The 141867-nt window shown below is 37.0% G+C and overlaps 13 protein-coding genes across 21 annotated transcripts; 5 read left to right on the top strand and 8 right to left on the bottom strand.

Moving 5' to 3' along the window:
- Positions 1-1528: 1528 nt before the first annotated feature.
- glis1a (GLIS family zinc finger 1a) lies at positions 1529-11711 on the bottom strand. The gene is made up of 4 exons (XM_055202133.2): positions 10710-11711; positions 6685-6846; positions 2640-2750; positions 1529-1830 (listed from the first exon to the last, which is right to left on the bottom strand). Exons 1-4 carry the CDS (start codon positions 11709-11711, stop codon positions 1555-1557), a joined length of 1551 nt encoding a protein of 516 aa, XP_055058108.2. The 3' UTR covers positions 1529-1554.
- A 12091-nt stretch (positions 11712-23802) lies between these two features.
- On the bottom strand, positions 23803-32986 carry ndc1 (NDC1 transmembrane nucleoporin). Its single transcript, XM_073875501.1, has 18 exons — positions 32828-32986; positions 32525-32645; positions 32333-32434; positions 32044-32227; positions 31579-31708; positions 31310-31418; positions 31172-31223; positions 30933-31065; positions 30766-30858; positions 30591-30672; positions 28473-28637; positions 28075-28341; positions 27292-27410; positions 27047-27097; positions 26092-26155; positions 25908-26008; positions 24913-25073; positions 23803-24360 (listed from the first exon to the last, which is right to left on the bottom strand). Exons 1-18 carry the CDS (start codon positions 32882-32884, stop codon positions 24297-24299), a joined length of 2055 nt encoding a protein of 684 aa, XP_073731602.1. The 5' UTR covers positions 32885-32986; the 3' UTR covers positions 23803-24296.
- A 153-nt stretch (positions 32987-33139) lies between these two features.
- On the bottom strand, positions 33140-34889 carry LOC129442214 (uncharacterized). The gene has a single exon (XM_055202132.2). The coding sequence runs from the start codon at positions 34313-34315 to the stop codon at positions 33569-33571; it is 747 nt and encodes a 248-aa protein (XP_055058107.1). The 5' UTR covers positions 34316-34889; the 3' UTR covers positions 33140-33568.
- A 118-nt stretch (positions 34890-35007) lies between these two features.
- On the bottom strand, positions 35008-39707 carry yipf1 (Yip1 domain family, member 1). Of its 2 annotated transcripts, none has more exons than XM_073875478.1 (10): positions 39624-39707; positions 38852-38907; positions 38709-38758; positions 38463-38608; positions 38294-38374; positions 38022-38109; positions 37815-37931; positions 37441-37607; positions 37113-37295; positions 35008-36210 (listed from the first exon to the last, which is right to left on the bottom strand). In XM_073875478.1, exons 3-10 carry the CDS (start codon positions 38740-38742, stop codon positions 36115-36117), a joined length of 912 nt encoding a protein of 303 aa, XP_073731579.1. In that variant the 5' UTR covers positions 38743-38758; positions 38852-38907; positions 39624-39707; the 3' UTR covers positions 35008-36114. The 2 variants fall into 2 exon arrangements, with proteins under 2 accessions (XP_073731579.1, XP_073731578.1); XM_073875477.1 differs by lacking the exon at positions 39624-39707 and adding an exon at positions 39076-39151 and having other exon boundaries at positions 38852-38910.
- Positions 39323-43102, top strand: lrrc42 (leucine rich repeat containing 42). Its single transcript, XM_055202130.2, has 7 exons — positions 39323-39871; positions 39984-40115; positions 40212-40330; positions 40447-40532; positions 42255-42368; positions 42453-42531; positions 42647-43102. Exons 1-7 carry the CDS (start codon positions 39444-39446, stop codon positions 42922-42924), a joined length of 1236 nt encoding a protein of 411 aa, XP_055058105.2. The 5' UTR covers positions 39323-39443; the 3' UTR covers positions 42925-43102.
- Positions 43103-44639: 1537 nt separating this feature from the next.
- Positions 44640-46550, bottom strand: LOC129443390 (low-density lipoprotein receptor class A domain-containing protein 1). Of its 2 annotated transcripts, none has more exons than XM_073875463.1 (6): positions 46044-46550; positions 45883-45925; positions 45556-45687; positions 45327-45464; positions 45066-45194; positions 44640-44903 (listed from the first exon to the last, which is right to left on the bottom strand). In XM_073875463.1, the coding sequence occupies exons 1-6, from the start codon at positions 46068-46070 to the stop codon at positions 44755-44757; spliced, it is 618 nt and encodes a 205-aa protein (XP_073731564.1). In that variant the 5' UTR covers positions 46071-46550; the 3' UTR covers positions 44640-44754. The 2 variants fall into 2 exon arrangements, with proteins under 2 accessions (XP_073731564.1, XP_073731567.1); XM_073875466.1 differs by having other exon boundaries at positions 45114-45194.
- A 1418-nt stretch (positions 46551-47968) lies between these two features.
- On the bottom strand, positions 47969-51755 carry tmem59 (transmembrane protein 59). Its single transcript, XM_055202126.2, has 8 exons — positions 51530-51755; positions 51236-51341; positions 51052-51146; positions 50759-50911; positions 50543-50612; positions 50169-50298; positions 49964-50081; positions 47969-48597 (listed from the first exon to the last, which is right to left on the bottom strand). Exons 1-8 carry the CDS (start codon positions 51683-51685, stop codon positions 48445-48447), a joined length of 981 nt encoding a protein of 326 aa, XP_055058101.2. The 5' UTR covers positions 51686-51755; the 3' UTR covers positions 47969-48444.
- Positions 51756-51944: 189 nt separating this feature from the next.
- u2surp (U2 snRNP-associated SURP domain containing) lies at positions 51945-72087 on the bottom strand. 4 transcript variants are annotated; one of them, XM_055202121.2, is made up of 26 exons: positions 71949-72087; positions 70989-71087; positions 69056-69167; positions 68772-68893; positions 68617-68687; positions 68443-68531; positions 67749-67784; positions 67544-67626; positions 67298-67463; positions 66979-67190; positions 66349-66392; positions 64397-64501; positions 63950-64016; positions 63701-63867; positions 63447-63609; positions 63275-63354; positions 62931-63018; positions 61373-61540; positions 61110-61290; positions 60643-60717; positions 60491-60554; positions 60203-60359; positions 60010-60120; positions 59807-59934; positions 52634-52807; positions 51945-52524 (listed from the first exon to the last, which is right to left on the bottom strand). In XM_055202121.2, exons 1-26 carry the CDS (start codon positions 71991-71993, stop codon positions 52386-52388), a joined length of 2946 nt encoding a protein of 981 aa, XP_055058096.2. In that variant the 5' UTR covers positions 71994-72087; the 3' UTR covers positions 51945-52385. The 4 variants fall into 4 exon arrangements, with proteins under 4 accessions (XP_055058096.2, XP_055058098.2, XP_055058099.2 ...); XM_055202123.2 differs by having other exon boundaries at positions 61403-61540; XM_055202124.2 differs by lacking the exon at positions 67749-67784.
- Positions 72088-74838: 2751 nt separating this feature from the next.
- ttpa (tocopherol (alpha) transfer protein) lies at positions 74839-86756 on the top strand. The gene is made up of 5 exons (XM_055202119.2): positions 74839-75085; positions 84419-84572; positions 84912-85105; positions 85391-85501; positions 85601-86756. The coding sequence occupies exons 1-5, from the start codon at positions 74891-74893 to the stop codon at positions 85805-85807; spliced, it is 861 nt and encodes a 286-aa protein (XP_055058094.1). The 5' UTR covers positions 74839-74890; the 3' UTR covers positions 85808-86756.
- A 5076-nt stretch (positions 86757-91832) lies between these two features.
- Positions 91833-106578, top strand: asph (aspartate beta-hydroxylase). Its single transcript, XM_055202113.2, has 10 exons — positions 91833-91988; positions 92709-92864; positions 93056-93100; positions 95063-95131; positions 99825-99896; positions 100787-100849; positions 100984-101763; positions 103772-103816; positions 103898-103939; positions 104048-106578. Exons 1-10 carry the CDS (start codon positions 91943-91945, stop codon positions 104053-104055), a joined length of 1326 nt encoding a protein of 441 aa, XP_055058088.2. The 5' UTR covers positions 91833-91942; the 3' UTR covers positions 104056-106578.
- LOC129442207 (uncharacterized) lies at positions 98061-99537 on the top strand. The gene has a single exon (XM_055202118.2). The coding sequence runs from the start codon at positions 98701-98703 to the stop codon at positions 99067-99069; it is 369 nt and encodes a 122-aa protein (XP_055058093.2). The 5' UTR covers positions 98061-98700; the 3' UTR covers positions 99070-99537.
- Positions 106579-106804: 226 nt separating the features above from the next.
- impa1 (inositol monophosphatase 1) lies at positions 106805-112605 on the top strand. The gene is made up of 9 exons (XM_055202116.2): positions 106805-107158; positions 109741-109831; positions 109933-110066; positions 111177-111281; positions 111415-111460; positions 111617-111725; positions 111802-111910; positions 112024-112175; positions 112323-112605. Exons 2-9 carry the CDS (start codon positions 109772-109774, stop codon positions 112448-112450), a joined length of 843 nt encoding a protein of 280 aa, XP_055058091.2. The 5' UTR covers positions 106805-107158; positions 109741-109771; the 3' UTR covers positions 112451-112605.
- A 1719-nt stretch (positions 112606-114324) lies between these two features.
- LOC129442204 (uncharacterized) lies at positions 114325-133357 on the bottom strand. Of its 4 annotated transcripts, none has more exons than XM_073875436.1 (22): positions 133175-133357; positions 131885-131977; positions 131475-131540; positions 131232-131398; positions 130979-131139; positions 130807-130898; positions 127235-127399; positions 127029-127133; positions 126624-126851; positions 125384-125475; positions 125111-125292; positions 121381-121561; positions 119622-119720; positions 119429-119518; positions 119205-119319; positions 118996-119114; positions 118797-118910; positions 118628-118691; positions 118441-118534; positions 118179-118347; positions 115458-115503; positions 114325-114959 (listed from the first exon to the last, which is right to left on the bottom strand). In XM_073875436.1, the coding sequence occupies exons 1-22, from the start codon at positions 133215-133217 to the stop codon at positions 114868-114870; spliced, it is 2577 nt and encodes an 858-aa protein (XP_073731537.1). In that variant the 5' UTR covers positions 133218-133357; the 3' UTR covers positions 114325-114867. The 4 variants fall into 4 exon arrangements, with proteins under 4 accessions (XP_073731537.1, XP_073731532.1, XP_073731523.1 ...); XM_073875438.1 differs by having other exon boundaries at positions 114812-114959; positions 115382-115503; XM_073875431.1 differs by lacking the exon at positions 115458-115503 and having other exon boundaries at positions 125111-125322; positions 125444-125475; positions 133175-133356.
- Between the last annotated feature and the right edge of the window lie 8510 nt (positions 133358-141867).

Below are 141867 nucleotides of genomic sequence, written 5' to 3'. Positions count from 1 at the left end.
TTATGGAACAGTCAGTGTAAAGATGAGCAGTGATAATTTGGTTAGACTATAGCCACGTAGTGATGTTTGGATCGCGATAGAGTTTCCCGTTCACGTACAGTTTGTCTACCGATAATGTAGCTCGTTTTCCTTCTTCGCGGAACTGTTTCATTATCGGCAATAGTTTTCGTCTGCGGTCTTGAATTTGTTTGGGAAACTGATCGTACATCGCATATGTTGTGTTCTTCAGTCGATTTCCTCTGCTTTTAACGAGTTCTTTGTGTTTGTAGTGTTCAAATTTAGCAATTATTGAAGGTGGTTTTTTGGGGTCTTTGGACGGTAGACGGTGAACTCGGTGAAACGTTATCTCCTCAACTGTTGCTGCAGGCAGTTTAAGAGAGTCGTGCATGAATTGTTTTATTGCCTTCTCTGGATCGTCGGGTGTGTTTGGTGGAGGTATGTTTATTCCTGAAAATATCAAATTATCGCGCATGCTGCGACACTGAATGTCCAATATGGTTTCTTGGATAATTTGATTTTCGTTGGAGAGTTTTGTGACTTGAGTGGTGAGATGTGTGTTAATTTAAACTTACAGAAAAAAGTCTTTTTCTTTTTTGTATTACGAAAAATTTCTGTAGTTTATTGTGCCCGTTATTTTACGGTATTTTTCCGGCACCCCAGCTGCTGAAATTTTACAGTTTTTTACAGATTTTTTTACAGTGTTAATGTAAACTTACAGAAAAAAGTATTTTTGTATTAAGGAAAATTTCCGTAATTTATTGTGCCTGTTATTTTACGGTATTTATACGGCACTGCAGCTGCTGGACTTTTACTGTTTTTTTACAGATTTTTTTACAGTGTTAATGTAAACTTACAGAAAAAAGTATTTTTGTATTACAAAAAAATTCCGTAATTTATTGTGCCCATTATTTTACAGTATTTTTCCGGCAACCCAGCTGCTGAAATTTGACTGTTTTTTTACAGACTTTTTACAGTGTTAATGTAAACTTACAGAAAAAAGTATGTTTGTATAAAGGAAATTTCCGTAAATCATTGTGCCTGTTATTTTACGGTATTTTTACGGCACCCCAGCTGCCGGACTTTTACTATTTTTTTTTTACAGATTTTTTACAGTGTTAATATAAACTTACAGAAAAAAGTATTTTTGTATTACAAAAAATTTCTGTAATTTATTGTGCCCGTTATTTTACAGTATTTTTCCGGTAACCCAGCTGCTGAAATTTGACTGTTTTTTTTTACAGATTTTATACAGTGTTAATGTAAACTTACAGAAAAAAGTATGTTTGTATAAAGGAAATTTCCGTAATTCATTGTGCCTGTTACTTTACGGTATTGTTCCGGCACCCCAGCAGAATTTCTTTACAGTGCATTATGCTGGCCTGAAAGTGCAAACTTTTGGAAACAAGCAACGTTTCAAGTTGCACATTTTGGAAAATCATACCATTATCGTAAAAACTGTGACATCATACACGTGTATTATGTGTTTCGACATTGCCAACTGGTGTGAAACAGCCGGCACCGCAAACAGTTTCATGACAGCATTTTTAGTTATTTTCAAGGATCTGTGTGAATGGAGATCAGTGACAATGTCGTCTGTATGCATAAAACACAAAGGAAAAATTTTGTCATTTTGAGTACAGGGTTCAGTGAAGTTAGACCTAAAGACCCATTGAGAGTATGCTTACCAGTAAAGCTTTCCTGGTGAATCTTAGTGAGGGAGCCAGAACACCTGTGGTCTGGGCTGTGTACAGCAGGAGCAGAGCCATGGAGACGCTGCAGGCCAAGGCACACATCCACAACTTCCTGCTCCACCTTACTGCGTAGCTGGCCCTGTCAAAACCACAGAAAACACAAACAAAAAATATCTTTACTGATCTCATGTTAAGATAAAGCAGCTCAACAGGCATACCGTAATGTTAGCACCAAAATCATGAGCTTGAATCCCGGGGATTGTTTATACATTCTTAAACATAAAGATGCTACAGTGATGCTATTTGGTCAAAGGTTCTTAGAAGAACCTATAACATTTTTTAAGTACAAGGAACCTTTTGTGCAATCTATATAAATGATCTATATGGTATTTTGAGCTAAAATTTCACATGCGTATTCTGGGGACACCAAAGATTTATTTTAGATCTTAAATAAGTCTTGTGAAATGTCCCCTTTAAAGCATCTGGGAAATGCATAAATGTAAATCAGCTGCTTATAGCACATTTTTCCCAGCACAGCAAAACCTTCTGCTGTTAATTCCTTTCTGCATTCAGTGGAGCTGTTGAGCATGTTTGCTATTTGCATGTCACATCTGGCCTCTTGAGGAATAAAACCACGCTGCTTATTAACTGTATTACGGGAACACATGTGTTCTTGCTTAGAATGCCAAAGCCATGGGAATACACAAAGATCTCCTTCATCTTCCTTTGTTCATAGAGCAATATTAACCCATAAAACAATAGGCCTTTGTATCAAGGATCTCTGGGATAAAGACTGTCGACAAAGTAGACAATGTGACTTCGTTTATTGGGTCGTTAATTAGGTCATTTAATTGTAAATTGTTTATAAGTTTATTAAGTCAGTGAGCGAAGCTGTACTTGCTTTAATGACTGTCCTCTATAAAGCAAACACAAACTTAAAATTGTTACCTTGTCCTGTGTCTGCAGGGCTTTAGTGGAGTGGGCCTTGACGTGTTTGCGCAGGGAACTGGGGTCCGTGTAACGCTTGGTGCATCCTGGGAGCTGACATGCGTATGGTTTCTACAAGGAATACAGCAAACATGAAAAAGGAAAAGGTACAGCAAAATGCTTCAGTTGTTAATTTAAAGGCCATAAACTCAAATTATAAGATAAAAAATATGGTCCAACTTTATAATAGGTCACTTTAACTACTATGTACTTACATAAGAAAAAGTATACAACAAAGTATAAGATTGTGTACATATATGTTGTACTTACATTTAAAGAATCTGCATGTGGCTACACTCTTAAAGGGATAGTTCACCCAAAAATAAAATGTCATTAATGACTCACCCTCATGTTGTTCCAAACTCGTAAGACCTCCGTTCATCTTCAGGACACAGTTTAAGATGTTGATATTTAGTCCAAAAGCTTGTTGACCCTTCATTGAAAATCTATGTACGATATACTGTCCATGTCCAGAAAGGTACAAAGTAGTCCATGTGACATCAGTGGGTCAATTAGAATGTGTTGAAGCATCGAAAATACATTTTGGTCCAAAAATAACACAAAATACGCCTTTATTCAGTATTGTCTTCTCTTCCGTGTCTGTTGTGAAGCACATGCCCAAGACTAATGTCACATGACTGCAGTGACGTGGATGACGTGTTATCTGGTGCGCCCCAGCTGTTTTTTTTGTGCGCCCGGGCTTTGTTTACAGTCTGAGGGAGACGCACGCTGTAAGTTAAAAAAAGGGGAAAAAAACTTTGCAAACATGTCTGAGGATAACATGTCATCCGGGTCATCGCAGTCACGTGACTTTAGTCTCGGGCATGCGCTTCACAACAGACACAGAAGAGAAGACAATCCTGAATAAAGTCGTAATTTTTGGACAAAAATGTATTTTCGATGTTTCAACACATTGTAGTTGACCCACTGATGTCACATGGACTACTTTGATGAGGTTTTTATTACCTTTCTGGACATGAACAGTATACCATACGTAGATTTTCAATGAAGGGTCAACAAGATCTCAGACTAAATATAAAACATCTTAAACTGTGTTCTGAAGATGAAGGTGGTGGTCTTACGCGTTTGGAACGGAGTCATTAATGACATTATTTTCATTTTTCGGTGAACTATACCTTTAACCGTATCTCTAACCCTTAATACATAATAAGTACAATGTATTAAATGCTTTTTCTTGCGGATCACACACTGCACATCATCAAGCATGATTATAATTATTATAACTACTTATTTTTACACAAACTCATTACATTAATATCTTCCTCTTAAACAATTTTCTTTAAAAACTGAAAACAAAACATCTGTTGTTTGAATCCGTTGACAGTTCTAAAATGTGTATTTATAATTTGTAGGTCCAACAAAGCAAACCATTCCTGTTTGGGAATCACTAGTTTACTATTTAATGAAAATTAGAAAATGCTGTCTTGAGTCAAAATGTATTTAACAGTGACTTTCTGGACCGAATCTGAGGTTTTCAGATGTCTCACACAGCGACATCAAACACATCTTCCACAGGATGCGACACAGGTGCAGAGCGCTACACAAAAAAGCTTTTGTAAACATTAGAAAACCGTTGCATCTGTTCAGTCCAAATATTAAACACACATGTCATCGTGAGCTACACAAACTCTGAAAACAATAACTAATGATGATGTGCCTTTAGCAACATACTTCTTACGTCATACGCTTCAGCTGCACATTCAGAAAGTATGATGCTCATTGGGAAGATCATTTTCCCATGGTCTACACCATTGGGATTAAAACATTGTTTAGTGACATGAAATGATGTAATGCGAACATCCCTGTACTATCACATATGTGCTCCACTCATGACATTCACGATTATACTATCCATGATTACAAAACCTCAAATATATCAGTGATTTAAGTGTGCTATAAGCAAACAGGCCTGCTCGTCATTGCACAATGTTTCAGGTTGGCATGAGCCTGGTAGCTGCTGGAGTGTTTCTCTCATTAAAATGAAAAGAGATCTCTATGAAATGCTACACCGTCATTCCTGACTCTGAATTTAGCATAGATAAAACCCTGTTATTTTAGGGGACTATTTTGTCTGGAAAAAGTGACAAGTAAGCTTTCCTGCTTATTTGTTTTCATTAGTGGTGGTTTGGGTGAAACATACCCTAATGCCTCACAACGGGAAAACAGAGACAAAGATTCAAGAAGAGAAGGAGAAGAGAATTTCATTTGAATAAAAAAATCCACTAACACTTCACGATATGGCTGTATTTGTTAAGATTGGTAAATACATCAGCTTTAACAATGAGTAATATACACTCTCAGAAAAAAGCTACAAAAGTTGTCACTTTTTCAAGGAACCAGTATGTACCTCTAAAGTACCAATGTGATGTAACAATATGCACCTTCTATATAGGTACCCACTAATAAAAACAAATAAGAAGGAAAGCTTACATGTCAGTTTTTCCAAACAAAATAGTCCCCTAAAATAACAGTGACAACGTTTGCATCTTTTTGTACCTTTTTTCTTAAAGTGCAGTTTCTCAGCATGTATTAATCTTTGTTAATGTTAGTTAATGTCAATACATTGTGTATGTTTGTTCATTGCGCATTAATTAATGCTATAGATATGTAGAAATTACTCATTGTTAGCTAATGCTTTAAATAATGCAAACAAATGCAACCTTATTGTAAAGTGTTACTTTAAATACAGTGACTTATATATTGGATGTACTGTGCTGGGCTCAAAAGTGTAGGTTCACAAAACGATGGTGTAGCGGGCATTGCTCCAACATATGGTGCAGATGGCGCACTATTGGCGACCCGAGTCGAATCCTGGCTCAAGGTCCTTTGCCGATCCAATACCCCTTTCTCCACGCTGTACTTTCCTGTCCTCACCTGACATACTGTCAATCAAATAAAGGTAAAAATGGCCCAGAAAATAACTTAAATAAAAAATCTGCCTTTTTTAAAATGAAAACCTGAATATAGGTTTAAAAGTAATAAAAACAGTTAAGTAAAATCAATCAATAAAAATTATTTATGATTCTGTAAGGGAAAATATATCAATCCGTTGGCCCAAATGGCGGAAACCGGCATGGCAAAGTCTTTTCCGGCGCTTACTGTTGACGTTTAGACGTTTAGTAATTTAGGTAGTTTTATCTGACTCCAAAAGATAAAATCTCGTTGTTTATAATACACGGTTTATAATAATCTAATTGATTATTACTTTTAACAATTACACAATTACAACAAGTACAAAAGTTGTCACTGGGACAGTACCTTTTAAAAAGGTCCTAATATGTACCATTTTGGTACAGATATGTACCTTTGAGGTATCAATGTCTACCTTTGAGCTACCAATATGCACATTTAAGGTACAAAAGTGTACTCTTTCAAAAGGTACCCCAGTGTAGTCTGGTCTTGAACGCGCTCTAAACAACCAAGGAGAACAAATTGTTGAATAAAATCGTTCGTTTTGTTTTCTTTTCGCACAAGGGTTTTCTTGTCGCTTCAGAATATTGTTATTGAACGACTAATGGAACATGGACCTTTGTGGCGATGCCTTTTATTCTTTTCTAGGGAAAACAATTGTGAAACTAACTGAAGTCAATGAGACAGACAGAAGCCTCCCGGTTTACATAAAAAATATCTAAAAATGTGTTATGTAGACAATGGGAGCACTTGGTGGTTTAGAACGACACAGGGATAAGTGATTTATGATAAAATGATCATTTTGGGGTGAACTATCCCTTTAACACTTTTATAATATGGACCATTAGGTCCATGCTGTCACATGGCAAAAGGAAAACATACCAAAAACCAAAAATTTTAACATTCTGTTAATTTTTCAATTTATCCTTTAATTCAAACAAAAATTATGATATAGTCTGTAATGAAAAATTACTTTGGAAAATTAGATGCCAGTCTTTATGTATTTTTTCCAATGCATATATCAATGACTTTTGTGTTTTAATCTCAAGGACAGTGAGAATAGCAATATACATACAGTGTCTAGGTGTGTGCGCTGGTGTTTGGCCCGATCACTGGAATTGCTGAAGGCTTTGAGACAACCGGGATGTTGGCATATGTAGGGCTTTTCTCCAGTGTGGCTGCGTAGGTGGATCTTTAAGTTCTCCAGACGGGAAAATGCCTTATTGCAGCCATCAAACTAAAAGACAACAAATACCCAAGATGATATTTATGCATGAATATCAAGTTCACAGCACGCGACTCTATTATCTCCACAAACCTGGCAGAAATAGCATGCACTATACATACGCATGCAAATATGCTCAAGAGGCAGAGAGCACAGCATGTTGTAAGCAAGAATTAGTATACAAAACGCATTTAATAAGAAATAGAAACATGCTATAGAGAAGAGTAAATGAAATTAATTTTTTTCAAACTCCAGCTTATTGATAGAGGGTTATATAAAAGTGGTTGAATAAGACATGAAAGCATTATATTGCTATTTTTTAACACTAGAAATGAGAAAACAGATTTCAAACAGAAAATGTTTCTTTTTGCCACAATAATGGTTGTGATTATAAAACAAAAAATTTAAACAAACTGTTTGAATTAAATTCTTTATTTAATAAGTCTTTTTGACAAAAAAAAATCAAATGACTGTGGTTATTAAATTTTTTGTCGACATTTATCATCTTTTATTTTCTTTCTTCTGTAGAACAGAGAAGAGGAAGTTCTTAAAAGTGAAACTAGATTATATTTTGCTCTAAAATGCAACATGATGTTTAGTCATGATTACTTAATTGTGTAATAAAACACAAATTGAGGGTTTACAGTGTAGAAACAAGGAACTGTCCAAAAAGCAAAAAAAAATGTCATCATAAATTTGTCATGATAAACAGAGGAATGTCTTTTCTGCTTTATTCTTATTTAATAAACTGCAGCTTGATGTTCACCTATAAACTCCCACTTTGTCCACAAAAAAGAGTCAAAGTAGGTTTTTAAAGACATAAATTTTTCCTTTTTTTTTTTAAAAAAAAGGGTTGTGATTTGATATCAAGTCAGATATACTACTGTTATCATCTTTTGTTGTACATAGCAATATATGCTTTTTATGTTGCCAATTCATGCAGATTTTTAAAGATCAGTACACACATGCACTCTACAAAGTTTATTAAACAGAGCATGTTCAAAGCTGCTTCCTGTTAGAGCGACTCTGTTAAGATGTTTGAATTGGAGAAAGGCCAGCGAGGGAGTCAGTTAGAAGACCAGCTGATTCAAGGTGGCAGCCGCGGTCATGCAGACTTTTGCTTGGAGCAATTCTGTAAAATTATAAAACACATTTTGGCGGTCACAGGTTTGATGTCATGATGAGGTTTTTTTTGAAAAATGAACAGCGCTTTATTGAGCATCTTTTAAAGTCTTTGCATTTGTTACATTTAAACCGAGCACACACCCACGTTCACATTTATTCATGTACACTACAGTATAGTACACTTTTAGAAAAATGTTATAACAAGAAGGTATAAAAGTTGTTACTGTGGCGGTACCTTTTTGAAAAAGTACACTTTTGTACCTAAAAGGTGCATATTAGAGATACATACTGATTCCACAAAGGTACATACTGTATCCCTACCAAAATGGTATAGGGGCTTTAAAAAAGGTACAGTGACAACTTTTGTACTTTTTTCTGAGAATGTAGATGCTTCTACCCTAAATGACATACAAATGAAACATTTTTTGATGTGCATGTGAATGTATTAAGAGTGACAGAAATCTAAATTAAAAGCACAGTATTATGTGATGCAAGGAAACCAGTGTTGTAACACATTTTATTTAAACATCTGTAACTCAGTGTGTTTTTGTTTCTTTGGTATATTAATCCCATATTTATGTTCCGCTAATTCAATTAGTTTTAAATGTAAACTGTGTAAATACCAGTGCTGGTCCAGTGCTTGAGGCGGGTATTGTAATGGAAAACATACAGATTGGACATTTTACCGGGTATGAGTTTATTTAACATTTATTATTTTACTTGTTCAAAGTTACTGTGATCATCTCTCCAACCCCAAGAAATAATGTCATTTTGAAATATTCAAAAATGCTTATGTAACATTTAATTTAAATATATAAGGTAAAAACCTATTACATTCCTTTCTTCTATTAATGGGAAACCTAAAATTTTACTGTGTCACCCTTTTAATGTTTTTGTGCTTAGTAAATCTTTTATATGAATTCAAAGAGAAACCTGTATGTATGATATGACAAGACATGATATATAAACTTACAACCTTTGTTACGACACTTCCCTGTTCTCATACTTTTAATATAGGCCTACCTTCTTATATTTGATAACACCAAAACAATGTTTAATATTTGTCTTCAATAGGAAAATCATATCATATCATATATAAAAGTATAGCTTATATTATAACCAAGCAGTTTTTCAAAATGTTTTTTCAAAAAGATGCCAAAGAAGATGTATGTGATATCTTCTTAAACAATCACCTTCTGGCCACCACAAAAATAAAAACACTAAACAACAAATAGATTAAATTATATCCCATGGCTATCTGACATCACTAAAAAGAAACACATTTCTTAAGCTGCACAAAGTGTAGAAAATGAAAAACAGCTTCATCAAAGGATTCGGTTGATATTATAGGACACTGTTATCCAAGCCTACCATATATCTTTGAGCAAGTAATGCATATACAGTAAACAGTTGACAAGAAAATAATTGTATTATGTCTATTAATTTCAATGCTGCCAAATCTCAAATTAAGAGATAAATAAAATAAAAGAGATATAGTGGAATTTATTATGATTATGATTATTATTATTATTATTATTATTATGGGAATTATTATAAAGCGCATTATAACAAAGCACAGCTCTGTGTAAGAATCCATCTTCAAAGTTGTCATGGAAACAGTTGATTAAATTTATCATTGTACATTATCAGTCTCCAAGAAGACTAGTTTCACAAATGAAATTTGCAACTATAAACAACAGAAACATTTCTTAATCTCTGAAATCTGCAATACATCCATTTTTGGAGAAATTCAATCCACACGTCAGTCTCTATTACAAACTCTTACATCATATATCTGGCAAAGCTTAAACTAAAAGTCTCTTTAGTCTTGTTAATTCTTACTGATTGATCAGAGCAGAATAGACTATTAAACATAATATCCAATGCATGTGGGAACCTCGTACCAAAAACAGCACAAAACCCTCTCTAGCAGTAAATAAACTAAATGTTAATAATATATTATAATAGAAATGTTGAATAAATCAAAGATATACATTAGGCCAAATTTAGTCATTTTGTGGGGGGTTTAGCAAGTTTGGTCCCAAAAGGAATAAATGTTTGGTTAATAAATTGATAAATTAAGTCAAGATTGGACAAAAAGAACAAAACTGTGATCCGGCCATTTCAGAATACTTTTCATCTCAATCTGATGTTTTTCTATCAACCATATCTAATGCAGGAATATGGAAACATTTTATTTTGATAGATATTATTAGAGTATTAGTAGACTGTATACTTTATATCTACTAACCCTACAGTGTCATAACAAAATGGTCAAAAAATGGTCCAAGCTGGGGCAGTACCCTTTAAAAAGGTACCAATATGTACATCTGAGGTACTAATATGAACTCTTTAGGTGCAAATGTGTACTTTTAAATGGGTACCACCTCAGTGACACCTAGGGATATTTTTTTCTGAAAACCCTTACTCTAATATTCTAATGAGAGTTAGTTGCAAAGTTATTTATAGTTAGCAGGATGTCTAAAGGCGTTGGATAGTGCAGATTTAGGGGATTTATTATTATAATAAGATTCCCTTCTGACATCACAAGGGGAACCACATTTCAATGACCTATTTTTTCCACATCCATGCAAAGAATGGTTTACCAAAACTAAGTTACTGGGTTGTTTATTTTAACATTTTCTAGGTTGATAGAAGCACTCATTTTCATGATACGTCCCCTTTAATTCAGTTAAATAGCACAGCTTTGTTAACACTGGACACAATATTGATGTAAGAGTTGAACTCACCATGCACTTGTTGGGCTTCTCACCAGAATGGACTCTCATGTGAATGAGGAGCTTGTATCGAGCGTTGAAGGGTTTGTGTCGACGGACGCATCCTGCCCAGAAACATGTAAAGTCCTCTCCTTTCCTCTGATCTATGTGAATCTTCTCTATGTGTCTCACCAGTTCTTCTTTCCGTCCATAGGTTGCTCTACAATCCATCCACTGACATGCGTGTCCAATACTCAGCTGCCCATTTGCTCCATCATCTACGCTCAGTCCTGAGCCATCCTTGCATTGCTGTAGCATAGGAAGTTTTTTAACATTGTAAACATTATGGTGCTGGGTTTGTTCATTGGCTATGTACGAGTCAGCACAGAGATACTGAAGCAATTCTTTGTTTTTAACATGTAGAAGCTTCTTACTCGTATTCCTACAAATGTGAAATTCAGCAACAGGTTCGTTCTTGGGAGACTTGGGAAACAGAGAGTCTTCTGGAGGCTTTTCCTGCTGCGGACAACTGAAGAGGTCCTGGCCCTCAGGTGGACCGCAGAGAGTGGAGACTAGAGATGGAGATCTGAGGCACGGCTCAGATACAGAGCCAGAAGAGTGGTTGGAGGAAGGAGAAGAGAAGGATGGAGAGAAGGGGCTTAAAGATGACGTGGAGAGGGAAGAGCAGAATAAGGAAGAGGATAAAGTATCAGCATCATGCGATAAGTTATTTCCAATGGAAAGAGTGCAGGATGCGTCGCTCTTTACTCCACTGATATATGATATAGCGGATTGATTGGATGAACAGATTAAATCGAGATCATCTCCTGCTATCGACACAGGTGACTCAAAAATGCTGTACATCTTCAGGCCTTCGATTTGGATCGGTTGATTTAACTGCTGGTTTACACAGGACATACATTCTTCATCATTGCTGTTAACCAAGCCAAACTGTTCCAGTTGTGCAACTGCTGGGCTGAGCTTTGTAGGCCTCATGATGTTCTTCAAGTTACTTTCCCAGCAAAAAGTAAGCATGTGCGTTTAAATCTGTACTGGAGAACGGTTCATTCAAATGTTTTTTCAGTAATACTGCATCTGTGATCATCTCCAAAGAACCTGCAAATACATTAGACAATTAAAAAATGACTCGGACCTACGTTTATACCTAAAGGCTTGGATGACAAGATATTTTTTAAGTGAGCAGTAATGTAAAAATGAGTGAAAGAAACATTTCACGATTTGGTAAAGATAATATTGAAGTATCACCATGAGTAAAAACATCTTATGATTTGGTGAAGAAAACAATGAAGAATTACCTACTAAAATTGTAACTGTACCTGTGAAAATAACTCCATAAAATAAACGGTAAAAGCACAGGATTTAAGAGAAAAAAAATCTCCAACATCCTGTAACACAAATGATGTGTTTATGGGTCAGTGACAATAAACGGTTTGGAAAGATGAGAAATTCAAAGATCTTTTAAAAAAATTTGTTTTAAAAGCACACATCTGGTTTATTCCAATGCACATAGTGTATTTATGTTAATTTTATGCAATAAAAAATTACATTTGCACCATTTTTATGAAAGTTAAGACTGAATGAACCTAAAAATGTCAAAAAGTGTAACCGGCAATTGTGCCAAAGAATTAGAAATATTAAAGATTTTATCCAACTTGATGGCATGTAAGCTGTAAACAATAAAAAATGTTTTTTAATATAATTTAATTAGTTATTTCTAAATGTAAATCTTAATGCGTTTTGTAATATTTGTCCTGACATATGCTCTGTTTTCTAAATGATCTTTGACAAATTATGTAAAAATGTGTGAAAAAGAATCATATTACACTAAACTAGATGATTATATTAATTCCACATTTTTATGAATATATTTATATTTTCATTTAAAAAAAAATACTAGTTACACCAATTGAGACAGAGCAGTTACACCATATTGACATTTTTGGAATTATTCCCCACAACATTTTTTCCAAATGAAATAAAACCGGAAATTTTAGACTTGGTCTTCAAAAAAAGAGAATGTAATCTGCTAATTTATTTTGAAATTTTAACCCTTTTACATTTAATTGAACCCTACGGACACAAAATAATTAACATCATGTCTTTGACCCTTACACAAATTATTATAGATTTTATTGTGCATGCAGACAAATATAATAAAGTAATACAGGAACAGGGATTAGCTTAAACCAGGACTAGGCCTTAGTTTAATTAGGAAATATAACTAGTTTAAACAAACATGTCTTACTAAAAACATTACTTGTGGGCATTTTGAGGCAAAACAAAGGGCACTTATGTATTTTAAGATATATCAGTGCAAGCTGTTTTAAGTTTGGACAGCTCTTACATTTATTTTAGTCTAGTACTAGTCTAATCCCTGTCCGGGAACCCAGAAACCACGCCATTATGAAGCAAGAGAACAATCTTAACCAACAACAAAGCACAGCTTTAAGAAAGGAGTAAATAAAACACAAATAATAAAAAATAAAATAAAATAAAATAAACTACAAACTCTGGGTTTTCTAAACGTTTAAAGTCTTTCAACAAATTAAATAAGCTTCTTCCACTTTTCAATTTTACTCTTCGTAAAGATTAACAGTAAATCCAAAATTCTTTTTGAAAAAGAGAAAACATTTGCTTTATTTTCAGATTTATGAACATAAAATTATGTAGCCATAAACCTTCCTACTGTAGGTCTGGGAACCATGGCAGCTTTAAATGGCAAATGACTGCCCAAGAGGCCATATGACTGACGCATAAAGCAACCAATCACATTTTGCTTTGAACCGCGTCATGTTTAGGGGCTTGGAGATGTGGCCACAATAACTAATGCTACAACCTTCTGCTTTCACAAACCACAAGAGAAAAAATGATAAGCGAGGAGTCCAATCTCCATGAAACATGCTACTGTCGACAGCACAATGTGCTCATCATAAGACAGCAACAAATGTAAACAAGAGCCATAAAAAAGCAATTTTAATATAATCAATGTGCAGAAACGCCTCTGTCATGGCACTTCCTCTTTTCAGCAGACCATGCACCTCACACCTGGCAAGGTGACATCAACAGCTGTTGAAAGCCTACAGACCCCTGAGGTCAGAATCACTGAATTTAGCCGAATGCATTAGTCTGTCCTCTCATGAATTGGACCTGATCATAGTTTTCTCTCCTGCTGTATGTTTTGCTTCTCTTTAGGTGTGCAGGTAGTAATGTTCAGACACAGTGGCCCAGTGAAGATGAATAAAGAGACATTTGTGCACTGGTAGATTGGTTGAAACCTCTGGCACTGTTGGGTGCAGTGATCTGGTACTAAAGGGGGAACTTTCTAATGTACCACATCCCTCAGCTAATGACAACCAGACCTGGGACAGAGGGGAAGGAGGATTCAACAGTCACACTACTGTACTGCTTTAACACTATACACACATTTGCTCAAGTGATCTAGTGATGTCCTGCCATGATGGGTTGGTTAAAGTGAAAATGGCTTCCTGAATACAGTATTTACTGTATATGCATCAAAAAGGCAGAAAGTGAGGACTGAAACACAAAAATAAAGATTTTTATTAAACGCTGTATTAAAACTATTGAAATGCTAAGTATTAAAGGTCACATTCTTCCTGATCCCATTTTTCAAAATGATAAAGCTGAAAGTTCACTGCTAGGCGATAAATATTCCTTTAACAAAATTTCCCTTTGACAGCGAATGGCCGGTTTGGACTACAGCCCTCTACTTCCCGGTTGAATGACGTCAATAAAAGAGTGTTTGACTAAACCCCGCCCACATGAATACATCAGTCACCAGCTAAGTTGTAAACACAATCAAAGCTTTGAAAACACAGAAAGAACGGGACCTTTAAAGACATCACAGAAAAGCAAATAGTAAAAGATCAAATTAGCAATTAATAAAATGTGAACAAAGTCTGATAAAATAAAAATATACAAAAAGTTAAAGACAAATAAAAAAAACCCAATGCATTAGATCAGTGGTGTTTGTTTATCATAGTTTTGTTAATATTGTTGCACATGCTAATAGTTCATACACTGCAAAAGAAATCCGTAGAAATTGCAGCTGGGTTGCCGGTAACTTGCCGTGGATTTGAATTTGTGTCGTTTGCTGGCAACATTTTGTTCAAGGTTAAATGAACATGAAACGTTTGCAAGTCTTTCTCTTTACAGAATAAAAGCTAGAAGAACAGCATCAAGCAAAACATTTAGGGAAACAAAATCTGAAGCAAAAAACAGAAAAAGGTTGATGATGACTTCTGGTTCCCAGAATGCTTTGCATGAGGCTGTTATTGTATAGTTTTATTCTGTAAATATAAAGACTTGTTAATATTTAAAATTTATTTAACTTTGAACAAACTCTTGCCAGTAAATAACATAAATTGAAATATACGGTAAATTACCGGCAACCCAGCTGTAATAACATTGTAATTTCTACGGATTTTTTTACAGTGTATATACAGTAAGTTACTGTAAAAATAGGGGCATAATAAAATTATAACGCCGTAATGTGAACAAACACAATACAGCATTGCAAGACTAAAGGATTTATTCAATGTAATTGGTCATTAAATTCTGTTTAGGTTTTGCCCAAAGGTCTTTAAAATTCCTAACCCTAATCCAGTTGGATCCAGCACAATATTAAACACATCAATTAATTTTCAGCTTAAATTAGTTAGGAATAAATATCTTTGTTTACAAATATTTTGCAAACAGATTTTTTTAGGAACGACACTGAAACAAGTAACTTGCCAAAAAACAAATTTGATTAAGACAACCACAGTATTTTCCTATTTAATGCCACACAGCTGCATAATTTGAGGCGTATTAAGCAATAAAAACTTCATTTGAAATTTATTTGAAACATTCAACGCACTTCTTTTCAAGAACAGACCTTATATTTAAAGTGTGCCATGTCACAACACAATTTAGATTGATTAAACAAATGGAAATTACATGCTTTGTTGTTTATTTTCCTTTTTGTGCTGTTTAATGGGTCAAAAGCCAAAATAAAATTGTTACTAGCATATTTACTGTCTACAGAATGGGGAAAATGAATGACATAAATGAACCTGCTGTGTTATTACACAGATTTAATAGTTGGAAGCAGCAGGTGCCTGGCAGCTGTTAGTTCAACACTACACAGAGGGATATAAACAGAATTAAGTCTTATGTTTTCAAGTTTCAAATTTGTTTCATTTTCAACACTGCCACTTTCAACAAGCCAGAAATCTTTGAAGTGCATTCAAAGACTCGATTCAAGCAAAAATAGCAGGACTATTTATAAACTTAGGAGACATTTTATCCAAAGCATATTCATGTGTGCAGCAGACCTGCAATCTTGGCATAGTTAGCGACATCTACTAGCCGAGCAACAGAAACTATAGGACATACAAAACACAAAATGTGGTATTGATAGTTAGAATACCCATACATCAAGTATGACTCCACTATATGTACTGCATACATACACTCACCTAAAGGATTATTAGGAACACCACCTTAATACTGTATTTGACCCCCTTTCACCTTCAGAACTGCCTTAATTCTACGTGGCATTGATTCAACAAGGTGCTGAAAGCATTCTTTAGAAATGTTGGCCCATATTGATAGGATAGAATCTTGCAGTTGATGGACAATTGTGGGATGCACATCCAGGGCACGAAGCTCCCATTCCACCACATCCCAAAGATGCTCTATTGAGTTGAGATCTGGTGACTGTGGGGGCCATTTTAGTACAGTGAACTCATTGTCATGTTCAAGAAACCAATTTGAAATGATTCGAGCTTTGTGACATGATGCACTATCCTGCTGGAAGTAGACATCAGAGGATGGGTACATGGTGATCATAAAGGGATGGACATGGTCAGAAACAATGCTCAGGTAGGGTGTGGCATTTAAACGATGCCCAGTTGGAACTAAGGGGCCTAAAGTGTGCCAAGAAAACATATCCCCACACCATTACACCACCACCAGCAGCCTGCACAGGGGTAACAAGGCATGATGGATCCATGTTCTCATTCCCTTTACACCAAATTCTGGTGAGCTTGTGCAAATTGTAGCCTCTTTTTCATATTTGTAGTGGAGATGAGTGGTACCAGGTGTGGTCTTCTGCTGTTGTAGCCCATCCGCCTGAAGGTTGTGCGAGTTGTGGCTTCACAAATGCTTTGCTGCATACCTCGGTTGTAATGAGTGTTTTTTTTTCAGTCAAAGTTGCTCTTCTATCAGCTTGAATCAGTCAGCCCATTCTCCTCTGACCTCTAGCATCAACAAGGCATTTTTGCCCACAGGACTGCCGCATACTGGATGTTTTTCCCTTTTCACACCATTCTTTGTAAACCCTATAAATGGTTGTGCGTAAAAATCCCAGTAACTGAGCAGATTGTAAAATACTCGGACCGGCCCGTCTGGCACCAACAACCACGCTCAAAATTGCTTAAATCGCCTTTCTTTCCCATTCTGGCATTCAGTTTGGAGTTTAGGAGATTGTCTTGACCAGGACCACAGCCCTAAATGCATTGAAGCAACTGCCATGTGATCGGTTGATTAGATAATTACATTAATGAGAAATTAAACAGGTGTTCCTAATAATCCTTTACTTTTTTAGTAATTTACTGTTTTTTTTCATAAAATCATTTTACATAATGTAAAAACATTGTTATAACCTTGATATATTTGATATTGACTGAGTAAGATCATGTCAAAATTTGAAATTAATATAAAATCAAACATTGATGCTCCAAACCTCATTATTAGATTATAAAGCTTATATAAAGCCTGGATTTCACAGACAAGGTCACAAACATTCATATAAATCCAACATAATACCTCCGGTACTGCCAAATTAGTATTACATCACAACAACATGCAAGTTTTCCTTATGCAAAAGTTCAATGACTAAATGTGCTTTAACTATCAACTGTGGTGAAAACCAGACACATTTCCTGCTGAGTCACCAGAGAGGTTTATTCAATATTAAATAAAAACTCTCTCTCATCAAGACACATTTACAGAGCATTACTCACATAACCAGGCCATAATACTGAAAATACAAAGACAAATTGTAGGAAAATTTTGCAATAGTCACTTATAATTGGTATCCTCTGTCAAGTCAAGCTGTTTATTTGTCATTTGCGCAGCTAACAGAATTCTTTGAAGCTCAAATTGCACAACAAAGACAACAGAGAACTGCAGGCAAAAAGGGTGTGAACTTAAAGCATTAAAATCTACATAAAATATGAATAAATATTCTACATAGATTATATTTGTGAATGTATACGTGAAAGAGGTACATTGCAAACGAATCCATTGTGGTGCCAAGACTTTTTTAAAGGGTTCTTTGTGTAGTAGTTACGAAAGACATCTGGATACATGGACTTGTGTCTCATCGGAGAAATAAACGAACAATATAAAAAGATCCTGGTGTCTCACATTACCGACTGGTGTTATTAATGCTTTGATGAAAGGACGGATCACTGAGCAACTACAGTCGACCACACTGACTTACTGTCCGTTCCAAACATTTACAAGCAAGTGTATATATCTGTGTGAAAACTCAGCTGAACTCCAAAACCAGGACATTCCAGTGAAATGATAGTGGTTGAATCCAAACCACCAGACATGGATAGAGCTTCTTCGCAAACTGTGGTGGGTAAACAGTATGTGGAGCTGGTACTTACCAAGTCTACACATCTGCCAATGGCTTGGCATTTACGCAGACGGGACATCTACAAAATGCACTCGGTAAATTGGTTGTGACATGAATTTTACTTTTCAATAAAAATATTTTGGTTCTGGTTAAAAAAAAGACTATGATTGCTAAGTTACAAACTAAAATGTTTAAATTAGGAGAAACCTGAGATGTCATGGGGAATAAACAAATGTCACAATTTGTTTGCTTTGCCTGTATAGTGTAACAACTTGAGTCCTGTACTAACAGTAGCTAGGCATCATGTTAAAGCCTCCTAAGATATAAAAAGCTGTTTCCAATCAGGCTTCCAAACCTTAACTTCTTTAACCTTTCTGAATGTACAACTTTAAATGTAAATGTGTGCTTCGGGCACCACACAAACACAAACTGAGTGATCAAGTCTTACAACTGAAGCGTTTCTGGGATTGTACAATGGTGATTTTGGGTCGGTTGCAGGGAAAATACTTGATGATCCCCTAAAGTCATCGTATTGGTCTCAGATCGTATTTCTAAGCATTTCATGAATATAAATGGAATCTGGGCATTTAAGCATATACAAGGTATGAACCACACTGACATGCAACCCAAAGTCAATAGGAACCTTAAAGTCCTGTTTTACTGTCGCTGTCAACATGATCATTATCACATTCAAGTAACTTTAAGAGCGAAACCAAACCACAGCAGTACACATAACATCAGTAGTATCATGCTTTAAGATGTTTACGTGGTCATGATAATGGATTCGACAGTCACTAAAGCGTTTGCTCGAAGGAACATTTAAGGAATCTTAAATGGCCTATGAAATATCACTGCAATGATTTACGGCACTAAAACACTGATGGCTTTGCAACATATGCAGTGTATTCTGTGGCACCAAAATCATCAAAAAGTGTATTTTTTTTCCTAAACATAATACTCATTTGAGGTACCTGATCTCTAATCTTGTAATAGCAGGATGATTGATGTAAGTTAAATTTTAAACAGACATAATGAAGCTTCGACGATACCATTGAGAGCATGAAATGTACTGTTAACCAAAATTATGTAAATTAATTCATTATAAATCAATATTAAAATAAAGTGAATGTTCTGCTTTTCAGATCTCAAAAAAAAGGCACAATGTCCAAAAGTTGTTCCTGGGGCGGTACACTTTTGTACCTAAAAAATGCATATTGGTACACTGAAAAAAAGATTCTGACTCTTAATTACATTTAACATAATTAAAATTTGCGCATTTAATTGATTACAATATAATTTTTGGTTTTAATGAAAATTATTAACTGGTTTCTAGGCATATCACATGTGTTTTACATCAACCTATGTGAAATTGACTTATTATTTAAGTTGGGACTAGATGAATAATTTGTGTTGAATTAAAGCAACTTTGCTATAACTGGGTGGAAATTTCCAGTTACCAGCATGCTTTGCATGAGACTAAATAATGAGAGTAAATATCAAAATAAAGGGTTGTTTTATGAATTTTTTATTAAGATAAGAAAAGAGGGAGACTTATTAATGTTTAGTATATTGTTATATTAGTATTTGAAAGAGTTTCTGTTTTGCTGTTTTCCATGTTTTTAAAAGGTTACCATTATACAATTATTTAGTGTTGTTTTGATAAAAAATCATTACATTGTAGGTGTAAATGCATTAATTTGAAAGCATTTACATTGGAAATGTTTATGCCAAAATCAGCTTCTGTTTCAGTTGAGTGTTAGTTATGGTTAGCTTGCTATTGTGTACTGTTGCTGTAGCATAATAACTTTATATTTCGAAATTTGAGTAGACTATGATTACATAATAGTAGCATTGCTGAATTTAACTCAATTTAATTGCGCTAATGTTACTAAAAACAATCAAGTTCAACTAAATTCATATATCTAAATGTAGTTAATCTAATTGCGTGCATCCAATTACCTTTAAAAATGTAGTAAATTCAATTAATCAGTTTTTTAAAGTGTATATACAAAAATGTTACATATTAGGAATATAACTAGTGAGAAACAAACTAATTAATTTACAAATAAGCAAACAGAAAACCACATGAATTTCAAAATTTTCACATACATTCTATGCATTTGGCAGACACTTTTATCTAAATCAGTGTTTCTCAAACTTTTTCAGCCCAAGGACCTCTTTATCTTCATTTTTTTTCTGAGGACCACCTAACAGAATCCCACTTTAACACGCCCCCAAAAAACAACAAAATAGGAAGGATAAGCTAAATTTAAGTTTAATATGCAACTGTTTCAAGTCAAAAGCTAATTTTTTAAACACAAATGCAATGCTATGTTCAGAAATTACTATATGAATTTTATTTCATTTGAACAAGTAAATGTGAAATGAGTTAAAGCTTAATATGAACAACAAACTGCACATATGAAAAAAAACTGCAATTAAACACAGTATAACAGCCTATAGGTCCCACTTAATGTCATTCCAAAGAGCCATTAGTTTAAAACTGAGGTGGTGGGTATATGAAGTCTATGGTTGTAACTATAGTAACAATAAAATGCTGAAAAAAAATTCCCCTTAATGTCCAAAATCCCTGAAATTACAGGGATTTTACACATGAAACAAAAACTAGTACATTACAAAACTAATAGATCTGTGGCTTTTAGCTGCTTTCAGTTGACGCATGATCTTTCTTTTGACTCCTCTTTGGTTTAGCCACCGATCCATTTTTACGTTATTAAAACAGAATAGCAAGAGCTGATATCACAGTTTTGCAAGTGCATCAAAAATCTACTTAAATAAGTGACGATTGTATAACACTTGCCTAGTTTAGGTCATCTTTTGGCGGTCCACTGGGGGGGTTTGGCGGACCACACTTTGAGAATTACTGATCTAAAGTGACTATAGTGCATTAGAATACATTTTTAGTTTTAGTATATTAGTATACATTTTTTAACGTGTGTTCCCTGGGATCAAACCCCTGACCTTTTGTGCTGCTAATGCAAAGCTCTACCACTGAGTTATACAGGAGCATGTGTCAATCACGTGTCCACATAAATCTGACACATGCAGAAATGTGGTTTTACAAAATTTTTGTGTTAAACCCATTGGATCACAAGTAAAACATGTTGTGACTTTCACATGCCATCCCAAAATAAGTGAAAAAACATGATATTCAGAAAATTTTTAGAGGAAAACCACAGTCAGCTGAGGTGTGGGACACCCGTTGCTGATTCAAGTGTATAATAATGTAACTGGCAGCTGCGATGGGCTTTATGGGATTTTTTCACTTTCGGCTTTCCATCTAATATCTTTACAACTGTTATAGTGTCAAGTTTGAAGTGTCACGTTTCTCAATACACCTGACTTCACCATATCACCATCAGGTTAAAAACATTAAAGAGGTAACACTTTATAATAAGGTGGTATTAGTAAATATTTATTAATGCATTAACTAACAATATTATGTTAGTTAATGAACAACTCAGTTGGAACATTTCAGGGAACACAAATACTGATCAAATGTATACCTTGTAATGCACTGTAAGCCGTTTTGGATAAAAACGTCTGCCAAATGCATAGATGAAATGAATAAACATGAACAAACAATAAAGCAATACATTTTTTTAGTTTGTATACATTTTTTTTGTCAATGTTAGATAATGTCAATACAATTAATCATGTTAGTCCATGGTGCCTGAAAACTTTGATTTTATAAATGTAGTAAATGCTGGAATTAATATGAACTAAGATTAATAAATGCTGTAGAAGTATTGTTCATTGTTTGTTCATGCTAGCTAATGCATTAACTAATTGTTAACATACAACCTTATTGCAAAGTGTTACTGCTAAAAAAATGTACAATTTTCAGATAATCAAGTTTTATATTTATTATTGATGTAAAATCATAAACTCAAATAGTTGACTTTATAAACAAGCATTTATCTAAATAACCAATATGACTTAAATGTCTATGAGTTTGTGGTGACTGAATTCACGTATGTAAAGAAACTGATCTAAAATACCGATTATACACTGTCATCAAATAAAAGCAGATAAAGCAAAGCCTATTAAAAAGTCTTGAAACTAAATCAGGTCATCTTGTCCAAACATCTCAACCGAACAAAACAGCCGATGGCCGCGGACGAACATAACATCACTTTATTTTTATTATATGCACGTTTCTCTGTATTGCGCTTGTTAAACTCAGAGCAGTAATTGAGAACAACTGGATTTAAATGTGTTCACATAACCACATCATCATCATCTTTGCCGGTTTCCCATGTTGCCTATCATTCCTGTATTCCGTGTTTGCATTTTAAATATCCCAGGTCCTTAAAAACTATAACTAACTGATTTATGTTTCCTGAAATCTGAAACAGTGTAACTTAAATCAACTGGACGATTGCCAAGAGCAATCTAATGTGTGTTCAGTAAGCACACACATCTCCAGGACTTACAATAAAAGCACAGTATATTACAATGAAAGTTAAAAATTAAAGTTTTTCTAAAACAAATAAAAAAACTTGCTTTGCGAATCCACAAAACCAGTTTTCAATTGTAAACGGCACTTTAAATATCTTTGTAAATTGAGCTTGACACAAAAGATTAAGAGATGAAAACAAAGTAATTGACTACACATTTCACTAATTGATTATGCAAACAGACCCAAAATATGATCGCATAACCAATTATACTGACATTAAAAGCTGTAACCTTTTGTATATGCTATTTACTTGTGGGTTTTTTATGAGGTAAATGTGCAGTATACTCACCAAAGGTTGATTCACACCATCTTCACCAACACTACACATAACTCTTCATCCTTCCCTCAGTGAAAAACCAAACCCATTAAAACAGACCAACCTTACACAGCAAAGTTTACAAGAGACTTAGGTTCCGCCTTCACACGTATTACTCAACTTAAACCGGTCAACTAAAGCATGATTTACATTTCTGCATTTAACAGATGCTTTTATACAAAGTTACTTGCATTCCATTCAAGCTATACATTTTATAAGCATCTGTGAACCTGAGCTTCTCGTTATTGACACAAGCTCTATTAGTTAAGCAACAGAGCAAAATTGTTTTTTTTATAAAGCAATATTTATTGCTTTGTGGTAAACAAAAGGTAAGATATAGACTACTAGCAGCTCAAATTGACGCAAAAATAACCCTTGATATATTAATGCTGACATTAGCCTACAATGTACCAACTTACGTAGGGTTAACATTAAGCATGAAATATTTTCAAAGTAAAACACGATAATATGCGGTGTTCAAATCCGAGTTTAATTTTTTTATTCAAGTTAAAAGCAAATATGAAATCGCACGTTGGCCTGTCAAAATTGTTGCGCAATGCAAGTCATAAGAGAACACAAACAGCGACACTTGCCGTTCATCAAAGGTATTACACGCCTCCTATTACAACAAAAATCTCTGCAGCCATTTACATGAAAATATTTTACAAAAGTTTATTTATTTTTATGAAGAACTCATGAAACAACACAAATATGTTCATGGCAAACAGATTAACAAACCGATGAGCCATGATTCAGGTAACCATAATTTGCAATCCAATTAGAGAGCTACTAAAACATCTCAAATAGGAACATTAACAAAAAAGCACAATCCAAAATGAAGGTAAGTTGAGACCCTCACTTTCTTTAAGGGACAGCAGATTAAATACACTCTGATGAAGAATCAATTCCTGAAACACCCACCAGTCTTTAACCCTTATGAAGGATGAACAGCTTAATTACAATGTGATAGGAATTTCATTCCCCAGACTCTACAGCAATATATTTAACAAGGCCTTGGGTGAAGTACAGTGCCAACCCTCCATAAATATCGGATCTTTAAAAGACGAATATTGTCCTGTGATGTTGTGCTTGCTTCTGCTGAACAGCGTACGCAAATCCAAGAGCATCTGTGAGAGAGGTGTGGCATGTGCATTATTCTCGAAACTCCAAAAACTGCTGAAGCCTTTTCCGATGTTCTGTTGATATATTCACGGCACTGTAAACAAACAAAATTAACAGTAGGATTATGGATAAAACATGCACAACTGCACTGTAAAAATTAATCTTTAAAAAAATGACCTCCCAACTAATATAAAAGGATATATGAAAAGATTGATTCCAGTGCATGATTCTGATTGGTCAAAAGTTGTGTTTTATTTACAAATAAACCACTGCACACACAACAATGCTCTGTATCACTGCTCAGCAATGTAAACGTGTAATTCTGTTGCTGTTCACAGATGGCCAGAAACTAAACTACTAGTGATTTTCCTTCCTGAAAGTTTCTTTGACACATATTTTATGCTTTAATATTTGTATTGTGTGTGTGGTAACTATTCTATAAAAGCAATAAAATCACTCAAGGCTGTGCTGTATCGTGAGTAAGTCATAGCTGAAGGAGTCACATTGACTCAGATTCGGGTCAACGCCTTTCAGCTGTGCACGATACAGCACAGCCTCTCATATCTTATTGCTTACTTAATTTATTTGGTTTAATTTCTCCAAAACAAAGCTGGGACACATTACCCCTTAAAATGTTAGGACTTACTTCAAGTGATCTCCAAAAGTGGTGGTCATCCTGTAGATAGCGCTTTTAAGTGCAGCTCGTAATGCAAACCTTAGAGTTTTGTAGGTGGAGTCACCCATACTGCAGGCAGCCCTCACAGGCTTGCTGGAGGCATGAGGCAGTTTAAAGTGTCTATCAACAGCCTAGAAATAATATATTTATTATTTCACTTGCATTAGTATCTTTAGACAGAAGTACTTTTGACAAATGAATTTACATGTCATATATAATATTATAATAACTATACAGTACATAATAATATAGTAATATAATACTTCATTATTATTTAATGACATGAATGTAGATTAGTGCTGCCTCACGATTAGTCGCGACTAATCGTTTGCAGAATAAAAGTTTTTGTTTATATAATAAATGTGTGTGTACTGTGTATAATAATTATGTTTATATAAATACACACACATAAATGTATAATTTTAAGAAAAAATATATTTATATAATAAATATTTATATATAATCTAGATTATATAGTATGACAGCAGCAATGACAGTTTTCTTAATATGACAAAGTAAGTGTTTTGATTAATGCCATTAATGTTTATTTTTTCAATCAGTCAACTAAGTGAATATAACATGGCAAAGATGAATGCATATTTATATATTGATTCAATAAATTTATAGCATTTAAAAAAAAAGTGTCATTGATTTATTGCATTTTGCGGAAAAAAAAATGATCAGTTTTTATAATAAATCTTTGAAAATCAAATTATGGATTTGAATTTTTAATGTTATTATATCTTAAAGATGCTATGCGAAAGTTTGTAACAGAAAATAATGGTTTTCATCTTGTCACTTTCTTGGTATAGAAAACACATTTTTACCCAAATTAGTCAAAATGGATTTATTGCGTTTTGGAACCAAAATCTTTTTTATATATAATCAATACAACAACATTTTTAAGGCCTCTCAAATTTTCACACTATAACCAGATTTTTTTATTATGAATCCAATTGCTTTACCTCTAACAGAACCACTAGGCAGCTGAGAATGTTAGGCAATGTAGTCTGCACCACACCAAACTGGTCCTCAGAGAAAGAGGCTGCCACCAGATGAGATAATCCTTTAAAATAAGACCAACTTAAATATACACGTTCCTACAAAAAAGCATGAAAATCTCCTAAACATTATTTATAATCCTCAGACCTTGAAGAGCCCAGATATGAGCTTGGCTGTCAGCAAACAGAGCTTGGCTGGAGGCTTCTGGAAGCTGTCAAAATAATAGAAATGTCAGTATAGTCACTCACTGAAAGAGTCCATTCAGGGTTAGGTTTAAGCATAAAATTAGTAATGGATTTTAAAGGTTTGAAAACTACACCTAAAAATAGAAACCCAGTTTATATACAGTTCCTCTAATAACTGCATAACAAATATATTTCATGGATGTGGATGGTAGAAAATGTAACCACTTTGCATGAAATAAAAATTGTAATACGACTAATCAATAAAAGCCGCCATAATTAAATTTTCTTTTAAAACTGTATGTAAACTGGTTCACAGAACTACCCAAGACAAACTACGGCTTAAAGAGGTGGCCAGACAGACAAAAAAACCCAAATGGTGCTAATTGAAACATAGACAAAATCTAAGCATGCATTAATGATTCCCATTATAAAGAACTTCTGTGACAGCATGCAGATTTAAGCGATACTCCAGCGAAAAAAGAAAATTACCCCATGATTTAATCACCCCAAAGCCACCTGAGATACATAAGACCATTTTCTTTCAAAAGTGATTTTGTAAGAAAAATATCCATATTTAAAAACTTTAATAACTAGCTTCCAGTAACATCCAATACGATCTTCAATCGATTTCCCCCAAGAAGTCCTTTATTAACCCACCCTGTGCATGACATATGTGAAAGACGGATGCACTATTTTGAGATTCAAGGTCAGAAGTTGTTTCCTGTTCCCTGTTTACTGTCATTATAAACCTTTAAGAACAAGAACATTTTTAATATAACTTTGCTTGTATTCGTCTGAAAGAAGATGGTCATATATCTATCTCGTATGGCTTGAGGTTGAGTAAACCATGGAGTAATTTTCATTATACGCAGAAGTATCCCTTTAAGATCATTCAAATAACGAATGCTTAATCTTACCTTGTTAAATAAATACACTACCAGCACCCGTTTTGCCAAAAAGCTTTTAACCTGAGCAGAACAATTAAGAATATGACAGGAACACAAGTTAACAAGTGACTATAAGCCGTGTGTCACACTGAAACGTGACTGACTTTTTCCTAAACTGAACTGGATACTCCAAAGCGTGTCAGTTTTCGTTCCTGTGGATACACATGCTTGAAAGCCAAGAATTAATACACATGTCATCTGGGATTAGACGGTACCTGCTCTTTTCTGTTCTGTAGCCACTGGGCCAGGAAGCTGGGTTTCTGATTTGGTTCGGCTAGAGGAGAACTAGTTACAGCAGTAGGAGAGCCAGGAGGACTGCCATTGGCTTGTGAGTCTGTTCAATACAGAAACAGGATAGGTTGGAAAGTGAATGCATCAAAATAACAGATTTGTGCATAAATCTTTGCAGCATAAACAGGTCACTGTCTGATGTTAATATTAATCAAAATACTGCTTTAAACAATCATTAATAAAGAACAGAAAAATGCATTACTTGAGCAATACTTCATATATAGTGGCAACATGTCACTGAATTAATTTTTGTAAATAATTAATCTAATAATATAATTAATTAGTATGCACAGATACTAAATTTCTGTGCCAATAACAATATCTGATTACTTTAAATTCTGATAAAAAATTGCCCCCTTTTGATTGCCAGGATATAATATTTCATGATCATCGGCTGTTTTTAAACAACCGTCCAATGTCCAATAATGGAAAAAATTGCTTTTATTGATACTGATTATAGTCTGATATATCGGTGCATCCCTGATAATAAATATTCAAATATACATACTAATAACATTTAAATAACGGAGTGTGTACAATAACATTATTTTGCTGTCATGGTATGAACTACGGCATCATCAAAACTATTTTTTTTTATACATAAAAAAATTAATCTGTTCTAAATAAAGCAAGTGCTTCCTGGGAAATTTTTTAATTTTAATAATTTGATATGGTCCAATGTGACAGTGTTCATCTGTCTGCCTCACCTGTGGAGGCACTACTCCACAGTTTAGGGCCTCTCCTCATGACATGAGGGCTCTGCAGAGAGCCAAACCAGGGCGACTGAGCATCCTGTTTGCCAGCCAGCCGGCGAATAGCAGGTGAGGCGTAAGGGCTGTCCAGATCTGGGGTGAAAGGAGCGGTCAGAGGACTGTGCACACCCGCCATTGATGACTTGAGGAAGACAGATCCAGGTGTCCTGAGTGACATATTTGGTCGAGGTGTCTCGGGCAAGTCCTCTGTCCCTAAAATTACTACAGAGAAAGAGAAACAATGTCATGTCAAGAGTAGGATCAACTAGCAATTTAGCAGTTAGGAGGGTAAGCGTGAAAATTATGTTCAAGATTAGATGCATAACATCCAACATGGGCACAAGTGGCTTCACCTGAACTGCCTGAAGAGCCAGATTTGGTGTCACTGCTGGTAGATTGGGATTTTATTCTGCCATTAGAGGCGACCGCGTCCTGATGAGCCACCAGTCTGAGTGTGAGTTCACTCAGAAGAGACATGCATTCTTTACTGATCGCATTCCAGTTATGAGGATGACCGCCTAGACACATAGGGTACATTATTTAGAAAGTAATGAAAAGCATTTTTAGCGAAAGCTTGAGTACAGACATAAGATGCCATAAACAAATAGCTGATGTTCAGTAATAATTGTTTGAAAATAAAAATCCATTGCTCTGCAGATCTTTCTCCAGAGAAAAATTGGAAGGTAAGTTCAAGTTGGCTACTGGGATGCCACTTTAAGGGCATCCTCACATTGTACTGAACCGTACCCTAGTGCGTACCACGTTTTGCGGTCACACCTAGGGCTGCAACGATTAATCGCATGTCCCATTAAAAATGCTCTAAAATCAATTTAGAATCAATTTAGAATCAATTCTGTGTTTCATGCACAGATTGTGCGTGTACTACCGCATTTTGTCAGTAGGAAGTCCTTATCAATCTAAAATCATTATGAGTCGGAGTCGTTTATAACGTGCATTTAAAAAAGCAACACTCGTCAAACATAATCATTCAAAGTATTCTTTATGATCATGAAAATACCTGAAAATCAGCGATATAAATATTCCTATAGATATTTCCTGGAATAGCGTTTGTAACCGTAGGTTCACACCAGCCGCGTTTGAGGCGTCAAAATTTAGTCTAGTTTGCCGCTTGAACATTTTGAGTTTACTCACTTCATTTGCGCATGAAATTCTTGTTATCAAAACATTTACGCGCAAATTCGCATCATGGGAGGGGCTTCTGCGACTCTGCTTGCTTTCTGTAATCACGTCACTACAAGAGCAAGCTCCTGATTGGTTAACCCTGCACGTTTTTCCACAAAAGTTCGAATTTTTCAACTGGCGCGTTTGGCTCGGCAATGCTCAATTCGCGCCATTTGTGCGAACTAGACGCACGAATGAGGCGAAATCAAATCTACCGCACCGCACTATAGTGATGGTCGTTTTCGAAGCACTGCTTCATGAGGCTTTGAAACATTTATGAATCTTTTGTTTCGAATCAGTGGTTCGGAGCGTGTTTTTTTAAACTGGCCCAAGTCCGGTGATTTTAGCAAACGAGGCTTCATTACGTCATAACTGTTTTGAAACGTTTCGAAAATCTGATGGTTCACCACTAGGGGGAGTTGATCACATGACCAGTGTCTAATATGTTTCGGTGAACTCGGGTCAGTTTTATTACAAAAGTTCATAAAACATTTATCCTTCTGACCAATAACGCTGCCATTTTGTCTATTTATTGTTTATAGACAGATTTAATGACAAAAATTTGCATAATTTAAAGGGTAGTTAGTTTTAATGATTTGTTTGCCCTAAATAAAACAAAAAACACATAATACACTTTTAAATATTAATTAAGTTAAATAATTTTTTAACCATATTTCAATAAAAATCTTGCTATTATTTTGTAAAAAAAGTGTAAAATGTTTGGCCATATTTGCTTTACACTATTTTGACCAGCAGGGGTCGCCAGCGTGTGTGGTGTTTCAAACTGCTTCGAAAAACTGAATCAATTCTCGAAGCAATTGGTTCACTTGATTCGAAGCTTCGAAAAGCTTTGTTTCTCCCATCACTACCGCACTAAACGCCTCATTAACGCCACGAGACCTCCAGACGCGCGTCAACGCGTCTTCACATTGACTTAACATTGTAATCACTCACGCTTGACGCCTCTACTGCGGCTGGTCTGAACCCTGCATAATGCTACTTCTTTTGTGGCACAAATGGAGTTTCTGCACAAGAGCGCCCCCTGGCTTTGGGATGTGCCGGGATTTCAACGTAATTCATTAAAATTCATTCATTGACAAAACGCACGTTTGCACGATTAATCGTGACAGCCCTAGTCACACCATTGCGCCCAACCAAACTGAACCGTACCAGAGACAAGCTCTGCAGGCGTACCAGGGTATGGTTTTTGGGAGTGAAACGTACTTGGGTATGGTTTGGTACGCATAGTGCGAGTATGCGCCAAGACTACACACAAGCGATGTTTGTACCTGGTTGACTGAGACTGAAGACTTCCTGTCTGCGTGAAGGGGAGTGTTGTGATAAGAGCGCTAAATCCTGCAGGGCCAAAAACTGTGAAAACACAAGCATGACAAGTTAAAAATTATTTAATCATAATATCTATAGTACAAACACAGAACAATTAAAGACAAAACTTAAACCGACCTTCATGACTAAAGAGTTTTTTTCAGACAGGACTTTAGGCAGACACTGCTCTGCATCCTCAGTAAATGTAGGTTGCACTGGAAAACTGTAGGCCTGGTAAAGCATAATCAATAATCAGGGTACAGTTTTGGAGTAACGCCCAGAATTAAAGTATTGCACTTAAGTACCTCTGTTACGTAGATCCTGAAGAGAAGCACAGTGATGTACCAGGTTAGGTACAAGAAGGTACCACTGATGGACAGATGGTAGAGGAGGGAGAAATCTAAAAGTCCGGTAAATGAATCCAATGGCTGAACAGATCTGTCCAAACAATGAAAATACAGACGCATCAGCGTGAGCTGTTCCTCATTGTTTAACTCAATCTGGTTAATATACAAAATTTTATTATAAAATAGAAAAATCTGACCTGTCTATATGCAGATTAAGTGTGCTTGAAATCCAGGCCTTGGGAACATACCCTAAAACACGGACACACTCATTTTCATCTCCTTTCTTTGCAGGTTCTTTTTAAATGAATGCATATTTGATTATTTGTAGATCTTACCAAAAAAGAAATAGAGTGCAATGAAGTTCCTGGCTGAATATAAGGATTGAATAACACTGCATTTCACCACCATGGGAAGGGAGCCTTTAAACCGGAGGTACTTGTATTGCTGGGAGGGACAAATGTGGTTTTGCATTAATGACTTATTCATGAATGCATTAATAATTCAGTTCACATTCATTCAATACTAATCACAGCCTAATTCTTTACTGATACTTGACAGTATGACAGCATGTTTAGCAAACTGAAGTGCATAGCCAAGTACTTACTTGTATGGGTTGAAAGGACACATAATACATATTTTGAACCACTCCCAAAAAACTATGACTGTATCCCACGAAGGCCCCAGCCAGGAGTAGAAAGAGATGATACTCATTCAGACAGGTCATGGGTTCACCGCTATGAAAACCAACATAAGAAACTGTTATTTTTCTTTTTACATTTTTAAGTAACTACACAGAACTAATAGAATTTGTCATTTAACACCATATAACAGGCAGACACAATTAATATATTTATTTTAAAAGTACATCTGACCTACATTAGGGCAAAACTGACCCACAGGCAATCATGGGATAAGATTACTGACAAAGTGAATTAGAACGACTTAAGATGACCGAATCAGTGTCACTTTGCCTGAGAGTGAAATAACAGGAATGTCTAGGATGCAATTACTCCAACATCATCCTTTGTTGAATGGTCATTGTATATGGAACAAACAAAATCAGGTCAACATCTCACCGCTCTCGCTTGCCCTGCAAGGACTTCCAAGAGCACTATAACGTCCACCAATGATTACAGCAGCACACCACATCATCAACATGCCCATGGTGCAGTACACTAAAGAATGGACACACTGCCATGGGTGAAGCACTGCCCCCAGGAGAGCCACACGGGAACATGGGATAGAAGGCACCACTGAAAGATACACAAAGGGTTGTGTTCAGCACACAATACAATACATGGTTAAATATAATATCTGTGATTTTCCATAAGTGACAAACTGATCTCCAGTTTACTTACAAGTGTAGAACTCCAGGTTAAAAATGCCAGTGATCAGAACAACTGCACACAGCACAACAAGGGAAAAGATGGTGCTTGGGGCAGAAAGAAGGCTCGTGCATTCTGAAAGCAATGTTTGGGCAGTTGACTAAAGAGCTTGTCTTGAGACAAATAAATAAAGGTTTATGGTTTGGACTTATAGTTTCATCTTACCTATAATCCACTGTACGGGATGAAACAGACAAAATCTGCTGACGAACACAAAAAGTGCAGTTGTCACAGGTAAAAGGATAACTGTCCACGCAATGCTCGCCAGTGCCCTCCATATGACCACCTGTAAATAAAATGCATCCTATTACAATAACATGACATTCTGAACAATAGAAAGTACAATAATATGCTTAAGAACTGTTCTTTGTATAAAAGTTTAACCACATTGATGATGTAACGTTACTCTTTACTGATACCGTCGGATCTTATAAAACATTGCTTATTGTTTATTTAACAAGTCCTTACCTTTCTTATAAACCAACAATTCTGTTTAAGTGAAAACATTTTGTCATGCTTGGTCATTTGTTCCTTAGTTCTGTAAAATCCATATCAACATGGCAAAAGCGCAGTAACCGCGCCACACATTCGAAGGACCTCGTAAGGACCACTGCTGGTGTCTAACACGATGCCTGAGTAAAATCACATTTCGTAGCTTAAACCTAAGATCCGCTTTTTCTAAATTAGATAAATTATTATAAACACTTAAAATTATAAATTCATAGCATTTAAATTGAATAAATAACCAATTTATTATATAATAAACGACTGTCTTAAATTAATAAGACATTTTTCTATCTCTTTTTATTTTCTTGTCCATTATCCAGCACCGTTAAATATTACATTTCAATAGCATTGATTGTTTTTATTGTAATATTGTATTGTTTATGTATAATACTTTGGCAATATTATAACTATACAAAATCATGTCAGTACAGTAACTTATCTAATTGACACTGATATGATAAAAAAATGATATTAGATTAATTTAAATAATAAAATATATTTAATGTGAAACACCCATAATTCCTTATACAGTTAAATCAAACAATAACTTATAAAAGTAGGCTACAGCATAAATAAAACTACACAAAAATCAATCTTTGGTAAGGACTGTAAATTAGTCTTTAAAACTTAAACGTTTATGTTTAAATAAATCAAAAAATACATTTTGTAATATTAAAATAATGCAGTTTTAGACGTTTATTCTCAGTTGTGTATTCCTTTCGCTTCATTCTGAATTAAAGTGTGTTTCTCTCTGTGGGTTCCATTTGTTAAAGTAATGCTGCGTCTCTCCAAATGGTTTCTGCCTTTATCGCTATCTCGGCGCGTCTTTGTCTCAAATGCATTTGTCGGTAAAATCTGGTTTGAACTGATCGACATTTCAGTCTGGACGCCTTTATGCACCACGAGCTTTTGCCCTGGTCTCTGCGGGATCGCAGGTAGTGACAACTGTTCACGATGAGCCTTCTTATCCTCCCATAATTTCAGAAGACGACGCTGATTATTTGTCATATCCTTTAGGTTTTGTTGCAGGGACTGGACTTGATCTTCTAGCAGAGTTTTAGAAGTTACTGTGTTGGCCAGTTCAGAAGTCAGTTCATCGATGGTCAAACTTAATTTTCCCGCCTTTTCAACAAGCGAAGTGCATTCGCTCTCCTTCTCGCGCAGGTCGTTAATGATATCCTTTGTAGTTTTACCAACAAATTTCGGACTCGCCTCTAAACCGATTTCAGTCCGCAGTGTCTTCACCTGTTTCCGCAGCTCCTTGTTGTCCAAAATGAGTTGCTTTAGTTTGGGTTTGAGAGCTTCGGTCGATCTCATTCTTGACTCATATTGTCTCATCTTTTCTCTCATGGCGTTCTCGCGTTGCAAAGCATCGTCTCTTTCCTTTCGGCACTTTTCTAAAAGCTTAAGCGTCTCATATTTAGACACCTTTTCCCCTTTCCCAGCCATCTTTTATTGCACTCCTAAATGCAATATTGCAAATGCATCATCCTTATTACAGGTCGTCGGGTTAAAATGTATGTGGTAAGGTTTCCAGGTCATTAAAACAATGTCAACTGATAGCCTCAAGTGCATTTAGTGATCCAAAAATGAAGTCTCCATTCTTATTTTTAATCCACTGTGTGCAGGTGAACTGCAGCACGTTGACTTGTCTTCACAGAGGTTATAGGTTTGGGAGTCAACATCAGTGTAACTCTAAGCTAAGGCTAGAATGACCATTAATTAGGACACAACGCACACTGGCACAGTTTCAAGTGACACAAAATGTGTTAATTTGGAAAATGCAGCTCAGACATTTTATAAAGCTGGTGCCAGGTTAAAAATAACCAATTTAATCTAATGTACGTGAATATTAAAGGTTAAAGTGGTAACCAGATGGTAGTCGGAGATATATGAAACGTTTGCACTGTATCAAATCCTGACATCAAAGACAAGACAGATCTTATCTGTGACAATAAACCTTTGCTCCTGTACCCTGATGTTGCTTTGAATGAAGTTCTATGGTCTCCACCAAAACCACGTGACTATCAATGTCACCATTAATCACTGAGACAATAATGTGATCTGGCAATAAAAACCTTGTACGCTTACCATATGCTCACATCGGTCTGTATTTGTGTTAAAAAAATTTGACACAAAAGAACAAACCGTAAATATTTATTACAAATTACTTTGTAAAACAGATACAGTACATCTGCACATTCTCATTTATACAGCTTAACTACAGTGTACATAAAATACACAGGGTAAATAAACCACCAACAACACCCATCTCAGCATAATGCAAGTTTTAAAATATTTAAACAATTTTCAATGAATCAACTTTGCTGTCAGCTTCATTAAAACTGAAGTAGGTAATCAATCAATGTGTGTATTCTTAAATAAACCCATTTATATTAGATTATTTAAAGAGTTTGGTTTTTTAAATTGTCAAAACATGTTTATTATTATGTCATCATGTTTTGATTGTGCTACTTAGATGTATTTTTTAGTTAGGAAGGCTTTAATCAAAACCAACCAACTGCAGGTTGATATTAATTCGAATGCACAATCAACAAACAAGATTTTTGAATACAGAAAAATACATAAAACATGATAACAATAATAAATGTTTTGAAAATTTTTATAAACAGAGTTATCTTGTTTTGGAACCAAACTTTATTACTTCATCATAATGGATCTGTAGATCTTTGTAGTGTTAAAACATTTTAAGTACATGTACAAATTTCAAAGTGGTAGAAACAGGAGGGTGACCTCTAGAAAACTCTCAAGCTCAGTTATCACATAAATATTTAAAAGACCTCTATCTTCTACTTGGTAACAATACAGTAACATTTGTTTTAACCGCAGACCAGCAAACATCAGAAAAGTTGCACATGATTCGTTGACGGCACTGTGCTTTTAAAATTAAGGCTTCATCTGTACAGCTTAACCCACAGAGGATTTAGTGAAATCCAGACAACCCACAATATCAATTATCAAGATATCCGATTCTGTCTAATAAGGCAAGATGAGAAGATTAACAGTTGCAGGAGCAGAGATTATGTACAGGAAGTCTTGTCTTGTGTTAACACGTGGAAACACAGAAAGGTTACAAAGTATTTTAACATCAGTTGCTACAATCAAACGATAGTTATAAAGTGCCTGCATGGCCATTTTTGTGGCAAATTCCCTTATTGATAAACTGTATACAAACAGAGCACATAGTGCCACACTACCAAAATCCTGTGTTTGCACTGGGCTCTAGTTCAGTTTGCTTTTGTCGGTGACAAAGTGTCGGTCGCTCTTATAGAGCCACTAGGATCTGCTGATGAATTAACCTCGTATGTACTGAAAAAACATGCCTGTGGAAAAAAAGTGAGAGAACACAATTCTTTTAGACTTTAACAGTACTTTTGTTCGTTTAACTTTGCTAACACTGCATTACCTATTCAATGAATGTTACTGATAGCCATCAGGATATAATTCCTCTCACAAACTGGCACATTTTCAAAACAGTCAACTACGATTGCCAGTATTGCTGAGAACATTACCCTCCAAAACACATTCGACACCCGCGAGTCTGATAAATGAACACCGGAAGAAGCAGTGCAAAAACATCTGATCCAAAATATGCTAAATCTGTAGCATTTCAATCAATATCTGACAGCCAGAAGAATAAATATGTGCACAAATAACAATTTTGTTGTTTAATATGCACAAACAGTATAATTAATACCATTTGCAATTACATCTATCAAAGGGACACTCCACTTTTTAAAAAAAATAGTGCTTAGTGATATTACGCACTGCCCGAAAATAGTTCCTTTGGTTACTTTTAATAGCAGGGGACTATTTTCAGGCACTGCGTAATATCACTATGCCTCCTGCAGTCATGTTACACAGCAAAATCCTTGATTATTACGCCAGAATGGGTATAGTATAGTAATCGCAACTTTTATTTTTGCGTCGGTCTTAGTACACAATGTAACTACATAAGAGTCAAGTTTTAAATAGGAAAATATCGAAACTCATTGGTTATTTTTTAGCGCGATGCTAATGGTCTAATCAGATTCAATGGATTATGCTAAGCTATGCTAAAAGTGGTAGCGCCAGACCCAGAGATCAGCTGAATGGATTCCAAAACAGTCAAAATCAAATGTCTAACTCTAGAGGAGCTGGAAAATTAGCATATTTTCAAAAAAAGTGGAGTGTTCCTTTAAGAACCACTATAATATATAACAGATATTGATTCTTAAAAGCATGCCTTGCAACCAACTGCCAGTAGGACGTGAAGAATCAAAATTGTGGCCATAACTGCCATAGTAATTCTTGGTTTATCATCCCTGGTGGCGGGCCAGAATGTCAACAACAGCACAGATCCTGAGAGACACAAGGCTACCACAATGGAGCACCACCTCAACCTTTCACTTGGTATTATCCACAGTATCTGTTTTTTTATAAATGCACAAGAACAGAGTAATAGCAGGTCCAGTGTTAGCAATCAAAAGCATGTAATATGCGCATGTGTTGTTCATGATACACATTTGTGCTATTTATGCACAGAATAATGCACATGAAAGAAATGTACTCACCACAGCAGGAATATAGATGGAGAGAGAGTAACCATAGACACAGACTATCTGCAGGAATGAGTAGGACACTAGGGTTGTGGTCTTTGTATTTCGCCATGTGAGAAAACCCCACAGAGCAAATGGCACTAACCATGCATAGCTGTAGATTGCTGTAGCTGCCAAAGTTACTTAAAAAAAACAAATAAATGAAGACAACATCTTAATTTTTAGGGTTATAATAAAAGCTGGTCAACTAGTTTTTCATGTAAATACTGGAAATGATGTAATGTAAATACAGCTTGTTTTATTTTAAAAAAAATGTATGAGCTTTACAAAATTGGTGCAGTTATATTTAAAATGTTTATTTAAATTGTTTTGAATAACATATTTCTAACCTTTCCTGAAGTCAGGCACATATTTGTACTGTGGCTGACCATGATGCACAAGAAAACTGGATATGTTTCCACTAATTGCAATGGCAAAAACAAGAGTTGCACAAATCCAGAAAGGTCCTACACCAAAAGAGATACAGAACACATTTAATATACATCTTTAATTTACGTTTTCTCTAATTTACCGTCACCATATACATTATAGCTCACCATACAGGTCCGGGTTACTTCTTAAATACATCTCAACATAGTTTTTTCCAGGCCAAGGTAGAATTGAACCTACCATTCTGCTCTTTACCTATGAATAAATAAACAGATGTTTTTTCTAAGAAGATTTCATGCATATTCTTACCATCCTTTAAACCATTAAAAATGTCAATGTTTCTGTCATATACAATGAATGTTTTAGCATACACTTCTTGAAATGTTTACAGCTGTTGTGTGATTGGTGACAGCATCCCCATTAGAGTCAAGTGGCTTACCTGATGGCTGTCCACATCAAATAACATTTGGTAGTACTCAAATGTCCAGAAAGGTGCACTTTTTCTTTGACCAGACAAAAGCTGCTCGCAAAGAAAGAAATGTCTGGAGTTAATTGTTTACTTGGGAAATAAAAGTGTTACTGTTAGGTATACATTTTATTTCATTTACCTCAGTTTTATCATCGTTGTTCAATGGATTATTTATGTCCTCTTGAAAGCCCTTTTCAGCAGACCTTCGTTGTCTTCGAGATTTAATGGGGTCATCAATCGTCACTGTTGTGGCATCTTTGATGAACTGTTGATCATCTTCAAAATCTTTAGGTAAAATACAAAATATTTTTCAATAATTCGAGTACAGAATATCTCATTTATAATTAAATTATTTGCAATTAAGATCATGGATGTCCTGACTCGCCTTGAAACTGGAACTTAAAATCATCACTCGCCATCACAAATATATCTGTTCTGTATAAAGGCATCATTAATGAACATATAAACACAAACACACATTTAAGATGATATTCAATATGATTTGTATTGACGAGCTATTAGATTTACCACTGTGTTTAGAGTGTCCTGATCATGTACTGCGCCAGCGACAAAGTTGTACAACCAGTTGACAGAAGTGCGGATATTATCACTCATCCAAAATAAAAACTACAGTTCGTTTCTTTTAAAATATTATAAATGTCTCATGTGACTTTACGTAACGTGTAACTACACCAAAAGGAATTACAACGATTAATAGCTATTTTGTCGCTCGCGTAAATAAACTTACCAGTGAAAGGATTTGAAACTTTGTTTTGAAAGTGCGATTATTAAAACGCGGAAATAAGCGAAGACGCCAAAATAAAAGCTTATAAAAGTCTGCATTTGTTCAGAAATTATTTCCTTTGTGCATTTAAATGGATGTCAGCATTAAAAAACACAAAATTTTAACCACCATATCTTGATTATCTGCATACATTTTTTTACCATTTAAACACGTTTAAATGCGAATATTTGAGTAAAGACTTTTATTTTGATATGTCACGGTGAAATAATGTTTCTCCAAGACCGCGATGCTTGTAAATGTCTCTGTATTTTAGTTGATTAAAATAGTCAAATCAACATTTTTATCTTTGTGTCGTCGTGTTTGGAGTCGATTAAGATGTATTTAAATCCTGATTATGGAGCCGTTTATGTCCGAGAGAAAGGAGAGCTGCGTTATGTGAACGCAGACGCTCCGCCACAGCACAGACTCTTCAACAGAGACGTCTCATTTAAACTGTGCATTGACATTTTACCATCAGCTGCTCGTACGAAGAGAAACGATCACTTCATTTTTACCTACAATAGAGAGGGAAGTCTACGGTACACCGTTAAATCGTTGTTTGACATATCGTTGCAGTTCATTGCTGATCACGTTGAACATGTTGATTCACTGGTTGGTTTTCCTGAGCAAATGGCCGATAAGTTGTTTTCGGCCGCTGAAGAAAGACACAAATTCACCGACTCTCATACTGCACCCAGAGCACTGCAAGTTTTCTGTGAGGCCTATGAAGAACTGGTGCTGAAATCACTGTGTTTGAGAAATAGGTGAGATGTGTCAGATGAACACAGGCAGCAACAGTAAATACCATAACTGTGATCTGATGTGATAGTCAGTACAATCAGAAACCATTCCCACAAATCTGTTATTGTTTTTTAGGCATCTTTTGGTATGTGAAAGATTGGAAGAGATAAGTAAGTTTCAGAGTCTGGAAAGCCTAGACCTCTATGGATGCAGATTAGGTGACAATCATGACATTTTTAAATACATAACCTCTGAGGCCCTGGCTAGGTAAGGACAACATATATATCTTTTAGCATGTACTTGAAATTGCGATTAAAAGGGCATTATACATATTATATATGCATTTCCCCATTTTTTCTCCAGTCTAGTGAAGCTTTTCATGGGTGCAAACCGCCTTTCAGATTCAGGCCTGCAGAGACTGACGGCACCAGTGAGGGTCATGAAGAAAGGCCTAGAGAACCTGCAGCTTCTAGACCTCTCTGGTAAACTTATTGCAAAAATGTATAGTCTGAAATTTCTAAATTACATAAAAAATATTCAAGATTGATGCAATTTTACAGTGCTATTTTAATTTGCACTACTGTTTATGTTAAAACAGAGAATTCCATCACAGAGAAAGGTCTTGGATATCTATCATGCTTTAAATCACTTGAAAAACTAGACATATCAAGGACAAACGTAAAGGTAATGCAATTACAGACATGACTTTATACTGGTTGCTTACTTTAAAGGGGACATTTTACAAGACTTTTTTTAAAATGTCAAATAAATCTTTGGTATCCCCAGAGTACGCATGTGAAGTTTTAGCTCAAAACACCATATAGATAGTTTAATATAACATGCTTAAATTGCCACTTAGTAGGTGCGAGCAAAAATTTGCAGTTTTTGGGTGTGTCCTTTAAAATGCAAATGAGCTGATCACTGCACTAAATGGCAGTTTCGTGGTTGGATAGTGCAGATTAAGGGGTGGTATTATCCCCTTCTGACATCACAAGGGGAGCCAAACTTCAATTACCACGTTTACATGCACCCTAATATTTAGATTATGATGGGATTTTGACAATACTGAGATTATATCTTACCTCATGTAAACGCAATAATTCGATAAAAATAATGCGGTTAAGCTCATAATCGCAGTAAGTATAATCGCATTAAAAGAGGTGGCGTACGCCGTTTATAATCGCAGTATGCGTCCATGTAAACGCTTTAATCGCATTTATACCGAACTAACTGAAGTGCGCGTGTATTTTAGTCACGCGCCTTAAGCACAAATTCGTTTTAAACTTGACATTAGGAAGTTTTACATGTACTCTGCCAACACGACTTGCTGTCAGCAGTCTGCCTTCATCCAGAAACAGCTCAAAGAACACGACAGCAGTGTATAAAACCTTTAAGGGACATTATAACGATAAATATATTAGTGACCACATCATAATGATAACTTCATGCTAATTCGCTCAACGAGCGCGGCATTACCTTACATTGGATATTTCTTGTAATAAAAACTTTTTTGCAATTGTTTACTTGTCACTGAATATGTAAATATGCTGTTCTTGCATTTACACAGCGGGAAACCAGCAGATGCCCTCAACTCGCTGCGTTTCGCGTAACTAAACAATGAATGCAGTAGTTTGTGTAATAATATCTTACCTTTTGGGGTAGTCAGTGTGGTAGAAAAAGCATTAAGTATGAATTTCACAGCAACTGCATCAGCACTGGATACCTGAGGTAATTTTATGTTATAGACCTCAGCAATGAATGAGCTTTTCTACTGCATTTTAAGTGCGCGTGCACTTCAAGTTCAAATAGATTTGATTGGTCGTCAATGGTTTATCGTTCATCATGTGCCAAAATCGCTATCGTTATAGTTGTTGTGTGAACTCTGCTATTATCTTTAATATAAAACGATTTTTAAAACTATATTTTTATATCGTTTTAATGTGAACGCCCTTTACATGCATTGTCATATTTCTATCTTCATCACGGCACCGGATAATGAAATACATCCATAACAACGTGTTTGTCATTTAACGTAAGTAAATTAAAACAGTGGACCATATATGTGAGTTCATCATTTGTGCTCTGCATTGGGCTATGTGTGAATAATCCGAAAATAAAAACTGCATGTAAACAGGAGTGAAGAGGTTAGCTCCAGTCATGTAAACATCTTACTGCGATTAAGTCCTTACTCACATTATTGGAAATAATCGCATTATTGGTGTGCATGTAAACGAGCTGAATGACCTATTTTTTCACATACTTGCACAGAATAGTTTACCAAAACTAAGTTACTGGGTTGATCTTTTACACATTTCCTAGGTAGATAGAAGCACTTAAACATGGAAAAAGTCAGATTGTCATAAAATGTCCCCTTTAAATGGAGGTCATATTAACCATTTCTCTTAGGTGAATATGTCTTTGAAAGGATTCTTGAGAAGAAAGATGGGAATGGTCCTCTCAGAGATGCCTCTGAAGGAGTTTACTCATGCTGATTGCAAAACAGAGGGCTGGGCTGAACAGGTAACACACACACAATTTATGGTATCCATTGCAGTTTATGTAAAGTATATCTGTGTATTATTGCTAAAATTAAATCTTAATTAGGTAATAAACCAATGGGAAGTCACAGCTTCAGAAGTACCAAAGAAAGAACACAAGCCAAAAACAAATGCTTTGTGTTTCTGTGAGTTTATTTTTATGAGCTTACACTATAACAAATTCAAATTAATTGTAATATTGTCAGTAATAACTGATTATATATTTAGCATAGTTCTGATCATTACTCTTTCGTTCTTTAGATGGAAGGGAAAAGTTTGTTCGTGAGACATTAAACTCCTTGTCTGGGTCAAGTGACACCACAAATGAATATAAAGTTGTCCACTTTTATAAGCTTGATCCCCATGGCTTAAATTCTGCAGCAGAACACAACACGCATTCCACAACAGTTGCTACTATAGAGAAGGGCAAGAAGAGGAGACTGTCAATGGAAGAACAACAAAGTTCAACTCCTCTTGCAAAGCGCCAGTCTCTGTCTACTTTGTCTACAGAGGACTTAGATCTGTTAAATAGTTACTGAGTGACAACAAACATCTTTCATCTATGCAATCCTCTGTGAGGAAAGTGACGTTGACATGCTTTTAGTTTGTATTCATTAAAATTTAAAACCTAATTTTAACATTTGTTTTTTATCGCCTCACTGGCAGGAACATGGGCATATTTATACATATTCATTATAAATAAATTTGTTAAATAAATCACAATGAATAGAGTCAAATTATTATATAAAAAAAACCAATACACATTGACAAGAAAAGTATGTGAACCTTTTGGAATTTCGTGGTTTTCTGAGTGGATTTGTAATAAAATGTGATCATCTAAGTCGAGGGTACTGACAAACATAATGTGTCTAAAATAATTACACAAAAAAATCTGAAAATTTCATGTATTTATTGAACACACTCATTAAACATTCAAGACAACACTGAAAAAGTAAGCAAACCCTTAGAATTAATAACTGGTTGACCCCCTTGGCAGCAATAACCTCAACCAGGCACTTCCTGTAGCTGTGGATCAGACCTGCACATTGTTGACGAGGAATTTTAGTTCATTCTTCCTGGTAGAAGTGCTTTAGCTCTGTATATACTTTGGATGTATCACGTGTATGTCCCTCTTCAAGTCAATCCATAGCATCTCTATTGGGTTGAGGTCTGGGCTCTGACTTGGTCACTCCAAAAGGCGGATTTTGTTTTTCTGAGCCATTCTGTTGTGGACTTGCTCTGGTGTTTGGGTCGTTGTCCTGTTGCATCACCCACCTTCTCCACAGTTTCAGCTGATATACAGACATTCTCACATTATCCTAAAGAATTGTCTGATATACTTGAGAATTCATCTTCCCCTCAATGATTGCAAGCTGGCCAGGCCCAAATCATGATGTTTCCTCCACCATACTTTACAGTTGGGATGATGTTTTCATGATGATATGGCGTGCCCTTTCTACGCCAGATGTAGCGCTGTGTGTTATTTTCCAAATAGTTCAATCTTAGTTTAATCAGGCCACAAAACATTTTGCCAATTCGCTGTGGAGTGTCAAGTTATTTTTAGTAAGCAGTGGCTTCCTTTGTGGTGTCCTGCAGTGGATTCCCTGCTTGTTCAGCGTTTTACGTATTGTGGACTCATGAACAGAGATGTTTGCAAGTTCCAATGATGCCTTCAAATCTTTGGCTGTTATTCGGGGTTGTTTCTTTACCTCATTGATGAGTCTTCGTTGTGCTCTTGGTGTCATTTTGACTTGGCGCCAACTTTTTGGTAGAGTAGCAACAATCCCAAAGTGCCTAACTGTAGACTGGTGAATTTCTGAAGTCTTTGAAATGACTTTGTAACCCTTTACAGCTTTATGTTAAGCAACAATTCTTGATCGTAGCTCCTCTGAAAGCTCTTTTTGGAAAGTCATGGCACATATAAGTGTGTTCTTCTTGTGCAGAGCCAATTCCAAAAGTTTGAGGGTTTTTTATCAGTCAAAGTAGCTGTAGTCCATACCTCCCAACGTTTTATCTTAACAAGACTCCAGGTGGCCTAAAACCTGACTTTAATTAGCTTTTTTGATGTCATTAACTCAAGGGGTTCACATACTTTTTCTACAAGCACTGTTAAGTTTTTTTGATTCTGCTCAATAAAGACATTAAAGAACAAATTTTTCACAAAGACACATTATGTTTGTCAATACCCTTGACTTAGATAAAGATCAGATCACATTGTGTGGCAAGTTTGTTCAGAGGACCACGAAGTTCCAAAAAGCTCACATACCCCTCCTGACCTTGTATATATTATTAATTATATACAGGATGGTTTAAATCCCTGTATAGGTATGCATGTTGCCCAATTATTCATTTGAGGAAACCTTTGCATATTATCCTTTGATGCACATGTATTCATCAGACCAGTCAAAACAGTGCTGTCTACCGTCCTGACACAGACTGCGGGGTATGCAGTCACAGTATTGAAAGTCCACAGGTGTACAGGCCCACCCCTCTGCTCCACAGGATGGACAGCTTGAATCTACCCAGAAACAAATAGTAACAGGACAAAGTGATTTGCTGAGCAATCCTTTTGATTAAATGCACATTTGACTTATTGCTTTTATAGCTAACTGAAGTTACTGATTAATAATGGGCAGAACATTATTGTGAATTGTAAGATACTTGTAAGAAAAAAACGTACAAATTCCAATTTCATCTGAGCAGTCTCCACAATTGTTAATAAAGTTACATTTTTGGTCAGTGAAGATCCAGAAGCGTGGATTGCCACAACGGAAAACAAGGTTATTCGGAAGGTTGTTCGGCAGATCACCTAGCATGAACATGGGCAGCTTTTAATGCGTGCAAACAGAAGACTGAATTTAGGTGGAACATAACAGACCCCTTAACAGATTTAAACTCCTATATATAACACCTGTCTGACCAAAACAAGAGTAAAACTCACTACACATATGTTGGTCCTCATCTGCTCCACTGGGGCAGTTCAGAGCTCCATTACAGAGGTCAGAGGGTGGGATGCAGGTTACTCTGTCATCACACAAAAATCCTGAGCCGTTTTTCGGCGTCCTACAATCACGAATTACTGTAAATAAATACATTGAAATTAAACTGTGGATTCAACATGCAAAGATTCAACTTTCATATCAATGATTCATAAACATAAAATGTCATACTTGGAAGTTGTTTAGGGGCAAAATCCAAAACTAGCAGCACTGTCACTGCACTGAAGATCAGACAAGATAGAATGATCCCAGAGACACATACGGCTCTTCTAGTGCAGGAACGGCAACACTCATCACAACAATCTGATAAGAAAACCTCATACATCACACTTACAGATTACAGACTTACAGAACTGCATACACTATTGCAAGAGCAGTATAGCAAAAATTAAACAGCAGCTGTCCACATTTTAATATTTTTACACATTTTAATGTTTATGATTTATATTTGACTTATTTATTTGATTCACTGTTTTGTCCTATAGGAGTACATCTTACCTTCCTCTTGTGATTCTGTTTCCTCATATGTTGCATTCTCAGACTGTCTCAAATTGCAGAAGTAAAAACAATTTCAACTGAATAAACAACAACAGAAAAATCCCAAAGTATACAAAGATACCAATCTTCCTGTTTGGTTGCCTAAATTTTAATGTCCTCACCTGAGGATGTGTTCGGTTGGGTTTCATGTGTAATTGAGGCTATTTTTTGCTCTAGTAATTCTACAGTATGCACCTCTTCGCCTGTTGTCTTCAGAAGCCTTTGTTAATGGTCGAAGTGTATTGCAAGATAGTAGCTAAGTAACAACCTCAGCAGTACATTACAGACATGCCCATACAAATACAAATTTCATGAGTTTGATTTATTCTGAACAAATATCACAAAATATCATGCTACAGCAATAACATTGGAGACTTAAAGGTGCATTGTGTAACTTTTAGAAGGATCTCTTGACAGAAATGCAATATAATATACATAACTATATTATTAGTGGTGTAGAATGACCTTACATAATGAACTTATTAACTTATGAGCCGTTTTTATCTACATACAGCCTGGGTCTCCTTATATGGAAGTCGCCGCCATGTTTCTACAGTAGCCCTAAACATAAAACTGTTTTATCGAGTGCATTTTGTCCCTATGCTGCCTTGAAGGACAGGTTCGGTGTTTTGCACTTGGGGCCCTGTTTTCAGATTGTTTATGATGAAATAGAAAGGTTTTGACTGAAATTTCAACATTTGCGGCTGCCCCGAGAATTTTTGGGTGTTTGTGTTTCAGCTCCTACCTTTACAATGGGTTTAATGGTGCACTGGAACAATCCTTTCTAAAATGCATTAAACTTTCGTTTACAAAGACGTGAAACTTATCGAGTGGTCAGGGGTGTTCAGTGATGTGCTCACACAAAAATCGCGTTAAAAGATGCTTTCCAACAGCTGTTTTAGCATTCGTTGTTAACTTGTGGACCTATTTTTCCAAAGCCTCACACCCGTATATTCTTCCGCTTAGAGCTTGAATAATAGACACTTCAGCCCAGTTGGTGGCGCTAATCCGCCATTGCCAATTGCAAGAATAGAAACAAAGTTCCCGGCGCGGAGTAATACCGTACCTCACAGCACAACTAATACAAGTCAATGGAGTTGGCAAAAACTACGATAAAACCTGTTGGAATGCGTATTTTGCAGCGATTTTTGTGTGAGCATACCAGTGAACACCCCTGACCACTCGGTGAGTTTCACGTCTTTGTGGACGAGGGTTTGGTGCATTTTGGGAAGGATTGTTCCGGTGCACCATTAAACCCATTGTAAAGGTAGGAGCTGAAACACAAACACCCAAAAATTCTCTGGGCAGCCGCATATGTCGAAATTTCAGTCAAAACCGTTCTATTTCATCATAAACAATCTGAAAACAGGGCTTTAAGTGTAAAATACCGAACTTGTCCTTTAAACAACGACATGTTTGTCCTGTGGCAGCTAGTGCTGGTCACAATAGTGTAAAAGCAGATCTGTCCAAACATTTTACACTTTTTTTTTTACAAAATAATAGCAAGATTTTCTTTTTTTTAATGATTTAACTTAAGACATGATTAAAAGTGTATTATTTGTTTTTAGTTTTATTTAGGGCTAACAAATCATTAAAATTAACTTCTCTTTTAATTATGCAAATTTGTGTCATTAAATCTGTCTATAAACAAAAAGTAGACAAAATGGTAGTGTTGTTAATCAGAAGGCAGAATGTTTTATGAACTTGAATAAAACCAGAGTTCACATAACCATATTAGATACTTGTCATTTGTGATCAACTCCCCCTAGTGGTGAATCATCGGATTTTCGAAACGTTTCGAATGACGTAATGAAGCCTTGTTTGCTAAAATCATGTAACTTGGCCAGTTTGAAACACACTCCAAACCAATGATTCGTAAAAGTTTTGAAGCTTCATAAAGCAGTGCTTTGAAAGCGAAGTGGCAGCTACCGTAGCTTCTGTTGGTTTTCAAAATCTCACCGTTAGATGCGGCTAAAACCCCCACACTGGACCTTTAAATCATGATCCATATCAATGCAACTATTTTTTTAAAAAGCCACTCATCACATTTTGGTATGTTTGTTTATTAACAATATTAAGTTGACAAATTCAAAATTGCAAAATATTTTCATTTACATTGCCTGAAATCGATTACTATGGTTTTATTACAGTTACGCACCATAGCTGAGATATCTAAAAAATAATTAAAAATAGTAGGTTTGACTCTGTAACACAAATCACAAGCGGTTACTTATTACACCAAAAAACACTCCAAAAATCTCTACAGATTGGTAGTAAACATTCAGGGAAAACTGAGATCCTACATAGCTTTTATTCTGATAGGTAATGCCTCTAAAGTGCCAAAACAGACAAAATATTTAGTAGTCCACGCTTCTCAAATTTGTAAAAGGAGAAACACAATTCGTAGTAAATGAGTTTAAAGCAATAATTACAATTATGACCGAGAAGACCAAATATCTACTCATAAGACTTAATAATTAGGGGCACCCGCAATTCCTTGAGATGTTTAGTGAAGGGTGGCTTTTAAATGTTAGATTGACCCAGGTTGACCTTTGATGGCAGAGGTCCCGCCTCCTGTTCCTCTCCAGAAGATCTGATGATAACCAGAGAGGACTGTAGATAAGGGATCGGTTTCTGGTCCTTCATGTACTCCATATCACCATATATGCTTAGTTTCTGTTAAAAGAAAGATCAGAGACTTTGTGTTAAACTAACTGGTGCATGACTCAGTGGCCAACTGCAAAAGCAATACATCAGATCGCTTCAATGGCTAGACCTTTAGTACATTTTCTTTCAAAAAATCCTAATAATTTACTCACCACCTAATCATCCAAAATGTTGATGTCTTTCTTTGTTCAGTCCAGAAGAAATTATCTTTTTTGAGGAAAACATTTCAGGATTTTTCTCATTTTAATGGACTTTAATGGACCCCAACAGTTTTAATGCAGTTTAAAATTGCCGTTTCAAAGGACTCTAAACGATCTCAAACGAGGCATAAGGGTCTTATCTAGCAAAATGATTGTCATTATTGGCAAGAAAAATAAAAAAGATGCACTTTTAAACCACAACTTCTCGCCAGTGCGACCTCACGTAATTACGTCATTGCGTCAAGAGGTCACGGATGACGTATAGAAACTCCGCCCCAGTGTTTACAAGTGTGGAGAAAGTGGACCGTTCTGACGTTGTTGTATGTCGAAAGATACAAATTAATGTATTTGTGTCAGTTTATTGCTTAAAATGGTCTGCAAATGTGCGTTTCATAAATGTAACACGTGACCTTTCAACGCCACTACGCAACCACGTGAGGTCGCACTGGCTCGTCACACAGCCGAAGGAAGAAGAGAAGCTGTGGTTCAAAAGTGCATTTTTTTATCTTTCTTGTCAAAAATGACAATTCTTTCGCTAGATAAGACCCTTAAGCCTCGTTTGAGATCGTTTAGAGTCCTTTGAAACTGCAATTTTAAACTGCATTAAAACTGTTAAGTATTGGGGTCCATTAAAGTCCATTATAATGAGAAAAATCCTGGAATGTTTTCCTCAAAAAACACAATTTCTTCTCGACTGAACAAAGAAAGACACCAACATTTTGGATGACATAGTGGTGAGTAAACGATTTGTTTTTTTTTTAGAAAATGAACTGATCCTTTAATAACAGCTAATTTACCTTCAATATGTAAAACCATATATAAAGTGGCACCCAAAATACAATATCACACATGAAAATTTATTGGATAATAACAAAATGGCATTTATTTTTAAAGAATCCTCAAGTTAAATAATAAACTAAAAGCTAAACTGTTTAAAGTTGGCACAGAATATATTTGTTTTTAGCATTCAAATGTTTTTAAAAACGCATAGTACCAATAATAACAATTAAATGTAAGATCTATTCTATTAATCTTTGCCTTGTCTCAAGAAGAGAAACAACTCTACCATGGTGACATCTTGTGTCCACCTTATCCACAAACAATCATGAACTATATATTTTGTGTACGTGTAATCCTCATATATAACAAAGCTTGATAAGGGTCAAGTGTTTTACCTCAGCAGAAACGTGCTGCTCAACAGCAGTGGACACTGTGGCACAACAGATCCAGATGAGAACCATGACAGACAGAACCAAAGTGGTGGTCAGGATCCAGCCAGGCAGCCATGGATTCCTAAAGTAAGCAATTGATGATTGTTCAGATAATAATTGCAGATATCAGACCAATATGATTTTCTTAACACATCAAAATGTGACCAACCTTGAGAAACAGCTGAAAAAGTTGTAATCAAACTCAGAGTTGCTTCGATCCATGAACATGTCCCGGTCTCTCTCCTGAATTAAAGTCCTTGGATAGTCTTTGTAAACAGGGTTGTTTATTCCTGGATTTACTTTTGAAAATATAAAAAGTCCTAAGTCAGCATTTGAAGATTGATACTATGATGCTGTACATTTTCGTTGTAGTGCCACTAATTTTACAGAAATTGCACGCCCTTAAGATGGAATTTTCATAAAATGTGTTAAAATCAGAAGTTTTGGCTGCAAGATTTCCCAAAATCTGCAAATTCATCACAAAGAAAAACAGTGACACATAACAAATGAAAAGCAGAAGTCAAGGTTATTTTAGGTGCTTACAAGCGCTCCGTTGCTCCGTCTCTTCTGACTGGAAGTCCACCTGAGAGAAAAACTGAACTTGCGGCTCTGACTGATAAGAAAGAGATAAAACCTAATTAGTGCCATTTACAAATAAGCTTTACTGTTTGTATGCAGTTTTAATTCCTCTCTATCATGTAAGCAATAGATATGACTATGGCATTTCAGTAATTAAAAGGTTGCATCTAACCACATTACCTGGAAAATGACGACTTTGCCATCATCTGCCTGGAGGTAAAATGTCCAGGATGAGGTAATAAAACTGTGAGCCTGGCTCATCATGTCGTCCCAAATACCCCTCACCAAAGTCAGCGGGTACAACAGATGGATTTTGGGCACCATAGTCAACAACTTCCCACCCCAAACCAAAGAGAGATTTGGAAATGAACAAAAACAACAGATTTACATACAATATAAGGTAGCACATTAAAAGTAAAAACACGGACAACAATGAACGTGCATAAGTCAAATGCATTCATGTCTTCATGTACCTCCTCCATTCTTTGCTCTGCAAATGGCAGCTGACTCTGACATCCAAGATTACACGCATACTGCTCATCTGATTGGGTGTAGGCCTCGCGGCAGGCTGCAGGAAGTCAAACAAACAGAAGGATCACAATGGTATTATAATATTTGAGAGGATAAACGAGTTCTAGTTCACTCCGCCTAGATTACCTGACTCGCATTCAGACTTGGTTTCATTGAGATCCTTGCTGTCACCAACAAACTGACAAATGGAGAAGAGACGACATCCTCTCTGACAGGCGTACAAAGCCTCTTCCTATCAAAACAAACAAGCCCAAATAAACACATATTTGAGAGCGCTTTCCCACTATTTAATCTTTAAGCTACAATGTGCAATCTCGTACAAACACAATTTCAGTAATGACTTCTAGTCAACTCGTTTTCTTCATAACAAAGAAATCAATGCTAGTGAATGTTTTGGTTTTTAGTGCAGCTCGCGCTTACCTGGGGATAAGTGTGCAAACTGTACGTCAACTGACATGTTTTATGACAACACGCCGAGTCTCCCAAAACAGCATTAAAGACATCGGATGATCCGGAGGTGTTTGCAAATAAGTAGAAACAACTTAGAAGAACCCAACAGGACTTAACTGCACTCATTTTTGCGACGTACCAAACAAACACAACCAGACACAACGGCTCTTCCTTGTTTGTTAACCTGAGAAGATATCGCGAGAGCGACGTGAACTCTCCTGGCACTCTAAGCGCATGCGCATTACTAAAGCTTTACAAATAGAAACCAACTGGCAACAACTTCATAAACACAAATTGACACCAACAAGTTTTAAAAATAGAAACGATTACAAAACACAACTTTATATTTAACCGTGTAAAAAATAATTTTACACAGTCATTGCACTCAAATTGATAAGTATATTTTTAATGGGCGTTTGGCAAAGTTGCAAAATGCATGTATAAAAAGGCATTTACAAGGCATTACAAGTCACATAAACGGTCTTTATTGAAAGAAAACATCTATACAACTGAAACTTACAGTATTTTAATTTAAGTCAGTTTCAAGGGATCTAAAAACCATGACAGAAAATAAGACAAGTTTTCATCTTGATGAAGGACAGTCCTGATCACTGCAGTGTCATCAACATCAATTGAAGTTCCTAAGAGACATTTTAAAACACCCAACAGATTACCCTTGAGAACACTGTTCTTGTTCCGATGTACGTGAGCTTCAAAAAGAGAAGAGGGTGAAAGAGGAAATGTCTCCCACACAGATTTACAGGACAAATCTGAGGCACAAAAGACTATTCCGGCATGATATTTTAATATAAAAGCCAGCAGTCTCTCAGTGTTTGCTTTTCTTGGATTTTTTGTGAGAACGGTGCGGCGATCGTGACCGAGATCTGGATTTCTTTGAAGATTTTTTGGGTGTTCTTGATCTGGACCTGCGTGACCTTTTAGGCGTTCTTGGTGGGGAAGGAGACCTGAAATGATAAATTAAATCAATGAATATCTCCAACGGCAACAGTTTCATAAACAAAAACTGACAACACATCCAATTTCATAGTGAGACTATTAAGAATTCAACTTTACCTTTTAGATGACTTCCGGTTGGTTTCTCGATCTCTAGGAGAGTCTTTATAGGAAGATCGAAGGATGTCCTTTGTATAGGATCTATCGGAGCGCTCTGATCGTGGGGATGGCGATCTGCCACGTCTACTGCTGCTACTTCGGGTGGGACTGGGTGAAGGGCTGTGCCTCCGTTTTCTGAGGCGAGGAAAAACAACGATTATGTTAAATCCAGATTACGTATATCCAGATTCATTTTTTTGGTAAACAAGAATCACCATTAAGTATTAAAGTGCCACAATCTGAAAAAGGTATTCAAAGAGTTGGCCATTTATAAACATTAACATATAACCATTAGCCATGCTTGCATTCACTTTTTGAGGTGTTCAGTTATCGACAAAGTATTTATATGCATTTTTTTTTTTATTTGCTGTCTTTAGTCTTTCCATTCCAATGGCATTTCATCAATAAAATCGTAAGCATGATGACATCACAGATCCAAACTGTGGCCTACATTTTGGTATTGCAAAAAAACATTAGCAGTTTCCATACATATGCATATCCATACATATAGCAGTCTGCCAGCTTGCTATCATTTAAATTTCTTTAAAAAATTGGAAGTAAAAAAAAATTTGACAACAAAAAGTGTTTCCAAACTACTTTTTTGAGACATTTAAAGGAAATCCCGAAAATGTACTCACCCCATTTCATCCAAAATGTTGATGTCTTTGTTCAGTCAAGAAGAAATTATGTTTTTTAAGGAAAACATTCCAGGATTTTTCTCATTTTAATGGACTTTATGGACCCCAATACTTAACAGTTTTAAAGCAGTTTAAAATTGAAGAGTTTCATTGCAAAACGTTTTTTTTAATTTTTCAGAAATCTAATTTTTTGGTTGTGGATTTCAATTAATATCAATTCAACTGCAGTTGGTTTGTTTTGATTTAAACCTTTATAACTTAAAAAATACAGCTAAGTAGCACCATAAAACCAAATAATAACATGATGACATAATAATAAACATGTTTTGACAAAAATGTAAAAAAATGGATTTATCTCGTTTTGCAACGAAACTCTTCAATTGCAGTTTCAAAGGACTCTAAACGATCCCAATCGAGGCACAAGGTTCTTATCTAGCGAAACGACTGTCATTTTTGACAAGAAAAACAAAAATATGCACTTTTAAACCACAACAACTCGTCTTCCTCTGGTTGTGTGACGCGCCAGTGCGACCTCACATAACACGTCATCACGTCAAAAGGTCACGGATGACGAATGCAAAACTACGCCCCAGTGTTTACAAGTGTGGAGAAAGAGGACCGTTCCGACGTTGTTGTATGTGGAATGATACTAATTAATGTCTTTGTGTCAGTTTATTGTTTAAAATGGTCCGTAAGTGTGTGTTTCATATATGTAACACGTGACCTTTCGATGTCATTATGACGAGTCAGCGCGACCTCACGTAATTGCGTAATGACATCGAAAGGTCACGTGTTACATATATGAAACACACACTTACGGACCATTTTAAACAATAAACTGACACAAAGACATTAATTAGTATCATTCCACATACAACAACGTCGGAATGGTCCTCTTTTTCCACACTTGTAAACACTGGGGCATAGTTTTGCATATGTCATCTGTGACCTTTTGACGTGATGACGTATTATGTGAGGTCGCGCTGACTCGTCATATCGCCGGGGGAAGAAGAGAAGTTGTGGTATAAAAGTGCATATTTTTTATTTTTCTTGTCAAAAAGAGTCCTTTGAAACGGCAATTTTAAACTGCATTAAAACAGTTACGTGTTGGGGCCATTAAAGTCCATTAAAATGAGAAAAATTCTGGAATGTTTTCCTCAAAAAACATAATTTCTTCTCGACTGAACAAACAAAGACATCAACATTTTGGATGACATGGTGGTGAGTAAATTATCTGGATTTTTTTAAGAAAATGGACTAATCCTTTAATCTATGCACCAAGATAAACAAAATTATTTTGGCGAAATTTAATTGATAAGTACGGAGCCCGCAAGGGGTCACTTTGGTGTATTTTTTTAGACCACACTATTGCGTTCCCACGCAATACTTTTGCGTTCCCACGCAAGACTTTTGCGTTCCCACGCAAGACTTTTGCGTTCCCACGCAAGACTTTTGCGTTCCCACGCAAGACTTTTGCGTTCCCACGCAAGACTTTTGCGTTCCCTCGCAATACTTTTGCGTTCCCTCGCAATACTTTTTGCGTTCCCTCGCAAAACTTTTGCGTTCCCCCGCAAAACTTTTGCGTTCCCCCGAGAAACCTTTTGCGTTCGCTCGCAAAAAGAGAATACTGTTTTCTCGAGAAAGCACAGCGCTGCACGGCGTCACCTGAGGCAGTTCATTAGGCAATGGCATCATTGATGCCCACTGTTTGAAGATATGATATATAACTACTGTTATTAAAGAATTATACAGTATTTCTTTGTATTTAAGTCCAAGTTCAAACGAACAGCGGCATGCAAGACCAGTCCCGCACATTCAGTTCACTCCAAAATGGTCTAGTATTGTCACTTAACTTATGCTGCTTGACTTCTCAGCATAAAGATCATTATTAAATTAATATTAAATATTTCAAATTTAGAAATAGGCTACCCCATGCCATCTAATAAAGAAGTGGGTACTCCGTGCGTGCCGTGTACCCAGCACTACACCATATGGCATCATTGATGTCCGCTGTCAGCAGACACACAACTACCGTTATTAAATAATTATATTGTACTTCCTTGCATCCAAGTCCAAGTTCAAAACGAAACTCCACAAACCGCTCCGTTGTGAAATGGAGCGGTCTATAGAGTTTTATTTTGAACTTGGACATAAATACAAAAAATACAATATAATTATTTAATAACAAAGTTATATATCTACTAACAGCGGACATCAATGATGCCATATGGCCCGGCGTTGCATTGCCCCTCAGATCTGATTTACCCCCTCTGTTTCATTTTTGTATTCATGGTTAAAATGTTCAACCTTTTGATTTAAATAATAATTTAACCTTATGCCCATATGGGATTTAAAATGGTCAGTGACATTACTGTCAGATTCAAACGTCTTTCGCGCTGAGCCAGACGGACGAGCTCAGCTCTGTCATATAGCAACATTCAGTGTTTTCAACCTCATAATGTTTATTTTAGATTTCATATATTTAAATACACATAAGAACTGGTAAAACAATAGCCTACATTTAGTTTGTAAAATACACACTTATGTCTGTGGAAGCAGCAATACAAATCTATTCAAATAAGATAGTAATTTGCAAATAATAAATAAATATTATTTTCAAATAATAATAATAATTTGCGGACGTATCAGACAAACACAGTGGAAGTATAAAGTTTACTTTATTGTTATAAAGGTTATAATGAAAAGACGGGGATGTGCTCCTCCCTTGCGAAAAATAAGCGTGCTTAAATGTAATTTTACAAAGTGTACTTAAATATAATATACTTTAATACAGTTAAGTGTGAATTAAATGCAATCTTTTCGGCGCACTGAATGCACATTAAATGTAATTAATTTCAAATATATCATATATTAAGTTGAAATAAAATGTAATAAGTTGCCATTAAGAGTTAACTTAATTGTTACTTTATTACAACTTTATATCTACTTTCATAATTGCTTCTAGTGTTTTTACAATATAGGCTACTTAAAGTGCACTACACAATATAATGACATGAAATTAATGTGACTTAAAATACACTTTAATGTCGGTTAACAATAAACTTAAGTGTGGATTAAATCCAATGTTTTCAGCGAAATGAATACAAATTAAGTGTAATTAATTTCAAATGTATCACATATTAAGTTGAAATTAAAACAATAAGTTGCCATTAAGAGTGCTTTTTTGCAACAACTTATGTGGGTCTTTAATACAACTTTATATTTACTTTCATAATTGCTTCTAGTGTTTTTAAAATATAGTTAAAGTGCACTGTTCAATCTGCTGTCAAGCAATTAATGTGAAATTAAAAATAAGTTAAAGTATATAACAGTACATTTAATTATTAATTAAATGTAATGTTTCAAATACAAATTTGCCAAATAAATTCAAAAATATAAAATTAAATTCAATCAGTTGAACTGTGATTTCAGTGCAGTAAAACGATTTCAATGCATCTTTCTACAGTATGTACTTTAACTACTTGTATGCACTTCTCAAAATACTGAAAAACAAATCTAGTTAATTAAATATGTATTCATTTCAGTTTAATGCATTACAAACAAACAAAAACCACAATGCTTACACTGACAATAAAACAGTTTGGTAGTCAAATAATTATGAATCGATTTTTTTGTTTTGCAAAAGTACATTTAATAAATGAATAATGAGTTGTATATGTCCAAACAAATAAAAAAAAACCTCTTAGTTTCATATTGTAAAATTAGAATCAAACAAGTATCAATATTGAATAATTGCATCCCTTAGAATAAACAAACAAACTCAAAGTTATTTTTTTTTTAACATTTTAACAGACAACAAAAAAGAACTGCATGAACTTTAAATTAACAAATCCTTTAGTAGGTCACTTCAGTCTAATGATCATTTATTAAATGTGTTTAGAAATATTGTCATGAAAGTGTACTTTCTTTAAGTTAAACTTAAATACATATTATTACAGTTGTAAAAAGTGCACTTAAGTGTGTTAATAAATAGTCTCATTAAAGTGTATTCCATTTAAGTACATTAAGTGGTCTTTAATTTTAATTATATTATATTATCAGCAAGTGCACTTCTCAAAAAGTATACTCTTATTGTTTTAAGCACACAAAAAGTACGCTTTCAATACACTTAAGCACGCTAATCCTTCACAAGGGCTGTCAAGCAGCTATTACATAACAGAGCGAGGCCGACGAACGTGCTCTTAAACAGGAAATAATATATGGAATTATTTGTGCATCTTTAAATAACTGTAAGAATACATTTCTTTTAAATATAATTTTTGTCATATAAAGTTTTAAGAGATAATAATGTCTTTTCCACTTTTATTGCTTAGACTTGTTAATGCGGTTAACATGTTTTGCGCATTTACCTCAGAGGTTATTTCAGTAATATTGCTGTTTTTACGGTAATAATAATACAATTTACATGTCAATCCTGCTTCCTTATCCGTTTATTAATTTCATCATGCTGTTGTGTTAAGTAATATGTGGATATTTATTGCCATATGAGACGTTCATTGCTGTTATATGAATACTCTCATTCAAATCATATGCGGAATAATCTGTGCATCTTTGAATAACTGTAAGAATGCAGTTCCTTTGAAAATAATTTTTGTCAAAGTTTTGATCAATAATAATGTTGTGAGGATATTGCCATTGCCGTGAATACTCTCGTCTACAATATGGATTATTACGCTGTTTAAATGTTGCTAGTGAGTTATTGGTTACCTGTGCAGTTGCATATTGAGTGTTTTATGGAGCGCTGCATTTAAAAAATCTGTCGTTCCAAAGCGAGATCTCAATGTGTATTATTCATTGATGGTAAGCCCCCAACAATTTCAAATTGCCCCTCAGTCATTTCATCCTGCAGCCGGGCCTATAGGCAACTTATTACATTTTATTTCAACTTAATATATTATATATTTGAAATTAATTACACTTAAATAATAATTTAACCCCCATATGGGATTTAAAATGTTCAGTGACATTACTGTCAGATTCAAACGTCTTTCGCGCTGAGCCAGACGGACGAGCTCAGCGCTGTCATATAGCAACACTATGCAGAGTTTTCAACCTCATAATGTTTATTTTAGATTTCAGACATTTAAATACACATACGAACTGGTAAAACAATAGCCTACATTTAGTTTGTAAAATACACACTGATGTCTGTGGAAGCAGCAATACAAATCTATTCAAATAAGATAGTAATTTCCAAATAATAAATAAATATTATTTTCAAATAATAATAATTTGACGACGTATGTTATTCATATCAGACAAACACAGTGGAAGTATAAAGTTTAATTTATTGTTATAAAGGTTATAATGATACATGTTTGAAAGACGGGGATGCGCACCTCCCCCGCGAAAAACAAGCGCGCTCAAATGCACTTCCACAAAGTGTACTTATTACACAAATATAATAAACTTTAATACACTTAAGTGTGAATTAAATACAATATTTTCGGCGCACTGAATGCCCATTAAATCAAGAGGTTGAACATTTTAACCATGAATACAAAAATGAAACAGAGGGGGTACAAATCAGATCTGAGGGGGCAATGCAACGCCGGGCCATATGGCATTATTGATGTCCGCTGTTGGTGGATATATGGCTTTGTTGTTAAATAATTACATTGTATTTTTTGTATTTATGTCCAAGTTCAAAATAAAACTCTATAAACCGCTCCATTTCACAACGGAGCGGTTTATGGAGTTTCGTTTTGAACTTGGACTTAGATACAGGGAAGTGCAATGTAATTGTTTGATAACGGTAGTTGTGTGTCTGCTGGCAGCGGACATCAATGATGCCATGTGGTGCTGGGTGCGCGGCGCGCGCGGGGTGCCCACTTCTTTATTAGATGGCATGGGGTAGCCTATTTCTAAATTTGAAATATTTAATATTAATTTAATAATGATCTTTATGCTGAGAAGTCAAGCAGCATAAGTTAAGTGACAATACTAGACCATTTTGGAGTGAAATAAATATGCAAAACTAGTCTTACATGCCACTATTCATTTGAACTTGGACTTAAATACAAAGAAATACTGTATAATTCTTTAATAACAGTAGTTATATATCAAATCTTCAAACAGTGGGCATCAATGATGCCATTGCCTAATGAACTGCCTCAGGTGACGCCGTGCAGCGCTGTGCTTTCTCGAGAAAACAGTATTCTCTTTTTGCGAGCGAACGCAAAAGGTTTCTCTGGGGAACGCAAAAGTTTTGCGAGGGAACGCAAAAAGCATTGCGTGGGAACGCAAAAAGTATTGCGTGGGAACGCAAAAAGTATTGCGTGGGAACGCAAAAGTATTGCGTGGGAACGCAATAGTGTGGTCTAAAAAAATACACCAAAGTGTCCCCTTACGGGCTCCGTAGATAAGCATTCCCATCAGTTACATCTGGTTTTGCAAAAAAGCCTGGGAAGGACACATGGCTATAGTCTTTAATACTGTTTATTTGCTTGCTGATTCTTTGTTTATTTTAACTTACTTTTCTTTTCTGCTTGGTGTAGCGTCATCTTTGTCCTTTTCCTTATGTGATACATCCAATTTCTCTTTGTCTTTTCTCTCTTTCTCTCGGTCTCTGTCTTTTTCTGTCTCCTTCTCCTTCTCCCTCTCCTGAGCAGGACAAAAATTAGTTTTAAAAACAAAAAATTGAGAGTACTGCAATTCTACAATTTAGCTGCTACTTACCCTCTGTAGTAACTTGTCCCGATAAAGCTCTACTTGTTCTTGAATACTTTGTCCAGATTTTTTGGGCCTTTTTCCAGATTCAAGCTCATCTTGAAACTTCATGACTTTAAGCTGTAACAGGAAAGAAAAATGAATTAATAATTTTCAAGAATATTAGGCTTTATGTTTCATATATTAACATTAAGGTACCTACCTCGATTTCTCTAAGTTTGGCACGTTTCTCCTCACTCATCTCAGAGAACTTGGCAGATTTCGTATCATATTCTTCTCTAGCAGGATTAATGTAGGACTGTTGCTCTGCAGCGCTGGAGCTCTTCAGAGAGTCTTTGCTATCAGTTTCACGTGTTGTCCTTTTTGACAAAGTAAAACAAAGTGAGTTTGGGTCTAAAGAACATTACAGGTGTACTTCATGATTCAAAGTCAATTTATCAAAAAAGTCAACTCCACAAGATTTGCTGTTTATAAAGTTAAGCAAACTAACCTCTCTTTACTTTTCTCAGATTCTTCTGGCTGATCAAAGACCTCCCATTTTGATGTGGTTACAGCTAAAAACAGAGTAAAATCAATTTTCTGTAAACAAAGCAGATATATTAAGAGAAACATTTTAATGTGAAGAAAATCATCAGGACTAACCTTGCGCTTCTAAAGCAGCACCATCCACTGCTTCCCATTTTGAAGGGGCTACCTTAAAACCGGGTTTTTGATCAACTAAAAAACAGAAATTCCAAAACATTTATTTTACACACATCACATCTGACATTTTATGTTTATATTACAGTGAAATGCAACAGGGTTCCCACACTTAAAATGTCCTGTACAATTTCAGGTTTTTATTATAAAGAGAACATTAAAATGGAAAACGTTAACCAGTATGTGAAAACCCAGCTAAAGTCATTTTTAGGGATTTGCTGTTTTCCACATCCTACGTAATATAAAAGAACATTCAGTGAAAATATCACCTTGATATCTTTAATATTGAATAGGTAAAGTCATGCCAAAGATTAAAATCAAACTCTGTTGCTCATAATCTCATAAATAGATTTTAATTATTTGTGAAATCCAGTCTTAATTGAGTAACATATTTTAGCAATCAATCTTACAAGGAATGCCATCCAGATCATCATCTACTCCTTTGATAGGCACTCCATCCAGGTCATCGAGAGGTGCACCATCAATTTGCGCAAGAGCAATAGGTGTGCCATCAACATCATCCAGAGGAGCACCATCCAGCTCCTCCTCCACAATAGGAGCACCATCAATGTCGAGGCTGGTTACTGGTGGCTGCGTAGTAATGCATAAAGCATTAATGATACGTCGGCCTAATCATAGACTCTGACTCAGTTAATACTTTGATGCTACTTACTCTGAATAACTGAATCTTTTCCAAACTAACCTCTGGAATCAGCTCTACGATTTCCTTGTCCGGATCAAGACTAACAAGTCCCAGGAAAATGTTCTGCAGTTTAATCAGGAAAGGATCAGGATAAACTGCCCAGTCCTCCCAGGCACGGAAACAGGTCATTACTCTTTGCTGTGGAGAGCAAAATGAAGCAACGTTTATTTCAGGCAGTGCTTAAAATCTTAGGGTATATTTACAGAACAATGATTAAACTAAAAACAGAAAGGTTTTTCCTTTGTGCCTTTAAAAAAATTTCACATACACATTGCAGTGTCAGAAAGCATCAAACAAAAGGATATACAACAAATGACTCTCTACTATAAAGCAGCAAAGTTTCATAACTTATGAAACTAATAAGTGAACATGTAATAAGCAATTCACATGACATCATCGTTTTGACCGTTTAGCCCTGGGTATAATCTGTTTTTTTTCTGCATATGTAAGTGCAGATTTCATTTGACGCTACCGCGCTTACTTTGCATGTGTGGATCATGCATGGCCGTACATGAAAATGTAGTATGTAGCCCAAGAGATTTATTGCATTTTGTCACAGTGTGCATGCGTCAAACATCTGTGTACACGTACGAGTCAAATAAACGATGCTTTGCGTTCAACCATGCATGCATGCATGTTTGTGTACATGTAAAAACAGATTATACTCTGGGCTATCACTTGCGTAGCTTTATGACATGAGCATTAAGTCAAACTGCAATACTCTTGTAGTCTACACACTACTGTACGTGCATGCGCAACCAGGTACAATGTACCTGAGGTTTCAGAAATCCAGTTTTTGGAGGCTTGTAAACGGCCCTCCTAAAAAAAATCTAATAAATACAGGGTTCCCACACTCTAGTTAACTTCAAATTCAAGGACTTTCCAGGTCCAATACACTTAAATTCAAGGACTAAATGTGGGGACACATTTTAAGTGAGAGCAAGGTTACATTGTGTTACCTTTTAAGATACATTGTTACAGTTCTCTTTTGAGGGATCTTGCGCTGCGTCACTGCTGTGACACTTTGGGGACGCCTCCAGTGGTAAGTGCGTCTGAATGTGTATAACAAATTTAACTAATGGTAAGGCTTAACGACAAAGACAGGGTGACGAAGGAGCCAGGAGGTATATCGCTATCTGAAATATTGCCAAAGACGGCGTTACAGGGACGCAGGAAGTATGGCAAGGGAGACACAGCATCTCAATCCTTTCTCAGGGAACAACAGTTACAAACGTAACCCGAGGCGTTTTCATGTGTCAAACACAACTATGCAAAAAATAATTTTGGTATGAATCAACATTCACATACAGAAGATATAAGCATTAAAAGCGAACAGTTTAGCACGCTAGAATTTTTATGATATTATCCTACACTACACAGGGAATAATATGAATTTTTTACAGAAAAATTCTTGAATAAAATAGATTCAAGCACTTTCAATGACCTGTATCTATGTATGTATATTTTCAAAAACTTCAAGGACCCGTGGGAACTCTGTAAATAGCAGAGTAAGAACAGGAAGTCTCACCTTAAAATGTTCTGATTGTAAGTGGCCTTGTATTGTCTTGTAAGTGGCATTGAGGTCAGAAAATATCTGACAAAGTTTTGCTTCAAAGCTGTAAAAAAAAATGGGTACAATAAATAAACTGACAAATTCTACCTAATAATATTAGAGCGTGCTTAAAGGTATTGCGGAGGACTTTCTTTTTCCGGGTGCATCATCAAGACTATTGGTCCTCCTAGTTGTCAATCAGGAGTGTTGTGCAATTGCATTTTTTTAAAAGTGGAGAAGGTGATTCTTTTCTAGAATTCGAGAAAATCCTCCGCTACACCTTTAATCAAGATAATCTAATAAAATCAAAATACACTTACAATTTTCTGTAATAAGAGGCATTAGCAACTTTTGCACATGAGTTATACAGCACATCGGACACCAAATATAACCTTGCAATCTGAATGAAGACAAAAGACAGTCAAGTCAACAAAAATAAGAAACAAAAAAAAAAGATATATAGATAATCCTAGTTCTCTTGCTAAGCCCGACCTTCTTTGGCAAAGGCGTTTTAAGTATGGACAGAGACTCAGCAATGCATTCAACAATCTCCTCGGCTGCATCAGCGTGTTGAAGGCAGAACAGCATGGCTTCAGCTACATCACTCTTCCTCGGCGTGAGACCTCGAAGAATCTCCTCCAGTTTATCCCTTTCGCTGCAACCAAAAACAATATTAAGTACATATATCAGAAGGCCTTGTTAGATACATACTTGCTAAACAGTCCAGAACTAACACAGGGACATACTCGTCTTTTAAGGACCCCTTCTTGCTGGTGTCGTCCTCTACGTCATCTTCACGCTCTTCATCTTCAGGAGTGCCATGTAAGTACGGGTTGAGAGGGGGTGGTCGCCAGATGGATCCATTCTTAAACATCCTGAATTCCTCAGTTTTCCATTTTGTTGGAGATTCACCCTGTAAGTAAAAATGTTTGTAACTATTTTTCCTAACGTTTGATTTTTTATAAAAAGGTAAAAAAGAAACAGATAACACTAACCTGTAATATCGTGTACAATTTCCACCGGTAATAGACATGAGCAGGACTTTGATTTTCAAATAAAAATCTGTTGAACCCATAAAACAATGTTTGATTAGTTTGAATGTTTGATCAAACAAGATAAGTACAGTTTAAGAAAAATTAAAGGCGTGGTGCATGATTTTTAAAAAACACTTTGGAAAAGGGAGTCGGGCTGAGTACCAAAACACACTTGTGGCCAATCAGCAGTAAAGGGCGTGTCTACCAACCGACATCGTTGCCTGGGTTGTGAATGTGTTGGGGTGGGTCTATCAAAAGACGGTCCAGATTCTATTGGGGTAGGGGCATATTGGTGTAGGTGATTTCAAATGTCAACATTGGCTTTCAGAGATTATGCACCCGCCTTTAAGAGACCAAATCTCTTTGGAAACAGCCTTAAAGACTTAAAATCATCCACATTTGCCTCACCTATAGAGTGAATTGTTGATCTCTCGGTTCATGATCATGGCCTCAAACATGGGTCCCTCACGCACCACAAACTCGATCATTCGATGGATGAGAGAGAGCAAATTCCTACAAGAAAAACACAGTTAAAGCGAAACAAATTCAGCACCATCACCTAAACAGCTCCAACAAAATGGCATCTGTAGAAATGCAACATTCCTGCACTGCTATCCATAAATCAATAGACATGTTCTTTTGAGCTTTTAAGATTTAAAACTGACTGACAGTATGACAGTAACAATCAAAACATGTCAATCCTCTCTAATCTACAGAGTCTCAGCCATTGGAGCTTCTTTCGAGGCACTAAATGTGATGCCATGTGACTTATTTTGTGTGGATGAAGAGGAACAAATAACCATGTAAGCACTTCAAGAGTCAGCTAAAGGATTGGGTCAATGTAATTGGTCCCTGGTCTGGCTTGTAAAGTGGCCAATAACAGATGATGTTTCTCTAATGTACTGAAACACAAATCACAAGTATTGGAGTCGATCATACCGATGTTAGGCAATCATTCTGTATACTTTCCCCAATCCATCCCGTGACGCTTTTCTGGTCCCTCGCAGCTCCAGACAGTTCAACTTGTGCTGCTCACCAAGGCCAATGTCAAAGGTCACTGAGACTATGGGGATTGGGTGCCGCTTTTGAATCACACTACTGCGACGGTTAAAGTGAGCAATAGCCAGAGGGGTTGTTTATCAGTAACTAAGACTAGGTGATTGTGTATTCTGTAGTGTTTTAGATTATATATTAGTAGCAGTGTAATGGATCATAGCTGAAAGTAAACCTGATTACATCTTAGCAACACTCATAAAAACACTTTAAGTAGAATGACCAAACTTTTGCGCAATTGCGGCAAAAACGCACTATTCACATCAAACACGTCTTCGCGCAAGTTGAAAATATTCAACTCGAGCAAAAGATACGCATGACACAAAGTTTAATCCCATAAGTAATCTAGACCAAGAAAAGTGATGCTTCGCGTTTGGTGTGTACGCAGCATAAACAGGGTTCCCACACCTTAGTTAACTTCAAATTCAAGGGCCTTTCCAGGACTTTCCAGGTCCAATACACTCAAATTCAAGGACTAAATGTGGGGGTCACATTTCAAGTGAGAGCAAGGTTAGATCGTGTTACCTTTTAAGAAACATTGTTACAGATCCCTATCAAGGAACTCACGCTGCGTCACTGCAGTGACACTTTGGGGACGCCTCCAAGGGTAACTGCGTCTGAATGTGTATATCAAATTCAACCAATAGTTAGGCTTAACGACGAAGACAGGGTGACGCGGGAGCCAGGAAGTATATCGCTATCTGAAATATTGGCATTACAGGGATGCAGGAAGTATGGCTAGGGAGACGCAGCGTCTCGCTCCCTTCTCAGGGAACAACAGTTACATACATAACCCGAGACGTTTTCATGTGTCAAACACAACTATGCAAAAGAGCATTTTGGTATGAATCAACATTCGCATACAGAAGATATAAGCATTTAAAGCGAACAGTTTAGCATGTGTGCTTAAAAAGTCTATGCAAGTATATTTTAAAAAACTTGGGCCTTGAATCCCCCCCACCCCAGATTCACAAACTTTCAAGGATTTTAAGGACCCGTGGGAACCCTGTATAAAAATCATGTCTATATAAAACATTAAAAAGCATCTCTTCTAAAAATACAGATTCTTATTCACAGCAAATTCTCATACTAGTTATAACTTCACTACCTAGGCACTGTGAACCTTTGTAGTCATGTCTAAAATTTGTAATGGTTAGTAAATTTTTCTTTTGGTTTTCATGCAAGGCCTCAACTGTTGCTCACCCCAACCAGCCTCTGGTAGCATGCATATGTCCAATTGTTCAAACTTTAGAGATGGGATAAGTTTTCTACATTTCATTAGATTTGGAAAAAAGAAAAACATGTACCTTTCTGTTGGGATAACCACTTTGACTATGGCTTGCGACAGAGTCTGGATATGAAGTCACATCAAATAATAAACATAGAATATATGTGAGTATTGTTAAAAAGATACAAGCATAACACTAAATGCAACATATACTCCTACAACAACAAACGTGTTCTATCTACAGTGTCAGTTTTAAAACTTGACTGAACAATTCCCTATAGAAAATGGCACTGATAAAGATTTGCATCAATATTATATATATATTTGTAATTTCTTCAGTTCTATCTAAATAATCCTTTTCAAACACAAAGACTTTTTTTCAGACAAACAGTTTCAAAATGAATAGTTTCATTTTAACTTGGCACCAAAAAGCACCTAGGCCTACAGAAAGTCTAAAATCAAAAATAGCCTACACTCAAAAAACACTTACCGGTACAATCAGCATAATACATAAATAATTTATATAATATTAAAAATGACATTTAATTTATTAAGTCTACACAATTCTAAATGTAAAACTTTTGTGCAAAAATATAAAAGTCAAAAACTCTCTCAAAATAAAATTACAATATACACAAACATCAGCTCTCCTAACTACATTTATGACCATGCTAACGGAAATTATTCTGTCCTACATGTGCCAAGTTACCTTCTCAAACTCCTCTTTGCTCTTCGGAGGGGGAGGCATAGAAGCGTTGGGATTCTTTAGCCTCTCTCTGGGCTGGGCATTGAAGGGCAGTCCAGAGGGTGGAGGCGGGAGGGTGTGCTCCATCATTGAAGGTGGAATGTATATGGGGTGAGGAGGAATTGGTACACCTTTGCCCCATCCCAGTTTCATTTCAAAATTCATTACCATTTTGCCTATAAGCAATAGCATATCCAGATTCAGAGATTTTATAACATAAACCTTAATGAAAACGTATTAATAGTATAGATGGATTAAATAAATGGGTGGGTTTACAACCTACCATTTAAATTCTTAAGTGCACGTTCAGCATCTCTCCTTGTCATGAAGGCTACAAAGCCACAGTTTCTGTCCCTGGCCCTCTCCTCATCAGTCCTGGGCCACATAATTTTCACACTCGCTAATGGACCGTAGCGACCAAATTCCTGACATAGCATTTCCTCATTCATCTGAAGAAATAAAGATCATTTCTCAGTATGGGACACTATGATTGGTTTCACATGTTACCTAATAATCAATTCTAAATTACCTGAGGATTTATGTTCCCTAAATAAAGATTTGTAGTTGTTGGATCGCCAACATCATGTGAGCCTGGAGCCGATTCATCCAATACTGAAAAGCAAAACAAACGCACTAAATAACAATTCTTTTTTTTCCAGATTTTCACTACCTTGAGATAATAAACACCAAACAGGTCACATAATTGCATTACACAGTATATAAAACAAAATTACCACTGGACGGACGGTTTCTTCTTGAAGAACCATCCGCTAAAAGAAGCAGAAAAGCAGTGTAAATTTTGTTTCTTTAAATAAAAGTAAAGGCTACTGATTTGTGCATGTAGCCATGATATGTTGTTCTGCCGACCCTCATGATCTCACAAAGTTCCGTGGGATAGTCACAGAACTTCTCGCCCACTTTTCCGTGGCATTCTCACGGATTGGCCACTCAACTGCTCCTTCCCACCCTCAAACCATTGTCGCTTCGGCCCAGGGTTAGACTTGGTGTTTGCGTTAGTTTGTCACTGTAAGTATTGGTTTATACAATTTTTTCTGATGTATTCTTTTATATTTTCTAAACTTTAATCAATTGTCACCTTGCGTTAGGGTTAGAGTTGGGTTTGGGTAGGGATGTCATTTTATGTAAATCTAACCCTAAACCAAAGCGACAATGGCAAGAAAATAGGACAAAACAGTTGAGCAACCAATCCGTGAGAATGCCACGGAAAAGAAAGTCTGTGGCAGGGCCACGGAAATATGCAGAGATCCGTGAGAATGCCACGAAAAAATGACCAAAAAATTCTGTGACTATGACACGGAAATTCGTGAGATCAGACTGGGCAGAAACTCAGAGACTGGGTCTGACTCCACGAGCGAAAAAGAGGGGGATAGCTTGAAAAACCCTAATACATATGACTAAACAACTTACTAGATCGTCGTCCTTCCGCCGTGGGAAGAGGCTCAAAACGACTGACTCTGCCCTTCAACTTGTGACGTTCATCACGCTCTTCCTGTATCCTACAGAAACAACCAAAGATTAAACGGTCACATGTTATCATAAAAAATGCACTATTGCTTGTTAAATACAATAAGGAACACCAACTGTTTTAATTCTTCTTTAAAGAGTTCAAGGTTGCTCTTTTTCTTCTCCTTCTCCCCCGCCTTCTTTGCCGCCTACGTAGAGAACAATAATGGGTTTTTAAAATATAGTTGTTTTCAATAAAGGTTCAATAGAAACAAAACGTGAGAAGAACTTACATTGCGTTTGTCAAATGCTAAAAACTGTGGTGGAGTTTCCAAAGGCAAAAAACTTTTTGGCTCCGGCACCCTTGCCTTCGGTTTGTAAAGCTTTCCTTTCTTGTCATCGGCTACTGCCTCCTCTATGACAGATAAAGAACCACAGATCTTAAGACGGCCATTATCAGAAGTAACTGTAGTTGCTATATTTACATATTGTGGCATTTAGCTTGCCATGACTGCCACCAGTAGATGTGAAATAATGAACAAACACACTTGCAGAAACTTTCAGATGATAAACTCACCTTTCGTAGCATTAGCAAGGCCACCACGGACAAAAGTCTTAACCTTTCCTTCACCTCCCTCAAATGCAGCGAGAAATTCCTCATAGATCTCTGCAGCTGCCTTTTCATCCTCCTGTAAAACCATAGATTGTTAAAGTAATTTAGCAAAGCACAATGAGTGCATTTACATGCAAAGAATAATAAGCGGATAACTATCAAAAATCTGCTTATTATAGAAAACGTTTACGTGCGTTTACATGCAAATCAACAAACTGCGTTTACATGGGAATTTGTCAGGTTTCTCGCAGGCAGTGACGTTACAGACTATAGTACATAATAGTCCTTAAAAAAGCCAACGGCATATCCGTCTTAAGCTATATTGTTGTATCACTTCTCGTGGTTGTGCACATGAACAATGTGCAAAAAACTACCTGTGCCGATCGGTCTTTGTTTATGCCGTTTATGGGCTTTCCCCGGTAAAAGAAAACTGTTTTACGCATTTACATGACCCACCGTTATATGTTTATTAAGCATAATCGGCGCAAGACTGTGCAAAGATGTTAAAAATAAGCTCTCTCAATCATTATGTATGATTAGAGCTGTGAAATATAATCATAGGAGGGGGTTGCGTTTAAATAAAGCACACTCACTCATTTTAAAAATTGGATGGCTGTTTAGTGTTGTTAAAGCCATACAAACCTAATCGGGCATGCAAGTGATGCAACACTACTTCAGCATTATAAACTATCACACGTTTATAATTAATGAACTGGAAGCTTAAAGCAATGCAAGTTTTGACGTGCGGCTTGCTCATAATACAAACACCTGATAAAAACAAAGACAACAAACAGTTGCAGTAGTAAAAGTGCACATCTAATAAAAAGTGAAGATGGACCTTCGACCTCTGGTGCAGTAACGTCATCACTCCTGAGTCCTGTGAACTCCACCCTCTCGCTCACGCTGAGAAGGTGAAGGAGAGTGATGACGTTACTGCGCCCGAGGTGGAAGAGCTGCAAACTAAGTGCTCGTCCGCCATACAATATAGTTTTTCTCCAGTATCCGCTTAAAAAACTTTTTATTTTGTGCCACCTTACTTACTCATGTAACTACTCATGGAACAGTCTTTAAATAGGAAAAACATGGAAGTGTATGTTGGGTTCTAAATTCATCCCTGTTTGGATCCTAAGGAATGAATGGGGCTAGGCTAAATGCCAACACATTCAAAGTTGAAGTGCATGCATTGAAAAAAGATCACCACATTTATATTAATGTATATATTATTTTTTCTGCGTATTTATGCATTTATACTTATTCTTTATACATATCTCTTGGTATTCTTTACATAACATAATTGTAATATAGCATAATATTTTTTGAGTCCCCTACAAAGTTAATAAATCCTTTATACGAGTCATCTACATGCAAATTTCCCCGTTCCCAATTTCAGGCCCTGTTTACAGTGCACTGCAAAAATGTTTAAACATTAGTTTTTTATGTTTGCATTATTAATAACACAATGGAATTGAAGGACAAGACACATGACCTTTTAAATCATAATTGAATCATGAGGTTTAGCAGACGCTTTAATTCAAAGTCGTGAGGGTGTTTCATGTCCATAGAGACACTGTCCTCTGCCCGCATGTTATTATTTTTGTATCGCCTTGGGGTGCTCATGACCACTCTTGAAGGCTTTAACTTTTGGTTAGTGGGTGTGTGGACCCAGCCATGCAAGTAAGGGCGTAGTGCGCCTTTAAACTTGTGTACTAAAGCTTTTACAGGATCTAACATTTACCAATGTTTATGTTTTCTGTGCGTTGATATTTCTGGTTGAATGAACAAATAGTTTTAACTAGAAAGCAGCAGCATGTGTGTCATAAAGATAGGAATCAATGCAAAAAGTCAATGTTGCTTTATAAATGTTATAGGTCAGCAGTAACTGACTTTACATACTCACCTTCTTTTTTAGTTCATTCTGTTCTTTCTTACTTAGTGTTCTCTTAGCAACTGCCATCTTGCCGATACTAAAGGCCTTTAATTTACTTTCCAATAAAGCCTGCATGAAAATATAAAAAATAATTATTTCACAAATCATATTTTGCCTACATATTTCTTGAAGAGAAAAGACTTTTGACAAAAGAAAAGAAATATATTTTTTTGACAGTACATAAATTCAGTAATGAAAAACTCCAAAAGAGGAAACCCCAAAAGAAGAGTTATGATACAGACATCATTGGCAAGGGTTTAGTGTACTTATATGACGTGAATATTAAACCAAGATCTCCAGTAAACGTGGATAAATAAGTAACCCATCATCAGGTACAGTCAAATGATAAAGCCACACTGAATATGCAATATATTTTCATTGCACGATATTTGCTTGCTGTGTTCATTTCAGTTGTCAAGGTTCACGTGGCTAGCAATATTAGCAAACATTACGTTAGCTCATTAAAGCAAACCGAGTGCGTTACCTCATACATGAACATAGCAAATATCAAACTTAACATTTATTATGCTAATAAACATTATAAAGTTATTAAATAATACTGTTTTACATAATTATCATGTCCGGTAGTCTACATTAATGTTTCGTGTTTGTGTTAGCTTTGTTAGCACCCAGCACGGCAGCATCATCATATCTCGTGCTCATGGTGGAGTCAACATGATTAGTTAGTTGGAAACAATAAATATGATCAAATACATTATAAATTGGAAATAGGGTTTCAGGCAAATACGTGCAAGCTCCTGGATATTTAGTTAGCTGCACCGCTAATGAGTTAGCATCACAATGGAGCAGCTTCTTGCGTCACACAGCAACACACAACTTAATCAAACTAAAATTGTTCTATCTTTATCTTCACAAGTAAGACGGGTTCACTCTAACAAAACGATATAAAGTACAAACGCAATTAAATACCTTTGAGCTGGCTTTCTGCGCCCCGCCTGGCGTTTTGTCCGCCATTTTGCCCAACACTGTGCAAGCGCATGAGGCGCGTTCACATCTCACAGTGAACGAGCCTATGTGACGTGTATTACTGATGACAGAACGGTCATATGAATGAAAAATTTGAGTTTTATGAACTGTTTATGATGCCCTGATACACTAAATATATATATAAATATTTTGGTCAATGCGTGTTTATTACACAAGACAAATGTGTTGTCTGAAGTTTGAAATATGCACACGCTAACTCCTTTGTTGATGAACTTGGTTTGGCTGCCATCTGCTGTACGAAACTCTACCTGCGTCCCAATTCGCTTACTATCAGTAGCCTTACTAAAGTAGTCGAAATTAGATTTAGTATGTGCTATCTCTGTAAAAGCACTCAAATGTCTATACTTTCCCATAAAAAAACAGTACATTCTTTTAGGGCATAGTTGGGACGCAGGCTCTGACTGATCTATTTACTAACATTCAAAGGTCTATAGCACGTAGCCCTGCTGAAAAAAAAACAGCATACCAGCAAGACCAGCTTGTGTTTTGGGGCTGCTTTGCTGGTGACCACATAATTCCCATGCTGGTTTGATGCTGTTTTTTTTCAGCAGGGAGGTTCTTGGATTCACAAGGTACACGATGCATTTATATTTTGTCATGTTAAATGTTGATTTATATAAATGAAACCAAATCACAATGATTATGAATTAAACAAAGCATTTTATTTCCAGCTGGATCCTTCCCTGTTGTTCTTCAAAGATCAGTTTCTCTGGTTTGGCCTGTCTATACTGAGTTAGTCTTTGTACTAAAAAATGTATTAATCTTCAGGGGCCAAAATATAATACAATGCTAATAAATTAACAACAAATACAGATAATAAATGCAGATGTGTACTATTAAGTAGATGTAGTGTCTTACATATATAAACTCAGTAATTAGTAAGTAAGCATAATTTTGCACATAATTTAAGCAGATAAGAGAGGTATTTACTATCAATTTTGTTTCTTGTATGATATTTAATGTTACATTGTTTCCTCTTAAACAATAATTAGAGAGGATTCTGAAAATGTATCATCCGATTCTTAAAAGTAAAGTATATAGAGAAATTTTTGTTTAATAATTAAGGATTTACGCTTATTAACACTACATGTGGTTAAAGTAGCCTGTATGGATCATATGTCTCCCATTCTGTATAACAGTATCACAAATAAATTACATTCAAGTTTGTTTTATTGTTGCTTTAAACACTGTGTAGGTCTATAGAAAAGTGAGCAAGGAAAAAAACAAACAAAGTTTGAAATTATCTTAAATCATAAATGTACATAAACAAGCAACATTAAATTTGTTGAAGATGACTCCGCTCTTGGCATTCACCGCGTGCCTTAATTGAAATACATTAAATCAAGGTCCACCGTGAACACGTACAGCGAGAGCCTAAAGACATAAAATTTTACTGGACCAGATGAGACCTTCTTTTATATTTGTAAATACTACGTTATGACTTCCCTGCTGAAATAAACAATAAAAACCATCACAGAAATTCTACTGGTTTACATTAAAATTCCAATAGGAACCATTACCTTTTACTATTAACACTACTTCAGAATTCCTTTTTGTAGTGTGTTTTTAGACAATTACAGTAATAAGATTCCCATTAAAACCAATAGAATTTTTGTGATGGTTTCTATTGTTTTTAGCAGGGTTTACTGCCAGTGCATCACAGGCGACAACCAAGATAAATATGATTCTGCCAACAGGGGTATTTATTCAAAGGGACACTATTGAAATATTAATCTCATCTATTGCTTGTCAGATGCAGGGAACCAGCACAGTGCATTTACTTCATGAAAATGCCTGCACAGCCAAGACATCACATAATGTCAGCCATCTCTGCAACCTATAAAACATTTAAAACATACAGTTAAACCATGATGCCAACAAGGCCTATTTAACATAAGCAGTTAACGTCGACCATATAAGCATCACTCTCATTGATATTAGAAGCCGCAAATTTATGCATCATATATAACATTATAAGAAAATTATTCATCCCATTATATGATTTGTCACCAAATACGAAAAACATTCATACGCATATAATTTAATACCTCTGCTGTCGGCAAATTCAGCAGCATCCGTGTAATATCCTGCATCATGACCGTAACTGCATCCCACAAGGGTGAATAAAACTGAGATGTATTATCTACGTTCATATTAGAAATGATAAGTTCGTATACATACCTTGTGAAGCAATGCTGACTTGATCATATCAGCGTTTGTAATTAAAGCTCACTATCAAATAAATGACGATCCGAGGAAACAAATATGGAAACTGCGCTGAGCGAGAGAGAGGCGTGTGACGTCACCATGCAGACAGATGTGCAGTCTCTGCGTCCTCGAGTAACGTCACGCCCGCGAGACTACCCATGTCCCAGCAAATGACATCTGCCCCGCGATCGTTTGAAACTAAACTGCAATATTGGCATGCCATAAGAGTTCGTGAGATAAAAGAGTGTCATAGTGTAGTGTACAATTTAAAAGTGTTGTGTCTGATGAATCAACATTGGGCTTGCAAAAGCAACAATATTGTGAAATGGGCATGTTAGTAAAACACACACAGGTAGTGATGGTTTCATTACAATAATCAACAGGATAAGAAAAAACATATTATTAGCCTAAGGTGATATCACACTTCCTCTTAACATCTGGAGAAATGACCACTACACAAAAAACTGGACCCAGGGCTAACGTTAGAAGAGAGAGAGATCTACAATTGGTTTGGTTAATGTTTGGCAGAACATCATGACATGTACAAAGGTAAAATAAACATGACATTGGTAATAACATTGTGATTTGTTCCTGCCCCTCTTACGTAATATTGAGGTCTGAGAGGAGAGTATGCAACTCGATCGGGTCCCGCAGACATGAAGTCTGCCGAGGTTGAAAACATTGAGGAATTAAACAACTTGCCTGTTGATTCCAGTCGGATTGAACCTTATTTGTCAAAGCTGAAACAAAAAGCAGAAACAGAAGTACGCATTCGACACTTGGATTTGACGACCACTTTCTTGATACGGTTTTTAAAGGCGCGAGACTTTAATGTTGAACTGGCGTTCCAGGTTTGTAGCATTGCTTTGCTCTTACTGTAAGTTAACTCGAACGTGCAAACAAATGGCCACAGCACAAAAAGTAGCTTATTGCTTTGTGTTGTGATACAAGTAACGTTGGTAACACATTGGTGATACGTGATTTGGTGTGACACACAAGTAGCCTATATGTAACAGTATATGCATACGTGTAATATAGTGTAAAACGGAAATTGAAACTGTATATTATTTTAAATTATACCACGGGGCTGTTGAATGCTGCATTCTGATTGGCTGAGAAATGTTCTATGGGTGTTGATTATTTTTCTGTAAACCGCACACCTAACTTGTCAAATGTCTTAAAAATAGGCACCAGAGCAATGTTTGTGGTAACCGAGGTATAAGCGGAATAATTGACTCCGGTCCTTTGAATTATTTGAAAATAATGCACACCTGCGGTGTAACGGCACTCCGCTTCGCGTCGTGCCGCATTACCACCTTGGTGTGCATTATTTTCTTATAATTCATTGGCCCGTCGTCAATTATTCCTTACTTGTTTTGTTCTATGGGCTAACGTAATTTTATTAAGGTTAAAATAGTAATGTTTAAAATTATTAAGCGATGCAGATGATATATCGGAAAATAATGGGTATCGGTTGATAAAAGCAAATTTTCACAAAACAGCCGATATCTTGTCAATCAAAAGAAAACAGGAAAATGCAATAAATTTGGGCTCCTTTGTATAGAAAATGTAAAGAAACATAACAAATTAAATGTTCAATATAAATGGTCAATATATGAATAAATAACATTCAGGAAATTGAATCGTCAAAATTTGGTTAATATAACCATCAAAATATAGGTCTGAATCATTGGCTAAAATTGTATATCGGTGCATCTCTAATAATGAAAAAATAATGTTCAATTATCGTGACTACAATATTTGGGCTCTAATGTAATCTGTTTAAAATGTAACCTACAATTACAGGTCGACCGACAGTGGTTTTTACCAATATCAATAACTAAGTTGGTCACTTCTTGCTGATAACTGATTAATCTAGCCTACCGGGTACTGGATAAAAAACAAACATAACACTAAAAGTAAAACAGTGCTGAAATGTATTACAAAAGTAATAAAACAACAGTACTGAACCATGAAAATGTGCTAAATGTAAAAATAAAAATGCATTAATTAATAATTATTGAAGAAACTACTTCTGTGAAACTACTATTAAAGAAACTACTTTACTGGTAAAATTAAAATTACGTAAATGTCTGTTATACACTCTAAAAACCAAAAGCATATATAGCACCAAAAGTGGTTCTTTGCTCGTAATCATAGGAGAACCGTTTTTAGTGCCATATAGCACCGGTGAAGCACCAGTGAAGCACCTGTGTAGAACCAAATAGGGGCCATATAGCACCACATATGGTTCTACATAGCACTATTTGGTTCTACACTGGTGCTTCACCGGTGCTATATGGCACTAAAAACGGTTCTTCTATGATTACGAGCAAAGAACCACTTTTGGTGCTATATAGCACCGTTTGTTTTTAGAGTGTATGTGTAGTCTTGTACTTTATTTGCTTCTGTTTTAACACTTTATGATTTTCAAATCAAAACAAAAGATGTATTGCAGTGATAATAAAAGAACTGAAATCAGATTTTGATTTGTCGGATATGTTAGCTGTATAGCCGACAGCTGCATATAGTTCGCTTTCTCTATTAAGTTAAAATATGGATAAATGATGGATAAAAGTAACCAGCTGGATATAAACTAATACAAATCTATGGTAATAATCATGACATTAAACATTTGGGTTGGATTTATCTGTGTGTATTTTTGTGTAACTGAGATACTACTAATATTAGCGCCAAATAGGGCTGGATATTGTTAGGAATTTCACAATTCGATTCATTTTCGATTCTTGAGGCTTCGATTCGATTCGATTCAATTCAATATTGATTTACTTGCTTCGATATCGATTCAATAATAAGTAAATACACAAGCAATTAAGTACCTGAGTATATTTTTAAATAATGTGTGTAGTATTACTAATGTTTGATCACGTTGATGGTGAAGGCTTGAAAGAAGTGCTGCTGTTTGCCATCTTTGATCTTTCTGTTTTGATAAAGCGCGTCTTGTACAACGCTGAACGCTCTCACTAGAGTGTTGCCCACAGCGGCGCCACTTGCCGGGGGGGCTGAATCGATTCATAGGATTTGATGAATCGATATTGAATTGAGAAACAAATAATTGCAATGCATTGATGAATCGATATTTTTACCCAGCCCTAGCGCCAAACTTAGGTTTCTGCTGTTGTTTCTTTGCTAGTGCAGCATCTAATCATCAACTTAATTACTTCATAATGATATGAAGCAATGGAAGCACTCGGAAAAACTACTGGCATGGTTTTTTTGCAGATAGTGATTATTTCACCAATTAACTATCGGTGCCGATTAATCAGCAAAACAGATTAATTGATCTACCTCTACCTACAATAATAAGTAGTTAGGTACACATATTATAATACTAACAAATCTTCACCCCAATGCAGGTTTTTAAGCGGTGCACACTTAAATATCTTGCTGACACCATATATATATATATATATATATATATATATATATATATATATATATATATATATATATATATATATATATATATATATATATATATATATATATATATATATACACTGTAAAAAGATCTGTAGAAAATACAGTGTTACTTGCAGCTGGTTTTTTGGCAACATTTATGGCAACATTTTGTTCAAAGTTAAATGAACATTAAACATTTACAAGTCTTTGTCTTTGCAGAGTAAAACTAAAATAACAGCATCAAGCAAAGCATTCTGGGAAATAAAATCTGAAGCAAAAAACAGAAAAAGGTTGATGATGATTTCTGGTTCAACAAAACGTCTCGGTTACATATGTAACCCTCGTTCCCTGAAGGAAGGGAACGGAGACGTCACGTCGTGACCGACGAATTGGGAACCGCTTCGCGGGTGACCTATCTGCTTCGAGAAACCTTTAAAACGCCAATGAACTTGGCATGCAGATAATTGCATCTGCCGGCGCCGCCCCGCCGCACAGCTATTTAATGAGCGGCAGGTGCAGTTATCAAATCAGCTATTTTTTGCTGAGAAAGCTGGCCAGAAAGAGAAAATTGTCCGGCCGATATCAGCAGTGGAACAGCAAACTGTGGCGACGGGACGTGACGTCTCCGTTCCCTTCCTTCAGGGAACGAGGGTTACATATGTAACCGAGACGTTCCCTTTCAGTCGGTCACTACGACGTCACGTCGTGACCGACGAATTGGGAATCCCTACCAAAGCGCCACTGAAGCTGACCCTTCCAGTGCCTGCGTAAACCCTCCGACTCTCCTCTTAAAGGGAACGGAAATGGGGTTGAAGCAGAGGCCGGTCAATACTTGTTCCTTAACCCACGATAGTGACTAGGCGAACTGGGAAGCGAACTCGTCAGGCGGGACTAAGATCGCTGCGGAAGAAAAACCCTCTAGGGGTCTACCACTAAGGTGATGGATAAAAAGACACGAGGTCTATAAAAATACACTCTCTTAGCAACACTAGAGAGGCGCGGAACGAACTCCGCTAAGGGAAACGTGGTAAATCGTAAACTTTCCACGGAAATACTCACAAAGAAACCACTAGGGGGCGCAATGTGGGCGCTAGCCTCACCCAGATAGTCAAGAATACATCTAGTGAGAGGCTGGCAGCCGATGCTCCGCAACATCGACCGCCAAGCGGTGGAAAAAGACAAAAAACATTGTTTGTAACGTTTTTGCCTTAATGGCCTTCCATACTGGTGCGGTTTCTGCGCAGCCAAAAAGAAAGGCTCCAAGCCGACACAGGAGCCGTTCCTCGATGTTCTCACTGATCTGATGAGAGAACTCGAGAGGATACCGGCTCAACACGAACACTGTAGAATCTAGTGAACGTATTAGGTGTCGCCCAGCCAGCAGCTCTACAAATATCTGAAAGCGAGGAACCACGAGCCAAAGCCCAAGATGAAGCCACGCTTCTGGTTGAATGGGCTCTCAAACCAAAAGGGCAGGGAATGCCCTGTTTCTCATAAGCCAGGGCGATTGTGTCTACAATCCAGTGAGACATCCTCTGTTTAGTGACAGCTCTCCCTTTCTGCTGACCACCGTAACAGACAAAGAGCTGCTCTGAGGTCCGGAAGCTTTGAGTGCGATTCACATACACACGTAGTGCACGTACAGGACATAACAAAGCCATAGCTGGGTCTGCCTCTTCCAAAGGCAGAGCTTGTAAGTTCACCACTTGATCCCTAAAGGGAGTGGTGGGAACTTTAGGCACGTAGCCCGGCCGGGGTCTCAGTGTAACGCTGGATTCAGCCGGCCCGAACTGAAGGCACGAATCGTCGACCGAGAATGCATGAAGATCCCCTATCCTCTTAATAGAAGCCAGTGCGAGGAGCATCAAAGTTTTCATAGTGAGAAACTTGACACTCACTGTCTGCAGAGGCTCGAACGGGCAGTCCCTGAGAGCGTTCAGCACCATGGACAGGTCCCAAGGAGGAATAGAGGGAGGACGCGAAGGATTGAGCCTCCGTGCACCTCTTAAAAACCTAATGACCAGATCGTGCTGACCCACAGATCTACCGTCTATGGGTACGTGATGCGCGGATATTGCCGCGATATCTACTTTAATAGTAGACGGTGACAGCCTCTTCTCCAAGCGGTGCTGGAGATATGAAAGCACAATATTGATCGGGCATTCTCGGGGGTCCTCTCGTTGAGAAGTACACCAAACAACAATCAGGTTCCATTTCAGCGTATACGCCTGTCTCGTAGACGGCGCTCGCGCTGCAGCGATGGTGTTAGATACCGCCGGGGGTAAATCACCTACAACCTCCGCGCCCCGTCCAGAGACCACACATGGAGGTTCCACAGATCGGGACGGGGGTGCCATAATGTGCCCCCTTCTTGAGACAGAAGGTCCCTCCTCAGGGGAATCCTCCAGGGAGGGGCTGTCGCGAGGAGAGTGAGCTCTGGAAACCAACTCCTGGTGGCCCAATATGGAGCAACTAAAAGAATTTTCTCCTCGTCCTCCCTGACTTTGCACAATGTCTGTGCAATGAGGCGCACTGGGGGAAATGCGTATTTGCGAAGACCTCTCGGCCAGCTGTGCGCTAATGCATCCACGCCGAGTGATCCCTCGTTCAGTGAATAAAATAGGCGACAGTGGGTTGTTTCTGGAGATGCAAACAGATCTATCTGCGCTCTGCCGAAACGTCTCCAAATCAGCTGGACCGATTGAGGGTGGAGTCGCCATTCGCCGGGGCGCGCTGCTCGGGAAAGCGCGTCTGCCGCTACGTTGAGCGACCCCGGGATGTGAATGGCACGAAGAGACCTCAGATTCTTCTGACTCCAAAAGAGGAGATGGCGGGCGAGATGCGACATGTGACGAGAGCGCACTCCGCCTTGGCGATTGATATACGCAACAGTCGCAATGTTGTCTGTGCGAACTAATACATCTTTGTCTCTCAACTCGCTGCTGAAGCGGACGAGCGCAAGATATACAGCCCACAGTTCTCGGCAATTTATGTGCCAATGCAGCTGGGGTGATGTCCATACTCCTGAAGCTGCAAGCTCGCCATACGTGGCTTCCCCACCCCGTGTTGGAGGCATCTGTGCATACTATTGCATGTCTGGAGACTTGTCTCAGTGGCACCCCCGCCCTGAGAAACGCTGGGTCTGACCACGGGGTGAAAGTGAGACGGCATTTCGGTGTGATCGTGACACGGTGAAAGCCGGTTAGCCACGCTCTCCTCGGGACTCGGTCGTGAAGCCAATGCTGAAGCGGTCTCATATGCAGCAAACCGAGTGGCGTTACAGCCGCGGCTGCAGCCATATGCCCCAGTAATTTCTGAAATTGTTTCAGAGGGACCGCAGTCTTGCCCGAAAACGTATTCAAGCAAGCCAGAATCGACTGAACGCGCGCCTCCGTGAGGCGTGCTGTAAGATTGACCGAATCCAATTCCATGCCGAGAAAAGAGATCTTCTGTGTCGGGCACAGTTTGCTCTTCTCTCGGTTGACCTGAAGACCGAGACGGGCGAGGTGTTTGAGCACCCGATCTAGATGAGTGCAAAGCATTTGACGCGACTGTGCTATAATGAGCCAATCGTCGAGATATGCCAAGATGCGAACACCGCTCTCTCTGAGAGGTTTTAAAGCACCCTCTGCCACTTTTGTGAAGACGCGGGGAGAGAGAGAGAGCCCGAACGGTAAGACTTTGTACTGATATGCTTTTCCCTCGAACGCAAAGCGGAGAAACGGCCTGTGCCGGGGAAGGATTGAGACATGAAAGTACGCGTCCTTCAGGTCGATGGCTGCAAACCAATCCTGTGGGCGAATGCATTGAAATATGGTTTTCTGCGTAAGCATTTTGAACGGCATCTTGTGAAGTGCTCGATTCAGAACGCGCAGATCCAGGATCGGTCGCAACCCGCCGCTTTTCTTGGGTACAATAAAGTAAGGGCTGTAAAACCCTGACCTCATCTCGGCGGGAGGAACCGGCTGAATCGCGTCTTTCGCCAATAAGACAGCAATTTCTGCACGTAGTACGTGCGCATCGGCGGGTTTCACTAGAGTGAAACGGATGCCCGTAAATTTGGGAGGTCGCCGGGCGAATTGTATCGCATAGCCAAGACGGATCGTGCGTAAAAGCCAGCGCGACGGACTGGGAAGTTGTTGCCAAGCTTCCAGATACCGGGCGAGGGGAATTAACGGCACAATCGTAGTACCCGCGGCGAGCGGAACGGCGGTGCTCGATGACGCGCTCTCTTGGGCTGCGTTGACATGTGTATTGTGAAAATGAGCACTCACCTGACTCCGCTGATGGATGGCTGCGCGGGGAAGACTCTGATGAAGATATCTCGGTGCGCTTAACACATCCTTTGGCGAGAGAGGAGGGGGAGAACGTAGGGTTATGAGCCCATCCGTCACACCCGACTGCCTCTGATGACCTGGAGGAGGAAGAGGAATTCGCTCTTTTTGTGGTTTTGTGGGTGCCGGCTGAAAAGCCGGCGGAACAGAAATTAAAGAAAACCAAAGATTCCCCACCCGGTCCTCCTCCGGGGGGGGGAGTGGTGCGTTCACCATCTCCCGAAGAGCGATCCCCTCCACCTCCAGGTCGCCCATCTCAGGGCCGCTTAGATTTTCGCTTTCCACCAGGCTTAGCGGGCTGAGCGGGCGGGGCGGGCTGCTGACGGCCGGTTCCTCGCTTTCTTGGACGGCCCCGATGAGGAACGGAGGCGGCCGCCGCTGCAGGACGCCCTCGGCGAGGGGCAGACTGAGGTGCCGACGTCGACGGGGCAGGTGCTGGTCTCTTCCGACGCGGCATGATGTTAGCTAGAGCCTCAGTCTGCTTCTGGGTGGCGGAGACCTGTTGTGCGAAGTCTTCCACCGCCTCGCCGAACAGGCCGGCCTGGGACACCGGGGCGTTTAGAAGCCGGGTTTTATCGGCATCCCGCATGTCCGCAAGGCACAGCCAGAGGTGGCGCTCCTGGACCACCAAGGTGGACATAGCACGACCGACGGCCTGTGCGGTGGTCTTGGTCGCACGTAGCGCCAGATCCGTAGCCGCACGCAGGTCTTTAAAGACCGCCGAATCGTGACCTCCCTCGTGCAGGTCCTTCAGAGCCTTAGCCTGATGAACCTGCAACAAAGCCATGGCATGTATGGCAGAGGCCGCCTCCCCACAAGCCCGATATGCAGACTCCGTCAAAGCTGACGAATGCCTGCAGGCCTGTGAGGGAAGAGTAGGACGGTCCTTCCAGTAGGAGACGCCGGCAGGACACAACTGCATCGCTACCGAGCGCTCCACTGTCGGGATACCGGCATACCCTTTAGCGGCCCCCCCATCGAGGGAGGTGAGGGGTGATGGCTGATGCGGACGGTTCCGGGAGGAAAACGGGGTTTTCCACGTCCGAGTCAGCTCATCATGCACCTCGGGAAAGAAAGGTACCGGTGGGGAAGACTGTGAAGCCCGTGCAGCCCCAAAGTACCAATCGTCTAGGCGGGACGGTACGGGAGGGGGAGGAGCTCTCCACTCCAACCCGACCGTCTCCGCAGCCCGAGCGAGCATGGCCGTCATCTCCGGGTCGAGATCGGGAACCGCAACCCTTCCCGAAGGAGGGAGAGGCTCGGGATCCACGTCCGAAAGTGACGGCCCCCCCCTCCGATGTTACGACAGACACCGAATCCTCGGGAGGTCCGACAGAGGTAGAAAGCGACGCAGAACGCGCGCTCTCCGTCTCCATCGGAACCTCAGATGGTTGCGGATCCGGTGGCTGAGGGCCGCTGGACGAACCAGCTTGCCGATTCAGCACCGTGAGGCGGAGGTCGTCTCTCCGTAGCTTCACAGCCGCCTTCTTGGCGGTGATCAGCAACGGAGGGCGGCGTTCCCGGAGAAACGCCACACGACCCCGCAGATCCGCAAGAGTCAGGCTCTCGCAAGCGGAGCATGTCCCTCCCATGAAAGCTGCTTCAGCATGCTGGAGACCCAGACATGAGAGACAGCGATCATGTCCATCGCGAGGACCCATGTATTTGCCGCATCCAGAAGTCGAACACGGACGAAAAGACATCTTTAAAAAGACGCTTTAACGCCCGTGAGCAGTGAACGGCTGTCTTTAAAAAGACGCAAGTTCAACTGCAGCTCTTTTAGGGGAAATCACTCTTTTAGCTGTGTAGTTGATGAAGCACACAGGGAGGAGAACGCACACACTCAAAAGAGAGTGAAAAGAAAGAGGTGGAAAACACTCGCGAGCCTCGCTGTGGTGCCTTCGCCCAACCAACTGACACGCAGAGATCTATTTCGCAGGATCAGAGCAGCTTCTCGTGAGCAGTGTTTGTCTGCCAGCTTTCGAAGCTAAAAAGCTGATTTGATAACTGCACCTGCCGCTCATTAAATAGCTGTGCGGCGGGGCGGCGCCGGCAGATGCAATTATCTGCATGCCAAGTTCATTGGCGTTTTAAAGGTTTCTCGAAGCAGATAGGTCACCCGCGAAGCGGTTCCCAATTCGTCGGTCACGACGTGACGTCGTAGTGACCGACTGAAAGGGAACAATGTGTAAGGCTGTTATTGTATAGTTTTATTCTGTAAAGTTAAAGACTTGTTTATATTTAATATTTATTTAACTTTGAACAAACTCTTGCCAGTAAATAACATACATTTAAATTTACAGTAAGTTACCGGCAACCAGCTGCAAGTAACACTGCAATTTCTCTTTTTGCATCATGTATCAATAACATTTAATGCTACTCATTTTCTTTTTTTCATAATCTTTTTCCTGTGCCCTCTATCCACAGTTGCTGATTAACTATCACAAATGGAGACAAGAATGTCCTGAAATTACTGCTGATCTGCGCCCTTCATCTGTCATAGGACTACTACAAAACAATTACCACGGAGTTCTTAAATCACGAGATGATGCCGGAAGTCGAGTTTTAATCTATCGGATTGGCAAGTGCACATATACACCAACAGTAAAAAAGGTCAATGGTCCCAAGCATCACTGGGCAGTACCCTTAAAGCAGGGTTGGAACTAAATTCTGCAGGACAGTGGCCATCCAGGACCAGGGTTCCCCACCCCTGCCTTAAAGAGATCCTAACATTAACTATTTAAATAGATATATGAAAATGATTTGGTACCAATATAACCTCTATAAGTGCAAAGTTGTACTTTTTGACAGCTGGGGTACTGCCCCAAAGACCATTTTTCTGACAGTGCAGATAATATTGGAAAAGTTGTTTCTGCTGCTACAATAGGAAATATAATACATTTTCGAACATTGTTTCCAGGTCGGTGGAACCCCAAAGAATTCACAGCTTATGAGGTTTTTCGTGTGAGCCTCATTACATCAGAGCTGATTGTTCAAGAATGTGAGACCCAGAAAAATGGACTTAAAACTATTTTTGATCTCCAAGACTGGTGCTTTGCTCATGCTCTGCAGATCAATCCTTCTTTGGCAAAAAAGATCTCATCTGTACTTACAGTAGGTGTCTGTCAAAAGGTTTTCTCAATAAATGATATTTCACTGATTAAATTATAAATAGTTAATGACAAGGTGAGATTACTATTTACTCAGGACAGTCTTCTTTAGCCAATTAAGAATAAGATTGCTTTCGAATACATCTTGTAAACAGGTGAACAGTTTATTGTACATATTGTATATGTATGTATGTATGTATGTATGTATATAAATAAGTTATACAATGAACTATACATTAATACACAGCATCAGTTAAACTTAAATTGATCAAGCAATTCTGCTTTACAGGACGCTTTTCCTTTGAAAGTCCGTGGCATCCATTTGATAAACGAGCCCATTTTTTTCCGGCCCGTCTTTGCCATGATTCGTCCATTCCTTCAAGATAAAATCAAACAACGGGTTAGTCCTATTTAAGTGCATGTATATGGAATATAATGACAAAAGAATTCTCAGTAGGATTAACTTTAACATCTGTGTTAATGCTGCTTTTCTTAATAGATTCACATGCATGGTAGTTCATACGTGCAAAGTCTCTGTGATTACTTTCCGAAAGCTATCCTCCCTCCTGAGTATGGAGGTACAGGACCCAGCATAGACGAAGTGTGCCAAGAATGGACCGAGTACATCATGCAGTCTGAAGACTATCTTCACAAGCTCTCTATAGACTTAGGTGAAGGCCATGCTTCACAGGCCTATGTTTATTAATGATTACAGTGAAGGTGCTTCTTACGTTGTGCTTTTTGATTTTGTAAAGCATTACTCAGTATTGGTGAATATTTTTTCCTATTTTATATTGCATAGGACTGAATTGCGCAGCTTTTAAAATGTTTCATTCCAGACTGGAAAGGCAGCTTTCACAGTGAAATGTTACATTTCCATAATTACATGTTTTGACTTAATCATGCTTTTGGATAATTTTATTTAATTCTATATATTGTTCTATAATTTGTTTAGCAAGTAGTCTATTTAATAACTATCTTAAGATACAAAACATGAGAGGTCTATTTGCACAAACATTTCTTTTAATCTGAAGATAAATGATTCTGACAACCTACTATCTATAAGGCTGTCTGAAATATGAATGTGCCTTTGTTATCTTTAATTCAGTATTACCTATGTAGATTTACATAACAATGGACATAACTCAGGATGAAAGTCGTTGTGTTTCATGTATATATATATATAAGTGCAAGTACAACAAAACTGTTATTTGTACCAGTTTAAAGTTATTCTCTAAAACAAAGTTTATTTTACAGTAAATGACTAAAAGTCTGAAATGTAAATGAAAACTGCAGCCTTTTGAAACTATAGCTGCATTTTAAAGAAACCATTTGCACTCATTTATTCAACACCAGGAACTGGGGGAGTTACACTTTAATCTACTGCCTTTTGCTCAGACTCTTGAGCAAATATAATCAGAGACTGGTGACCTTACTTGAGCTCTTTGTGTTTACAGATTTATTTCAATGTGAATTTCTGAAACACTTTATGTATTTTTTTACAATTTAATGTTTACTTTTTGCATATACTTTAATGTTCGAAGAACACACATTTACTGTTTTACATTATTGTAAAATATCATGGTGGAAAATCTATGCAGTCACATTTACACAATGTGCGGCCTAAATAAACTTGGCAACCAGACAATTGCAAAGGTCGTGACTCGTGAGTAATTTTTTAACCAATATATTGGAATGTATGTTTGACAGCAGCCAAATATAATGGCAAAAATCTGATAAGAAAGGGTTATGGGTTAAAGTAGCAGAATAATGAGTCATGTTTCCAAGATAAACCAATATTATTCGTTCATACTGCCTTACCCAAACATTAATTTGAAGACATAATATATGCCATAATATATATAAATGTCAGAGAATAGCAGAACATTGTTAAGTAGCCAGCATGTCAAAGATCCCTGCTGGAAAAAAAAAACAATAAAACCATTACAGAAAATTCTAATGGTTTCTATTAAAATACCAATAGGAACCATAAGCTTTAATATTTAAACCACTACACTATAGTGTGTTTTGGGCCATATTCCATTAGAACCAATAAAATTCCCAATAAAACCAATAGAATTTCTGTGATGGTGTCTATTGTCTATTGCAGGGATGTCAAAACAAACATCTGCAACTAAGTTATAATTCTATTACCATTTACAGATATTTCTGAGTTGTGCAAATACCCTGGGTGTGTGTTAACCACGGACCTTAATTCATGCTTTAATAAAAAAAACATTTAAAATCCCACTATTTTGGCCTACAAACTACGTCATCACTGCAGCACTCATGGCAGTCCTTCTCATAGGCATTTGCGCCATCTCCTGGTGTAACACATGCAGCACTTAAATACACTACTTACTAAGTTACCTAAATAAATTATACTATTGTGCGACTTCAACATTAACTTAGAAGTATACTGATGATTACAAACAAGTAAACTATGAAACTAAGTGTCACAGCAACAGGAACTTTCCAACATGCACCAAATGAAAAAAAACAGATGTAGGCCTACTTTAGTGTGGAAAATCACCACATGGCTCCAATTCCCTATATCCAATATTTTTAATGGCTCCAACATCTCTTTCACATTCCATTAATCTCAAACCGCAACAAAAATGATCTGCAACAGTTGTTAATAATTATAAATATTTGCTGAGTTACTCCACCTTGATTAAGACACAATTCTCTATAACTCTAAATGATCAAATTATTTTATTTTATAAAATAATCTTAAAAGAAAGTAAGAGCCCTGTTCTTTATCTACTCTTTCAAGGATTGCCGCATTGTTTGAGTGTTTAGAATAGTTTACATTTGACCAAACAAGCATGGCTTGGTATGTGTATTGATTATCCTCTCAAATTCTCTAATTTTGATCTATAAGAAAACGTATTTTAATGATTAAACGAACGAAAAAACAAACAAAGTTACTCTTAAGGGTGCCTCTAAACAAATACAGGCACAAAGTTGTAAGAGTAGTTCAACATGCATTAAAGTTTCAGGCTCTCGTGAGCTTTTAGGATGAGGTGGACAAAAGCGGAAAGGGGGTGGGGCGCACCATATAGAACTGAGTCAGAACATTTAGTAACTGTTACTAAGAAACAAATTAAGATCAAACTAAATATTTTAGCTCCTCAAAATATAAAGTGTTATTAATATTAAAGTTGAATTAGCCAAACGAGTTGAATAAAATACCATATATTACCTTTAAAATAATAACATGCGTACCTCTTTGATTGTAATTTTGCGAATTGCTAAGTTACTTGCATACAATATATATTGTCATGCATCACTCAAAACCATTATTCCGTTAAAAACCACCTTATGTTTGATGTTGTGAAAAACAGGCATAGATTAATCTCGCGATAAGTGCAATCTTCCATCTTGCCACGTTCCAGTGCTGGCTGAAAACGAGAAGAACGAGGCAGTCCTGCCTCGCAGGTATCCACACGATTGAATAAGTCATAGGCTCTGTTTGACGATTGGATAACATTTTAATTTGCCCCGCCCTCCGCGCCTTTGAAATTATAACACTGGTCGAACGTTAAGCCACTCAAAAAAGGGGGCGGGTTGCTATGGACTTCAGCGTATGAAAGCATAGGGGTTTGATTTTGCAGTGAGTCGTAGGAGAACCGAGACAGGAATTGCACTCAATTCATTTTCTACAGAGCACGAAAATCCCGAGAAATAGCAATTGCAATGGGTCCGAAGAAAAATGTGAAGCCACAAGTCAAAAAAGGTTAGTACATTTAGATTTTTTTACTCAAAATACGAACATGATCAGCCTTCTGCAGAAGGCCTTAAAGTAAATGTAGCTGCAAGCTTGATTTTGTTGATCTAATTCAAACGGTTCAAATTGCATTTGGATTATATAAACCACACTCAAATTAGTATAATACAAACAGGCGAGTCATAATAAAAAGCATATCCCTAGTGGGTTTTGTGCTCTTAAAACTGTATTATAAAAACTACATTAGGTGCGTTAACCACATTCGTCGCCACATTATGAACGAGTCACTAGTTTTGCGACACAATCACGTCTCTTTACTTAAAAATCAAAACTCTACTACACGACCCTAACAAGGCCTAGCGTACGCAATTGTTTTGGTAATTCAGACAGTAACTAATTCTTGACCTATATTTTTTAATGTTTGCTTATGCTGAGTCAAGAGTTGCTCCGCGAGAAGAACTCTTAAATGCTCACGTGTCAATATTGGTAGAGCGTGGGAGGGGTTACACGTGGCCTCTAGGGTCCCACACAGGAATTTTAGATCCCGTCCCCCTGTCTGCAGGGCCCAAACTTTGGTTATTCAAATGTAATAGTCGGACTTTGTGACTTGACTATTAGATATTTGTCTCCATCTTTGTTATGCAAGCACACTCACTGAACTAGTAGATAACAATAGTTCAACAGTTAGATTCTTGATGACAATCTTAAAAAATAGTGTTATCGTATCTGACATAACAGGGCTCCAGACTGCTACCAAATGGTCGCATTTTGCCACCAAAAATTAAGAGTGTGCCACTGAATTTTACATCCAGTCGCACATGTGCGACCAGTAAATTTGACCTTTTTTTGATGTGACCTGGAATTTGAAAACAGCACATTATATTTTCTGCATCTATCATTAAAGTGTTTATTAGTAATACAGTAGTAGAAATGTGAATATTTGCGTAGCATGTTGATTTACGGTGTGTGCCCCTAAATTTTCTGGTTGCGCCCCTAAAATTTTCAGTTGGGGGTCACTGTGCTCCTAGTGAAAAAAGTTGGTGTGGAGCCCTGCATAACACTATTTTAGATTGATCTTTCACTGAGCATTTACAATACATTTGGGAACTGTTTGTAGTAAACTCAGTTGTCCATTGAGTAACGTTAGTGTAACTATATCTATTGTTTCTTTTTTATTAAATGTTGAAATTACTTATTTCAGGGATTTCCTACAGCTGCACAAAATAACTGTCAGAACGGAAAAGAGATGGTAAAGAAATGATGGTCTGTCGTGGTGTGTTTCAAATAACCTTGCATGATTTTACAAAGGTTTTTAATCCAATGCATTCATATACGTGTGTGAAACATGCACATTGTAAATGCAGTTTGATATGGATGCCAACCATTTCTATACAACACTTTATAGTGTACAAAATGCAAAATCTGAATAATCCAGTCTGCTGTGGATTGTTGTCAAAGTTTGCACAAAAGGCATGTTTAAAATAATTTGGAAAAGCCAGTTTTAGATAACACTCCATGGTTCACAGTGATATAATCTATTGTAATAGAAAGTCTTGACACTTTATTCTGCATTGTCATGCTTAATTGTTAGGTGTAATGCTGCGTTCACACCAGCCGCGGTAGAGGTGGCAAAAACGTGCTATTCGCGAGTAGTTAGACGCTTGAACATTTGAGTTTACTTGCTACATTTGCGTGTGAAAGCCGCGTGTGAAATTCTAGTCATTCGAGACATTCACGCGTGTACTGCAGCTCAGGATGCCTAATTGTGTCTTTGCATTGACTTCACATTTAAATCAGTCACGCTTGTCACCTCTACCGCGTCTGGTGTGAACCCTGCATAAGCCCGGAGTATAGTTTTATGTGTACGCGCACAGTTGAGCGCACAGCCTTGCAAAGTGTAGTTTAATTGACCGTTGACGAAAATTGCGCGAACCCTCACGTATGCGTAAAAATGGGACTATGCTTCGACCTATATTAGGGATTGGGTTGGGGTTACTCTTATATAAGGTTACACACATACTGGGGTCTGATCATGTGACCAGACAGAAACTGATCAGTTAGGATGTGATGCAATCGCATTTCGGTGCGTTTCGGTATGAATGTTTCAACTTTCAATTAAAAAATTTCTCCTAAATGGGTCATTGTCTACTGGGAACAGCATAGACATTGCAACTTCTACAAAGGCTCTTCATGAGCTACAAAAGGTGTTTGATGCAATTTTACAATAGGTTGTAACGGGGGAGGGAAAGATGTTGATTAGGACACAATGGCAGCTGTTTGACTACCTGTGGATTTAGAGACGAGTCGAGCATGTGTGACTTAAGGGGTGTGTCATGTCAAACACTGTAAAAATGGCATTTAAATTATAGCAATTCTGTTTCGTGTAGACGCAATGGATATAAAAGATTTGTTTTATTTTCATTGAGGGTAATTGTGCTTTCTCTTGTTTGTTTAATGCAATTGTAGGTTTAAAGAAACCTGAATGTTGAACTAGTCCTGTAGCTCAATTGCTGGAGCATTGCATTAGCAGCGTGAAAGGTCATGCGTTTGATTCCCAGGGATGTGTAGCTTGTTGCTTTGGATAAAAGCATCAGCCAAATGTATAAATGTAATGTGCATCTCTAAATTTGTTTTAGAAAAATCCAAACTCAAGCCAGTGATACCATGTTTATTGTTTCAACAAGATATTAGGAGCACTGACCTTGCATGGGGAATAAATAGCTTTGTATAGGGAGAGCCACTAAAGTTTGCCAAAATGGAATTGATGCTTCGCTTAAAAGTTTGCATGTAGTCATAAACACAGTTTAGCATTACCAGCTCGAATGTATACTCTTAATTTGTTAGGTGTAGTAATTTGTTGCCCAATAAGCATTTTCAGTTGTCATGTAGGGCTTAAAACAAATGGGATGGAGTGAGAACTACCCTTGTCCTTTTATATGAGTGCTTGAGATTGTCTGGCTTTCAAGCGGACCGATCTAAAAATAATTCATTTGCTGGTCGCGTTCCATATCAAGTTCCGGCTCAATTCACTGGGAACAAAAGCAGGAGCGCTGCAGTTGTAGAGGGGTTTGGGGTAAAAGACGCTTACTTTTCCCCACATTATCTGATGGGATGGGGGATCCACAGGCAGAGGTCATGGAGGTGAATGAAGAATCTGGTTAGTATTTGTGTGCTTTGGTATAACCTTCATGATGAGGGATAACAATTAAACTTGGTATTTGTTAGAAATCCTTAACATTTTAAATGACATGCTTGTTTTTTGTTTTTTGGGGGATTAAATAATACATTTTTTAAGGCTTTATTTGTATTTTGTGTATAAGAGCATCTAAAATTATTTTGTTATTTTTTTTGTTTGTTGGCAGAAGCATTGTTTTATTGTTTACTTGAGAATCATTCGATTTAGTTCAGGTTTCTTGTGACCAACGTGACATTAAAATGTCTTGACTCTTGAAGAAACTACCGTTTGTATATCTGTAACTGCTAACTGTAATGTTTGCACTAGTTTTATGCGTGTGTACATGAGCTGGTTTGTGTGGTTTGACCTACACTAGAGATCGTAGCGGACAAAACACCTGTTCATTCTTCCCACCAGAGCTCTAAATGCAGATGTATTTATACCAGGGGCTCCAAGGGGCGCGTCAGCACCCTCAGAATAACTGCACTCGTTTAGCCTTGCTGTTTTGTATATTTGCTGGATTTAGTTGAATATTCCTATGCACACACTGATACAAAAAGACTAATCCTACTTTTAAGGCATGGGTTTATTTTGCGCATGTATGTGTTTAAAGGGTTTTGTATTGTTGCATTAAACTTGTGTTAATAATCATTGTTTGTTTTGCTGATTTTCTCTCGTATAACCTACTTTGACTTTGTACAGATGCCAAGCCGCAGCATGCAAATAGGAATGGAAAGAAAGCAGAGGGTGCAGGAGGATCCTCCTTCTTTACCTGGTTCGTGGTTCTGGCTCTCCTGGGCGTCTGGACCTCTGTAGCTGTGGTGTACTTTGACCTTGTTGACTATCAAGGTGTAGTCGGTAAGTTCGTAGTCTGTAGATTGTACTTTCTTTTGATTTTACAATTATATGCAATTCTTTAATATTATTCCTTTTAATAACAATAAATATAACTATAAGAAAAATAATTGTTCTTATTACTAAAATTCTGATTGCATGAATAACTGGCTTAATTCTTGTTGCACTAATAACTGGCTTCATTTTGCATGCAGCCAAAGCAAAGGACTTGCACTATAATCTTTCAGAGGTATTACAAGGTATGAAATCTAAAGCATTGATTATAGGATCATCTTTCATTGACAGAACTTATTCTTCTCAATTGTTAAGCAGTGAAGTTGAAATTAAATTTCATTTGTAGTGCTGTTCCTGTAATGTCAATACCATATTTATCACCTTATGTACATGTATTAACCCAGTGGTTCTCAACTCCAGTCCTCGGACCCCCCCTCCCAGAACATTTTTAGATATATAAAACACCTGATTTAGGGCCTGTTTACACGAGAACGCTCGAGGGTGAAAACGTAAAAATATTTTATCAAATGTGCCTTTCATTTCGTTTACACGACGACGGCGTTTTGGGGGCTTAAAAACGCAAAAAAGTGAAACCACCCTTCAGAGTGGAAATCTTAATAACAATCTACCGTCGCGTTCTCGTCTAAAAAACGCAAAAGTCTGCTCATGGTGGCTCTCGTCGCGTACGCGTTTACGTCACAGGCATGTGCCAGTTCAGGAAAATAACAACAAACATGTCTGATTATTTTCATATGTCGGACCTTCAAGTTGTCATAGCAGCTCTGATAAATATACAAGAGTCTTTCCAGCAGTTGTACGAAATATTCACAGCTAGTATTACTGATGAGAGAAGGACCCAATTCGTCGGAGGCCAATCAGACGGCTTTGGACGAGACCTGGGAGAACCAGGAAGAAGGTTGTAAGCAGGCACACGGACTTGGTGTTGTTGTGTGTCAGCGCTTCACATTGCCACCTAGCCACCTGGAGTGCATACTACATCGGATATCACACACTTTTGTGTCACCATATGCACGCAGATTTCCCCCTCAAAATGCTCGTATAAATGCGAAATGAAAAGTGATAACGCAACACCACATTTGCGGTTTCTTTTCTGATCGTATCCTCAGTTCATCAGCTTGTTAGTGTGTTAATTAAGGAAATGTTTCAAACATTCTGTCAGGAGCCTGATGAGTGGATTCAGGTGTTTCATATAAGGAGACATCTAAAATGTTCTGGTATTGGGTGGGCGAGGACTGGATTTAACCACTGTATTAACCAATTAAAGTTATATTGCATAAACATATGAAAGAATCTGTACAGACATGTAAATTAAAGTAACAGAAAGATAATCCCAGTTCAGACCCCCAACGACTTTTTCGATGTATGTCGTTCGCTTCTTCAATAAGGTTGTCTGGTGGCATTCCTAATTCTGCTTGTCCAAAACAAATGAGGTGTTTTGTCCAAAACAAATAAGATCATGCCACTGCTGGTCGCTGGCAGTCTGAACGGGCTTGTGATTTTCAAACTTTGATGTAAGGGCAACTGATGAGACTTTAAAAACTTTTAGGTCTGGTTTCCTGGACAGAGATTAGCTTAAACCAGGACTAGGCTTTAATGATGAAATATAACTAGTTTGAACAAACATGGTTTATTAAAAACATTATGTTTGTGCATTTTGAGGCAAAACGAAGGGCACTGATGTATTTTAAGATATGTCAGTGCAAGTTGTTTTCAGTTTGGACGGCTTTTACATTTATTTTAGTCTAGGACTAGTCTAATCCCTGTCTGGGAAACCAGCCCATTAATGTCAATATTTTGTTTGCTAAAATTTCTAAGAATTTGTTTAGGAAGACTGCAAAAATCTGAAATTTTGTTTATTGAAAAGTAATATTGCAAACTTTGCATTAAAAATTGATTTGATGCAAAATAATGCGAACTATGTGTTATCCAGTATCAAGTGAAGGTACACTGTCAGAATAAATGACCAAAAATGGTCTCAAGCTGTCAATGGAGAGTATCCTTTAAAAAGGTCCTTATATGTACCTTTCATCTATACATTTGGTACTAATATGAACTCTTTAGGTGTACTTTTTGAAAAGCCCAAATGACAGCTGAGGACCTTTTTTTTATTTCTGACAGTTTGATAGTAGTTTTGGACACAATAACTCTATAATATGGACTAAATCAGATGTAAATTACTTCACTAGGTAAACTTGTATCCTATGATGCTGATGGTGATGGAGACTTTGATGTGGAAGACGCTAAAGTTCTACTAGGCAAGTGCACCGATTTCAATTACTTTATTGGCAGGTTTATTCGTTTTGCATGATTGACTTTTGGTTCACTTTTGTGCAATAAGACAGATGCACGTGCATGATCCTTCAACATGCTGTTGTGATCATTGTTTTGTTCAAATGCATGAGTTTGTGAACTAGACCAATTTGACAGTATCAAATATAAAAACGCTGCGACAAGATGTTTGTTACAAGGCGAGGAAATAAAATATATATCCATCTAAAGTCGCATCATTGGTACGTACCATGCATGTCTATTTTTCCTTGGCATGTTCAGTACCTCAGCTTTTTCAGACTTTCTTTTTCCCTTTTTATAGCTCTGGATCCTTATCTACTAAACCTTGCAAACCACTTCACCCTTTCCTGCTCTCCCACTGTTCTTTCTTTCCCTCTCTTTCTCTTTATCCCTATTTTCCCATCTGCGTAGGGCTGACCAAAGATGGCAGCAAAGAAAACACAGAATCTCTTGAGGAAGTGCTCGATTTGTTAGCAGAAGAGGGCACTGATTGGTTTCAAGGTTTCTTCACCTTCCTGTATGAAGTTATGAGTCCATTTGAAACACTAGATGATGAAGAAACCGAGGCAGCAACGGAGGATGTTGCTGGCGCGTCACAGACTGAAGGGGTTCAGGGCCAAAAGACATGCGTTATTTTAGGCCTTCAAAATCAATAGTTGTGTTTTCTACTGCGAGCAGAAGCACTTTATTAGAGGAGGACTTGCTCCCTAGACGACTTGAGTTTGGTTGCAAACACTTGAAGAATTGTTTTGTGGGGAAGATCACCAACCGTTTCGAGAACTCCTCAATGATGTCCTTTATACTTTTTGTAAATATTGAACTTGTGCAGATAATGCTTTGTTGCAAATGTTTTGCAACAGTTATATACTATTTAACTTTTCTATGACTACAGTGATGTAAGTTTTGCCAGTTTAACATACCATCTCTGCTGCATGCCTCAGTTATATCATAATAATGTAGTAAATATCTATTTCATCTTTCAATATGCAAGTTATGCTTGCAGTATAGCACTAACCATTCAATTTGTTTAGAGTCTTACTTTTTGTGGGTTGTAAATAGTTTATATCTAACAATTTTATTGCATCCTCAGGAATTTAGTGGATACCTTTTTGTCATGTTTGTTATTTTGAGTCATTGTTGGTACTGCTGAATAGAAGCAGTTTACCTTTATCAGCTGTCTTAGTTTTTTGTTCACATGGAAGTTGCTTTGTCTTTTAAAGATGTAGAAAATATTGATAAACATTATGAATGTTCCTGCAGTTAACAAAAGTCACAAGAGATTTAAAATACAAATATAACTTATAGATAACACGTGGGTTGGCCTAACTAAGGAACTTTATCAGTTTTTCTATGCAAGAGCTTGTTCAATGGCCTAGTCGGGGGAATCTTCTCCTGAACCCCAGAGCTCTGTAACCGTCAACAATTGGATCCTAGCTGCCACAAAACAATCTTGAGATGGTGTGCCTACCGAATGTAACATAGTGTTAATATACTAAAAGTTTACGTGGTGGTATAAGAGAGGACTATAAGTCTCAATATATGTAAATGTCATATGCTCCTTGCACACTTTTTCCTACATACACCTCAGGAAAAAAATAGGAAAATGGTTGTGCTTCAGAAAACGTTTGATATGAAAATGATGGGTGCTTTTGCTTAAAGGTGCAGTGTGTAAATTTTAGCGGCATCTAGTGGTGAGGTTGCGAATTGCAACCAACGGCTTAGTCCACGGCTCATCATCCCTCGCTTTTGAAGCACATAGAGAAGCTACAGTAGCCGCCACTGGACAAACATGTCATCGTCAGTTACAACTTAATAAATAAGGGGACCCTCGGTGTATGTAGATAAAAAGGTCTCGTTTTAAGGTGATAAACACATAATGGTTCATCATGAAAGGTCTTTATACACCCCTGATAATATAGTTTTGTATATTATTTTGCATTTCTGTCAAAAGATCCTTCTGAAAATTACACACTGCACCTTTAACTGTCACTTCACAATTTTTTTGCTTATAGATTGGTACAGAATCCTCTTTTTAATACATAAATGTTTTAGAGTCAGAAAATGACTAGTCACCATTTTGCAAGTTGAGACAATGAAACTGAAGTTTTATTTATACCCGTTATGACGTATATCCGAGTGAAACTGCTTCTGAAATGAGAATAAAGGTAGGGTGGGACTTGAATTCGTCCATTGAGAATTGATTGGGTCATGTTGTGATCTTTTCCTGGGCCCCACCCTCGAGTCATTCCTTGTGACTGAAATAAAAAGAGATCGTTTCGAGGAGGGGAGGAGATTTTGATTAAAGATTGTAAGGGCATATTCATTTTTTTTAAATGATAAGCTCACAGATGAGTAATTTTTAAAAACATTCAACATTATTTCAAAAAATAATCTAGTTTTTAATTTCAATTTCCTTGAGACTTTAAGCTTGATGGATATTGGATGGTGGACTACATTACATTTTTTTTCTCAATAAACTGATACATCCCAGTCATTTTAACAATTATTACTTTACTGGGGAAATTCTGATTGTTTTTCATATTAGTTTTGCTTTTATTAATAATAAATGTAATTTGACTTTTAAGCTGTTTTATACGATGGCCTGTTCTCAAATGTTTAACAAACTAAGATTAAGGTGTGCAACAACAATATTTCTGTGAATGCATTACGGATGTTCTGCTTTGAAAGAAACTCAACCATCTAAACTGGATTTATGCTTTGCGGAGCATTAATAATTTGTTTTAAACAATGAAATCAAGTTAGACAAAGTTGGATTAACGTGTCAGTATTCTCTTTAAACATTCTTTTGACACGTATGATGGCAAAGGCAGGGCATGCAAGACATAACTTGTTTTGAGTAGCAAATATTGACTTATTCTGTCTCATCCACACTAGATGAAACGAAAGATGTTTCCAGGAAAAAAGGTATATTGCACATCTTGTGTAAGTGCATGGAGTAGACTGGGCTTTATAGTGTGTTTTAGTCATTTAACATGGTTTTTTTTTAAATTTACTGGATCCATTTGTATTTGCATGATAGAGCCGACACAGAATATTTCAAGCTATTTTACAGCTTAACCGAGATGCGTTTAACATCAATTTGCAGTTTCTACCTAAAAACCTGGGTGTGTTTACAAAACAAAGAACTACAAGCTCATGCAGTTACTTACTTGAATATATATCCTTTGTCTAAGTTGTTTGCAGATAATATTAGGAAACGTTAAACACTTCATCAGTATACAGTTTAATCCAAATACATAACCTCCCTGCATAACTATATCACAAAATGCTAATGGGATGCTCTGTATTTTCATCCTGTTACTCACCAAACCTAAACCATTACAACTAATTGTTGCCTTGTGGCTTGACGTGAGCGACGTGTTGGAAATTTAGCTTCAATGATTACACCACCAAACAAAGTTCTCACTCCCCAGAGCTTTCCAGCGCCAAAGATGTTGGGTTGAAGCTAAGAGAAGCTCTGAAACAACAGCTCACCATCATCCACGAGAGAGTGGAGGCCAGGAAGATAGCTAAAATGGCACTGGCAGAAGTTAGGAGCATCCTAGCCAAAGAGGAGGAAGAGAGGACCTTGAGCCGAATAAGGGAGGAGTCGGAAGCCAAGGCCTGGGAGAGGGCCGAGGCGCGGCTTAAAGAGGAAGGAGAGAGAATAGAGAAGGAAGATGTGGAAAAGGCCATGGAAAGGATTAGGAAAGAGAAAGAAGAAAGGGAGAAAAGGGTAGAAGGAGAAGCAATAAAGGCCAAGAAAGTGGAAAAAGAGGAGGTGGAGAAGCCAGAAATGGAGAAGAAATCTCACAATAAGCCTGTTGATGTGGAAAATAAAAAGGTTGAGAAAGATGGAAAGTTCAAAGAACCCAAGAAGGTTGCAATTAAAAGGAAACTGTAATACATGAGTAAATGTTTTTGTATTATTCAAAATTGTCAGTTCTTTTCCTTTTGTGTAAACGTGTGTTCTTCAGAGAACCACCCCTTAGACCTTTTCACAAGGAGAGACCGCATAAGTTTAAGAGCGCTCAAGTGACATGCAGCAAATTTCTTTATGGCACATTTGATTGGCAAGAGCCAAAACAAGGTGCTGATCATTATGTGGAATGTCTTTTAATTGTTTCTTTATTAGACGGTATTTGCTCTTAATAAATACTAGCTTTAGTATGAAGATTTTACCCTCACAGATCATTTTCTCTGATGCTGTTCATGTATTAAAAATAGGTAGTGTTACTTTACTATCAAGGAGAATCTTCATGTGTTGTCAATAAACTATTTGAGTCTATATTTTGGTTTTCACTGCTTTTATTGTATTTCGTTTCTGTGCCATAAGAACGACAACAATAAAACCAAACATTGTTTGCCTTTCTATCGTGATTGATTAACTTTCACAAGAATGCTTATCTTTCCTCTAAATCTATAAACTGTTTTATAAATACTCACCATTTTTCTTCTTTTCCCTTTTGACCTCTTTAAGAGTTTAAACACACACCTTGTGTATGGAAAATGTCTCAAAAGTAAACCAAAAGTTAACATTTTGGAAATGTATTAGAGTTTATTGTTTGCATTGGATTTGCTTCAAAGAGCCACATGCTTTTTATATGATTGTATATTACACATGCTTCATGTATGCACATTCACATGTAAAACCCTCAGGACTGACAGATAAGCCCACCCTCAAGACCAGTGAATCAGTTGAGGATAAACCTGCTGAACATTTGAAAGAAGGTAATGTAGAATTACATACAGGATCTTTATATTCTTTACACCATGGGTGACCAACCCTGTTCTAGAGATCTACCCTCCTGCATACACACCTGACTCAAATTTTTAGGTAGCCCTGAAATGCTGTTTGCCAGGTTCTGGTGTGTTTGTTTGGGGTTGGGGCTGAACTCTGCAAGACAGTTTATCTTAAGGAACAGGGTTGGTCACCACTACTTTACACCGTGTTTACCTAAAACAGGTTTTAATTTTGTAGTTCAGTAATTGGGAAGTTTAAATAGGCAAATTTTTACCCTGTTTGTATTCATTAATTTTGTGTCAACGAACCAAAACATAAATGATAATAAAATATGAACAAATGTACAAACATATGTACAGCTACAATATATATTAAAATGAGCATTATTACATTTGTTTGGTAAAGGTATAATAAAATGGACATATTTTACAGATCAGTGTTTTTAATACTGTGTCCATAAAGATGTGGTGTGTAGAATTTGATATGTAGTTAGCTAAGCTAAGAGCACTGCGAACACAAGTATTTTTGTACCTATAACATAGCAATGATAAGCCAGTCTTGCCACATAGCACTGAAATTGTTGTGCAATCCTGACATAATACTATCTGTATTGACCTGCAATATGCAACATGCATGAATGAGTAATCTTGTCGGTATATCAGTCTGTCTTAAGCATTTGCACAAGCATCTCTTACCAGATTAAAAGCTCTTAATTCTAATCAACCGATGCTGTTTACCTTCAAGCAAAGATTAGTTTAATAGTCAAGTAATGCCTGACAAAGACAAAAATATCCAAGTGTTAAAAGGCTGATCTTTAGGTCAAAAATTCTAAAATTATTTTTGTTTTTAAATGCTTATGTTTTTGGATCTGCTCCAGAGCCTATTGTGGAGGAAGAGATTCAAGCCACTAAAGTTGAGAAAATTGTTCAGCCGCCACCAGGTAAACTTGTGAAGGCATTTGAAGTCACAATTATTTTCTCCATAGACTACTTACTATGAAGTGGTTTCATTTTCACAAACCTGTTTTTGGCCCCAGAGTAATTGTCCATGTTGCGGCTATTTTTATCTTTGCAGAACCAGAGACTGAGGAGGAAGAGCCATTTGCTCAGGAGGAAGAGCCTGTGGATGTGGAGGAGGAGGAGCCTGTGGATGTAGAAGAGGAGGAGCCTGTGGATGTAGAGGAAGAGCCTGTCGCTCTGGAGGAGGAGAATGTCCTTGGAGAAGATGAAGATGCTGAGGAGGAGCATGAAGTTCCTGAGGAAGAACCAGAAGTTTTAGAAGAAGAGCCAGAGGTTGAGGAAACAGTTTTAGAGAATATTGAGGAGGTAGCAGAAGAGCCTAAAGCATTTGAGGAATCTCTATCATTTGAGGAGGTTATTGAGGAGGCTGCACCAGTGCAAGAAGCAGTGGAGGAAGCTGCACCAGTGGAGGAAGCTGCACCAGTGGAAGAAGCTGCACCAGTGGAAGAAGCTGCTCTAGTGGAAGAAGCAGTGAGGGAGGCTGCACCAGTGGAAGAAGCATTTGAGGAGGTTATACCAGTGGAAGTAGAGGTGGAGGAGGGTACAGCAGTGGAGGTAGAGGTGGAAGTAGAGGTGGAAGAGGACACACCAGTGGAAGTAGTAGTAGAAGTGCCAGAAGATGATGAACCGGTAGAGGAAGAAGCAGATGACGAAGAACCAGTAGAAGATGCAGCACCAGTTAGTGAAACACCGGAAGAGACAACTGAGGAGTCTATCCCTTTTGAAGAAACATTACCAGAAGAAGAAATAGAAGAAACGGGTCAGGAGGAAGAGGAAGCAGATGACTCCACAATAGAGGAAGCAGAGCTTGAGGCAGAGAATTTTGAAGAAGAGGGTAAGGTTTTTTAAATAAATTGTGAACATAAAAAAGTAGTGGTTAACCGATATGAGTTTTAAAGACTGATATGTGGCTGATTGGCCAATATAGGGAAAATAAAGCTTAAAGGATTAGTCAATTTTCTTAAAAACAAAACAAACCCCCCCCCCCAGATAATTTACTCACCATCATGTCATCCAAAACATTGATGTCTTTCTTTGTTCAGTCGAGAAGAAATTATGTTTTTTGAGGAAAACATTCCAGGATTTTCTAATTTTAATGGACCCCAACACTTAACAGTTAATGTTTAAAATGGCAATTTTAAACGATCTCAAACGAGGCATAGGGGTCTTATCCAGCAAAGCGATTGTCATTTTTTGCAAGAAAAATAAAAAATATGTACTTTTAAGCCACAACTTCTCGTCTTGCACTAGCCGTGTGATGCCCCAGCGCGACCTCACGTAATACGTCATCACGTCAATAGGTCACGGCTGACGTATTGAAACTACGCCCCAGTGAGGAGCGTTCTGACGTTGTTGTTTGAGGAATGATACTAATTAATGTCTTTGTGTTAGTTTATTGTTTAAAATGGTCCGCAAATGTGCACTTCATAAATGTAACACGTGACCTTTCGACGTCATTACGCAATTACATGAGGTCGCGCTGGCTCGTGACCCACCCGGAGGAAGACGAGAAGTTGTGGTTTAAAAAGTGTATATTTGTTATTTTTCTTGTCAAAAATGACAATCGTTTCGCCAGATAAGGCCCTTATGCCTCGTTTGAAACTGCAATTTGAAACTGCATTAAAAGTATTGGGGTCCATTAAACTCCATTAAAATGAGAAGATCTTGGAATGTTTTCCTCAAGAACATGGTTTCTTCTCTACTGAACAAAGAAAGACGTCGACATTTTGGATGACATGGTGGTGAGAAAATTATCTGGATTTTTTTTAAGAAAATGGAATAATCCTTTTAATGTAATTGCAGTAAATAAGAGACATACAGAAAACTGGGGAAGCTTTACATTTATTGTGCATTGTGTGATTAGCATCAAAACAGCCAGACTTTGCCAATGCCGATAATTTAAAAACCACACAGCGATATATCGGTCAACCACTATACAAAAGGGAAAATATTTTCTGCAGACAAACATGCAGCTGCAGGAAGATCCAAAAAATCTTTGCATCAAGTGAAATTGGATGAAATATGGATCTTATCAATGCTAGTTAATCTCCTTTAGTACACAATAAAAAACAACCAAGGACCTCACAAGGTGGGGACCTTATGGTGCATTTCCATTGGATAGTATGGTTCGGTACAATACCACGCGGTAGAGTCTTCACGGGTCCACTTAGATCAGAAAACTGAGGTCCGACACGAGGGGGTTCGGGTATAAAAGTTTCAAATGTACGTCGCACAAGGGTCGGTCAAAATATTTTCGGGTCTTGGGTAATTTAAAATAAATGTGTTTTTGCTGAACGGACCAGAGAAGACCTGAACTATCTTGCGTGTGTGCATCAAGTCCGTTTCCAACCCCCACTCGCCAAGAGCGCTAGCGACATGTGGCTGGCGGTAGGTTAATTTTTGTTGAGCCAGACCTGTCAATCAATTTTGAATGCACACTGTAGTGGTTACCAGGGTTTCTTTCTGTCTGACTGGTTCATGCGGGCTGCTGACTGGGTCCAGTTTTGTTAAAAAAAGCACATCTGGGTCAGGTCAGACTCTGGTCTAATTTAGTCAGGTTTTTCTTGGCTGGGGTCTTTGTTTAAAAAAAAATGCACCTCGCGTTTGGGTAAAAAGTGATTTGGGTCATTTCAAGTCGGGTACATTTCTTTGGACCCTAGAAGACCTCTACCACGCAGCTGGGCTCAGCTTGTTTTACTTTGGCTCAGTTTGCTTTTCAATTGGTGTTAAGTGCCGCTTCTGAGTGGGTGAGATGGACTTTTCATTAAGGTTGTGCCACCTCTACTGCCGTTTTTACGTTATAAAATTGTATTGATTGTGAAATGTGCTTTGTTTTGTAACAGAGGATGCATATGTCGATGAAGAACAGTATGAGGAGGACTATGCAGGTGAGTAATGGAGATCACTTTCAGCAGAAATCACTTTAAAAACCTGTATTTATTGACATACCTGATTTAACTCATTTACAGATGAAACTACCCAGACAGAAGACCAACCTGAGGAGCCCACAGGTAACCAGTTTTGACATTTCTTAAAGGTTTTTTGTAAATACAAAGCTAAAGCTTGCTTTATATTTAACATTAGTTGATTTAATATTCATCATCAATTGTCTCTTACAGAAACATAAAGTATGGAAGATGCAGAGAGGATCAGCGCCATGTGAAATTCCACTGACACTGTGCAGCTGCCAGTTCTCACCCTGGAGTTAGAAAAACAGAGCTTGCTTGTTTTCATTTTGTTGGAGTTTTGTGTTTGTTTGGAAGCTCAATCCTGTTTGTTTATTGAGAATGTGGTCTTTGTGTACTTTTCTTAAAGGGATAGTTCACCCAAAATGAATTTTACTCACACTCATGTTGTTCTAAACCTGTATGAGTATTTTGATGAACACAAAAGAAGATGTTTTGATGGATGATGGTAAGCACACAGTTGATGGTACCCATTAAATTCCATCGTATTTGTTTTTCCTATTATGGAAGTTAATGTTTACAATCAGTCAGTGTGCTTGCCATGATTTGTCGGGGTGTCTTCTTTTGTGTTCATCAGAAAAAAATCATGCAGGTTTGGAACAACATAAGGATGTAAAAATTATGACACATTTAATTTTTGGGTGAACTATCCCTTTAATGTTTTGTTATATTTTGTTTTGTTTTTAATTCCCCCTCTTCCCTCACAGATCCCTTTTTTGTAGTTACAAATCAGTTTGTCTGTCCCCTAACATAGGTGTGAAGTAGCCATTTTTTGATCATACATAATAGTCGGGTTGTAGTTACCTATCCTTTGTGTACAAACACCTTCATGTTGCTTTGTAGCTCAGAGATCTTCACATTTTATTCAGAATTTAATTTATCGGAGTGTTTCTATTTCTGTTTAATTTGTTGTTTTGCTTTAATGTGAAGGTACTATGCAAAGCTGCACTGATCTTGCGCTATGACTTCATCTATATGTTTTGTACTACCGATATGTATTGAGTCTACATTTCCAATGTTGCATATCTAGGACAAGTTTATGCTGGCAGGTTAACCAAGATAATTGTTGTATGGAGCGACTGGACGTGCATGTGCGTGTTTGTATGTTTGTTTGAAAGTGCATGTGCATAATTCTATGCGAAACAATCGTTTGAGCCATTTTTCTCATATATATGGTTTTTCCGTTTTTAGTTTACTGTCAGGACGTATGTACCTCTATGTGACTGCTTTGAAAAGAGCTTAAAAAAGCAGAACGTGTCTTTATATTTTCAAAAGTCAAAAATTCACAAGCATTTTTAAATTTAGAAAAGGTTCACGCATCATCCAGTTATTTTTTGTGGGTTGTATTCTATTGTGTGAAGTTTTGACTGTAATTCTGCTCTTTGAGCTAACACTACAGCTAATGTGGGCCAAGACAGCATACAGTCCCTACATTAGGTTGTCTTGGACAAATGGCACTGCCTTATATTTGGACAAGACATTTTTTTCAGGCAGACACTCCAGCTGCTATGCAGCTTCTGTCTAATAATTTTGGGCAGTAAATCAGAGTAATCAAACAGTGTTGTTTAATAGTAATGTCATCATATTTCATGACTGGTGAGGATTGTCCACAGAAATTGTGCTTCAAATATGGAGCTGCCTATTCTATGAAATACTTTATTTTTATAGTAGGGTAAACTTTTTCCTTGTGGTTCATCATCAGGCAATATACAATAATAATTTGTTCATTATTTTGTCAGTGTCACTGTATTTCATTGCATTTATGCAGCAAATTCTGGAGACACATCTGTTAAAAAAGGAAAAGGTATTGCTAGTAAGCGTATCTTTGCATTGTATATCTTTAAAGTGGCAAACTTAGTTTGTATTTTTGAATACTGTCATCATTGTTTCCATTGTTGTAATTACAATACAATGTAGCTGTCATCCTTAAATTTTTATATTAGTTTGAAGGAATCTCATGTTTGGCTCTTGAATTGTTTCACTGTGGATTTATTTTTCTTTATGGTATTGTTATATGTACACTGTGGTTTTACGGGGCCTGCCAGAATAAATTGTTTAGTGATAGGCTTTAGGAAATACTGCAAGTTTCTTACAATCAATGGTTTTGCTATGGCTGCAAAATAGTTTTTAGGGTTTTTCTTTTTACAACACTATAGAGGGGTTTGACCCTTAACACTTTTGAAGTCAATGTGAATTTTTAAAGTGGTATTAATATTGCATAATACAGATTTTTTTCTTTTTTAGAATTTTTAAGGATTTCATTTTTTTAGGATTTGACACTTTATTGTCAAATTGAATTTTACAAAAGTGTTAACTTCTAAAAGCCATACGTAAAAGGTTGGATTTAGCAACCTTGATATGGGCCATACTTTAATGGACAGACGCCTCACAACCAGCAACGGATCCATTTGTAATGGGCTATATTTCAATGGACAGACACCTCACAACCAGCAATAAACCAATTTGTAAAGATGTCACTTTTATTCTTGTCCATTTACACAGACGTTTACTCAAGACTTTATATTTGGAGGTTTACATGAAATCCTGCTGTATAGGCTAACTGGTATTAAGTAAGTTATAAGTTATTGAGGCAATTTTAGGGAGTTGTGGGTAATTCTTTCACAAATCTGTAAAGTGTAAATGTTTTGAGTGCTGCAATAAAGGTTGGGACATTGATAAAGCCACCTAGATTTTTTTCTGTTAATTTTGATACACTCCTTGACATGTGCAATTATAACGCTGTTATCAATTTTATTCACTTTACTGTCAGTGTTGTGCTCTTCAGTGCATGTACAGGTCAGCTGTTAGCTGAGTAGGCACGGAGCTTTTATTTTGACATAAGTTAGTTGTTTCGCAATTTTTGCTAGCCTCGTCTTATTTTCTGTCTGCTTTAATTTAATGAATGGATAACACATTCCCATACGTTTAAAATAGATTGTATACAATAGTGCTAAAAGATTTATACCATACAGTCTTAATCATCGACGGTCTCTTAATATATAAATCAAAGCAATACTGCGCATGCGCATCAGTATATTTATTAAAAGAACTGCTAACAGAACAGAGGAACGCGTGCTATTTCATCAACAGTATAGAAAAGTCGCCTACATATTTTAGTGTACTGAATGCTTTGGTAGTTATTTGTGAATAACCCAATGCCTATGAGCTTTTTAATCAAGTTTCGTCCTCGTCGAGAACCCGGAAACACAACACAGAAGGACAGCAGCAGTAACTGACAGCTCGTGTTTATTTCGCCTGTCACTGGTAAGACTTTTGTTGTTTTTTCTTTGTAGTTTTACCGGGTTTGAAATGTTTTGGTTATATTTCTGTATAAATGTAGATATAAATAAAAGATATAAAAATATATTTTATATGCTCATTAGGATTTTGTTTGCACCGACGCTTATGATTGACACATGCCACCGTACCTGGTTCAGTAATGCTAGAGATGAAAAAGTACAACTGTAAAGTGTCTTCTTGGATAAAGAAAAGCTTAGTACACTATGTGTGAATTTTATAAAATGTTACATTTGAATTACAGAAAATTACTTCCTGAAAGGCCATGATTGGTTTATTAAATATGTTACATGCATAGGTTCACAGGTATCATTTTTTAAGTGTTTTATACAAAGCAATTCTTGATAGTCAAATGTATTTCCTGTTCTGTTTGTTGTAATACCAACAATTATGATACACGCCCAATGTTGCTGGAAGTTGGTCTAAAACAAAAGCCTATTTTTCATTCCAAGGATACAGTGGTTACCACCATAGTTAGGAAAAATACAATAGTTAATAAAGTGTAACTAATCTATTAAGTATGTATTACCATTTGATGAAGATCCCATATCATATTTGTATTATGTATGTTTTTTTGCAGGAGTCATAATTCCTATAACTATAGTATTTAGGTGAAAACACTGCGTATGATGTTAAGCCACTGTAAAAAAAATTGCACTAAAAGCTCGTAATCATAGAGGAACCAGTTTTAGTGCTATATAGCAGCTACAAAGCACCTATGAAGAACCATCCGGGGGGTGATATAGCACCACTATAGCACAGTATGGGTCTACACAGGTGCCACATAGGTGCTATATGGCACTTAAAATGGTTCCCCTATGATTACGGGACAGTGAGCCACTTAAAAGTGGGCTATTTAGCACCATTTGTTTTTAAAGTGAAGGATTCTGTAAAGAAAGTCATAGACCTAATTGTAATGCTATTTATAGCAAGGGCGCTATATAAGGAATTTGCTCAGGGATTCAGGGATTAAGAGACTGCAGCAATGAAGCAATGCAGATGTCAACCTTACCATCAAAGATAAAGTTTTTATCAATGATTTCAACCGTACTGATATCTCAAATGTCAATATTTGGTGCCTTAAATACCAAGTTTAAAATAATCTGATTATTTCCAATAGTTAGTACAGCTTTCAGAATTGTCACATCCATAATGGAGAAATGTCACATCCATAATAATAACACATCCTATTTAATGCACACATAAAAATTACATTTATTTTATTTGGTATTAAAGGTGCAGTGTGTAATTTTTAAAAGGATCTCTTGACATAAATGCAAAATATTATACAAAACTATATGATCAGGGGTGTATAAAGACCTTTCATAATGCACCATTATGTTTTTATTACCTTAGAATGAGATATTTTTATCTACATACACAGCGCGCGCGTCTCACCAAACGGACGAGGCGTTAATAGTTGACGTGCTCTCTGTTGCACTATTTTTTGAACCACCAGGGGGCGACGCGAGCAATAAAGTCAAAAACAAAGAAGAGGATAGAAGAAGTCGTCCGCTGGAACAACCCTGGTGCTTTTATTTTGAAGTTGAAGTTTGATTCAATACAAATATAAGCCAAACATTCTGAATCATGTAAATGAATTCGTGTTTTAAACTACAAAGTTTCCGTACATTACTTCCAGATTGTCAGATAAATATACATTGTTTTGCTTGGATTGATCAAAGAGATACGTCACAGGCTTGCCTGCTCGGACAGAATCGCCTCGAGTTCGGTCATTTTCGGTTGTGGAGCCGCGCGCAATGTTACAAAAAATGCTGTGCACACCTCCACGCGAAACGGCGTTGACGTCATTTTTGCAGCGCGCACCAACGCGCCTGTGCGGACGCGGCGAGTATAAACATAACTATACATGGAAGTCGCCATTTTTGTGCCACCATGTTTCTACAGAAGCCCTTAACGGACAAACTTTTTTTACTAAATTGTCTCAGACGATGACATTTTTGTCCGGTGGCGGGCGGCTAACGTAGCTTCTCTATGTGTTTCAAAAGCAAGGGGTGAGCAGTGAACTGAGCCGTTAGTTGCAATGCGCAACCTCACCACTAGATGTCGCAAAAATGTACACACTGATCCTTTAACAGAATTCATACAAATTATGTCTCACAAAAACTTGTGGCCTTACTTGTCACATCCATACCACGTTTATTATCCTTATCTAAAATAGAAAACATGAGTATATGCTGTACTAATATTTTTCTGATGTCTGGACTCAATATATGGATGGTTCAATATATTGTTAATAAAAACATTTTCTGAGAATTTCTATTTTAATATTTGTCTTTAGATTATAGAAAATATCACATCCATAATGGTGGAATTGCTCCTCCTTAAATAAATGGTATATTGTTACAGACATTTAAGCCTTTCCATGCAGACACTACAACACAATGGTCAGCTTAGTATGGTTTAAGGCACACAAACAATTGATTCATGAATTACATTACAGAAACATGAAATTATGTTATAATATGTTATAATCATAATTGTGACTATAATCTGAAACTGATGAGATTAAATCAATTTTATTTCAGATCTGAAAGTAGGTCACTACATAAAGTCAAAATGCCTGATTGGCAGGATGCCATGGACCATGCCGTGACCTTGGCCAGAAAAGCAGGAGAGGTGAAAATGACTGTTTTTCTAAAACTTGAGTAATATTCAATACATAAAGAATGTATGTGTCATTGTTTCTAAAACACCCCTTGTGTCTCTGTTGCCCTCAGATTGTGAGGGATGCTGTGCAGAACGACCTGAAGATCATGTGTAAAAGCTCCTCTGTTGATCTGGTCACTAAAACAGACCAGAATGTGGAGCAGCTCATTATAACATCAGTAAAGGAGAAGTTTCCTACGCATAGGTATTGAGTTCTTTATGTTAACACGGGGTTAAAAGACATCTAAATCTTTTGAAACTAGGTCTGTTAATTTAATGCGTTAATAAGATTTCTATTCACCGTACAGTATATAATGTATACAGTAAAGACTATGGAGTATATCCTTAATCAATGTTTGTAGCTGAAAAACACAGACCAACCTGAAAAACATAAAACTCACTGTTTATTTTAGTAATGGAAATCTCCTTTACATGACAATATTTATGGGTGATTCTCACGAAATCCAGATTTAGAAGGTGTCCAGCATCAGATTTTTTAAAAAAGCCCTTAAAGCCATTTTTTGCACACATAAGATTAAGGTCTGAACTTACTATAAGCATTATTTTTAGAGGATTTAAAACATATTTCCTATAGAATTATTTACATTTTTTAGATTATCATGATCAAAAATCATCATTACCGCAACATGATATTACATTAAATATATGCATTTACAAACGTATGTTTCGGTAATGAGAACTAAAAAGTTGTCTAGGTACTATGACAAACAAAATTTAAACTTATCTGTAGAGAAAAAATAAGAACTGCTTACCTGGTAGCCATCTTGAGTGTCTCAGTCAATTATGGCCCTTCCAACAATTTTTTTTTTTGAAAATGTTAGTTCATTGAGGGCTTAAACAATGATTGAAAATTGTTGCGGAGGATAAGAATCTTTCTTGGACACATTTATATTTCTTCTTATTTTCTCTACATTTACCAATGATTACCAAATCCCACATGTTTCTTTACTGTAGATGTTTATAGTATAACATGCACTGAAGCTTTTTATTTTTTAGATTTTTTATTTATAAATATTTCCATGTCAAAGAACCCAAATCCAGTCATGGACACGTGAAATCATGTGCAAAATAGTACATAAAGAGATGTTTGTAACTGTATGCTTATTATTTTGATACTTTTACTTTGCATTTCTTTTTTTATCAAAATGTTTCATGACACCTCATAAGTCTATTTTTGACAGAATCACCCTTATGTGTGATTAAATGTGATTCATTTGAATAATTGTTTTAATTATATTAAAAATTGGGGCGCTTCCCACAGTTAAGAGAAAAAACAGGCTTTTATTTCTTTCAGTTTCATTGGAGAGGAGTCTGTGGCTGCTGGAGAGCCTTGTGTTTTGACTGACAGCCCAACATGGATTATTGACCCTGTGGATGGCACCACCAACTTTGTACATGGGTAATGTATTCATTCACTGATTGAGACATGATATAAAGCATATAACCTTTTCATTTCTGATTTTCACACCTTAAAACTGATACCTTTAGCATGATGTGAAGTATACAAAATTTGTGTGCTTTCCTTTGTCCAGATATCCATTTGTTGCTATATCCATTGGTTTCGCTGTCAACAAATCAGTAAGCATCATTTGATTTCAGTTGCGCTCTCATTCAGTTTAAGAATAACAAAGTGACAGCACTGATAATAGATGTTGTTGCCACACATCAAATATTTCATGAAGGTTTAAAATTCATTGAAAAAAGCAGCTGTCATATGAAGTTTTCCTCTTGCAGTTAGAGTTTGGTGTGGTGTATAGCTGTGTAGAAGACAAGATGTACACTGCTCGAAAAGGGAAGGGTGCTTTTTGTAATGGACAGCCCCTACAGGTGTCAGACCAAAAAGGTGAGACAAAGTCGATCTGGTTGCATTTTGTGTCCATTTGTCGATATATTCTAATTGTTTCTGAATCATTTCATAGAGATCAACCAGTCAATCATCGCTACAGAATTCGGCTCTAATAGAGATCCTCATGTCGTCGACAAGATTTTTTCTAGCATGAGGAAGATCTTGTGTCTGCCAGTCCACGGGTGTGTTATACTCCTTTTAAACACATAATTTTGTAATGATCAACTCTGATGAATAGCTCTTGGATTTATATTATTTGGATAATATGAATTGAATATATATATTTTTTGATAAGAATCCGTGGTGTAGGATCCGCTGCCATCAACATGTGTCTGGTGGCCACTGGTTCTGTGGAGGCTTATTATGAGATTGGGATCCACTGTTGGGATATGGCAGCTGCGGCTGTTATAGTGTCTGAGGCAGGAGGAGTTCTCAGGGATGTCGAAGGTGAGGAGAACATTTACTAAAACATAAGTGTTTGTTATTTCAATTTTTTTATGTTTGTAAACATTTTAGATTTATTTTGCTCGTAGGCGTGACTATTATTGTTGTGTTTTAAAATGGTTTGATGGGGCTTGTTTTAAATGTCCTCAGGTGGACCAATGGATCTGATGTCTAGAAGAGTTGTTGCAGCTAATAATGAAATAATCGCAGAGAGAATCATCAAAGAGATTGAAGCATTTTCTGCTGTTAGGGATGATGTACCTGTAAATCCTATATAATAAACATCTTTATACTGTTTGTACATTCCGTATGCATTCGCTGGTATGTTTTGTATCTTATCATAAACTATCACCGTTTTACAATTTTGAGTTAAATCTATTAAAATATAATGCAATAGTGTATTATAAAGTTTTTCCTGTGTTTGCCTACTAAATGCTGTCGTCTTGTTTTCTTTAAAAAATTGTATGGGGAAGTTTCCCGAACAGGGTTTAGATTAATCTAGGACTAGGCCTTAGTTATATTAGGACATTGAAGTAGTTTTTACAAACATACCTTACAAAAACAATATTGGTGTGTGTATCTTAAGACAAAACGGTGGCACTGACATATGTTAAAGAGCTTCATCCTCGCAGCCTGTACGTTAACTTTTGTTAGCATTGCATTTTGACCGAATCTTTCAAACATTGTAAGGAGCGTCACATTTCCAGCTGAAGTCAGAGGTGTTCAGGCCAATTACAACATATACTGTAGATTAGCTGGCCAATCAGTGACACAGTGCTTTTTAAATCTGTGTGTTTCAGGAAGAGAGTGAAATCTGGAGCTACAAAAATGTATGGTATGTGGAAAATAATGTTTTTTAACCATCTTCCACACAAACACATTTCTTTATATCAATTTTTAGCATAAAATGTATATGCACTTTAAGATATCAACATCAGGGCTTTGAACCAGATATTTTCCCCAATTGGTTCGTTCCAAACAGAAATGGTATTTTAACGTTTCCGGATTGACGTTCCTGAACCGGTTAGAACAAAAAAATGTATTTCCCGAACCGGTTAATGACGTTCCATGTCAGCTGTGAGACATACAAATAACAAGTAGGCTCATCATTAGGACATTAAACTTAAATTATTAGTCTACATAATTTCCCATTAAGTCTATTTTGTCATCAAACATTAAAAAAGTCTACATTATGTAAGTGGCATAACTGTAATTCTGACATGCCCACATTTGTTTCAGCATTATAAGGACAATTTCTGCCACGTCGTTTATTGGCGAACAATTTAAACAAATGTTTTTATTAGAAAAAGAATACTGTGGTATTTCGAGATCATTTTGTTTGTATGTGTCTTGTCAAGAACAGAAAGATTGTTTGCTTGCTTTTTGAAACGCATCTCTCAGTTTATGCACTTTTGAGTGCACTTAAATACGCGCATACACACACAGAGGGAGGACAAATCCCAAACTGCGCTTCGGAAACTCTCTCTCAAGTTTATACATCAAGAGTTCTGATCTTTGAAGGGCATAGTGATAATCCCATTTGATTGGAGTTAGACCGAAAACGTTCAACCACATGTGCGTAAAGAAAATTGCTCACTTTAGTGCCTTTTTGCGGTTAAATTGTTTAAAATCACTTAAGTGTTAACATTTGCAAGCCTTTGAAACACGCAAATTAATTATTAATCCGCATTAATCACGATTCTGTTCCGGAACATATCTTTTTTAAAAGTTTCTGGTTTTTGTTCCATGAAGCGGTTCAAAGGTTTGATTGACATGTAAGATGTTTTTTAATGAATGCAGCTCAAGCATGTATTTTAGTATGGGACTTGGATAAGCCCTGTCCGGGAAACTGCCCCTGTATGGTCTAAATGGTTATTTCATATGGAGCACAAATGTGATCATGTCTGTAAAATCCAGGTTAAAGTCTTATAATCTAATAATCAATTTACTCATTGATTTCACTCTTTGACATGACCTTACTCAGTCAGTATTACAATATCAATGTTATATTTTTCACCAAACGTTCTTTACCTTATGTAGGATGATGTTATGTAGAAAACAAACCAGGTCAAAAATGTGTCTGGAATAATAAACAAAACTAGGTTGCCACGTTATTACATAATTTTCTTCAATTAAAAAAAAAATGAGACAATTAGAAAATAATGTTTTATATTCACAGTTATTCACACAATAAAATAATCCGCGTGCCATACATTTCACAACAGCCAAATGTGCAAACTTGTGCTCAGTAAAATGCTGACTTAATATAAACCTTAACAAAAGTTACAAGTACGAGTGGACCCTTACTGTCATCAGTTAGAGAATATAAGTGGATTTGACAGCCACTGTCTTTTAAGAGATTACAAAGTGAGAGTTTAGTACATTATAGAGGTTTTAAGTGCCATACAACCCTTAGTGTTCATACTGAAAAAGTTTAAACTCAAAAAGTTCATCATGGCTGGTTGTTTAGCACTTTTTAATGCAAACTGTGCAAGGGTGAGATATTTCCTTTCACAATGTATTAAAAACGAACGGAAAAAAGTTTGGCTTGTCTCTGAGCAGTTAGTGAATGGAATGGAGTCAGCACTGCAGCAATCCAGAGCTTCAATCAGTAAGCAGCAGTAAATGCTGAGAGTCCTCGGGAACGGCACGACTCAACATCGAGTACCACGGAGCTGCTGCTGCCGCTGCTGCTTCAGGAGGAGAAGACGGGGAAGGTGTGGGAGGTGCTGTTGTCTTCAGTCCAGAGGCCACACGGCTGGTCAAAGCCACCCTCTCTTTTAAAATCTGACAGAATACCAACACACACTTCTTAACAAGGGCTTACAATCAACTAAACATGTTAATCAAGTAAAGAATAATGTAAAGGCAGCCTGCAGAGTCTGTTTTCGCAGAAATAACAGTATGATCAATGTGTTGAATAGCACACTGAAGGGGCTTATTTTGCAATAACAACCACATGTCTGTACATTATCCCGCTTGTCACACAGCTATTTACCTCATAAGTAAGTTAAGAAACATTAAATATTGGTTTGAAATATGTTATTAGCTCATTTCTAAAAAATGCAGACATCCTGCAAGGAAAACCAATTTACTTTTGGTTTTAAGATAAGACATTTAAATGCAACAAACACACTATTTGGTTTAATCATTTGTAAACATAATGCATACATATTTATATTGAATTTTTGTTTAATATTAAGATGTACCTGTCAAAATGATTTGCAGCATCTGGGTTACTGTGTGTTATTAGTTTTGAGCGGTTGTTATCTGGGAATAACAAACCTGCAAATGTCGTGACTGGCCAATCAGAATCAAGCATTCCAACGAGCTGTGTAATAAATGAATATATGATATGGCGATCGATTAATCAAATAATTTTTCTTCAGTTCTTAAAACCGATAATAAAATTGTAAACCTTACAAACCTCTTTATTGCCATTTCTGTTTAGAATATATTGGGATTTAATTTGATATTTAATAATTAATTTCCGTCATTCTGTTATTTTTATCTTTGTGTAAAGCTGCTATATAAATATTGATGGATTGATTGATTGGTAAAAAAATGTATACCTTGTGTGTATACGCTGTAATTCACTTCCATACATGTAAATATAAATATTTGTGAAACTGTGTGTTTATGTGTGACTGTCAGAAAAGAAACCACTGAATAAATATTACAAAAAGTGTCTTCGTAAGTCAACGTTAGGGCTGCTCAATTATGGGCAAAATTATAATCACAATTATTTAACACGATTACTCTGTGACTTTAAAAACATGCATTTATTTACCTTTTTATTTTAAAGATTAATTGCACAGTAGTCAATGTGTCAATATATTTTTTCATTTTAATTTCACTGAACACAGGCCTATTATAAGCACAGTGTACAGCAATCAATTCAAACCAGTTTATTAGTATGTCTATGCTAAAATGAGATTCCTCTGATCTACCCAATATATATATATATATATATATATAGTAACTTAGGGGCGGTTTCCAGGACAGGGTTTAGATTAATCGAGGACTAGGCCTTAGTTATATTAGGACATGAAACCCATGTCTTTAATACGTCTGTGCGCAGTGGTTGTTCAAGCAGCTGCAGCTGCACTCTTTCTGAAATTCCCCCACATTTTTGAATAGGTTTTGTTTCACAATCCTCTCCAGGGTGCAGTTATCTCTATTGCTTGTACACTTTTTTCTACCACATCTTTTCCCTCCCTTCACCTTTCTATTATACCCCATTCACACAGACCTTTGGTCCCAGAAAATACCCGGAAAATTGCCAGACAAGCGTCTGTGTGAACACAAACACATCCCGTAAATCTTCTGAGATCGTTGCCGGAAAGCGGACCTAGTAAGATACACGGAAAACCCTCTGTGTGAACAAGAAGCCGAAACAATGCCGTAATGGGCGTGTCGTAGTGAGGACGCGTGCGTCACCACAACAAAAGTTATGGTTCAGCTCTCTAAAACGAGAGATTTACATGTAAATCAACATTCACGACAAGAAATGTCAGCAAACTAGATTGAAACAGTTATCAGGAAATGATAAATGAGACATAACATAAACAATAACGCGTGTCATGGCATGAAGTTGGTTCAACTCTTTAAAATGAGGGATTTTATGTTACATGGAGATCAACATTCACGACGAGAAATGTCAGCAAACTGGACTAAAGCAGATATCAGGTAAGTTAGCTCGTCACTTACCGCGCTGAAGCGGATCATTCAGCAGCATAAAAGAATATCGCGTCACATGCTCATTTGAGCTTATAATAAACAGAAATGCCCGCCCATCACCCTAACAAGATATATGGTTCAGCTCCTCAAAACAGGGGTTTTAAATGCATATTAATAATCACGATGAGAAATGTCTGAAAACTGTATTAAAGCAGAGATCAGGGAGCTCGTCAAATATCCACACTGAAGCTGAAATCGTTCACCAGCATACAACGGCGCGTCACGCGCTCCTTTATAGTCTTATCATAAACAAAAATGCACACGAGTGGTTTCTGGAGAGAGAAATAATAAATAATATGCAAACTTCAGATGCTGCGTAGAAGAGGGCAGGACTTTAAACAGGTCACGTGTCTTTCCCGGACCTTGCAGGATTTTTCAGGCGAGTCGAAGTACTCCCAAAAGTGCTATTCCGCCATAAAATATAGTTCCTCTTTTAAATCCGCTTAGAAAAGCGCTACGTTTTATTTTGTGCCACCATACTTGCTAGTATAACTACTCGTCTTAAATAGGAAAAACGTTGATGTGTTTGGTCACTTCTAACTTGGTACCATTGAATGAATGGGGCTAAGCTAAATGCAATCAAAGTGTCGCCACGCGCCACAGCGCTTACGTGCACGCACTAAGATTAACTAACTTCTTAGTTAAGGTAATAACATAGTTTAATATGGAAAATGGATAGACTATTCCTTTAATGTTCTTGGACACAGAGCTCTGTGAACAGCCAGCCTCTTTTGCAATGACCTTTTGTGTCTTGCCTGTCTTCCCCATGATTGTGTAGCCTTCAGAATTAGACTGAGAGACCATTTAAAGGCCTTTGCAAGGGTTTTGATTAGCTGATTAGAGGCACCAGGTATCTTCAAAATCGAACCTTTTCACAATATTCTAATTTCTGAGATACTGAATTTGGGATTTTCCTTAGTTGTCAGTTATAATCATCAAAATTAAAAGAAATAAACATTTGAGAAATATCAGTCTGTGTGTAATGATCAATGAATATAATTTACAATATATCACTATAATATATCACTTTTTAAATGGAATTAGTGAAATAAATCAACCTTTTGATGATATTCTAATTATATGTACAGCACCTGTATGTTAAAATATATCAGTACAAAATGTTTTGAAATTAAGGCAGCTCAAAAACAGATTTTAGTCTGGGACTAGGATAAAAGCGCCCCATAATCTTAACAACCATATGATAAAATGCACATAAACAAAGCCTTATTTTTTAAATGGTAAAATGACTGATATTAATACACATACCTGCCGTAGTCTGTCCTCATACCGCTGATCAGTCTCTAAAGGTTGTTTCTCTGGGACTGGCACTTTACATCGGCACAGTTCTGCCCGTAACTCTGCACCATCGAACAGTACCAGAGGATCCAGTGCATTCTTGTTTATTAACTCCACCAGACACTCTTTATAATGTAAACTACAAACATGCAGAACAAATTATGAATGTTTTTGTGAATGCATTTTATTGAATTATGCACAATAAAAGATTTGAGACCATGGTGTGACTTACACGCAGTAACCACTGTACTCAGGGCAAGCTAGTCGTCCACACGGCTCCTCTTTCACAGCTCCCATTTCTGGTAACTCCATTACACCACAAATACCTACATGTTATAATAATCATACTGAACTATAACACAAATGTAAACCAGACAAATGTACAAGCACAAAGAATAAAGTCAAATCTATGGATTTACCTTTTGAGTTTCCCCCTATTGTACCTTTGGGTCTGAACATTAGAGGATGCGAGACTCCATAGTACTGAAAAGTTAACAGGTAACAAAAACACAGATTTGGAATGACGCAATGGTGATTAATAAAAATAAAAGTAACACATTTTGGGTGCACTTTAAAAACGGTGCTCACCTGTAGCAGGTCCTGTAATCTGGGTACACTCCAATCTCTTAAATGATACAGGCAGTCTCTAGGGTGATGAGCATGTAAGCCCTTCGCTCCACACTCAGCAGAAAAATGACATGCCTGCAAAACAACACCAGATTTATATTTTTTTATACTAAACTATATGCTACCTTTAAGGAGAACTGCAAGATAGAGAGAGACTTACAGCGCCCTGTTTAAAGGGCTGACTGCATCCGCCACAGAAATCATGCTGGCACTGAGTGCACTTGAAATGCAGGCATCCTCCTCTAGCCAGGAAGAATCGAAATTTGCATTTTGGACAGTCTGAAAGGAACGTGCACGATGTTACAAAGGATCAACAGGGACACATTTATAGTTCAAGGTGACTAGTGCATTGTCTCATCTGTGGTTTACCGATTTTATTCCTGCTAAGAAGCTGCTCCAGCTTTGAGTTCTGATACTCCGGGCTGTTGAGTTGCTCCCACTCTCTGAACCTCTCACAGGAGATTCCTTCATGCTGTGGAGCCCACTAGAAAACAAGCATCGAAATCAGAAACATCCATCAATAAGGCATCAGGAGCACTATCAAAGCGACCGTGAGCTTTTCAGTATATAAAACCTGCAAAGAGATCACCTACAGGCCGTTTGCACTTAAAGCAGGTGCTTTTCTCACAGCTGGGACAGTCCATCCTCAGTCTGTCTGATTCATGAAGAAGCCCAAAGCAGCACTAGGAAATAAACAAAGACATTTTTATTTCAAATGGTAGAGGTATAAAATGCTACTGCGGTCAGGCCTGAGTACATCGAAGATTTGTGAATGATAAATCTTACATGTGCACACCAGCGGAAGTTGGGCATTTCCTGAAGAGCCTGGTCTCTGAGCTTGCTTTGGAAAAGCTCATGGATCTGAGGATCCAAATAATACCTGATCTGCAAGTACAAAATTTACAATACATTACAGCATATTCCATCAAATACATTTTAACTAACCTACAGCACTACATTTAATAATTTAACATGTTTTGTTTAAGTCAAATTCTAGGTTTGAGATTGTTTTATGTCATGAATGGGGATGGGGGTGTATAGAGACAGAGCGCAGCGCGTCATAACCTGAAAACCACGCCCACCGGGGGTGTGTGTGTGTGCAATCCAACCGTCTCCATTGACTTTGTATTGCGAGAGGCCGGCTCCTTGTCATTTCTGGCTTATAAGAAAAACAGAATAATGCCTAACAGCTGCTGTGTGACAAGATGTACAGCTAACAAGCAAAAAAACTGAATTAAGTTTTTATAAGTTAACGAGCAATAAAACCCAGCCTTTAAGGAGAAAAAAGTCGAAAAAAGCCGACTACGTTTTCGCCTAGTGGACGCAGTTCTACTAATAGGAGTACTATGAAAAGTTGCCTGTTTCCACTTTTGTGTCTTTCAACTAGGGGTGTAACGGTACGTGTATTCGTATCGGACCGTTTCGGTTCAGGGCTTTCGGCACGGTGCACACGTGCACCGAAAGGCCTAATGCAATCTTTTAAGTGTGCCTGTGCGGAACATAATACGTGCGTTTCCACACGAACATATTAAGTGGCGGAACTCTCCGTGTTCAGCGCAAGTCTTCTGTCAAACATATAACATAATTCGGCCCGCAGAAAGATTTTTATTTACTTAGTTGTATATTCGTTTGATGTAAACGTTTACGTGTCGTGTCTAAAAGCTTTTTTCTAAAAAGCGTTTTGTTCTTTCAAAAGTGCGTGAGAGGATGCACGTCTTTCATTGCTACGCAATCATGAGACGCGCTTTCTGTGACAGCGAGAATAAGGACTGCATGATCAGATTTTTCATCTGCACCTCACGTCAATCATATCATTGTCACAATGCGACCACTGTACCGAAAATGAACCGAACCGTGGCTTCAAAACCGGGGTACGCACCGAACCGTGATTTTTGCGTACCGTTACACCCCTACTTTCAACGCTCATTTTTTGTGGTTGACAGCTTATAAAAACTTATTTCTGGGTTTTTTGGCTTGCTAGCTGTACACCTTTTCACACAACAGCTTTTAGGCATTATTCTGTTTTTAAGATTTATCTGTAAATAAGTTTTTATAAGCTGTCAATCCCAAAAAACGAGCGTTTAAAGACACAAAAGTGGAAACAGGCAACTTTTCATAGTACTCCTATTAGTAAAACTGCGTCCAATAGGGGGAAACGTAGTCAGCGATCCACTTTTTTCTCCTTAAAGGCTGAGTTTTACGGCTCAACAGCTTATAAAAACTTACTTCTGTTTTTTTTTGGCTTGTTAGCTGTACATCTTGTCACACAGGAGCTTTTAGGCATTATTCTGTTTTTTGTTATAAGCCAGAAATGACAAGGAGGCGGCCTCTCGCAATACAAAGTCAATGGAGACGGTTGGATTGTTCCCCCCCAGTGGGCGTGGTTTTAAAATTCTCTATGGCGAAAAGTTTGAGAACCACTGCTCTAAACCAGGCGCATGGTATTCTTATCACGTTTAAATTCAGCTTGCAACACTACCCAATCTAATTTCCCCTCTCTCATTTCTTCATGTCAAAGGGCAAAAACGTGGTTGAAGCTCCACACCTGTGTGTCGAGTAGACTAAAGTACTCCATAGTGTCCTCCCTTCTGCCTCCTCGCACATCAGGAAGATTACAGAGGGGACACACCGCGTACACGATACTCTTTTCTTTAATGACAGAGGAGAAGTATTTCTTAAAGCAGCTCTCACAGAAGGTGCAGGAACAGTGTGTCATGGTGATCATCTGAGAAGGAAAAGAGAGACAGAGATTAAAAATCCAGGAAGGTTTAACCCACATATGCAAATACTTACAGTATGTAAAAATATGGCATAAGTCATTTGAATTAATCATGGATGAGAATTTTCATTTTTCCAGTCCAAAGAAAACAATACATTTATATAAATATAAAGTCGGTTTAATTATTTTGTTCATTGTGGTGATTATTTTTATGACAAATGTAAAAACACCTTAAAGGGGACATTTCACAAGACTTTTTTAAGATGTCAAATAAGTCTTTGGTATCCCCAGAGTATGTACGTGAAGTTCTAGCTCAAAATACCATATAGATAATTTATTATAACATGTTAAAATTGCCACTTTGTAGGTTTGATTAAAAATCTTCAGTTTTGGGTGTGTCCTTTAAACTGCAAATGAGTTGATCTCTGCACTAAATGGCAGTGAAGTGGTTGGATAGTGCAGATTAAGGGGCGGTATTATCCCCTTCTGACATCACAGGGGGAGGGAATTACAATGACCTATTTTTTAAATGCTTGCAGAGAATGGTTTACCAAATTAAAGTTACTGGATTAATCTATTTCACATTTTTCGAGGTTGATAAAAGCACTGGGGACCCATTTATAGCACTAAAACATGGAAAAAGTCATTTTTTTGTGATATGTCCCCTTGATAGCATAATACTGTAAACATTCACTGACAGTGGCTTAAATGAGATATGGACATCTTTCTAAACATACCAACTTAACACTCGAATGCACGTAACGAGTTGCTGTTTAATTGCTTTGCATGGTGTTAAATAATGATGTTACAGTATCGTGTAGCTGTTGTCAGAAAATTGGCTGCATAACATTACAATGCAATCCTGTGCCACGCTTTCCTGTCAACTTCATGCACTGTGATGCGTGACGTGACAGCTGACAATTTATCCAGTACAGTTCCGTTGACATGGCAGGGATCCGAAAACATTTGTGTGCCCCAAAAATGTACTGTGCTGTGAGTTTGGTTAAAAAAAGCGTTGACTCTTCCAGGGCAGGCCTAAGCCCAAGCCCTGTTGGTGCCCTAGGCAAGTTTTTAAATTGTAGCCCTAATAAATAAAAATAAATAAATAAATAGAAATTAAATAATTAAAAAGTGATTCTAATGCTAATTTTAAAAGTAAAAGTTTACTATAACATAGCCTAAATAATAAAAATCATTAACATAAATGTGAAATAAATCAATAATAACTAAGAAATAACAAACATGTTTCTATTTACTTTTTTGTCTTAATAAAACTGTATTATTGAATTTGAATATTACACAGTATGTAAAGTCTAACACCAAAACACTGTAAACTCTTAAATTCTGTTAAGCTATTTCAAAATGGTACAAAAACATCAATAATGACTGACATGAACAGTCCTTAACTTGTTATTCTTGTATATTTCTCTTGTATGTTTAATGCTACCTGCGTTTTATGCCTTTTACTTTCCTATTTTTATTTCTTTATTTATTTTTAAATATAAAAAGGATACTATTATGCTAAGTGTAAGTGCCAAATACTAGTGGAAAAACACAGTCGTGCATAATTAAGGTGATTAATTATAATCACGTCAGGATTCAGACAGCGTTTATATTAGTCCAAAACGACATTTTGTCAACTCTTAAGTTTATCTGGGTGATGTAAAATTTGTTGTAATCATGCTGTGCTGGTGTGATTATGCTTTTTGCGCTACAGAGAGCAAAATACTTCAGTCGACCGTTCATGCATTTAAGAGGCACCGAAATGAGGCACCGAAATCTGTGTTCTGATTTGGTCTGGTAGGTACCGCCCATAAAGGCATCGGTGCCATAATGGCACCGGGTTTCGGTACCCAACCCTATTACTATGTCTTTATGAAGCCTTTAGAAATGAATAAAAAAACGAATCTATTTACATGGTATATACCAAGTGTTTAACATACAAAAGTACTAAAAATTTTGTGAAATGATCAAAAAATGTATTTATATTAATGGAAGTGATGCATCTATTGCATGTAAATGGCTCCACCATTCATTTAGTGATACAAAAAGCATCCCGTACGCAAGCAACCACTAATAATAAGCTTTTGTTCTCAAAATATAGATTCAGAATACTTGAATGCTGTAGGTACACCGACAATGTTTAGCATATAGCGACTTTTGGTTAAATGTGCTCTAAGCGAATTCATGCGTTTTAGGCCATAAAACATTTTTTGTTTCATACAGTAAACATCTCCTCACTATTTGCTAGCTGCCGGTCCTCTAAACAAACGGTAAAAAAACGTGGCCTCTGTAGACAGCCCAGGCTTCGCAAACTGCATCAAAAACAAAGTGGTCAAACCTACCACCACGAAACATAACAAAGTGTTCCAGCCAATAAACGACAAGAAGGATTTAGGAGTGGGGGTTGGGCACGTTCATGACTCATTGAGAAAGCACGAAAGGGAGGGGGAGGAGTTAGCTACCCCCCGTTTTGTTTGAAAACACTTCAAACGTCAACAAGAAGTGACATCACAAAGATTCGCTTAGAGCGCCTTTAACCCTTTTACTGTTTTACTGTCACCGTTCCTCCTGAGGAACACCTGACTTCACTTCAATATTTTGGATGTAAATGTTTATCGAATCGTGACAAACTATATATCTTTGGAAAGGTCTAAGCCTTTAGAATACAGATATTTTCAGTGTTTTATCAAATAAATTATGTAGGGAGAGTAATTGATTCATTTATGATAAGAGTGCGCCTAAAACATTGATAATCCTACTATATGTCACATGTCACCTTAAATTGTCTTCTTTAACTCTTTCCCCGCCATTGACGAGATATCTCGTCAATCTGCAATATTGCCCTAGGGCAAACAGCTGTAAGTCCGCGTATGTTTTAAAGATCGCTCTGCATCTGATCTCTATCAAAAGTCCTTCACGAAAATGGAATTATCTCAGCTTTTTGCTCAAAATTTGCTGTTTTTGATGAAACCTACACATATTTGAGAGGTGATAAAAACAGAACACATGAAGGTAGGATGAAACGGATTTTTTTGTTTGAAAGCAGAGGGTCTGTTCTTTTATTTTCTATATTATATGTTTATATATTTAAAAAGGAGCATTTTCTGGAAGGCATTAAACTTTTGTGAAAATCATGAAAAATGCTGGCGGTGAAAGAGTTAAAACAAGACCAAGATTAGGCTTCTAGCGCAAAAAATGCCAGAGTTATTTTCATTTGAAGTGCAAATCAACTTTTTACCCCCCCACTCAAAAGGGTGGTGTGACAGTTATGGGGTTAAGATAAAAAGACATTATACTGTACTGGGTCTCTTTCTCAACAAGTATTGTTTCATAATTGTGAAATCTAGTAACTAGGTATAAGCACTTGCCTCCAAATCACAAATCACTTTATTGTTTCTCCGTAAGTCAATTAGGATAAAAGCGTCTGCTAAATGCCTAAATGTGAATGTAAACTATAGGAGATATATGGGCTATCATAAAAAAAATGACAATGCTAAACATAAAAAAATAAAAGCCAAAACAAAAGCCAGTGGTGCCATTTGCTTTACTCATCCTGTTGATGGATGCTTGCTCCTGGCATATAGGACAGACATGGGAGAGATATTTCAGGGCTGATGGGAGGTCTCGGCACGACTGCACTGCTTCCAGCACGTCCGTAGGGCTAAAACTGCACCCATCCATACTCAAGATGCTCCTAAACATATCAGCTTTCTCACCTTGGACACCACCTGGGATCTGACAGTAGGTTGTGTGTATAGTGCAATCCTGTATAAATGAATGAGCGAGAAACAAGTGAATAAGATATTCTGATATGGCATTCTCTTACCTTCATATCTTCAAACTTCTTCAGCTGAATAAGAAATCGCTGCTCATTAATTGTAATCACCCTCTTAGGCTGTTGCAGAGCCTGTGCTACATCTGCCGAGAGAAAAAGAACAAGAAAAATCACAAAGGTTAACAATTAAGTATCTGTTGATTTGTGAGCACAGGTCCAAAAATCTGCTGCTCACACTACAATGGTTGTAGTTCATAAATAATCTATTTTCACTGCAGATACCGTTGATTCTGTCTATCTATGATAGATCAACATCATAAATATGAAAAAAAGTTTAGATCCTGCAGTAAAACCCAGTTCGCTAGTTCTTGCACTAGTTTCTTTGCCATGAAAATGACTTTAATGTCTGTTATTTAAAGTCATTCAACTCTGCACAATAGAGATACAGAGATGAAGGAGAAGAACAGCAGATTGTTTTTAAATTTAAGTTGCGCTCACAATGACTGGTCTGACTTCCTCTGAAATGAAAAGATACAGCAGGTGTTATTACACCAAGCTAAGGCAGTGGCTGCATTACAACACTGTCCTGTAAAAACCTTAAAGGGACATTCTCTTATCTGTCCTTGTAATGACAATGCAGCACCCAACTAAATATTAAACACCAGTAATAAAAGTATAAACTATTTATAAATTGAATATATAAAAATGAACAAAGAGTTGTAAATATGAGTAAGTATTACAGGGTCCATACACATAATGACTATTCTACTATACAAATTGTATGTTTTATCCCCTTACATTTTTTAACTATTAACTATTTTAATATGTTTTTAAGCAATTCATTTTACGAGGAAAAAGACAGTGACTCATGCCATTATACACATTTCTTGTAAACCATATACTGTACAAAGAAACTCAGTTTCTACTAAGAGTAACAATTTAAATAAGAACTAAATTTATTTGAATGTGATCAAAAATGTATTTTTATAAAATATTTTCATTAAGAAATTTATGACTACGAATCTATTTATGTTAGACACTGAAAACACATAAAAAAAGCTGTGTTTTATTTTAAATGTGAATATGATAACTGTAAAATTAAAACAGGTTACGTGAGATTTTAGGACACCCCAAGTGAAAAAATAAAACCCATGTGGATTATCTTGCTGTTATTAACATTATAAACCTGTCAATATGTGAATTTGAGAGCCATGAGTAGCATTAAAACATGCATTTTACTTTCATTTCTCTGTAAGCAGACTAAGTGAAAGTTAATACTTGTGTCCCATACCTCTGCGGTTTCTGAAGAGGACCATGGCCTGGTCTGGCCTCGCTGCAGGATATTTGACATCCAGAACCTCTCCTCCCGCATTCTGCTTTCTCTGGAAATAAATGGTTAGCTTGTTCCTCATCTTGCTTGGAGAGACACCCACAGGTAGTCCGCTCACCACCAGTCTGTGATGGTTATCTACTAAATTTGGGGGAACCATGGGGTCACCCTCAGAATCTTCCCCAGCATCTTTACGAGAAAAGTATTTGTGTGTTTTAATACAGTGAAACAAATCAATAAAACTGATGCTATTTATTGTAATTTTGTAAAAAAAATATAAAGAAAAAGTGGCAAAATAATTTCAATTTTATTAAAAAAAAATATGCAATTGTTTAAACTGCTTTTAAATTTTAGGTCATGATATACCTCTGTCTCTGCTGTCCAGTTGGTACATGTTGACTACTCTTTGTAACTGAAGGCTTTTAAACAGGTCATCTATTTCATTTACATCAGCAGAATTGCTGGCTGGAGCTAAAACAGAAACAATCATCAAAGATTAATTCAAAGTTTTTACAAAAACAATGCATTTTAGTACTCAAAAAAAGAAGAAGAAAAAGAACAAAAACATTTACCAGGAGAAATGAATGGATTTGTTTGGTGTTTACTCCCTAAAGTTTGTGCTCCAAATGTGATCCCGAAATCCAGCAACTCTTGTGTATATGACTTTTTAACCCCATCTGCATCCATTTCACTGGCCTGGGACAGACTACTGTTGGACTTTGTGCTCTTGGGTAGGGCTAATATAAGAAACGTCATGGTTAGCACAGATAAGAAAATGAAAGTTTGAAAATGAAACTTTAAAATATTAACCCTTAAGAACCTGAAGCAAAATAGGTTGTTTTCACACAATTCAAATAGTTTTATTTACTGTTGGTTACTAGGTTATCAATACCAGCGTCATTCGTTTTGACAAGATTCGCTTTATGTTTTGATGGAAACATGGGGTTAATTTATGTCATTAAACAGCAAAGATTACACTAACGCTAATGTACTTTCGTGGAACTGGAGAGACCCTCATTTTGAAGCATCATGCCTGTAGACACATACTCCATGTGCAGTGCATTTGTGGTGTGTATTGCAGTACGTATGCGGTAGGATCCATCAAGCACCTGTTGTGCTTTCATGCATACTCCGTTTACAATACTGTGCAAAAGTCTTAGGCCACCACCACCAGACTTGTTGTTTCACAAGTTTTAATGTCCATTCATATTTATTTTTCAATCTGTTTTATTAAGATACAAACAGAAAATACAGAAAATATGTACACAAAAATCAAAAATGTAATTTTCAGGACTAAATGTGTTCTTTAGGCATCGTCTGTGTTTAGTGTGACCTCTCTTGGCACTAAACACATCTTGAGCGTTTTTGAGCAGAATGAAGTAAAAAGACAAATTTCTTTAAAATTAGAAATGAGGATTTAATTTTATTTAGGTTTAAGAGATCCTGCCGTTTCCTGCTATTGCTCATATGGAAGGGGAGTTTGCCCTAAAAACTTGACACATCAGTTTACACTTTTATACAGTTTTTAATACTATATACACACTTCCCATTTTTGTATTCTATTAAAGAGACTGAGACACAATTATATGGGTGATTCTCAGGAAACCATTGAAACACCACGACACTAATGATTTTAGCTTTAAAATGTGTAATATAGTAACATTAAAAAGCATCAGAATTAACACAATACTGTGTTCTACCTTGCACAATGTGTGATTTCAACATAAGAATTTATAATTGTAAATTTTATCTCATTTTCTGCTGAAATTCTCATTACCGCAATGTGTCCGGCTGTGTTTGAACATGCGTTCTGTTGTAATTTAATCAAATTAACACAAAAATATTAAGAAAAAAAAATAAATGGATGTTTTGCTAGACTACTTTAGATGACAGAAAAAATATTTACTGAATATTCATGTATAATAATAATTAAGAAAAATTAGGAAAATGATGTGTCCATGCCTGATGTTCTCATCCTCCGCAACACTTTTTGAGAACAGTTTAAACACACATACAGAATTTTAATAAAGTTTGATTTTGAGTGACCAAGCACATGGACCAGTTACTTCAAGATGACTACCAGGTAAGATAATTTTTTACAGTTAATTTGAAATATTGTCTTGTCAGAATGCTTACACGACATTTTGATTATCATTACCGCAACAGATGCTTATTAAATGTTAATTTAATTAATAGAAGCATAATACTTTGATTTTAAATGCATGTGCAGAATCTTCAAATTATGTTCTTTCAGGTTTGTCATGTCATTTTGAAAATATGTCAGTGTTGATGTTTTCTGACTGTTGCGGTAATGAGATTTTTTAGGACTAATTTTTTAAATTATGTTACAAAAAGTGTTAAATGATAGGTAAAAGTTTTTAAATTAATGTTCCCATTTACTCCAGACTTTGTTTTTCAATGTCTGGTGGGAAAAAAAGTCAATTTAAGCAATTTTTACATTTTCATGCTTGACATGTTTAAAACCAAGTTTTCGTGAGAATCACCCATATATGATCCCTATAAAATTACAAAAAACAATAAATCTAATTCTGGCATGGAGGCCTAAGACTTTTGCACAGTACTATACTTGAGATATTACTGGATAGAGTACAGTAAATAAAAAGTGTGGATTAACGATGTTTAAAATCATCCTTAAATTTAGCCTAGGACACAGAAATGGATTAAATCAGCAGATTTGCAATTTATCTCCACGTATATCATAAATATAAAACACGTCACGTGCTATCACTTTAAATGAGCGTGTGCCGTTTGCATGCAGTACAGCAAAGATAGACTCGGTGTGGAAACGGTCGCATCACTGCTGTACCACACCACATCTGCAACGGACAGAAAGGACCACATACATATGCTGTGTGAAAGCTCTAAGCTGTTAAAATGGATACGTAAAAAATATGCACTGCAATCGAAGTATGTGTGAAACAGGCGAAGGGCCATTCCTATGAATCATACGTATTTTATCAATAGATGGGTTGCTCGGCAAAGTCATTACTGCTTGCGCGCGCAACCGAGAGGCAGAAAGAAGAGACGTGCATTGTGTTGTATGCTAGTAGCGGTGTCTGTAAGTCAAAATGCCAAGGAGCTGTTGCGTGAATAAATGTACCAACAGAGCCAGTGCTGGGTGCCTGATGTTAACATACCAGTAGATGCGACTATTACGTTACTAGCCTAACATTATAATTCACACATGTATGACAGTAACACTGCAAAAATAAAGACAGAAAAACAGATCCAACTAAAATCAAGTTTTATTTATATACAAACAATAAAGAACGCTTCAATAATTAAAGTTGTTGCAGTAGCGAACCAGCTCACCAATCGGGTTTTCTGCCTCCTGGATGCGCGCACCCTGTAATGTTTTTAAACCGGCAACCCGTCTATACAGAATTTTTACATGTATACATTTGGGAGACGTTTATATAGCCTGGTGCAACCAGATTCTCATACATTCATTTCATTTGTACAGAGAGTCTGGCCACGCTCCATTGCAAAGCGTTACTTTCGTTAAGGAGGGTCCTCTGTTAAAGTTTAAAACTATTGGATTTGCCCAGACTCACTCTGAATCTGCCATAACAAATCACTAACGTTTGGTCGTGACGTATGTCACTCAGTCTGGCGCACGACCCCAACGTCATCGTTCTTAGCCACTCCCCGCTGTTCGCTGATTGGACCTGCAGATTTTTGCCGGAGAAAACGAAACTCTAAACAGCAGTCCCAGACGTTGATCTGAAGCGAAATGAAAATTAAGCGGAAGAACGTAGGAGGGCGGAGCCAGGCTAACGTTTATATCCAAAGCAACCCTAAAGTCCTAAATGCGCTCCTATAGCTTAATTCTACGAAAACATGTGCTTGACAGATGTCATGAACAGCTGTGATGAATCTCACTGTATTTTCAACATCTCGTGCCATGATTTCTGAGACACATCAAAGGTTATTTTTTAAAAAGGCTATATTTTGCATCCTGTCATGCAATTTTACACACAAGACAGTGTCATATGTTATCAGTCTGCTTATACAGTAATGCTTTTTGTGAACAATGATAAATAAGAATTTAGAGAATTTAAAAGAATGTTGTCCTCTGGATTCTTTCTAATATAAGTATTTAGAGTATAAATTCAATGTTTACTGTTGCTGGCAAGCTGAGTCACTGAAGAGTTGGTGCTTCCATCATCAGCTGTTGAGTTATTCTGCACAGCGCCGCTGCCTGTATTCGGCCAGCTGCAACATGAAACAAATAAGGTTGGGGTCAAGTTTTGTTTTACTAGATTTTCTGAACTGTTTTGCAAGTGTTCACTAACCTGCCATAAGATGTAACAGGGCTCTGCTTGACTATCATTTCAGCAGGCGTTGCTTGGGAAGGTAGTAAGGGGGATCTGATTGGATAAGTGGCAAAAAGGGGAGTTTCGCGCTGAAAGGCGGCGATCATTTCCTCCAGAACTATTGACAAGTTTGACCACCCCTAGCAAAAACCAGCATCCAAAGTGATTCAAAAGAATATGAAAAATGTGTAATACAATTGATAACCGATAATAAATTATATAACCAACTTACGATTTTCCAGTTGTTAAGACAGTGGAGAAGAACGCAGCCAGATGCATCCACATTGCTGCTTTTAGCATTGACCACCATAGTGGGTGATGGGCAGACAAAACATCTGGGCGGGTTTTTGGGATGAGTCTCATGAATCCAGATGCAAACTGGAATGTTGTACTTGTTTCCTTTATAACAACATGATATTGATTTTAAGAGCCATTAGTGATATGCTTTGAACAAGACTTAGTTGCAACCAATTACCTTCATATGTTACAGGAACCGTGCCACCTAAATAAACCAACTTCTTCTTATCATTGTTAGGGTAGACTGTAAAAAAGAGAAGAAAACTGAATGCAGGAAATGTGTAATGTATGCAAGAAAATTTGCACAATAAGCTAAAGTCTGCAAAGCTTACTAGGGTTTTGAAATGTATTTTTATAACACCCACACTATTTACTACTGATGTGTAAATTCAACCCTGTATTCATGCATGATTTAGAAATAGCTTCAAAGCATCCTCTGTAAATCAGTATACAGAGACCTCTGCCAAGTTCTCCCATGCGTTTTACATTTACATTTATGCACTTGGCAGACACTTTTATCCAGTGCATTACAAACCATACATCATTTATCTGTATGCATGATCCCTGGGTTTTAAAAGAGTAACTTACAATAGTAATCCAGGTATAGCTGCAGGTCTCGGTAATCTGTTGAAACATTATTGATGTCATCTTGGACCTCATTGGGATAACTGTATTTACACTATTAAGGAAACATTAAGAAAATTATCAGTCAACTAGAGGGAAATGGCACTTCACAAAAATTCAGTCTGGCATACTATCTCTCACTTTATTACACTAATCCATAGTTAGTTGTTTGTGATGACTAATAAATACAGTATGTTATTAAATAATAATTTAAACATATCAAGAGCCTATTAACTAGGTTTCAGGTCCTGTTTTGTCTCCTGTTCATAGAAAGTGAAATGTTTCAACAATTTAGAGACTTGAAGCAAGTCAAGGACAGGCTTTATGATCATATTGGTCAAAACACAATACTGATCTGGGCCTGTTGATATCATGGACAAAGAATCAGTATTACATACATGCAGTACTATCCACAAGGTCAAAATTTGATTTTGTATAATTGTCATATTAATAAAGATTCACAACTTCTCTGACATCATTGTCAATTGAGATAAGAATGAACATGGGACCTGTGGTGTGCCTAAATTTGGTGCCTTTTCTCTCAAATGGACATACTTGATTTCACAGTTGTGGTGCAATTGCCAATATGAATGAATGATAGTAATCTGCTCGGTTCCTCTTCTAATGTACCAAGATTTATTTTTGCATTAACATTTTAATACATATTTTAAATGAAATGCATGCATAAAATCCTCTTACATAATGTAATAAAATTTTGATATCTTTAATATTGACTGAGTGAGGTCATGTCAAAAATTTACATCAAACTAATAAATAGATCATTAGACTTTACCCTGTATTTTACAAACAGGGTCACATATACAGTATGGATATTTCCTTACACGACAGTAAGTAAACACATAGTAGACAACTAAGTTACTGTGTTATTGTAATAAACTGTGCAAACGTGGCACTAGGCGTCATTGGCAAAATTAAATTACAAAAGATATCCCATAGTAATTTATTAAATCATTTTACAATACTAACGACAGCTTTAACAGTACGGGCGGAATTGATTGTTATGGTTACTTGTGTATGGGAGTTCTCTCGTGATAGCTCACCACGCGACCAGATGTATTTAGTACTATATCTCCTACTAAGTGATCCAATTCAGTATTTCATACAGCTAAATGATATTTCACAGCAAGCCATGCCCTTTGATTTTAATTGCACACTCCTGTAAATTAGCCTGTTAGCTCATTAACCAGTGCAACATGATAGCAGCCTCGCGACTGCTGTCAATAAACGTACACTCGACAAGCGTTTTATATGTCAGATCAGCTGTGACACGCGACATGTTCACCTCTAAACGCCAGGTTTACTGTCAAGTAACGTTATATTTAGGGCGCAAATTCATATCTGTTGCTTCCTCCATTGCTCAAGTTTACATGTCAATCGGGCAGTTTTGCTTTTCTTTTTCCCATTGACGTCACGAGGTGACGTCGACATCGAAAATGTCTGCAGCGGTCCGCCATATTGAGCGTGACTTTATTTTTTGCTTTATGCAATTTATGTATTACATTTTGAAACGCTGGTGGTTCTGTAAAATTGAATTATGTTCTAAAAAGACACAGAGGCATAGTCAAGCACAGACTGAAAGGCGATTGTTAGCAGAATGACAGCTTTCAATGTTGTACTGCCTCTTAATGAACATTAGATGTCAGTATAATACATAAAATCTGTCCCTTTAGCAATGACGCTTTAAGACATGAAATAACATTTCTGTGAAGATTTATGATTTATTTAGGTACTTGTAGAAAAAAAAAATTTGTTTACTTATAAGCAAATGGACTTTCTGTTTCATATAAAGACACTCTTAATTATCCATTCATGACATGTTTAGTTTAATGTAGCATACTGCATTGTATTTGTAGTACATTTTGCAAATGAACTGAGGCCCAAAAGTTTTTAAAAATCTGGCATTCATAATTTTAGTTAAGCTGAAAACGAACATTAAAGTTTATGATTCTGAAAATTAATGAGTAACAAGGAATCATTTTAATGTACAATAAACATAAAATATTTTCTGCATGTTTTGAGATAATAAAATGTAGATTTGTGATACTGACCATATTAACGTATTTGACCAAAAGGTCAGATTTTACACAAGACTTTCCTAAATCATCAGGTACATCGATTCCAGTTTAAGTCAATGCTGACATTAAAGCAAAAGAGGAATATCAAATGCTAAAAATTTTGTGAAAATGTGAATAAAGTAAGAAAACCTTTAACTTAAATGTGTTGCTAACCCTACTAATAAATCCAGCATAAGCTGATAGCTGTTTTTAGCTGGTTTAAGGTGCCAGTAGCTGATTTAAGGTGTCCAAGCTGGTCCTCCCAGCCTGGCAAAGCTGATCAAGCTGGTGGGTCAGCTGGTCTTCCAGCTTGACCAGTTTAAAAAGTGACCAAAACACAGCTAGACCAGCTTGCTACACCAGCTAAAACCAATCTGGAAGACCAGCTAAAACCAGCTCATCAGCGTATGATGGTCTTAGCTGGATTTTTCAGTAAATTTATAACAAAACAGAAGGCTTTTTACAAATAGTCCTAAATGTTTGGACTAAAATCACCTTACTGTATTTCCAAACAAAAGGTTAAAGGATTAGTCCATTTAAAAAAAAATCCAAATTATTTACTCAACACTATGTCATCCAAAATGTTGATGTCTTTCTTTGTTCAGTCGAGAAGAAATTATGTTTTTTGAGGAAAACATTCCAGGATTTTTCTCATTTTAATGTTTACTTTAATGGACCCCAACAAGTAACAGTTTTAATGCAGTTTAAAATTGCATTTTTAATGGAGTTTCATAGGACTCTAAACGATCCCAAACGGGGCAAAAGGGTCTTGTCTAGTGAGACGATTGTCATTTTTGACAAGAACAATAAAAAATATGCACTTTTAAACCACAACTTCTCATATATCTCCGGTCCTTCGACGCGGCAGCGCGATCTCACGCATTACGTCATCATGTCAAGAGGTCACGGAGGACGTATGCGAGGCTACGCCCCAGTGTTTGCAGGTGTGGAGAAAGAGGACCGTTCCGACGTTGTTGTATGTGGAATGATACTAATTAATGTCTTTGTGTCAGTTTATTGTTAAAAATGGTCCAAAAATGTGCGTTTCATATATGTTACACGTGACCTTTCCACAGCATTACGCAATTATGTGAGGTCGTGCTGGCTCGTCACACAGCCGGAGGAAGGCGAGAAGTTGTGGTTTAAAAGTGCATATTTTTTATTTTTCTTGCCAAAAATGACTATCATTTCGCAAGGTAAGACACGTATGCCTCGTTTGGGATCGTTTAGGGTCCTTTGAAACTGCAATTTTAAACTGCATTAAAACTGTTGGGTGTTGGGGTCCATTGAAGTCCATTAAAATTAGAAAAATCCTGGAATGTTTACCTCAAAAAACAATTTCTTCTCGACTGAACAAAGAAAGATATCAACATTTTGGATTTCATGGTGGTGAGTAAATTATCTGGATTTTTTTTTAAAGAAAATTGACTAATCCTTTAAACCTCCTTCATTAAAAGCTATATAAATATCAACAGGAATGACTGATGACATAGAATTTAAGGTCCAGGTAGCTGGGCAAAACAATCTTGTGCTACACAACCAAGATAACAAACTCATTTTCGGACTTTCTCAACCTTGAGTTTATTTTTCGACGCCTGTGAGATGACCAAGGCACAGTAGTGAGTGGGTGGACGAGCAGGGCACAGAGAGAAAGTGATTTATGATAGTGAGATCGTGATAAGAGGAGCAGTGAAACGAATGCAGTTGTCAGTCAATTGTGAAGGCATGACCCTGGATCTGCTCATGACAATATCTACCTGCCACCTGTTATTATGTGAAGGTGACCCCCAGGAGGAGTATGCGAATAAAGTCCTCTTCATGAAAGTGGGGCATTGCATCAGGGAAATAGCATACTGACAGACTTATCTTATCTGGATCTTTTCATATTCAGTATAATATACGTTTAGATGTCTTATTCTTGAATGTCTATCAATCTGCACATACTCTGTAATTTGTTTTATTTCTGTATATATGCACATGAAAAAGGTCAGGGTGGTTGCTAACAAGACTTTTGCAAGGCACTTCTTGACATTACAATGGGAATAGCTTTCTTTGTGTGAATCACCTAGCTGAAACATAACAGCTTTCTCCAGCTAAGGTGAGATGGTCTCTCAGGTCCAGACTTCATTGTACCACTGCCCTATATTTCAGACAATGGAAGCACACTTGGCTGCACAGACCCTCAATGAATTGCACTTTATCGAGGCAAAAAGCAACAGTAGGCCCGTTTCACTTTTACCCCTGGAGTGAATTTACCCCAGCTGTGCATTAAGCCTCGCTAGTCCCCGTCTCTCATCACGTGCACGCACACGAGCGACCGCAAAGTGCACACACATGGCTTCGCAGTCTTTATTGGTTATGAGTTAGGGTGTACACAGCTGCTGCGCACACTTGAAGTCAGGCTCAAACAGACCAATGCTGTCTGCGGGCCTATTCGAAACCTTTCTGAGGTTCAGTAATGGCGACATTACCGGCAGCTAAGTCTCTCTGACACATGCAGTGTTTTCCACATGAAAGTGGAGCATGCATCGCACACTCCTGCTTGGAAATATATAAAAGTCCCACAGGCATCGGGGTCCCTTAAATTACTAGATGTGCAAGACTTTGTTTGGAATCTCTTGGCCCCAACCAAATAGATCTTAAAATTAAACCCCTATGCAGGGTGGAGGGCTTATGATTGTCAGGGTGGGACTGTGAAGTCAAATGGATCCAGATGGAGGAGTGGAAACAACCACAAGCTTCTTTTAATAAGACTTCTACAGATGGATGGATAGATAGACAGTTGAATATATAGACAGACAGAGACAGAAAGACAGATAGACTACAAAAAATTACAACATTCTTTTAATACAGCTAAATCTACTTAAACAGATATACAGAAAGATGGACAAATAAACAGACTATAAAAGACTACCTTAAATCTATAAAGACTTCTATAGATCTACAGACAGATAAACAGATGGATTTGCATGCATGGACATTTTGTGCAACGACAGTTTCAAATTACATATAACCCACTCTAATGACTGAATCATTTATCTTGCCAACATTTGTGGAAATGGAGTTTTAATGGCCAGTGCCAAAACCAGGAATTACAGAAAAAGCCTGAAGAAAAACCCACAGAAATGAGCGCTAGCACATGTGTATGCAAGGTTCTGTACAGGCGTGCGAGAGGGTTGAAACGTACGTTTTTAACCTTCCCTATGTGCATATACCACAAGGTATTTAAGATACATTTGAACTAGTTGAAAGCTAAGGAGGGGATGTCAGATCCACTCCAGCCCAGAGAGGGGGCTCTCTAATGGGGTTTGTCATCTGCTAATGATAGCTCACAGCCGCGAGCCGCCAGAGGTTTAGGGGAGTTTTGCAGAAAGGGAAGGGATCCATAATGATTTGGCATCTCTTAATGAGAGCCAGTGGGCATCCTTGACCAGCGCTTGGTTTGCTTTACTACAGGGAAATGGTGATAGAGAAACCCCCCACTGGAAAAGAGCAGTCAGCCGTTAACCCCTCAGCCTGCCAAAGCACATTTAACATCAGCACCTCTGTAAAGCTCTCCGTGCCTATATGAACCCTTAGAGCATCTGCAAGAGCACATTTAACACTATTCTCAGCCTCAGACATCACACCCACGGACTGTTGGCTGAACGTCTGATGCCTATACACCAGACTTATATGGAAACACTTGAGCAGCTTTGGAGTTGTCCTCTGATTGGTTGAATTATACTGAATTTTTGGATCGCGTTCTTTAACGGTTCGCTTGGAAACAACACTAAGCCGAAACGTATGCGAGGTTCACAACAAAAAGTCTTTAAAAGACGTCTAAGAGATATTTAGTGTTGGTATGAACTTCAGAGATGTTTGTGAATGAATGATTTACTCATTGCACACCCATCTGTTATTGTGGGGACATTTCCTCACCCATAAACATGATGCGGCAGAAAGCGAAACATGATTAGTTGCTTTATGTTTACGTCATATGGCCTCTTGGGAGGACCTTGGCCATTAAGCTTCCCAGACCTTCAGTATGTCTTCAGTCTAGCTACATTCAACACCAGCTATATTTTTAGGTCAGAGAGACTTGACATTTCAGCCTTGAACCCTACAGCAGTTGTGCTTTTGACTGAAAAACATGAAAATGTAATAAATGTTTCACATATAAATACAAAGAGGGCTGCACTTGTTTTGTAAGGTTATGAGTCATGAGACTACATTTGGACTGAAATATATGCTACTGATTTTATATTTCCCTATGATTGGGGCCTATTGCGCAAAATTGTCGAAAACATTTCTGTTCACTGTTTAATTTATAAACCTTAAAGGGATAGTTTACCCAAAAATGAAAATGGTTGTTTTGTCGTCATGTTGTTACAAACCTGTATACATTTCTTTGTTCTGATGAACACGAAGGAAGATATTTTCCATACACTTCCATAGTATTCTGGGGCTAATGATCGGTTTGGTAAACATAAGAGAAAGAAAGAAAACATGTCAGACGCACTTAGTGGGTTTTGGCATCTGAATTCCTCATATATTTTAACAAAAAGGCAGGCATGTGTTGTGTTTGACCCATATGTGACCCTGCTCGGGACAACCAAGTCATTTTTTAGCAAAGGGCTCTAAGTGCACGAAGGATGAATTGGATAAAAAATGACATGCAAAAAGTTTGATTCAGTTTCTTCATTTTACATTCTGACTTTTATCATTTGCAGTGTTTTTAGTTGCATCTTTGGTGATTTTGAATCTGTTTACTATGTCTTGTCCAAAGAAGTCGATATTTTTTAGAAGTGGAGGTTTTTGCCAAAAAAGCTTGCATGCACTTTTGGGGGGTTCATGGGTTTTGCAGCGAAAGACAGTCAAATTTGTTTATACCAGTGAAATGACTTAAGTGACATTTCTGAAAATAAGGAATAAATTCAATTACTGACTAATAACATTTTAATTGGCATTAAAGTGAAACGACTGAACCTAAACATAAGAACCTGATAAAAAATGCTAATTTACAAGAAAACATGTCAGACACAGGTTTTTGCATCTGAACTCCTCTTGTGCAATGTTTTTTTTTTAACTCACTTGCTTTAAAGCAAAAGAAAGCTCTTAAAAATATTGTTTGTTATTGTGAAAGTATGACTGAATGCAGATACTGAAAGGCATCAAGCTATGAAGCTGCTTTAAAAACACTGTCGAGTTAAACAAAAATTGTATTTCTTAAAGTTCCAATGACATCAAAACGGACAAATTTTATTTTTTAATGTTATTGTAGTGTTTATAATAATAATAATAATAAAAAAATAAAAAAATGTACTTCTGCCCTCTTGAGGCGATCATTGAAGCGAGGCTTGGGTGGGAGCATCCGTTAACTCCGCCCTCTCCCAGTCAGGGGTGTGTTTCCCGAACAATGACTAAACTCGCAGCTGAACCACCAAGAGAAACTAACTACCTCGACTGTTTCTCGAAAGCATAGTAACTTTGTCGCACATTGGTGTTTGAACCATGCTGGTTTTACAACATAGTTGATGATGTCACTTGGGAGGTGGAGTACTAATTAATCTGTGCAAATCGATTTAATGTCAGATTACTGCTGTAAATAACTTATATTGTATTGGAAGACTGATTTTGTTATCATGATTTAGTTATCTATTATTTATTTTCAAGATATTTAATTCACGCGCAAGTTCCCCTTTTTTGTCACTCCTCCCAAGGATTCCCAGGGGTCTTAAAGCTCGTAGTTCTGCGCACATGCGCAGTTTTCAAATGCGCCACTTTAATTTTGTTTACAAACTTAAAAACGTAAAATAAATTTTTTATATATTTAGAATGATGGATATAGAATGTACTACATGGTTTTTGCTTATTTTGTCCAAAAGCATGATCAAAGTCTGCATATTATAATAACAAGGAACTATGCTTCTAACAACAAGTGAAGAGTTATCGTTCGAACAACACCAAGTTTGCAATGCAGCTTGTGAATGTTCATTTGAACTATGGTTTCGGGAAGCACCAAATTCTTGACCTTCGTCAGTAACGATGTAACTTACGACAGTAGTTGGCTAACAATGCTTTTGCAAAACGCACCCCAGTCTAGTTCGATTTCTGAACCAAATGCCTACTTTTCTATAAGCACAGTTGAAAACTCAAACCATGCCCACTATTTTTTTCTCATGTGATATTCTTGCTGCGTCCGAAATGTCTAAAATGCTGCCTGCCTAGGCTTGTGCGGGGAATGTGATTAGTAAAGCCTGCTTGAGTTCGAAAAAATAAAATGGCGACACAAATTTAGTGTAAATAAGATAATATTTCACTTACGAGAAATAAATATCGTAGTTATCAAATATGGGATTAGCTATCACAAAGGCGCTCTCTCAATATATTTCAATCAGAATTCTATTACGCTGCCAAAGTCATTGCCTCATGAGGCAGTGAGGCACCAAGTCAGCTGCCTTAGTTTTCGGGCACAGCCTCTGTTTCACTCGAAAATACGTCACAACATAGAAGTAAAGTCGATTGGGACTTCTGGTTCATAGGGACTTTAAAACTACAGACTTAGTGAGATCACAGAATGAGCTTTAAAAGGACTAGGGTGAGGGTTTAGGATGTACATCAATCAGGCAATAGACACTTTTTTGGCCAATCTTGAACCTTAATACAAAAGCCACTATAATGAAGCCAATCCCTGTGGAAATGTACAGTGTTGCCAAGCACTGCAATAAAGCTTTTTCAACATGACAGTGTGCTATTGTATCACTGACATTATATTTGGCACTCATATGTCCACTCTTGCTGAGGGTTTTGTATGACAACATGCAGATTGGTTTTTCAGTGTCACCTGAAAGTCGAATGAAGAAAAAATTATAAGGGATAGTACAGACTAAACCACAGATGATATTGTATCATATTTATGGCAGATTTTCTCACACAAAAACCAAACACGAAGCACAGCTTGAACTTAATAAAGAGTAATATCACCGTAATTTGATAAAATATATCTAGTAATTATGATTTGATTTCATACTGTTCAATGGTCAGATTCCCATTTGAAGGTAATTGTGTGAAATTATTTATGTTCTAAATGCAAACTAAACCAACACTACTGTGCTGTTCAATCCTACCTTGCTCTTTAGTCAGACCACTGACTAACTAGAAAACAATCTTACTTAAATTTTAAGAAAATACAATAGCATGCCAACTAAATTTAAACTAGACTGAATAAAAGGTGGGTTTCGGACGAGTACCTGGGTCCGATTGACGCCAGAGTTTGGTTAGTTTGCATAATGTGAACAGTGCATTCACGAACTGCACTCGAGTCTGCCTTAAAAGGGTGGTCTGGGGTACGGTTCTTGTGGGCTGCGGTACGGCTAATATGCTGATGAATGCAATTAAACTTTTTGAACTCAGTCGAACTCATTTACATTGATGACAAGTGCTTGTGGATAATCCTGTAGTCTATTGTTATCTGCGTCGGGGAGTGACACACTGTAAAAATAATTTCTGTTCATTTCTGCTTGCCTCCACAAACTTCGGTGAACAGCCCACTTTCTTTGGTACAATTGGAGTACTTTTGCAGCAGGCAGATGCAAGTGGGTTTCTGTAGTTATTTGTTTTTTTAAGGTTTATATAAAGAACAAAGAGGAGTCAAAAAGGGATTAAGTCATGACGTAAGGAGTACAGTTTTCGGGGTCCAAGTCTCAACAGCAGTGTAGGAGCACTGTTTTATGCATTAAGCGAAGCTTTTACTATGTAATCTTACGCATTACACTACATTCTCCAGGCGTGCGGCATCCCAGTCTCAATATTTTACCGATTCATAAAAGATGAACTACTGTCTGGTCATCTGGGATTTCAGTATGGAGATAGAGGTTAGGATTGTGATTT

This window comes from Misgurnus anguillicaudatus, chromosome 2 (genome assembly GCF_027580225.2).
Source record: "Misgurnus anguillicaudatus chromosome 2, ASM2758022v2, whole genome shotgun sequence".
Taxonomy (NCBI): domain Eukaryota; kingdom Metazoa; phylum Chordata; class Actinopteri; order Cypriniformes; family Cobitidae; genus Misgurnus; species Misgurnus anguillicaudatus.
This window is presented reverse-complemented; position numbering and strand designations above follow the sequence as displayed.

What these genes read in the sequence shown, in the direction of transcription:
- glis1a (XM_055202133.2), bottom strand. Translation starts at nt 11,711, where the DNA reads ATGCTTACTTTTTGCTGGGAAAGTAACTTGAAGAACATCATGAGGCCT. An exon ending in AGCGCACACACCTAGACACT is followed by an intron (nt 2,751 to 6,684) that starts GTATGTATATTG and finishes TATTCCTTGTAG; the next exon opens with AAACCATACGCATGTCAGCT. An exon ending in CCCTGCAGACACAGGACAAG is followed by an intron (nt 1,831 to 2,639) that starts GTAACAATTTTA and finishes TGGTTTTGACAG; the next exon opens with GGCCAGCTACGCAGTAAGGT.
- yipf1 (XM_073875478.1), bottom strand. Translation starts at nt 38,742, where the DNA reads ATGGCGAGTGATGATTTTAAGTTCCAGTTTCAAG. An exon ending in TTGATGTGGACAGCCATCAG is followed by an intron (nt 38,110 to 38,293) that starts GTAAGCCACTTG and finishes ATTTATTCATAG; the next exon opens with GTAAAGAGCAGAATGGTAGG. An exon ending in TACTGGCAGTTGGTTGCAAG is followed by an intron (nt 36,211 to 37,112) that starts GCATGCTTTTAA and finishes TTTTTTCCACAG; the next exon opens with GCATGTTTTTTCAGTACATA.
- LOC129442214 (XM_055202132.2), bottom strand. Translation starts at nt 34,315, where the DNA reads ATGGCTGGGAAAGGGGAAAAGGTGTCTAAATATGAGACGCTTAAGCTT.
- LOC129442204 (XM_073875422.1), bottom strand. Translation starts at nt 133,217, where the DNA reads ATGTCGCGTGTCACAGCTGATCTGACATATAAAACGCTTGTCG. An exon ending in GGTTCCTGTAACATATGAAG is followed by an intron (nt 131,399 to 131,474) that starts GTAATTGGTTGC and finishes GTTGTTATAAAG; the next exon opens with GAAACAAGTACAACATTCCA. An exon ending in CCTCTTCAGAAACCGCAGAG is followed by an intron (nt 125,476 to 126,623) that starts GTATGGGACACA and finishes TTCTCTCGGCAG; the next exon opens with ATGTAGCACAGGCTCTGCAA.
- asph (XM_055202113.2), top strand. Translation starts at nt 91,943, where the DNA reads ATGGGGGATCCACAGGCAGAGGTCATGGAGGTGAATGAAGAATCTG. An exon ending in AGACGCTAAAGTTCTACTAG is followed by an intron (nt 95,132 to 99,824) that starts GCAAGTGCACCG and finishes TAAAACCCTCAG; the next exon opens with GACTGACAGATAAGCCCACC. An exon ending in AGAGAATTTTGAAGAAGAGG is followed by an intron (nt 101,764 to 103,771) that starts GTAAGGTTTTTT and finishes GTTTTGTAACAG; the next exon opens with AGGATGCATATGTCGATGAA.
- ttpa (XM_055202119.2), top strand. Translation starts at nt 74,891, where the DNA reads ATGAAGTCTGCCGAGGTTGAAAACATTGAGGAATTAAACAACTTGCCT. An exon ending in ATGTTGAACTGGCGTTCCAG is followed by an intron (nt 75,086 to 84,418) that starts GTTTGTAGCATT and finishes CTCTATCCACAG; the next exon opens with TTGCTGATTAACTATCACAA. An exon ending in AAGATAAAATCAAACAACGG is followed by an intron (nt 85,502 to 85,600) that starts GTTAGTCCTATT and finishes TTTTCTTAATAG; the next exon opens with ATTCACATGCATGGTAGTTC.
- ndc1 (XM_073875501.1), bottom strand. Translation starts at nt 32,884, where the DNA reads ATGACCAAGCATGACAAAATGTTTTCACTTAAACAGAATTGTTGGTTT. An exon ending in TCCCGTACAGTGGATTATAG is followed by an intron (nt 32,435 to 32,524) that starts GTAAGATGAAAC and finishes CATTGCTTTCAG; the next exon opens with AATGCACGAGCCTTCTTTCT. An exon ending in TCAGGATCTACGTAACAGAG is followed by an intron (nt 30,859 to 30,932) that starts GTACTTAAGTGC and finishes ATGCTTTACCAG; the next exon opens with GCCTACAGTTTTCCAGTGCA.
- tmem59 (XM_055202126.2), bottom strand. Translation starts at nt 51,685, where the DNA reads ATGAGTGCAGTTAAGTCCTGTTGGGTTCTTCTAAGTTGTTTCTACTTA. An exon ending in GTTTGCACACTTATCCCCAG is followed by an intron (nt 51,342 to 51,529) that starts GTAAGCGCGAGC and finishes TTGTTTTGATAG; the next exon opens with GAAGAGGCTTTGTACGCCTG. An exon ending in AGCAGCACGTTTCTGCTGAG is followed by an intron (nt 48,598 to 49,963) that starts GTAAAACACTTG and finishes TTCTTTTAACAG; the next exon opens with AAACTAAGCATATATGGTGA.
- lrrc42 (XM_055202130.2), top strand. Translation starts at nt 39,444, where the DNA reads ATGTATTTAAATCCTGATTATGGAGCCGTTTATGTCCGAGAGAAAGGA. An exon ending in TCACTGTGTTTGAGAAATAG is followed by an intron (nt 39,872 to 39,983) that starts GTGAGATGTGTC and finishes ATTGTTTTTTAG; the next exon opens with GCATCTTTTGGTATGTGAAA. An exon ending in ACCTCTGAGGCCCTGGCTAG is followed by an intron (nt 40,116 to 40,211) that starts GTAAGGACAACA and finishes TTTTTTCTCCAG; the next exon opens with TCTAGTGAAGCTTTTCATGG.
- u2surp (XM_055202121.2), bottom strand. Translation starts at nt 71,993, where the DNA reads ATGGCGGACAAAACGCCAGGCGGGGCGCAGAAAGCCAGCTCAAAG. An exon ending in AAGGGGTCCTTAAAAGACGA is followed by an intron (nt 63,610 to 63,700) that starts GTATGTCCCTGT and finishes TTTTGGTTGCAG; the next exon opens with CGAAAGGGATAAACTGGAGG. An exon ending in ACACCAAGCAGAAAAGAAAA is followed by an intron (nt 52,808 to 59,806) that starts GTAAGTTAAAAT and finishes TCCTCGCCTCAG; the next exon opens with AAAACGGAGGCACAGCCCTT.
- LOC129442207 (XM_055202118.2), top strand. Translation starts at nt 98,701, where the DNA reads ATGGCACTGGCAGAAGTTAGGAGCATCCTAGCCAAAGAGGAGGAAGAG.
- impa1 (XM_055202116.2), top strand. Translation starts at nt 109,772, where the DNA reads ATGCCTGATTGGCAGGATGCCATGGACCATGCCGTGACCTTGGCCAGA. An exon ending in ACCACCAACTTTGTACATGG is followed by an intron (nt 111,282 to 111,414) that starts GTAATGTATTCA and finishes TCCTTTGTCCAG; the next exon opens with ATATCCATTTGTTGCTATAT. An exon ending in TTGTGTCTGCCAGTCCACGG is followed by an intron (nt 111,911 to 112,023) that starts GTGTGTTATACT and finishes TTTTTTGATAAG; the next exon opens with AATCCGTGGTGTAGGATCCG.
- LOC129443390 (XM_073875463.1), bottom strand. Translation starts at nt 46,070, where the DNA reads ATGAAACCCAACCGAACACATCCTCAG. An exon ending in AACAGAATCACAAGAGGAAG is followed by an intron (nt 45,688 to 45,882) that starts GTAAGATGTACT and finishes TTTTCTTATCAG; the next exon opens with ATTGTTGTGATGAGTGTTGC. An exon ending in TGCCCCTAAACAACTTCCAA is followed by an intron (nt 45,465 to 45,555) that starts GTATGACATTTT and finishes ATTTATTTACAG; the next exon opens with TAATTCGTGATTGTAGGACG.